Raw genomic sequence first — 143319 nt, forward strand, 5'->3', positions numbered from 1 at the left:
TATGATTGGGGTCAATGTCTTGTTGGTATATGAACTAGAGCTGGGCGATATGAGATTTTTTCATATCACGATTAGAGATGGACCGATCCGATATTACGTATCGGTATCGGTCCGATACTGACCAAAATTACTGGATCGGATATCGGAGAAAAATAAAAAATGTAATCCGATCCATTAAATATCACGAAAGCACCTCACAAAACTTGCAACACGCCGTAACTCACCTCAGAACGTTAGCACGTCGGAGCAGTATGCATCACGTGATAGAGCGGCTGTGGCATGCGGGACCTGTCGGTGGTCTGGATAGCATTTGGAGCTTCGCTAGCAACCCGGCATTTCATCTCCGACAAAGTTATCCCGAGAGAAGTAAAGCAAGTGTGTAAGTCCATCTCTGAATGTTTGTAAAGCATTCCTGCGTTAAGCTTAACAAACGACTGCCTCTTCTTGCTGCTACTTCAATCATGAAACTGCTTAACGATCAGCTGATCGGCTTTTCTGTCGCGAGTCCGTGTCTCTAGTTTGCTTTTGGCCCACTTTGCACCAGAAAGAGGAAACCAGCGGCTGAACAACAGCAGCACGTTTAAGCTTGATCAGCTGTTGTTAGAATGTATTTAATATTACTTTCTACTCCAGGATCTTTTTCTACGTAGCTGACGGCTGGTAACTGTGCAGGGGCGGATCTAGCAAAGTTTAGCCAGGGGGGCCGATAGGGCATTAACAGGGAAAAGGGGGCACAAAGACATACTTTTCTTTCTTATTCTCATTTAAAATGTCTAGCTTTTAATAAATAATTATCTGACACCCAAAGTTTTAATTTGATGCAAAATGAATAAAGTCCATTATTGTATATAGTAACTATTAAGTCTAATATATATACCCTAGTAAGCTATAGTACTTTTTCCTTTGGGAAGGTACCATCTGTGCAGTCTGCAATTCTGTTGAAGAAAGATGTTGAATCTATTTAATATTTCTTGAAAAATAATTGATTTCTGTGCATTTTTTTTCACACTGCATCAAATTAAGGTTGATTACGTCGATTAAGCATCATGAGGTGGAGCGTGGGGGGTGGTTCCCTATTTTTTATTTATTTATTTTTGTTGTTGCTGGGAGTTGGAACCCTATTAGTTAGGTTGCTTAATATTTATGCTAAGTACTCTTTAAAATACCAGAATAGCGAGGATGGTGTAGGTTTAAGTTTATTAGATTGATCAGTATTGCTGAACTATGAAATATTTTTTTTTGCATACAGGTATAACAGAATAGCTTTAGTGTAGTTGTTGTTTTAAACTTGAGTATGAACTTATACAAAATGCAGCAAGATATTTAAAAACAGTTTTGTTGATTAAAAAACACTATATCGGATTCATATCGGTATCGGCAGATATCCAAATTTATGATATCGGTATCGGACATAAAAAAGTGGTATCGTGCCATCTCTAATCACGATATGTTTTTTTCATTTCAGGCGATAACGATATCTATCACGATATAAGCCAAATAACTATTTGTAAGATTTAAATGTGCCGTTGCTCACAAGTAAAATGTGAAATAATCAGCAGCTTGTTTTTATTTAAATATTTATTTCCCATAATAAGTTCAACAGGGTAGATGTACTTAAGGAACATGAGACTTTTTCAGATAAATAAAGGCAAATATTGCAAACTACACAAAAGGCAGCCGCTAAAGCGTTTAAGTTTCAAAATAGAACAAACAAAACAGACTAAATTGTCAATTCCACTTAGAAACAAAATGTTAATTCTAAAAATAAATCTTAGTTTGTTTTACAGAAGAACAGACAAAACTGACTAACTTTTGTCAATATCAAATAAACTGAGAACTAAAAGGAAATTCTCAATCTCTCCTTGTTGTATAGCTGAGCTTTTCAAACAGTTTTAACAGTTACTTTAGTCTGACAAAAGCCGAATGACGAATTAGCGCTTCCAGTCAGAGACTGAGGCTACATCCACACGTACACGGGTATTTTTGAAAACGGAGATTTTCCGTTTTCGTTTTAAAAAATAATCCCGTCCACACATAAAGGGAGAAATGAAGGAAAACGCTGCTATGAACATGCCAAAGCAGCAGGTGGTGCTAGATTCCTAACCGTGCAGAAATGTTGGCCAATCAGAAGTCTAGAAGCCTCGGTGGGAAAAAGTAAACAAAGCTGGGGCATAGAAGCAGACCCGAGTCGTATGTGTGGACGGACAGTAACTGTGTATATGTAAGCATTTAAACACTGCAGAGTAGAATTAACAGTAACAGTATTGTAGAAATTCATTTCACTGAAACAATAACGTGGCGCACAGTGTGACGCATGCACCAGTTTATTGTATTTCCAGACTTGCTTTCGGCACAATTTACAGTGCACGCTACTCTGTTTTTTGTCAGACTTGAAATAGCCGAAATACCTTCACCCTACGGAACTTCTTTGGCTCTTCCGTTCGACAATCTCTCCGGCATTGGAACCATCATCTGTTTTCTCTTCGGTCACGCTCGGTTGATTTTTCTAGTCGGCACACTCATTTCCTCCATTACGCGCTGGCTCCATTACCCGCTGGCTGCTTCCCAAACAAACACACGTGCGGCTTGGCACTTGTGCTGTACGTAACAAGTCACGCGACGTGACGCTGCGGCTGTGATTGGTTCGGCTCTGCGCTACTTAATTTGGATTGGCTGACCTTTATTTTTTTTTTTTTGTATTTATTTTTTTTTAAGAGGACAAGAGCGGCGAGGTCTATCGCGATAGCTTAATTTCTCTATCGAGTAAAAGTTATATCGCGATACATATCGTTATCGTTCTATCGCCCAGCTCTAATATGAACCCACGACTAATCAGCTCCGGTCCAGAAGAGACTCCATAATGCACTAAAATGTTGTGGTAGACTTTCTTGTCCATGACACCATAGATTTTTTTCCTAATTTGCCCGAGCTGTTAGATATGGGTGCAGTGCATCAAGCATTAACCCTTTAAAGGCGGTCGGAGCAGCAACGCTCCGTTTTGCGTAACTATTCTTAAATCCCTGTAGAACCGGAACCATGTAAGCTAGCACAATAATTTTGTTTCGCATATGAAACCGGAGGGGTTGTACTTACATCTTATGCCATCAGCTTGTGCTAGGTCACGGTTTCCTTCCACATATAGCTTTGCAAAAATTGCATAAAAAGTGCTTGCAGGAACAAAAATGTAATATTCCAGAAACACACTTTGCCAATCCGATCAGCTGTTCGTAACACTTCCTACATTGAAATAGACGTCAGCGCGAACAATCGCATGTCCGCCATTACCTGCCCGAAACCGGAAGTGACGTCATTTTCGCGGAAAATGTAGTTTTTTACTTGTAGGCCTTAAAAGCCTATACTGGTGTTTTTAAAAGTCATGTTTGACTTTATGCTTTTCTGAATAGTTTCTGTGATGCTTAGAACTCAAATTGCGCTGCTTTAAATAGTTTATTTTGATGCACATGCTGTTTTCTTTGCAAATTTGCATTATAGGATTGTTTTTCAATTTTTCTGCAGTATATAAAAATTGGTGTATCTCAAAAATAAAACTATGAAGACACTCAAATTAAATTTCCTGTGGTTGTAAACTATTTTTGCAACTTTTTTGTATTTAAAGTTTTGAGGGATAAACCTCTTAAATTTCTCCAAGTAGAAATATATGTAAAAAAACAAAACAAAAACGATGTTCAATTTTTCTGTAGTTTATTGCACTTTTTTGCAATTTATGTGGTTAATATGGATTTAATGCATAAATATTATTAAAATTTGGGCTATAACAGTTGTATTGATGTATAGCAACTTGAAATGCTCCCAAAAATGGCACTACAGCATGTAAAAATATAAAGTAAGCTTTGGCGGCCTTGGTTCTATGATAGGTCTTAAAGGGTTAAAAGGTTCTTCAGCTTTTGAAAATGCTGTTTCTGATGCTGTTCATTGTTATCACCGGAATTCATCATTTTTAAAAGATGAATCGACCCATATATAATAGATGCTGATCGACTTTCAGAGACTACTATCATCAGATTCAATAAAAATGTTATAATTGGAGGGTTTTGACACAAAAGATGAAATGTTTGCTGTCAGTGGCTTCAGTCCTAAATGAATGGATCACTCTTGGTTTTGTAAAGCCTGGACTTTGTCTTTAACTTCCAGACGTGTAACACACCTGCTCGGGTACGCAGATCTGCCAGTTTGACATATGAACCTGAAGCTCCAGCCTTCATCAGCGTGTCCTGGACTTATTAGGTAAGGTACAATCGGCTTTTGTGATTTACCATCATATATGTTATGTGGTGATTGCTGAAGAGAACAGTGAAGTTTAAGTAAGAAATTCAGAAAGAGGAAAAATGCCTGAGGAAACCTCACTGGTGGAGGTGGAAAGAGACATTACAGATATGTTAGCAATTTTTACTGGAGTTAAGTTTTCTGCCCACCTAAACTGATGGGTTTGTATTTCCAACTTTGCCTGATAAGCTGTTGAGTGAATAAAATGTCCTAGTTTATACAGTGGTTCAAAAAGGTGTTTCCCCCCTTCCTGATTTGCTATTTCCTTTGTAGATTTGTCACACTTAAATGTTTCAGATCATCAAAAGAATTTAAATTTAAAATTTTAAGAGGAAAAAACCTACATGGCCCTGTGTGAAAAAGTGATCGCTCCCTTAAACCTTATAACTGGTCGGGCCAAACTTAGCAACAACAGCTGAAACGAAGCGTTTACCATAAATGGCAGTCTGTCTTGTACAGTGCTGTGAATGAATTTCGGCCCGCTCATTTTTGCAGAATTGTTGTAATTTAGCCACATTGGAGGATTTTCAAGCCTAAACCACCTTTTTGAGGTCATGCTACAGCATCTCAATCAGATTCAGGTCAGGAATTTGACTTTGGCCACTCCAAAGTTTTCATTTTGTTTTTCTTAAGCCATTGAGGTGGACTTGCTGTTGTGCTTTGGATGATTGTCCTCCTGCAGAACCCAAGTGAGAATATACGGCCATCTGTTCGTGATCTCAGCTTGAGGTCAAGAATCGTTCTTTTGTGACCTCCTGGATGAGTTGCTGATGCACTCTTGCAGTAATTTTGGTAGGCTGGCCTGTGAAAGTTCATCACTGTTCGAGGTTTTGTCCATATGTGGATAATGGCTCTCACCGTGGTTCACTGAAGTCCCAAAACCTTACAAATGGCCTTCTAACCCTTTCCAGACTGAGAGATGTCACCTACTTTGTTTATCAGCCGTTTCTTTGGATTGTGGTATGTTGTTTTGCTTTTTGAGATCTCTTAGCTTGCTTCAGTTTGTTAGAAAATTTCTATTTAATTACAAATACTTTTTCATACAGGGCCATGTTATCTTTGTCTAATATTTAAATTTTTTGATGATCTGAAACACTTAAGAGTGACAAATACACAAAAAATAGGAAATTAGGAAGGGGGCAAACACTTTTTCACACCACTGTACGTCACCTGACAGTCCAGCATCAGGGCAGAGGTCATCCTCAAACACAGATGATTCCAACAGAAGAACTGGGATATGATTTGTGAAAAGGAGCCAAGGTCTGTGACAGAAAGAACAGCAGTCACAGTTTACTCTGGTTGTCTTCTCAGGTGGTTTCCACGGTGACTTTGATGGACTGACTGACCAACCGAGTGCTGACCTAATGTGACAGTGTTCGCAGAGACAAGAGACATGCTGCTTTTATCCATCTCCTTTATACTTGTACTATTTCTGCTAAAGGATGGAAAAATAAAGCGTGTGGTAACCAGTCTGTGTTTTTCCAGAATTTCATTACTTCTACTTTTTGGCTCTGAAACTGTTCAGCTTGAACTCCAGTCTTTTCAGCTTTAATGAATATTTCCTGCAATACATTCAGAGGCTTTGAAAAGCTGACGGGCTTAGAAAAATGAAAAGATGTGCACTAATATTAGTGTTACAGACACCACCCATTCATTCCACATTTAAACATACAGTTGTGGTCAGATGTTTATACACACTCATCATGAATGTCATGGTAATTTGGTTTTTTTAAATAAGTTATTGGAACTGGCCTTTTTCGATGGTGGAATGATGGTATAGCATACATCTTTAATTACTTTAAAAAATAAGAGCTGGGTGCTCAAGTTTGAATTTATTTGGAATTTTCTCTAATTCACACAGGGTCGAAAACTATGCATAAAGACTTAAATATATACTTACATCCTCACTAGTATTTGGTTAAATGTCTCAGAAGGTTTGACCTCAACCAAACACTTTTGGTATCCATCAACAAGCTTCTGGCATAATTCAGGCTGGATAACTGACCATTCATCATGGCAGAATTGGTAGAGTTTATTTCAATTGGTTAGTTTCCTCGCAAAGACCTGGCTTAGCTAATGTGAGCTAATGTGCTTTGAATGTGCTTCCATTTGAATCGAGTTTTCGTTTGTGTTTGGGATCGTTGTCAAGTTAAAAAAAAAAAGGAGAGTCCTGTATTATTGCATCCACATTGTGTAATGTACCAGTAGCAATAGTGTAAAAACAGCCCCAGAGCATGACGCTACCACCATGCTTGACGGCCGCTGCAGTGCTACTCCTCCAAACACACCACCTGTCATTTTGGCCAAATAGTTCAACCTTTGTCTAATAATAATAATAATGGATTGTATTTATATAGCGCTTTTCGACACCCTCATAGCGCTTTACAATTCCACTATTCATTCATTCACACACTGGTGGAGGCAAGCTACAGTTGTAGCCACAGCTGCCCTGGGGCAGACTGACAGAAGTGAGACTGCCATATCACGCCATCAGCCCCTCTGGCCAACACCAGTAGGCAGTAGGTAAAGTGTCTTGTCCATCGAACCGGCAACCTTCCGGTTACATAGATGAGCTTCCCAACCCGCCGCCCCGGTCGTCTAGTCTCATCATAAAGATGTTCTGCAGAATGCATTTGGCTTGTCCATATGGGCAGCTACAAATTTCAGTGGAGTTTGAAGGTGTTATTTTTGGAGTAGGAGTTTGTTTCTTGGTCAGCACCCTCTCATTCCGTGGCAATTTAAAACTGACTTTGCTATCGACGTTGATGCTGGTGTTCCAGAAGTTTCCTGTTCATGGCAGGCTTGAGCCTGGGGGATCCCTGAACATCCTGACCAATTTCCTCTCATCTGATAGTGACAGTTTGGCTCTTCTTTCAGTCCTTAGCAATGAGACATCCAAATAACTTGTACTTAGATGAAACTGCTTGAACTGATGATCTTGGAATCTGCAGTTGCTTAGAAATGGCTCCAACAGACCTTCCCAACTCATGTTAATCTACAGTTCTCCTTCTTATATCTTCACTCAGGCTTTCCCATTACAAGCATTGGTCAATCCAGTAAGGGCTGTTTAACAAATTCTTTTTATCCGGGCAAAGAGAAACCCACAAGTTTTTTCTCTTTTATTTTCAGGTGCTTACTTTACCATGTAAGAACCATGTAGAACCTTCAGCGTCAAGATGTGTGAATAGATATTATATAGAACACACAGGGAGTGGGCAGAAGTTTTAACACTGATGTCCCTCTTCTAGCCAACATGCAGGACAGTTTATATGGCCAAAATATCTTTTTGTAGCAGGCTGTAAATATCTTTATTTCTGTTGTAAAGTTTGACATTTTGCGTCTGTGGGAACTGACTCACTTTTGGTCACTTTTAGAACCAGTCTGAAGTGGATATTAGAGAAACTGCAGTGTTCAGTGCTTTAACATTAGCTTTATTTGTTAGCCCCAGAGGTTGATTTTGCATAATGCAGCTTGGCATGCTGCAATATTAACATACACCAGGTTACTGACAACCCTTTTTCAAGCCAAAACGGATAAGACTACATCTAAAACACAATATCCTCTTTAGCATGAGACAAAACAAAACTCAACTCTGACCTTCCCCTTGGTCTCAATGGGTTGGCCAATTATCCAGAACATAAATCTATTGGAATTTTAAGATCAGAGCCATACCACCAGAAAACAAACATCTACTCAAACTGGCATATGGATACTATGAAACATGCATTTCTACAACAGTCTGATTCTAAACTACCTGAATCTGATGTAAACCCGTTCCTATTGATAGAAAATCTCTTAAGACATTTACTGTGGGAGGTCCCAAAGAAATCCAAGATGACAATAATCATTCAGAGAATTCTACAAAATAAGACAAAACACTATTTCCATATAAAAATATAAAAACAAAGATAAGAAAAGTCAACGTAAACTTAAATTATTAACTTAATATCATGTTTACATTACATAACTGACAAATTACAAACTGCAAACTTAAAAAAAAAATTACTAAAACTTTAATAAGATGATTAAATCAGTCCCAAGGAATCCTGGGAATTATTGTAGTTCATTGCTCTGATTGGTGACTTTGAAAAGTAATCAGTATCAGCTAATGTGTCACCAATCAGAACTGAGGATGAGTGGATGCCCCACCGTTTTAGTGCTGCTCTTCAAACGAGCCATAGAGATTGAAAATGTGACGTCATTTAAGGGTAAAACCGCAAAGGATTCTGGGAATTCGTGGCAAGAGGTACTAGCGCACGCAGGCTTTCAATTGAAATCAGTTACACAGCGATAAAAAGAAACACAAAAAATGGAAAGAAGCTGTTGTATTATTAACTGCAATAGCCGGTCACATGACAGCCACGGGAAGCCGACGGGTAAAGCAGATAAAACAGGTTTTTTGGTTTTTTGTATCACTAATTGCCCAGTACGATTACAGCATACAATATTATTGTCACTGCTACATTTCTGTAATCCGTACCAGAAATTATTTCCACTACTAATTAATTACCATTGAGCTTAAAGGTCCTATTAATAAATGGTTAACGAATGTGTATTTATGAAGACAATTTGTGAGACTGGTAAACTTACCTTTGTTTGTACGATGGTCTTTCGTTCTACACGGTGCATTTCAAGGTCCTGTACCCATCCGTCGGTAAACTGTACCTGGGCTTGTTGCAGTGACCTGAAGTTACTAAACTTCATGAATGTATGCACTGGTGGTGGTGAAAGTTGGGCAGCACGCTAACGTCTTTTGTCCACTCTGTGTGCTCGTAAGGGTCTAACCCTTTCACTCCTTTGATTTTTTTCCACGTATCTTTTCTTTGCCTTTTCGTCGAGTCTGTCTTTGTACAGACCAGCATTGTTATCCTTCGTTTTGTACATACCTTTTTTGGGGGGCAAAGAAAAAGCAAGAAGGTATTGGAACCGGAGAATGAACGTTTTGCAGTGCTGCAAATACTTGCATTTGATGCGGTACTTGGATTGTTTTGCCACGAGTTCCCGGCATGCAATGGGCAAAAGTCACGTGGTCTGTCAATCTGGATTGTGGGCTTGTTGTTCCTACTGAGGTTCAGACAAACTGTTTGGGTTTCTGGTTGGGGGTCGGCGTGGCTTGTGGTGGGAGGGGCTTTTGCTTCTCTGATGACTCTCCCTGGTCACTAGCTGTGGATAAATAAAAGTAGAAAATGAGGAACTGTCACACTGATCTGAGCCCTGAAGTGAAAAATAAACTGAATATGAGCATAATGGAGCTGAAAATAGGTTTAAGGTTTAAAACAAGAAAAGAAAATGCACAGTTCTCATACCCGGAGTGTACCGTCGTCTTTTATATGCAATCTAAGGTTTAAGTTCTAATGACCGAAAATCAGGCTGATCTAAACTACATCTACATAAAAAAGTCAAAAGAGAAGACTCATATGACATTTGTTATTCATATTTTAATAAATAAAAAAAAAATGTGAATCCTGTGACCAAATCTAAAAATCAATGAAAAATTTGACATCACTCTAAGCCACCACCAAAGGTGTGCAATACAGTAAATGTTGGTCTCAATCTGATACTAGATTGAGACCAACGTTTAATGAAATGCTCTAAAAGTTAAATTAGACAAAGATGATCAGAGAAAATAAAAACCATAGTTTTTAAATGATGATTTCCCTTTTTAAGAAAGAAAAAAACAGCGGTTTTGTGATAGGCTGACGTTTGTTTTCTTGGTTTTAACTGGATTTCTTTTTACAGTTTCAGGACTTTTGTACAAAAACACATAGCTTGTGGTAATTAAGCTTCAGGTTTTGGTGAAGCCCTCAGAGGTGAAATACAAATGTGTGTGTGCATGTATTTGTGACTTACTCTGTAGCTTGGAGAGAGAGTACTCCAGCCCTCTCATGGCTTTAGCTTGGTTACTTTTAAACCTGGCGAGACCGAATTCCTGGCGGAGAAAGACAAAGAATTAGTCAAAGATAAATACCCGCACCATACGTTAGCTGTATATAGATACTGACGAAGTGTCACATAGTTGGTATTGGTATCTTGGCTTGGCTTGAGAGCCAGGAGGTATTACTTCACAATGTTCTGAGTGTTTGCAGACAAGTCAGCATCTTCCATGCAAACTATGGGCGACAATGGACAATCTGATAAGAGACCAAACCAATCGCAGACAGAATTTTGGTGCAGCACCCTCTTTGCAACGAATTTCCCCAGCAACAACTCGCTAACTAGTCAGGGGTTTTATTTATGACCTGCATTGCCAAGGAGTAACCGAGATATTAGCTAAGCCAACATGAAGCTATGTAACAAGCATAACAACCCAACTGCAAAAATAATGGAATAAAATTATAATCGCAAACATGCAGAACATTAAGGCAAACTAAGCAGCCGTTATCAAGTTCGTGTTGACCACACCTCCAGCCATTACTGGGGATCTTTTATAGAGATTGAAAATGTGATGTCATTCTGGGGTAAAACCACAAAGGATTCTGGGAATTCGTGGCAAGAGGTACTAGCGCACGCATGCTTTCACATGAAAACAGTCACACAGGGATAAAAAGAAACACAAAAAATGGCGAGAAGCTGTTGTATTATTAACTGCAATAGCTGGTCGCATGACAGCCACGGGAAGCCGACGGGTAAAGAGATTGTTTATGGGATTACGTCATGGAAGAGAAATTGTTCAAGCCATGTTTCCGAAGTAACAAGAGCTGACGTATGGCCTGGATTGGAGCAATTTGAAGACCAAATATAACGTTTCAGAACACTCCAGCTCACATGTTAGTCTGCTCCAAGCATTTCCACAACAGTAAGTCTTCTGTTGTAGTTATTACGTAATTTATCATAACATAATTGGTGATGTAGGTTACAAGTAAGTCTTATATTGATTTGAATAGAATTCATTGCGCTATGCTGCTTTGTTCACTGTGGCTTTGCGGGCTAATGTTTGTTATGTTTTGTAGGAAAACCAATGCAAAATGCTGGAATGTGATCCAGACTGAGCACCCTCTATCAACCTGGATCATACTGAGTTTAAAGCTGCTACCACAGCCAGATTTGATCGGTTAAGAGAGAGCGAGATCAAAACAGCCACGAAAATCCCGCATATATGTGCCCAAGTGTTGTTTTCAAGCAATCAAGTGATGAATAACTGTTTTCTACTATGCTGGTTTCCAATGTTGTTGTTGTTGTTTTTTTGTTGTTGTTTTTTGCATTGTTGATTTGTTTTTTATTGAAGCAGCTAATAAAGCATAATGGAATACAATTTTGCCTCTTTCTTGTAAGATTCTATAATAGAATGAAACAATAATGCCAGTTATAAAGAAAGACAATAAATTGAATGAATTATGAAACACTTATTTTTTTTCTATTAGATCTGAAAATGTTGTGTAATACTACAACCTGAAACTACAAACAGATTTCGTTGGCCTGTACAGAAGAAAAAGGGAAAAAAAATGTAACAACAGCTGTGAAATGGAATAGTCCAAATCACCAAAAGTAAACTGGACCTGGGCTTGTTGCAGGGATCTGAAGTTAATAAACGTGAAGTGCATACACTCACACTTAGGACCATACAATAATAAATATGTCCGTGATGAAAGTTGGGCAGCACGCTAACGTCCTTACTCCACTCTGTATGCTCGTATGGGTCTGACCCTTTCAATCCTTTGATTTTTTCCTTGTCCTTTTTTTTTGCCTTTTCGTCAAGTCTGTCTTTGTACGGACCTGCCGTGTTGTCCGTCGTTTTGTACATAACTGTTTTTGGGGTAAATAAAATGCAATTAGGGATTAAAACCACAGAATTAATGATTACCGGTGCTGGAAATACTAGCGCTTGATGCAGTGTTTTGATTTTGTTGCCACGGGTACCCACAAAGCAATGCACGAAGGTCACGTGGTCTGTCAATCTCTATCAGAAATACACTAAGAGAAGCTGGTGTGTTCTTTATACTTTAAGTGATAGTAGGTTGAGTTTGGGTTTTGGTGGCCAATTTTCCCTAGGACTGAAACATTTGTATGTTTGTGTATACCTGTATGGGTCGACCCAGTCCATATACAGCTGTGGAGATCCAGGCCTCCCTCCTCAATTTGGTCCAAGATGGCTGACCATGGTTCTCTTCAAACAGACACCGCTCCACAACAGTCTTAGAGGCAGAGACGGTAGAAAATGTACAAAAAAGCCCGTTTTTACTCCAAACACAAACTGTTCAAGCACAGGAAAAAGTATTATATTCAACCCGGAGGGCGGTGCACTGTTGGACGGACCAATCGGAGTCTACGCTGCGGGACTGTTTTGATCACGCGGACTGGGAAATGTTTCACGTGGCTGCTAGGGACATTGATGAGTACACAGACTCAGTCTGTGGATTTATCAGGAAATGCGTGGAAGATGTCGTCCCATCCAGAACAGTTAAATCCATCCCAAATCAAAAACCCTGGATTAACGGAGATGTTCGCGCGGCACGGAGCACCGCCTTTGCCTCCGCGAACACATCGGACTACAAACACGCACATTACCAACTCCGGAAGACGATCAAAGCAGCCAAACGTGAGTACAGGGACAGGGTGGAGCAACAGTTTGACAACCCTCGGAGTATGTGGCAGGGACTAAACACGATCGCAGACTTTAGAGGGAAACCCAGCACACCGCAGACCACGGCCTCTCTGTGTGAGGATCTAAACGTATTCTACGCTAGATTCGACACAGCGAACACCATGAGACCGGACAGGGTGCGCACCGCGGATGACGTCAGTGCGCACACTGTGTCTGAGGAGGATGTGCGGAAGTGCTTCAGGAAGGTGAACGCACGCAAAGCTACAGGTCCGGACGAGATTCCCGGCCGCGTCCTCAAGTCATGCGCGGCTCAGCTGGCTGGAGTGTTCACGCACATCTTCAACCTTTCCCTCTCTCTGTCTGTAGTCCCAGCCTGCTTCAAAATGGCCACCATCGTCCCTGTACCCAAATCCTCCACCATCTCCTCATTGAACGACTGGCGACCTGTAGCCCTGACCCCCATCGTAAGCAAATGCTTCGAGAAGCTGGTCAGGGACTTCATCTGCTCTGCACTACCCGACTCACTGGACCCTCTACAGTTCGCATACTGCCACAACAGGTCCACTGATGATGCCATAGCCCTGACACTACATACTGCCCTGTCACACCTGGAGAAGAGAGACACGTATGTGAGAATGCTGTTTGTAGATTACAGCTCAGCATTCAATACCATCGTTCCCTCGAAGCTGGACAGGAAACTGCAGGATCTAGGACTGAGCAGCTCCCTCTGCAGCTGGATCCTTAGCTTCCTGTCTGACAGACGCCAAGTGGTCAGACTGGGCAGCATCACCTCATCCCCCATCACACTGAACACTGGTGCTCCACAGGGGTGTGTACTGAGCCCTCTCCTGTACTCACTCTACACCTACGACTGCACAGCCACTAACAACTCCAACATCATTGTGAAGTTTGCGGACGACACTACAGTGGTGGTTCTTATCACCAATGGTGATGAGATGGCTTACAGGGAGGAGGTCAGCGCCCTGACCACTGGTGTCAAGACAACCATCTCACCCTCAACGTCGCAAAGACAAAGGAGTTGATAGTGGACTTCCGGAGGTGCAGAGAAGTACACACCCCCATCACCATCAACGGCGCTGCTGTGGAGAGAGTGAGCAGCTTCCGGTTCCTTGGTGTACATCTGGCTGAGGATCTTACGTGGTCAGTACACACAAACAAAACAGTGAAGAAGGCGCAGCAGCGCCTCTTCTTTCTCAGGAGACTGAAAAGATTCGGCATGAGCCCCCGCATCCTCAGGACCTTCTATCACTGTGCCATTGAGAGCATCCTCACTGGATGCATCACCACCTGGTATGGCAACAGCACCGCCTACAACTGCAAAGCTCTCCAGCGAGTAGTGCGGTGCTCTGAACGGATAATTGGAGGTGAGCTTCCCTCCCTCCAAGACATCTACAGGAAGCGCTGCCTGAGGAAAGCGGGGAGGATCATCAAGGACTCCAGTCACCCCAGCCATAAACTGTTCAGACTACTTCCATCAGGAAGGAGGTTCTGCAGCATCCGGTCCCGTACCAGCAGACTGAGAGACAGCTTCTTCCATCAGGCCATCAGACTGCTGAACACTTCATAGACACCTCACCTCCACTACTGGAACTTCAACATTATGCACTACATACTGTACAGCAATGCCACTGTTTTGCACATGTCTCAACTCTGTATATTTTTATATATTTTATTTATTGTTTACTCTATTTAATTTGTAAAATATGTGTACACACACACACACGTAGAAAAATATTTAGTATACACATCCAGAAATGCATATACTATTATATATTGTACATATATTTATTAGTTTCAGATCAGCCATTCTTGTATTTTGCCTGTTTACATTATTGTATTTTGCACAACTCTGTTGCTTATGAAGCTCGCACACAAGAATTTCACTCACATGTGCTGTACCAATGTACCTGCACATGTGATGTGACAATAAAAGTGATTTGATTTGAACTTAGTTAAATACTGAAAATGTTAAAACCAACCAGACTGTAAGAGGCCTTGTAGTTTTCCAGTCAAAAAGCATTTATACCTGTGTCCAGTGCAGTTCTTTAAATCCGCAAATTCATCCATTTTCTTGTCCTTTCTGAGATGAGCAAAAGTGGAGAGAATGGCCTCATTTAGGCAACTATCTCCAGCCTTTCCAGCAAGGCATTCCCAGTCCAGTCCTGTTTCTGTCACAGGTCTCCTCACAGCTGGACATGCCCAAAACCCCTGACCTAGTCCATCAAAGTCTAGATGTGCAGGAGATCTCCTATTCAGGTGCTCAAACCATGTCAGCTGGTTCCTCTATTACAGTGGTTCCCAAACTTTTTTTGCTGCCTTTGTTTTACAACACGCACACACACGCACAAACACATCCTCCAACCACACACGCCCATATTTTGCTCCATTGTGGTTTCTTTCACACCTCAAACATTTAGTAAACAATTAACCTTCCTGCCTTCTTGGGACCTTTTTGTGCCACTGCTATGTGTTAAATGGCTGCCATTTCCACTGTGTTCAGTGGAATATAACCAAACTTGCCACAGGATAGTTTTTACCTGTCAATGTTAATATTCCAGTGTGAATTCCTTAAATCAGCCTAAAATGGCTGAGCAGCAGAAATCCCCACACCCATCACCCTGGGGACCATTTTCTGCCCATTGACTTCCATTATAAACGCTATTTTTCAACCCCAAATTATCATCATATGATTTTATTTTTTCTTCTTTTCTTGGATGTCAATGAAGACTCAGGGCCTTGAAGTTTTAATTTTTAAATTGCAAAAAAAATGCAAAAAAAATAATGGCAGGTCAAAATGTATGTTGGTGCCAATCTTTGGTCCATCTAAAGGCCTACTTATAATGACAATCACATATTACTTCAACTGGTTTTTTGTGGAAATATTTAGTTTCGTTTTTTGGTTTTTGGGGCTTATAACACAGGGCGCTCATGTAATAACACTGGGATTTGAAGGGTTAAAACAACGAAAATATAATTAAAACTTTACATGAATATTTCAGGGAGAAGTAGTTTTACAAGGTTGGCTAATTTAAAGTGGAATAAAATATGGATATATGGTCTTTTTATGGCGTGGCTGAGAATGGTCCCTAGGGTGATGGGTGTGAGTTTTTTAAAGGATGGCAGGAGGGTTAAGCAAATACAAGTAACTTGCAATAAATTACAGGCAGTAAGAAAGTAAACTATTACACTACGTTCACACCTACACGGGTATTTTTGAAAACGCAGCTGTTTCGTTGACACATAAACAGCATTTCGAATCACCGAAAACGGAGATTTTTTTAAAAACTCATTTTTTTCCGTTTACGTGTGGACGAGGAATACAGAGTTCGTCACGCAACGTCAAAGGTATGTGCCTTTTTTCACGTCACGCTGTGCGCACGTTATTGTTTACATGAGATGAATTGCAGAATGGCAGATAGAGACAAAATACTGTTAATCTTACTGTCTACAGGTTTTACACACTAACATATACAAACGCAGTTACTGTCCCTCCATTTAGAAAGGCAGAGGCGTCACGGTGTGATTATTTTACTGTATGTGTAATAATATTCAACATTGCTATCAATGCATTTTTCAAAAAATGCCTCTCTGTGCAAAATGGGTTTAAAAACATAAACAACTGTGGGATACTGTTTGTCCGTGATAGGGAGAGCACAGTGCTGCTCCCAACGCAGGGAAAACCAATCCTGCAGGGGAGACTTGTGCACTTGGCACTTGTGCAGGTGAAACCAAAGGGCAGATATGCTTCGCCAGATTTTCTAGTCTTTGGCTTAGAATGAAGTTGGTTTGGAAACATATTCAGCGATGCTTCATCTCCTGCTTTGCATTTCTGTGGGCGCCCTGTGCTAGCAGTGTCCAAGAGTTTTGTTTTCTCTCTCCCTCCCTTTTCATACCGCGCCCCCCCTGCAATGGCTCCACACTTTGGGAAGGTCTGCTCTATTACATCTATGACCATGATCTCATGCTTTCATGCTATTCACAGCTCGTGGCCATTTTCTGATTGGTTATCTCAAACTGCAAACTGCCCCATTCAAAGTGGGAGAAATCGCTTGATGACAATAAGACCATCAATCTGAACTCTATCCTATCTGTCATGGGGTGGGGGTGGGGGGGTTAATTAACCACAGTGATCTAATCAGAGCGCATCTCACCATCAGCGTGTTGTGGTTCAGGTTCCAGGTCTTGGTGATGAGCGTGTGGGCCTGAGGGTCCACGATAGAATCTTCCAGGACGTAGACCGCCCGAGCCATGTGCATGGGGAAGACCCGCTCCGCCCAGCCCGGCAGGCGGTTGGTCTTCGTCAGCAGTCGCCTGGACAGCAGGTGGTTGCTGGAGGTGACCTCGCGGTATAGGACATCTTCCGTGAGTACATGGGTGCTGGTACACCAAAACAGATCTATTTTTTTTGAGAACACTCACACATTCTGTTTTTTTAAAATGTCTTTTATTGTTTAAAAAACTGAAGTTCTCCAAACAACACCCAGGGTTGATGCAGTCAAGATAAAAGCACGACAGTTTGGTCCACTTTGTCCATTGTCTGGAGAAAATGGACTAATGTGTTTTTTTTTCTTTTATTGTACTAGATAATAAGGTGACATTTTTCACTGTTTTATAAGGGAAAAATATCAGATTCATTGATGAGAAATGACTTTGCATATTCACTGAAACAATCATTCATGGACTCATTCCGCTTCCTGGGTACCACCATTACCCAGGACCTGAAGTGGGAGCCCACCATCACCTCCGTCATCAAGAAAGCCCAGCAGAGGATGTACTTCCTGAGGCAGCTGAAGAAATTCAACCTGCCAACACGGACGATGATGCAATTCTACACCGCAATCATCGAGTCCATCCTCACCTCCTCCATCACCGTGTGGTACGCTGGAGCCACTATCAGGGACAAACAGAGACTGCAGCGTGTTGTGCGCTCTGCTGAGAAGGTGATTGGCTGCAGACTCCCATCTTTGCAGGACCTGTACACCTCCAGGACACTGCGGCGTGCAGCTCGGATCTCAGCTGACCCTTCTCACCCTGGACACAGTCTGTTTGACCTGCTCCCCTCAGGCAGGAGGCTCCGGTCCATTCGCACCAGAACCTCTCGCCATAAGAACAGTTTCTTCCCCTCTGCTGTTGGACACATGAACAATAAACGTACGACTGTTCCCACCACTAACACATGACCCTACGCTGTGTTCACTGCATCATTCCATGTTTGGCACTGATCACCACCTGCACTCTTTCTACGTAGCACTTTTAATTCTTATTCTCATGTATATAGCTCATGTATATCTCATGCATATATCTTTCTACGTAGCACTTTTAATTCTTATTCTTACTTTTACTTTTTCATGTCTATTTAAGCGCAATTTATGACAGTATGTTTGCACTGAAGCACCGCAGCAATTTCCTAATGTTGTAAACCTGCTCAACATTTGGCAATAAAACCCTTTCTGATTCTGATTCTGATTAATTACCTGTATGGGTTTGGGTAGCGCTGCCAGAAGGCAGCCAGCACCTGATGCCACGGGCTCTTAATGTCCACCTCGCTGTGGAAATACCTCCCCATGTCGGCATGTACTAACAGAGCTCATTCAGCAGCTGCAGGAACAACATAAGAGACAAGTTATATATTTTTTAAATATATTTTGTATTTAGTGTCATGAGTTCCTCTTCATGTTTAAGTTTGTAGAATAAAATTCCTGTCCCGTTGGTATGAACACTCACTGAATTTGATCACGGCAAGCAAGAGAGGATAGGACAGTCGTGCCAAAGTCCCCATTAACAGGACATAGACAGCTGATTGTGCCTGCATTAGTGCCTGAAAATCCGGGTAGCTTTAAATTCTAACAGTGTGTTTAAATGACTTTAGTTTTCATACCACAAAAAGTTTTCAGACGCTAGTTTTCAGACACCAAATGAAAACCGTTGGGGTGAGCACGTTTCTAAATATGCAATTGTTAACAGTAGAATCTAAAGTTGCCACTTTAGTGAAGAAATGACTTTGCGTTGGCCGGGAATTGAACCCGGCTCAATTGCTTGGAAAGCAGCTATGCTAACCACTATACCACCAACGCTCACATCAGCAGAGGGGAAAGTAGAGCAACTTATCCTGTGATTAACACAATACTAGTACTTCTATGCAATGCTTTTCGTCATAGCATTTGTTTACTGTAAAAACTGTTAGCTGCGACCGTTATTAGGTGTTGCTACAGCTCCGAGGCCAGCATTGCTAATCCCTTTGTTTTATAACCGCACTTCACCAGCGGGCTCAAGCTAGTTAGCTGTTTAACGCGGTCGCCGCTTCGTCATCGTCTTCTTTTTTTTTATCTAAATGCTGAAGTCAGCGTCCGAGGTTGCTAGTACAAACACCCTCTACCGTAAACGTCGCAGTCTGTTGTAGCTGCTGAGGAAGCTAACAGCTTCGGCTAGCCAAGTAACGGACGTACATAAAGCGCGTGTTTCTCAAAGCCCGGCGGACTGTAAGGGAGCCGGCATGGATAAAACACAGAAGCGAGGCAGTTCGGGGGTTTCTTTGTAGCAGCTGCTTATTTGAGACAGAAACAAAGAAGAAAAAAAGTGGACCCAGGCGGTCATACGTGCACTTACCGCCTTTTTCCACCAGATGGCAGACTAGACAAGCAGAAATCAGGTCGCGCTGCTTGGTAAACGGTTCACGACTAAATCCACATGATCTGCAGACCGCATGAAGTTTGGAGGTCTGTGGCAACTCTGCAAAAATTTGGTGCCCTCTGTGCACTCACTCTGTCAATTTACATGATTTACATATTTTAGTCTAGGCAACCCAAAATGTGACGTTCACATATGTGGACGCCAGGTTCTAGGAGGTTAAAGAAGTCCAGATGCTTTTCCTTCCAAGCTCCTTAGATCACAATACAGTTTCTCTCAATCTTTTAAAGTGTAAATCTGTCTGTACTTGCTGGTACCACTTCTGTCTGTTGCACTTATTTACTCTAGGATGGGTGTCAGCTAACAGAAAAGGAGTAAATACTTTTTTCCATTGTTACAAAATAAAATAATAAATAAATAACTATACTGTACAGGCAAAAATATACTACAGACACTTTTCAGTTGTGAATTGAAGCAGGCCTGGTCAGATTTAGAGCAAATCTAAGTTTCAGGTGATATATCCACTTAGACTATGGTTTAAAGATCTAATGTTTAAGAGAATAAAGTTGTTATGATGAGATTGAGCAGTGATTGATCCCCTGGACTTGCTTGATACCCTGCACTTTCCACGGAATTCCTATCACATAAGCTGGCCCTGAAGACCTGCACTTCATGTTGTTGATGAAAAAAAGACAGTTGAAAAATGCAAGAAATGTTTAAGAAATTCTAAGATTTTTTTTTTCTTGGGCAGCACGGTGGCACGGTGGTTAGCACTGTTGCCGCACAGCAAGAAGGTCCTGTGTTCAATTCCAACATCAGGCCGGGGTCTTTCTGTGTGGAGTTTGCATGTTCTCCCCGTGTTTGCGTGGGTTCTCTCTGGGTTCCGGCTTCCTCCCACCGTCCAAAGACATGCAGCTTGTGGGGATAGGTTAATTGGATAATCCAAATTACCACTAGGTGTGAATGTGTGAGTGAATGGTTGTCTGTCCCTGTGTGTTGGCCCTGCGACAGACTGGCGACCTGTCCAGGGTGTACCCCGCCTTGCGCCCTATGACAGCTGGGATAGGCTCCAGCGCCCCCCGTGACCCTGAAAAGGATAAGCGGATGGATGGATATTTTTTTTCTTTCGCAATCACTGTTTAAACATAACTACCAAAAGAGCTGTACAGGAAAGGAGTGTCTCCTGTCTGGTAAAATACCATGAATTCAGTCCAGGTTAAATGACTCAATAATATGGGCTGCACCCCATAAAGTAAAGCAAACTTATCTTGTAAAATTAGGGTGACCATATTTTGATTTCCATTTGATTTCCAAAAAAGAGAAGATTTGGCTTAGTCAAGAAAAACTTTAATAATACAATTGCTTAAAGAAAACTTTAACATATTTAAACGATAGGCTTTTACAAGTCAACAACTGCAAAAAAGAGGACGGTTGGTCACCCTAGTAAAATGGTGAAATATTATCCGTTCATCCATTCTCTTCTGCTTATCCAATGGGGAAATATTGTTTTTCTGAAAAATTCTCAATAAATTACTTAGTACAGTGGTCCCTCGTTTATCGGGATAGTTATGTTCTAAAATTAACCCGCAATAGGTGAAATCTGCGAAGTAGCCAACTTTATTTTTATACAATTATTATAGATGTTTTAAGGCTATAGAACCCCTCACAACACACTTTATACACTTTTCTCAGACAGGCATGAACATTTTCACACTTTTCTCTCTTGTTTAAACACTCTCAAAGTTCAAACCTTTGTAGAAAAATAAGTCCAGTATTATAGAATGAAACCAAAGAAACCCGCAGGTGACTTTGACGGTGCAAAATGTTTCATCGCCATTGTTGTGTTTGTTGGCGAGAAAACTTACAAACACACACTACAGCACTTCAAAGCCACACTGGTAGCGATCAAAGATTTATTTAAACTTGACAAGCTGGACACATTCTGTAATGTACTGGAGACACGGCACGAGATTGATTGACAATGGTCACCCTGTACACCTCTGACTTCTGCTACAACTCTGAATTATGCCACATTCAGAAGTTTGCAGATGACACAGCCATCATGGGGTGTATCTGGGATGATCAGGAAGAGGAGTAGAGAAGTCTGGTGAGGAACCTTGTCGCGTGGAGTCACACAAACCACCTGCAACTCAACACCTCAAAGACTAACGGTGTGTTCACACCGAACGCGATGGACGCGAATAGAGCGTCAGGTTTACATGTAAAGTCAATGGAAAGGCGCGATGACGCGCGATTGCGGGTCCCGCGAAAATTCGGAAGCAGATTTGCGTCGCGAAAACGCCAAAACGCGTGAAACGCGCGTCAGTGTAGCGCGTCTGGCGCGTTTGACGCGCGAATAAAACCACGCGCGTCAGTTTTTGTGTTGCATTTTGTGCATACGCGCGTTTCGCGTCTACCGCTCGAGTTGGAAAAAGCTGAACTCGAGCGTCAAATTGCGCCGCGACAACCAATCAGGAGCCTGGTGACGTGGCTCTGACCTAGGTCAAAGGGGCAGATCCAGCCAAAGCCCTTCATTCTTCATTCAGTATGGAGGAAAAGCTAATCAGCGCTGTGGCTAACCACCCTGAGCTGTATGATGCCAGCTACTATTTTTACCGAGACAGGAATAAAAAGGACCTAGCTTGGAGACACATAAGTGAGGAGATCGGGCAACCTGGTAAGTTCATTCCTTCTTCTTTTTAATTTTCAGACTGACCCGATGAAGCCGCGCAAAAGCTAGCAAGCTAGCAAGCCTGCCTACTGTCCCGCGATTTTCCCACTGTTGTACAAATACCTTTCCGCTAACCAGATAATGCGTTTATTCAGAGGACATCTGCAGGAGAAAGTGGAAGAGCCTCAGGGACACCTATAATAAGGAGAAGAGGGCAGAGAAGGAGAAGAGGAGTGGGTCGGCAGCAGGATCGGGGAGGAGATGGAAGTTCTTCGCGGTCATGGGGTTTCTGGACCCCTTCCTCACCCCGCGGGAGACTAGCGGTAATATGGTGCGGACCGTGGAGAGCTTCTCCCCCGAGGACCAGGGACAGCCCGAAGAGGCAGCAGGGGAGTGTCAGTCAGAAGGTATGTTTACAATGAATTAATGTAGGCAGTTAATTAATGCGTGTTGTCATACAGGAATATATTTTGTTTATTAATAAACAGTATACAGTAGTCCCGCTGTTCATCCGTCACTGCCTCGCCTTTTCGCTGATTTTGTTTTTATTGCACCGTACAGCATTGCATTCTGCAGCCCAAATGACAAATCTCCTCCGTGTCGTGTCTCCTGCGCTTGCCAAACTTATCATGTTTGGTTTTGATATCCATCATGTCCAATAGAAAAAAACAGCACAAAAACACTCTTAACTATGACCCTCATTCGGAAATATAAAACCTGCACCGGGGAGGGAAAAAGGCGCACAAAAGTGGCGCCGCAGACGGAGAAAAAGCGCGGCATAATACGTTTTAAAATCGACAAAGGTTTGCACTTTGAGAATCAACTTGTGAGAACTGTGACTACTGTTCATGTGCTGCAATAAATGAGAGACCACTGTATATAATAATAAGTATATAATAATATAATATTCTCTATGACTATTGTCTTCAACCTGTTAACATTTAATATTGTCTTGATAGAGTCAAGTAATCATGCAGCAGAGTCCTCCCATGTTGCTTCTCCTGACTCCCCAGTCCCTGGTCCCTCCACTCCTGCTGCTGCACCCACAGGTATGAACATCAAGCACTGATAGCTTTTTACTTGCTTGAATCCCCTTGTGATCACCTTTACTAAATATCTACAACCAATCTGTTCATATCCTGGTTTTCTTCAATTTTGAAAATGAAAATCTAGTAGCAGCCTTCTCATTTCTTTGTGGTGTTTTGTTCTGTGTTTTACAGGCCCACAGAGGAGGACAGCTCGAAGGCGGGCGAGGGAAGGGTCCCAGGACGGTCCATCGGCGGTGGAGCTGGCTATCCTGGAGACCCTAAAGAGGCCACGTCCGTCTGCAACTGAACATTTCCTCCTCAGCCTTGTTCCTGCTCTGGAGAGCATGCCGCCTCAGACACGAGAATTCGTGAAATTCCAAATTTATAAATCAGTTTATGAAAACAGCACAGCTGTGCTAAATTTGGAAACATTGGACCCTAATTGTGTGGATGCTTTAAGCATCCACACTATTGAGTTCCTCTTGGGACTTCCGCACACTTTTTGGCACTTAACTACTTCCACAATTTTCAGCCAATTTTCACCGTTCAAATTTTAAAATATTCTGCTATTTCTGCTAATTCCTGCTATGTCTTTTGGTATTTTTCACTATTATACTTTTTAAAATATTAAGCTTAATTAGTCCCATTGAAATGAATGGGAAACTTCTGCAATTCTGCTAAAATTTGCTTGTTTCTGAAACTTAACTACTTCCTCATATTTTCACGTAGAACAACCATTCAAACTTTAAAATGTTCTCAAATTATGGGGCTATTCAGGTATGATTCAGCTTTTTCAAATCTTTTACCGTTTTACCTTTATGCCTCTTAAAGTTTTCAGTTGCAAAATTGTGATTTTTCACAAAATACATGCGTTGTTATGGTTGCTATGCACTTGGCTTCCAGTGTGCCACTGAAGGTTTTGCAGTCTTCTCTTCATGTCCGAACTACTTCTTGCTACTTGCTCAATCTTCACTCAACTTCCACAAATTATACATCAAAACGTAGGTATTTTTGCTGGGTTTCCGAAAATGTCACTATCATTGTTGTGGTATTCATAGAACTTTCGCAAATCTCCTCAGACCAACACAATGTCGGAAAACTCTCCATATAAAGTGAATGGAGAGTTTGTTCAAAATCACCGCTGCATTTCTGTAATGAGAGGCATATTCGAATCGTCATATCTCCTTAACGAAGCAAAGTTAAGACATGAGGCTTGTCCCGGTATATCTTCAGACACTCGTGACGCTCACAATTCAAGAATTTCTTTCTCACGTATTACCGTTCTGAAATGAGTTGGACTTGTTTGAGGGTAGGAAATTCGTCCGTCGCTCAGATTTCTTCAGATTTCAAACTCTGGAAATGAACCACTTTTTTCTCTCGGCATAACTTTTTGTTGGATTTCCATAGAGACCTGAAAATTTCCATGACTGTTCACCAAAGCCTGCTGTCTCTTACGGTGAAAGAATGATATCGATACTCCAAATAGATTTCGAGTTACAAAGCGTTGTTTGAGGGCAAGTCAAGCCAGTTTTTGCTTCGCTCTACTCAGTTATGGTGCATTAGAAGTCAAATATCTTTAATAATTCACATTTTAATGATAAATTGTCAACACTGGAAGATTCCCCCATCTCTTCTGAACAAAACGGTGTAAGAATGACCGCTCTAGCCCCTACGGTTAGGAAATTATGGTCATTTGTTTGAGGGGAGTCGTCACTATGAGAAATAGGCTGCAATAATCCTGTGCCTCTCTGTGCTGCGTGTGTAAATAGATGCACCTGTTTTGGCGGGAAAAAGTACACAGGCTCTCTGATTGGTGGATTCAAATTCAGCAGCTCCCAGGCTGACCTAGAAACTTACTTCTCTCTCCCTGTGCATTTTTTTGCTGATTTTTTCATTTAACAAGTATATTTGAGGGACCCTCAGCATGTTCAGCATTTTTTCAGCTGTCCATTTTGCTTTTCCAATTTTTCTGTTTAACTTATTACTATTGTGCTAAATCATACTATTTCTGCTATTTTATAAGATTTGTGCAAAATATAGTATTTCTGCCAAATATAGTATTTCTGATTATTTATAGTTTTTCTACTAAATCATAGTACAGTATTTCTGCTTTTTATAGGATTTGTGCTAAAACATAGTATTTCTACTAAATGTAGTATTTATGCTTAATCATACTATTTCTGCTTTTCATAGAATTTGTGCCTAATATAGTATTTCTGCTAAATTACAGTATTTATGCTTTTTATACTATTTGTGCTAAAACATAGTATTTCTACTAAATGTAGTATTTATGCTTAATCATACTATTTCTGCTTTTTATAGGATTTGTGCCTAATATAGTATTTCTGCTTTTTATAGGATTTTTGCTCAAACATAGTATTTCTACTAAATGTAGTGTTTATGCTTAATCATACTATTTCTGCTTTTTATAGGATTTGTGCTTAATATAGTATTTCTGCTAAATTATAGTATTTCTGCTTTTTATAGTATTTGTGCTAAAACATAGTATTTCTACTAAATGTAGTGTTTATGCTTAATCATACTATTTCTGCTTTTTATAGGATTTGTGCTTAATATAGTATTTCTGCTAAATTATAGTATTTCTGCTTTTTATAGTATTTGTGCTAAAACATAGTATTTCTACTAAATGTAGTATTTATGCTTAATCATAGTATTTCTATATATTTCTGCCAGGTCCCCAGGCAGCCAATCCTCTGTGAGGACTGAGACATTCAAATTTTCAAATCAGGGCCTGCACGGCTTCCCAGCCAATCATATATGTGTCCTGAGGCATTCAAATTTGCATATTGGGGCCTTCATGGCTTCTAAGCCAGCCAATCATATCTGAGGGCTGAGGAATTCAAATCCACAAATCAGGGCCTGCACGGCTTCCCAGCCAGCCAATCATATATGTGGTCTGAGGCATTCAAATTTGCATATTGGGGAATTCGTGGCTTCTAAGTCAACAAGTCATCCATGTCATATATCTCTAAAAATTCATATTTTAATGATAAATTGTCAACACTTGAAGATTCCCCCATCTCTTCTGAACAAAACGGTGTAAGAATGACCGCTCTAGCCCCTACGGTTAGGAAATTATGGTCATTTGTTTGAGGGGAGTCGTCATTATGAGAAATAGACTGCAATCCGGTTGTTCAGTGATGACGCGACGAATCCTACTTCCGGGTCTAAAGTAGTCTGCGTTTAATATGGCATTTGTGTTGTTAACATGTTTAATGTTATGTATTTTCTTCTATTTGATCTCAAAAAGCTCCTAAAACAGTCAGCGATCACTGTTGACCTCCCTCGGCTTTTATTACCGCTAATCATTTATTTAAGCTCAGTTTTTAAAACCTTAGGATGTAACTACAGCCCAGCCCATGCAGCAGTATATGAATGACTAACCTCGTATTGTGGATGGATTATCTCAGTTGTTCTCCTGGCTGAAGTTTGGTCCGTTTACAGCATCCTGCCATGCAATTACATTTGTTCCTGACCACCGAGAACACTCACGGTAACTTTTATCAAGTGGAAAAAAAGTTAGCTTGTTTATATTATGCTAACATAGCTGTGTCGCTAGCGGTCACGTAGCACATCATTATATACCAGCTAGCCAAACTTCAGTAACCCTACAAACGTCACTGCTGTTTAGCTTTCTGTCTTCATTTATGTTGGAAGTGATAACAGAGCTGTACGTTTTAATTTGTTTCCAAAACCCCGCAGTCAGGACATGCTATATTGTATTTAGATAGAAGCTAGCGAGCTAACTCCCTGCTAACTTCTAACTCCGTTAAATGTCATAAATTCCGTTTTCATGGATGCCTGGATGTTAAACTCAATTGTTACACCTGGTAGAGCAGAGCGCTGATCATTTTATTAAAGATGAAAGACTTTAGACAGTTTTTCAACTCACAGTAATGCCATAGTGATCGTTTGATATATGGACCTGCAGCGGAGTTTAGACCCAGACACGGCTAGTGACGTCAGACTGAACAACCGGATAATCCTGTGTCTCTCTGTGCTGCGTGTGTAAATAGATGCACCTGTTTTGGCGGGAAAAAGTGCACAGGCTCTCTGATTGGTGGATTCAAATTCAGCAGCTCCATGGCTGACTGAGCTAGAAACTTACTTCTCTCTCCCTGTGTGAGTGAGTGTGTGTGTGTGTGTGTGTGTGTGTGTGTGTGTGTGTGTGTGTGTGTGTGTGTGACAGAGAGAGAGAGAGAGAGAGAGAAGGCCTTTTAATGGGATGATCTCATTCTAAGATTCAAATTCAATATATTTAGACTGGTTGACTGAATTGGATCTTGTGTGTGTGTCTCTCTGTGCATGTGTGTTTCCTTATGTGTACATATTTCTGATTGTGTGGCTGTTATATATTTTTTTTGCTGATTTTTTTCATTTAACAAGTATATTTGAGGGACCCTCAGCATGTTCAGCATTTTTTCAGCTGTCCATTTTGCTTTTCCAATTTTTCTGTTTAACTTATTACTATTGTGCTAAATCATACTATTTCTGCTATTTTATAAGATTTGTGCTTAATATACTATTTCTGCTTTTAATAGGATTTGTGCTTAATATAGTATTTCTGCTTTTTATAGGATTTGTGCTTAATATACTATTTCTGCTTTTTATAGGATTTGTGCTTAATATAGTATTTCTGCTAAATGTAGTATTTATGCTTAATCATACTATTTCTATATATTTCTGCCAGGCAGCCAATCCTCTGTGCGGACTCAGACACATATCACATATCAGGGCCTGCACGGCTTCCCAGCCAGCCAATCATGTCTGAGGTCTTCCGTTTCCTCTCTCGTCATATCTCAGCGACGGTTGTACAAAGAGCAATGAAAATCGCAGTCAAAGTACACCAAAGTCCGCTGATTCACCCAGTACAAGAATTATGCCTCTAGTCCACCTAGTTTTTGAGTTACACAACGTTTTGTAACTCCAAAAAACGGCATATTTCGCCTCTCACCGGGATCTAATTCTGACTGCTCATCACCCTGTTTTTCAAAACGGCTCCTCTCTTTCCCAGTGGCGCAGTTGGTAATGACACGGGTCTGCAAGCCAAAGATCGTGGGTTCGATTCCACCTTGGTCAACATGTTTTTTTCCCTACAAATTAATACACTGTCACAGACCAGTAATTCATATTCATCATTTATTACAATTCTGCAAACTTTTATGATTTTACCAGCTTTTCTAATATGGACCTCACATTCTTAACACTCCATGGCACAAATACTCTTCCCTTTAGGCTCTGTGTATGTGTGTGTGTGTATCAATATTTCTCCCATTTTAAAGTATTACTCCTCCATAATTGTATTTCTGTTAAATCAAAGTACTTTTACTACATCTTAGTACTTCTGCTCAATCATAGTATTTCTGCTAAATCATTGTTATTATGCTATATTGTAGTATTTCTGCTCAATCATACTATTTCTACTATATTATATTTTTCTTTCTAAATATACCATTTCTGCTATATAATTGTATTTCTGCTATGTTATAATATTTGTGCTAAACCAGAGTATTTGTGCTTTATCATAGTATTTCTGCCAAATTATAATATTTGTGCTAAAACATAGTCTTAATTTAAAATTACAATATTCATAGTTCATCACAGTGTCTCTGGTAAATCACAGTATTTCTGCTATGTTGTACTATTTTTCTAAATCATAGTGTTTCTGTAATGCTTAAGTATTTTTGTCTAAATATATTCTTTCTGTTATCTTATACTATTTATCCTAAATTCTTGTATTTTTGAGAAGTTATGTTTCTGGTAAGTTACAATATTTCTGCTAAGTTCTGCTATGCTATTGTATTTCTGCCAAGTATTATGTTTCCTCTAAGATATTGCAGTTCTGCTAAGTTATTCCATTTTAGCAAAGTTCCTTTGCTTCTGCAAAGTTTTTACAATTTCTGCAACTTTTCAGCTTTTTCAGCTACTTTTTGCATACAGCTTCAGCTTTAAAGCATCCACACTGCATTTTCGCAGGAAATGCAAATTTTTCTAGTGATCAGTAGTTTTCTGATGAGGCAGCAGCTCTCCAGAGCAGAAACAATGTTCTTATGTTTATCCTCCTTCTCCCTGAGGCTCTTCCACTCCAAGCTGGGTCCTTTTTATTCCTGTCTGTCTGTAAATAGTTAGATTTCATATATTTATGTTATTTATGTCCTTTTGTTACTGAATTTATATATTTTATCAAATAAACATTTATAATGACAAATGTCTTTGTTCTACTACACAGCAAATATTGGCACCCGACTTGACAAAAGTAGAATTTATTTCATATTACACTAATAACAAAACATACTAATACAGTGGGATGCATAAGTTTGGGCAACATTGTGAAAAGTAATTATTTTCCTGTACAAATCGTTGGTTGTCACAATAAAAATTGTCAGTTAAATACATCATATAGGAGACACACAGTGATATTTGAGAAGTGAAATGCAGTTCACTGGATTTACAGAAAGTGTGCAATAACTGTTTAAACCAAATCAAGCAGGTGCATAAATTGGCAACACAAAAAAAGAGAAATAATATAAATATGTAGTGTATATCAATGTGTGTGTCTCCTATATGATATATGTAAGTGACATTTTTTACTGTAACAGCAATTCATACAGGAAAATAATGACTATTAATAAGGTTGCCCAAACTTTTGCACCACACTGTATACAGGAACATAGTGAAAACAAGTTGCAGAGTAAAAAGAGGTTAGTTTATTTTGGCGTAGAGCTCCATTTATTAAGAAAAATTTAAAAAGACAGGAACACTCTTTAGAGGTTTGTGGGTGGCTCTTAAAAGAGCCGTTGTGGGGAAGTCACTCAGACTTCAAACAGGCTACTCCTTTGGTTGCCAAGACACGGCTCCCTCTGCCGAGAAGTGAGCCATGAACTTCTCCCTCACCAGGACAGCCTCTGAACGCGATGGTCCTGAAGGAGTCCCCAGTGGCAAGGAACCTGGACAAAATTGTTTAAAATGAGTATTATGTGTACTGCAGTTACAAAATACATTATTGAAATTCCAAAATTCCAAATTACAAAACATAAATCTTACATAAAACATTTTGTAATTATAAGGATAATTACATGATATATTTTAGATATAATCCAAAACAGTCTGCGGTGATTATATACAAATATTCAACTATCCCAGAATTAAACCAGGTCTAAATAAAAAAAAGGAGTGAGTATCACTACAAAGATTAACCCACATTGGTCCTAATACCAGTTTGATATCAGCAAACACCGAGAGCATACCTATGACACCACAGCCATGCTATCATTCAAACACTGATAACAGCATAAATCGAATTAAATCGGGACTTGATGAGACCGTCTGAGTATCACTAGGAATATTATCGGTAAACACCGACAGCATTCACTGTTAGCATAGCACATCCATGATAGCAGTGTATAAATGGATGGTTTAGCATATTAGCACAGGTATCAATAAAGGACTACCGTATTAAATACTTTTACTAACCTCAGGCAGACGGACAGGCGCTCTGCAGGTGGGATTGAGCGCCTGTAGTTGGTGTCTAGGCGGGCGATGCTGGGACCGACGAGGGAAAGCAGGTTCTCAAACTGGCCGACGGTGATAGCGCTGGAATCGGCCGTCATCCAGGCGCAGCTCCTGGAGCAAATGGTGAAACTCACCAAACTGCTCACGCCTCTGGAGGACCTGATGGACCCAGGTACGGCGAGGACGTCTTTTACGCTGCTGCTCTGCTCTCCACAGTAAATAGAGAAGGGAGACTCTCTCTTCAAGCGCTAGCTCGAAAGCTGCCATCTTGCAAAGATACCGGTCTGGCACAACTTCCTCCCACATTCCTCCCACATTTCCGGTTCACGCGCGTCAAAATGGATTTTTCTTGGACACGCGTTGAGACGCGAATGTACACGTGTCAATTTAGGGGCGTTTTATTCGCGTCCATCGCGTTCGGTGTGAACACACCGTAAGGAACTGGTTGTGGACTTCGGGAGGTCCAGAGAAGGTCCCCTGCCGGTTCAGATAGAGGGGGAGGAGGTGGAGGTGGTCAACAAGTACAAGTACCTCGGGCTGTGGGTGGATAACAAACTGGACTGGTCATGCAACACAGAGCACCTGTATAAAAACACCCAAAGCCGACTGTACTTCCTCAGGAGGCTGAGGTCTTTTAACATCTGCAGGAAGCTCCTGAGGATGTTTTACCAGTCAGTGGTTGCTGGAGTACTTTTCTATGCTGTGGTGTGCTGGGGGAGCAGCACAGCAAAGAAGGACTCATCCAGGCTGGAGAAACTGATCAGGAAGGCTAGCTCTGTGGTCGGCATGAAGCTGGACACTCTGGTGACAGTGGCAGAGAAAAGGACACTAAAAAAACTGCTGGACAATGCTGGGCATCCTCTGCACACGGCCATAAACAACCAGAGGAGTCTGTTCAGTGACAGGTTGCTTCTCCCAAAGACAAGAACCAACAGACTTAAAAACTCCTTTGTCCCACACGCCATCAGACTGTTTAACGCCTCTCTGGAGGGGAGAGGGAGGGGAAACAGGAGGACAAAGGAGGGGGGAACAACTAAGCTGTAGCGCCTCTTCACTTCACTGTGCAATACCTTTGTGCAATACTCTTGTTAATAGTCAACGGTGCAATAGACCTCAATACTTTAAATGTGCAATTCACTTGTATTTTTATTTTTATTCCTATTTATTCTATTTATCCCCTTCGTATATTTTATTTATATATCTCTGTATTTATATATGTGTGTGTGTGTGTGTGTATATATATATAATATTCTGCTCACGCTCTGTAACTTCTTTTTTTTTTTTTTTTTTTTCTTATCTTATCTTATCTCTCTCTTATCTGGTCTACAGCCAATCAGGATGCAGAACACAATGTGCTGAAAAAAAAAAAAGAAGAAGAAAAAGAAAAAACTACGGAGCCCTGCAAGGGACATGGGAGAACAAAAATGAAGATGAACTTTTGCGAGATTTCGCAAAAGTAACTCGGGATCTCGCAAACGTTTTGCGAGATCTCGCAAAATAGGCTGCATCCTTCAGAGGCTGCCAGCTTGAAGCTGACGACCCAGGCGACGAAGGCTGGCCCAATTCAAAGGCTGCTCCAAATGTGTCCTTTGTGGGCCAGCCTTTTCAGGCGAGAATCTAGCTGTGTACACTTCAAATATCTGCTTGTTTTATCAAGACATCATATATTTGCAAAGGTGCTCCAACGTTTTTGGAGATGTCTGTTACCCACCAGTTTGAAGTTTTGCGAGATCTCGCAAAAGTTCATCTTCATTTCTTTTCTCCCATGTCCCCTGCGGGGCTCAGTAAAAAACAAAGCATGCAAAATTTCATGCGAAACAGCAAGGCAGCGAAAGGTGAAACGTGTTATAGTGAGGGACCACTGTATTGAAAAATTAATTACAGTATAATTTGTTTCTCCTTTCCTGTAAAATACCTACAATTTAGGCCCTATTTAAAATTATTTATGCAGTACTTGAATGTAGTTAAATAAGAGTTATCCTCTTATTCGAGTGTACCTATTTTGCCTGGTGATTTTGTGTCATTATACACATTAGACAAAGAAATTTAGAACCAAATTTTACATTTCATACTGGTGTTTACTATATTATACTATGTGTCTGTATCAAGTATCAGTGTCTCCTTTGTCTCCTTCTTCTTGGCTTGGTAACATGTAACAACTGAACATGTTGGCATTTTACAATTATCCCCTCTTTCTGTCAGCATTATAGATTCAGCTGTGTTGTAAAGTTAATAGGCTAAATAGGATAAGTGATGTGTCCTAAAGTATCCTTCAGATCAATGACTAGATGCTGAAAAAAAAAAAGAGCTCACCTCTTGGGTCGCAGTTGCCTTTGTCTTCATCCACAAGTACACGGTTAATTTTTAAAACAGCTCCCCCAAGTTTCTTTAAATAAAATACCCCCATCCACATAAAACTAAAAAGAAAAACCCATCTCAAGCGTTGTCAAGACCCAAACAAACATATAACCCTAATCTGACTGAAAATCAGAATCAGAATCAGAATACTTTATTGATCCCTAGGGGAAATTATTTTTTGTTACAGTGCTCCATTATAAACTAACATTAACAAGACATACACTACACTAACTAAGAATAGCACAATATATACACACACACACACACACACACACACACACACACACACATATATATATATATATATATATATATATATATATATATATATATGTACATAAAAGTCACTTATCAATAAATAGCTGAAAAAGAAACATGTGTACACAGCAAATCCAGCATGTCCAAATTAACACTGTCGGATTTGATTTCAACACTATTAAAGTGTCTATATGGGTCCACACCAGAGAGTGTTAATTTAACTCTTTTTGGAGAGTTGGTACATTAACTCTGATTTAGTGTTAAACACCAAATCTGTCTGGAGTTGATAATTTAACACTTAGTGTTAAGAGTTTATATATTAACTCTCAAAGAGTATTTTAGTTTAACTACTTAAGAGTTATCTTCTAATTCATTCTAAAAAGCGGGAATTTTACTGTTCTGAACTTCTAGAAATTTCTTTTGGAAATAAACATTTACTAAAAAGATGCAATGGTTTTTGAAAAACATTTATTCTGAACTGTGCACCACAATTTCAAAACATTTTCTGAAAGATGTAACAGTATACATGTTCTCACTTTCATTAGAATTTTGTTTATCAAAAGGTCTGACATGGTAAATGCAAATAACAGCATTCTCATCTCTTATTTCTTCAATACAATATGCATGTCCTTCATTCATCCCTTTGTGGAACTTCAACGCACTTCTGCTCTCCCCCATATTCCATCTTCACAAGCATATCCTGTGTGGAGATTGAATAAAAATTAGTTGACACTAATTAATGGCACAAATAATCCAGTAAACAATTGCAGCACAGTAAAAAAAAAAAAAAAAAAGGAATCCTCTTTGAGCCATTACTTGTGTAAAGTATTTTCCCAAAAGACAAAGACACAGGCAACAGGTAATACTGAACTAAATGTAAAACCTCAACCTTTTTAATTTTTACCTAAACCGTGTGCACAAAACTCTGGAGGGATCTAAATGCTAACGTAGAATCCAGTCAGGACGTCTGCTACTGCTGTTTGCTCGTTTTTTGTTTTTTTTTATGGGCGATCGTTTTCAGGCTTCAAGTAGCACCATTATACCAACATTTCACATTCTAGACATTGTTTTAGGTGTATTTGACCAAAAGTTTGACTGAAAATTCACATGCAAGCTTTTTTCAAGGCTGTGGTATTTGCCGCAAACAATACCTTTCAGCTAGCTAAAACAGAATATTATGCTATCACCGAGCAACATGGCTAATGCCTTTCACACAGCTTCGTCTCAACTCCAAAGCAGAGGCGGAGCCAGACATTTGAAACACCCGGGGCTTAGCCCTAAAGGGTAGTATGCATGTGGGATTTTTTTTTTTTTTTTTTTTGAGGGGGGGGTGTAGAAATGACTGAAAGATTAATAGGCTCTGTTTTGAGTTTTGTTCAAAAAAGAATGACTTCATATAGGGAAAAATATATATCACATGTGCAGGACACCTTAAACTAGTTTTTTAATTAAGCAGCAAGGCAGAACAAAATCGGGGCTGTATCAAGACACAGGGACTAAACCCCAATTCAACCAGACCCAGAACTGATCCGGAATTAAAACAGGACTACAAGAGTTCAAAATCAGGACTACTGAGGACTTAACCAAGACAGAACCAGAATCAGAACTAGATGATAGTAGCACTAAAAATCATCATAGACCTGCACTACACTTATTTTTTTAATTCTACCAAAGTCCACTATTTAGATTGAGAAAAGTTTATATAATTATTTAGCCTTGTTGTGCAAACAAGCCTGCATAACTTAATAAATATAGAATTTGAAAAATAGCAAACCTAAAAAGAAACACTAGGTACGAGATACATGAGTACCTATGATACAGTGATACTTTTGGTAAACAACCATTTGAGTAACATGTGTGTCTCACCTGCTCTTGTTCATCTCTGTTCTGTCCTCATTCTCCATCTCCCTCTCTGTTCCTCTCTCTCCCTCTTTGTGCTGACAATCATCAAATATACAGTTGAAACCACATATTTATGTACTCTTCAGATCAAAACACAAACACTTTTTTAATTGTAAGATCAAATCAGACTAAATGTTTATTTTTTTAGATTGATAAATATAAAAAACATATTTGTTAACTTTAAGAGTAAAGAGAGAAACTATCTGTATTTCTTAATTGCAAATGGCACCAAATTGTATTCAAAACTGAGCCACACTTATGGAGCTCCACAGTTCTTTTCCTGGTGTTTTGGTTGACATCTCTTGATTTTCCCATGTCAAAGAAACAGGCTCTGTGTTTTGCCTTATATGCATCCACAGCTGTGCCACCAATTTACTCACATGGACTCTACTAACCTATCAGAAGCTTCTTCAGCTCAGAATGGAATCCTCTGGAGTTTTCTTATTAATTAACAATAAACGTAGTGTATATGTACTCCTAAATTTAATGAAAGTGATAAAAAATAGAAGCTCTGTCTCTCTTTATTCTGACATTTAACAAATTCAAAATATATTTCAATATTTATCTAAAACAAAAGTTTACTCTAAATTGATCTTGTACAGTAAAAATGTTTTATGTTTTCTCCCTAAAGTGTATGTAAATATCTGGTTACAAATGTGAATATCCTGCTGTGTACTGAAATCCCTCTTGTTTTGCATAGAAATATACTGAACAACATACAAAGCATAATATATAAAATAACATTTACCTGAGTTTTTTCTTTGAAAGAAGCCTCTAATGTCCATTCTTATATTTCAGTGCATTACTGAAACCGATTTAGTCGGGGAGGGTAAGAACTGAAAATATGAAATAAACACACGTAAGCTAAGACTCTCTAAAAAAAATAGCATTTGTTCGGCTTTTCATTTCGCCATTTGTTGATTCACTTGAAGAGCAAGTAACGTAATATTGGTCAAGTGATCAGTTTGATATCAATCTTTCGTGATGCACCATCATATTTACATTATTTGTACGGTATGAATGATTTTCTTTGGTACCTGGTCAAACTTAAGCTCTCCTTAGTATGGTTGGCTGGCTCCGTCTCTCCAACAGCGCACTCACTGCTGGCAGCAGCTGCCCCGCCCCCTCGCTCAGTCGCTTAGTGCCTGAGCTCGGATCATACCAATATCAGGGGGGATTCACGCACAGTCGTAAATTCCCACAGTGTGCACTATGTGCTTCGAATATTGTGTGTACTTTTTGTTTTATACAGTTGTCAGCCAGACATCTAACTATGAAAAAATTACACTCCAAAAGACCCCGGGCTTCTGACAAAACAACCCGGGCTTAAGCCCAGTAAGCCACCCCCACGCTCCGCCCCTGCTCCAAAGAGCCACAGAAGTAAAAGCTCATGATAATAATTGAAACAATCTTTGAAAAAATGACTGTGAATTTACTCTATTGCTGTCATAGCCCCTGTAGGAGTTCAGAGTTAAGAGGTCAAGAGTTAATGTTTCCATTGTAACACCTCCAGATTTGACAGAGAAACACTCATTTTTAACACTCGATTTTAACTACTATCATTTTACACCTCAGAGTTACATTAAAATAATGTGACTCTACTTAGAGTAAAATCAACTCTACTTTTGCAAGAAGACTATTAACACCAAAACATTTAACACTTTTGAATTTGCTGTGTAGCTGTAGCAGTAAACAGTGTGTTAAGTGGATGCGTTGTACTGGGAGATGGCCACAGGCAGGAATGATTTCCTGTGTCGTTCAGTGGTTCTTTTCAGTAATCTCAGTCTCTCACTGAACGAGCTCCTGTGACTGACCAACATGTCATGGAGTGGGTGGGAGGTGTTATCCAACATTGTCTTTATCTTGGACAACATCCTCCTCTCCGACACCACCTTGAGGGAGTCCAGCTCCATCCCCACAACATTACTGGCCTTACAGATCAGTTTATTAAGTCTGTTGGCATCTGCGACCCTCAGCCTGCTCCCCCAGCATGCAACAGCATAGAGGATCGCACTGGCCACAACAGACTTGTAGAAAATCCTGAGCATTTTCTGGCAGATGTTGAAGGACCTCAAAAAATAGAGACGACTCTGGCCCTTCCTGTAAAGTGCTGTGGTGTTTTTAGCCCAGTCCAGTTTATTGTCAATGTGTACTCCAAGGTATTTATAGTCCTCCACAATGTCAACACTGACCCCCTGGATTGAAACAGGGGTCAAGTGTTTCCTGGTCTTCCTGAAGTCCACGATCAGTTCCTTGGTCTTTGCCATGTTGAGCTGCAGATGATTCTGCTCACACCACGTGACAAAGGAGTCGACCACAGCCCGGTACTCTGTCTCATCATCCCTGCTGATGCATCCAACCACCGCAGAGTCATCAGAAAACTTCTGAAGACGGCAGGTCTCTGTGCAGGGACTGAAGTCTGTGGTGTAGAGGGTGAAGAGGAAGGGGGAGAGGACAGTCCACTGTGGTGCCACTATGCTGTTGATTACCTTGTCAGACACACACTGTGGGAGACGTACATATTGTGGTCTTCCTGTCAGGTAATCAACAATCCAGGACACCAGAGAAGCATCCACCTGCATCGCTGTTAACTTATCACTTATCACACACACACACACACACACACACACACACACACACACACACACACACTCTTTGTTTGTATGTAGACGTCCGTCGTATGTTATGACCCTATGCATATTCATGTAACCACAATAAAAGGAGTGCTATGGGGAACCTGGCTGGGAGTCTGACGGAGGTCAAGTGGTGGAACGACACTTGGCTCCAGGCAGGTCTCCCTCATGCATGAGTAACAAGAAGAACTTTGCCTACTTCGTGTCTTGCTTGCTGTGTAATTATATTGTCTTCAACGTTCCAGCGAATAGGTTCAAGCTACAAACCTATCATTAATTGGTCCTTTGAGAGCCGGAGCCCTGGAGTCGACATTCACCAAGGGGAGAAGAGACACGCTGAAAGACTGACGTCAGCCAGGAAGTTCCTGTAGTAAAGTCCCGAGACGTGAGAGTTTGTCATCAGGCCAGTGGATGAGCTGTCTGTTTTCTCTCCTTGATGAATGGCGATCGGCGGGATCCGAGGCTATACTACACGCTAAGCAACACCGAGTAAGTTTAGAGTCCAACTCTATAACTGTACGTCTTCGCCGCTCAGTGGGGCGTTGTCCGTGGCCGCTTAGTGGGGATAAATTCGCAGTCTTAGTGGGGCGATGTACAAAGCCGCTCAGTGGGGTTTTTTTGTACAGAAGCATTAAGTCGCAGAGTTGCGCAGTTCGAACTTTTTTGGTTCGCCGTCTTAGTGGGGAGAAATGTAGACCGCTTTGTGGGGTCCGCCGCTTTGTGGGGTATTGAGAAGTTCCGCGGGGTCCAGATTGTGCTGGACAATAGCCCTTTTTTGTGTTGTTGTTGTTGTTGTGTGAGTGTGTAAGGAGCAGAACACGTGGTCTGTGACGTCAGCAGCTGTTGTTGTTATCATGAAATCCTAAGCAACCAAGAGTGTGTCAGAGGGTGACAGACGTTTATGCTGGACTTTGCTCCTGGCAGCACAAAGTATTTAAATAAAAATAAAAGAGAGCGACGGCTCCATGGCTGCGCGGGTTTCACGCGGACCTGAGCCGTGCGGTTAATCGCAGGCTTATAAATGGAAGAGATTCAAATGTTAGAAGTTTTCAGAAAACACATCAGCCTTGAAGAGCGTGTGGAGAAGGCCAGCCCACATCAGCAGCACTTAAGATATGCTCTGGTGAATGGCTTTCCCCCACCCCTTGCTGACACAAAATGTTTATTCTTTAGCTTGTTCGACAACAGCCTGTGCTCCAGACCATAGATTTAATTGAGGTGGATAGTTGTTAAAAGTAATCTGCATTAAGCTTAGGGTTGCTCAAATTCAGTACAATGACATATGAGATGAAGTAAAATAGGCAAATATTTAAACTAATGAAGTGCATAGAGGCACTTGACCTGTGTGAAAGACTGTCGTCTTAATATGAGTCATTGTTGAGATATAGAGCACACCTGTGAAAACAACTGTTACGGATTCAAATATTGGGGATGGATACAAGAGGAAAAGCCAAAAGAAAAACACTGGTCCGGCCGGGTTAAGTCAAACAATGATTTTAATGGTCACACGCGTAGGAGATGGACACTGTACGCAGACAGCCTCAGATCTCAAAATGGTGGAGCATTGATCAAACTCTTATAGCCTCTAGTGGCCCCCACCTAATTATAAAAGCCTAAACATTCACATTCTTTCTCTCACACAGCGCCTAAGCTACGGCCTTGGCTCCCTGTTTATCTGCTCCTGCTGAGATGGGGCAGAAAACTGCAGTATGTTCTGTTCTCTTCTAATCAGACAAATAAGGCGATGACTTTCTGCGAACAGTATTTCTTATAACTCAGCAGTATAATGCATCATAAAACAATATCATTCATTCACAATAAATCAGCAGTCTAATGCAATGCAAATCAGTTTAACAAATGCAATAGTTTTCACCTTCTTCTAATTCAGGAGAATAATGCAAACCAAAACTACATAATAATTCACAATCTTTAATTAGGGGTCTAACATGGCATACAATAATATTATAATCCCACACTCCCCCTGTTGAGCTCTTTAGAATAAAGAGCTCACCTACACCCTGCAATCCAGTGTGGCCGGGTTCATTTCTTCTTACCGCTCAGGTCCTTTGTCCCCCTGTTGGGTGAACCATATGTGAGATGGCCTCTGTGTTTGCGCAGTTCAGATGCAAGAAAAACTATTATTACAACAGTAGTAGGTACAGATGACACTCCCCAGTTCTGCCACAGCTTTATTTTGGTGCTACCTTATACCCTCCAGACGTATTCAGACTAGAACCCCTGTCCGAGGAGCTTTTAGCCTCTATTTTATTGCTGCAGCTACCAGTGTCGTCCAGTTGGGTGATCATCTGCTCGTCTTTCTTCAACCTCAGGGGTTAGACAACCCTTCAGTCGTTGCACAGATCAGGGGATTATTCTGCCCCGATTTCAAACAACGATCTGTGTATCCTCCGGTCCTGTGTATCCTCCAGAAAAAGGAACAGGAACGTGTCCCCCTTTTGACCAAGAGCCTCTCGAACCTCGCTGGTCAGGTGTTCCTGGATTTCCGCCAACCCCTTCATGGTTATTGCTGTGTTTATGGGATCCATCCTTTTGAGGTGACTAATCGGAGCCCAAGCGCCATGACACTTGAACCCAGTTGGTGTCTCGGCAGTCACTGTGTCTGTCTCTGCTGCGAAGGATCCTCGTATATCTGTGACCTCGTCTGGTGTCTGTTCTTTTCTCTGTAAGAGACAGAAAACCAAAACACCTCTCTGCCTAGCCCTAATAATCTAATGTTGTTATCTACTGATCTTCTGGCGATTCAGAATTGGTTTAGAATATTCAGAATGTCCCAGGGACTTATTCTAATCATATCCTATGTGTGTGTAAGCGTGTTTGCATTTAGCCCTCTGCACTCAAAGTCAATACCTGCAATATATCAGTCCGGACCATCACGCCGAACGAAGCTTATGACCTTCAAAAGACCAAATGCCAACTCATTATAAGCACATTTGCAAGGCGTGTCTGAAAATTATTAAAACCACTCATTTTAACAAAAGACATCAAAAACAAATTAGCCATTTTTAATTCTAACATTTGCCCCCCGTTTTCATGTGTTTGCTTCCGCCTACTGTCCCACGGTTTCCTCTCCAGTGTGGTACTCAGCTTCTCATGAACACAGGCATTTTATCATCTAAACGCTATTCAGTTCATTTCAATGATTAACGCTTAAACATGGAAATAATGATTTATGCTTCTCACTGATTCTATAAAAAAGTCCGGAAACCTCTATTAGCTTAAGCTTTACCATACCTACGTCATTAAAACACAAATGAAGTCATAAAAATGTTCATATAATCCTTGTTTGATGTTAAAACTCAACTTCCCCCCTTTTTTGACACATTCCCATGTGTCAAATCAACAGAGCTAGAAAATTAAAAGAAAAGGTTAGTGACCTCGTATCTTAGAAAGTATGAGACTTTCTCCTATCCAGTGTCGTTGCTCCAGTCCTGTCATCCTGTGTTAGGGAATGAAATCATTTTAATTGTCATGTTAGATCTGTTCAACTCCTGGCTCTGCCCAGAGCCTGCGTCCGCAGAATTGCCAAGAAACAAAACCTGTAATAATATGAACTTCACTTCAATATGAACCTGTTGACTATTTCTGAGACAGCAAAGGAAGATTCTCTCCTCCTCGAGGACAGGCACTGACTCCCACTTATCTCCTGGAGCCAACTGTCCCTTATGGAGACACAACAATGCAGCCACAAGGTTTTGCAGATTGTTAAGTTGATCTGTGTGTAATGCTCGGAATCAGGTATGTAATATTAAATGAATGTTGTTTAATCAACTGCCACTACTTAAAACTTAGCAAAAGATATAACTGAATAAAAGAGCACAAAGAAAAGCATGATATCAGTGTTATGTAAGCGCGTGCGGCCTTCTATGCTCGAAGTCACTCCAGTCCATAGATCAGCCAAACATCGCGTTGACTGTAGCTTTTAACCCTTATTAACTTCAGCACAACTCTATAATGAGCAACAAACTGCAATATGTATAAAAATGATCATGGTTACACCTGCAATGAAAGATTATATGATTATTCTAACACCTGTAAATAGAAGATTAACCTGAGGTTATAACAATCACTGTAAAACAAATGTTAATGTAATGTCAATAGCTTAAAAAAATGTTTAATGCAATGCTTGTTATATGATTCTTATGTAATAATAATGCTGATGCTAAAATAACAGTAAAACACCCCCTTTTATCCCGTTTATAACCTTCACACATAAACGTTTATCCATGCCTCTTTTAATTTCACTTCCCCCTGTTTTCCCCTCAATGACCACAGCAGGGGAATCTATGTTTTGATTCAGCCATGAATGCAGCTCACCTGATTAATCACTGAGCCCCACCGTCACTGGCGTCTGACAGGGTGGCGCTGCATACTCTTCCTTTAATGTCACTATTTTCAATCTGTTAATTAGAGTGCTTAAACATGAAGTAGACTACGTCCACAACAAGTCAATACAGCTGTAAATGTGGCCAATTATCAATCTATTACCAATCAATAATGAAAAATAGCTTTTATTTTATGCATGCTTTTAGTCAACCACTCACCCAGAGGGTTACCAATCCCAGAAAATTTCTTCTCCTCATTTAATGAGTCCGTCCTCCTTCCATGCCCTGGTAACTGGTTCATCCAGAGCTGTATCATCTTGAAACATATATGCAACAAGCCAAACCACACCTTGTTCACACCAACACTTTTCCGCCCTGAAGATGTCCAACGCCATCTTAGTCTGGACCAGGGTTTTAATAGTTTTGCAATTTTCATTAGTTTTATTTTTATTTAGTTTCGACTTCAGATTTTCAATTTCCTGTCAGTTGTAATTAGTTTTTACCAATTGTTTGCTAGTTTAGTTTAGTTTCTATTTTTTCTCCTGAAAATCCTTAGTTTCAGTTTAGTTTTGATTAGTTTCAGTTATAGCTTTAGTTGTGTTTGCAATAACTAAGTGTAATGAAATCCCCGTTCCATCATATCAGTCATGCTCTTCTGCTTATCCTTGGGTATTGAGACTATTAACTCTTGCAGCACCAGGATGGTCGTAATTTTGGTTCAAGTGAATTGATAAACTTTTTGAAGGCAATTGACTCACACAGTTATGTAGATGTCCCCATCCTGTTGTCTCGGGATGCATCACGCTGTCTTGCCTGGGGTTAGCTTCTGTTTTCTGGGGAAGAGGGTTGAGTGTGCTCCCTTACCTTCTCAAGGTAAGCTAGGTTAGCCTTCTGGTGTGAGCTTTTCAAGTGCACTTTAAGATTTGTGGGAGTTTTTTCCCTTTAGAAATGTCCCTTTATCCAAAACACAGTCATATTCAAAGTAATCCCAAATTGGACTCTGGCGCTTTCTCCCGACTTTTCCTGACCTGAGTCTGCGCGTGGACGGAGCAGCAACCAGTGTCGCCAACTCCTCAATAAGGAAAATCGCTATTGGTTGTCCTAAAAGTCGCTAGAAGTCGCTAAATGACGTCATCGCCTAATTTGCATAATTGGTCATGCTAATCTCATTGTAACCTAAGTTGTTGGAGAGAGAAATAACATCGTGGAAGAGACATAAAGTGAGTAAAAAACGTCCTAAATGCATTTAGAGTCTATTTAGAACTATAAATTAAATTTCTTTTAGCAATTATTGTTTTTTTGTTTTTTTGACACAATTCCAACCCTGCTCCTTTACCTGGGCTTGGACCGGCAAAAGTGACCCGAAATAGGCACTCTTGTGGAGTTACTTTGTGTGTGTGTTTATAACTAGTTTTAAACCTTGTGATCCACAAAACAGCATAAGAGTAAAACAGTAAAACAAGAACTGACTGCGTTACAGCATCCGCTGCTTGTTGAGAGTAAAAGTGATACACGCTTTCACGTCTTTTTTTTAGCTAAGGGGTCTGAAAACTCGCTAAATATAGCGACAAAGTTGCTAAGTTGGCAACACTGGCAGCAACACAGATGACACGACTAACGTACTGCCACCTGCTGGCATAATGAGACAGCAAGAAAAAATCTGGAAACTAAACTTCATCTTCACCCTTGACTATCGTATGACACACACACATCAATGAAAACGAAACACATTTTGCTATAAATTCAGTTAATTTTAGTTAGTTTTGTGAACACTCATTACAGTTTTAGTTAGTTTTCCTTTTTTGTTTTTATTTTTATTTCTGTTAACGAAAATGTTTTTTCACTTCTAGTTTTCGTTATTTCGTTAGTTTTTGTTAACGATAATAACCTTGGTCTGGACTGTCAATGGTGACTTTAATGCTGACTGTTCCGACAATCCATTTTATAACATTTCCTGGTCAGATTAGCCAATCTCTGTACACTGGAATAAACATAATCAACATGGTCAATATTTTTCCTGCGTGTTATTTCACCATCTTATCAATTCCAATGCTCCATCCTTATGTGGTTTGCGACATTATGTTTATCCACTCTGTCTCTAAATGTTTGAAGAATTTTTCAAGTTTGGGGTCAAATTTTGAGAATTTGACCATAAGTGAAAGTTATGGTGTTATCATCCCCTTCGGGGCTTACCTTTCCCAGTTTTGATGATATTCCTCCCTATTCTTTGCAAGTACCCCCTTTTGGTGGCGAGAAACTGTTGGTGTGGTCAAGTGGGTGCTGTAAAAACAAAAGCTCAGGACAGATCAGTCACCAGTCATGTACTCACACACAAAATTAGCATATATCGAATTTCATATTGATCCTCTGAGTGTAATGGTACGTTTTAATTTGAATTTCTCAAAGCTAAACACAATATTTTTCTTTATTTTGCTCTTGTTCTTGTGCAGCACCACCCCTCAGCACATGCCCCTGTCGGTTATATCTGTACTTTTCTGAATTATTGACTATTTCAATGAAGGGACCTAAAAGACGGGGACCAGTGTTTATTATTACATATCTCCATTTTGAGTGTGACAAGTCTATCATTCCCCTGTTATTCACAGACCTCAATAGAGGGTTTTTTGGCTTTTTTTTTTTCCTCTATAAAAGTTAATTGACTCTTTACAGTGGCCTGCTATGGTTAATAATAACACGTTCAGTCATGAGTGAAATCAAACCTTTTCTTCACTTTAGCATTTAACATTCCCAACAATATAATGTGATACATTAATTAAAACAGAGCTACTAAAACACAATTTTCTTAATGCAAACATCAGTAACTCAAAATTAGCAACCAAAGGGTTAAGTCTGCATTTCACACTCATGTGAAGCTACAGCCTCCCCCTTTAGTCTCTGTCATCCTTCTGTTCCTGCAAAAACAAAACGAAGCAAGACAAAACATCCACCCTTCTTTTACAGGCTGGGTGAATTGTTTGTGGACATTTACTAATCCTAAAGTCGGTACCGTTTTTGTCTCAGTATCAAGTCAGTTAAAACTTTTAGTCGTCAGTCCATCACAGTCCAGTCACATGCATACATCCACACACATTCATACCAGATATTGCTGATAATGGAGTCTCACGCGCAACCTATTCGAGCCTCCATCACCAGCAAGATGACGTCATCATTTTAAAGGAAAACAGTTCCTTGTGGTTTTTTTGGACTGGATTGACTCGCTGCAATCCTTTTAGGCTCAGGACTTCTCATGTGATCAATGTCCCATCTTTCTCCCAAGCCCATTATAATCATGGAGAAAAATACTTTGCGACTGTTTTCAGTAAGAATATTTTATAGCGCTTTAAAGTTCAATCTCTCAGGCCTGAGAGATTCACATTCTTTCTCTCACACAGCGCCTAAGCTACGGCCTCCTGCTGAGATGGGGCAGAAAACTCCAGTATATTCTGTTCTCTTCTAATCAGACAAATAAGGCGATGACTTTCTGCGAACAGTATTTCTTATAACTCAGCAGTATAATGCATCATAAAACAATATCATTCATTCACAATAAATCAGCAGTCTAATGTAATGCAAATCAGTTTAACAAATGCAATAGTTATCACCTTCTTCTAATTCAGGAGAATAATGCAAAATATTTCTAACATTTTGAGTTATTTTCCAGTGTTAGAAAATCAGCACTGCTCAGTGTTAGCCATTGTTAATCTTCAAAACTGACTAGGTTACTTTTAAACATATAACACTGTCAAAGTGTTAATTTAACACTCAACAGTGTTGTATTTAACACTCAGAGGTGTGCACCCATATAGACACTCTCCAGTGTTAATTTAACACTGGAGATTTTGCTGTGTAACATGAGTTTTGTGCGGTTCTGCTTAGGACTTGGAAGTTTACATCAGTGGTATCAAGGTGACTACAGTGTACAAGAATACAATACAAGATATCAGTGGATGCAGACACTTAGGTTGGTGAATCTCAGGCTCATTACTTTGACTCTGGGATGTTACAGGGAGTGCTGTGCCTTTCTGCTTGCTCTTGTTGGTTTTTAAACTAAAGTAAACCGTCCATCACTTCTCAGGTATTGCATATGAACCTGACACTGTGGTGAGCGCTGATCCAGAAACCTGCTCCAAACTCACCTGCTCTGAAACTGCAGTCCTTGAAACCATTGGCTGTGGTCCACTGGAGCGTTGTCAAGGAAACAACACGTGAATATAACCCCATTTATATTTAAAAGAAAGATCTGATGCATTAAGGGATTTTTTTTTAATGTAATTTAATTAATTTTTTTTATTTTGTGTATTTGGTCTCTTCCTCATCAGCGGCTTATGAGGTTAGTGGTTGATTGTTTTCTTCTTTGCTTCCATCAGCTGTGTAGTGGACACCACCTGTACTGTGACTGGCCCAACTGTCATCAACGTCCACGGCCAACTCAACTTCATCAAGGATCGGTGTGCTTACTCTCTGGTTTCTATTCCGTCAATCCCAAACCTGTACCTCGTGGCAAATTTCAGAGACCGCCGTCGTGAAGATGTGAGCTTTTTGGACAGCGTGATACTGCGTCTAGATGGGCCAGGTGTTCATATTCACCTGGAACAAGGCGGGAGAGTTTGGGTAAGCTGCGTCAGGCAAGCTAAGGGTACATCTTTAACCATATTGCCATGTACATTGTTGCAGCCATTCCCCGATTCTCAATGGTGCTCATGGCAATTAATTAATGGTCATAACAATTCGGTCGATTGTTGGTCAGTGGTGCAAGTTTAGGTTATGCAAAGAAACTGCTGTGTTTCCTCGCATCGTTCTTCTCAGGGCTGTTAGAAGCAGTTCTTTCAGAGCTGTTGCTGTGAAATCAGCCTGTTTGTGTGTTTGACATGTTTCACTCAGTGTTTCCTCCACTTTATCTCTGCTGTGATGCAGCTGGACAACTTCATGTTGACCCTTGAAAGTTTGCCTCAGCTGGTTCATGGTGTGCAGCTCTCTCAGGACCAAACTGGAGTCACTGCCAAGCTGTTGCTCTCCAACCTCAACATTTCTGTCTTCTTTGACGGCTACACCGCACAGATCCTCTTAGAAGGTACAGAAGATAAAGTTTAATTCATGTAACGTAAACTGTAAACTGTGCTGTTATTTATTCTTCTGTGTTTGTCCAGTTTGAATATTGATGCTGATCTGACTCATTCTGTCCTGATCCTGTGCAGGACCTGCTGGTTCATCTGTGGAGGGTCTGTGTGGAAACTCCAGCAGGTCTCTGAGTGACCTGAGGCTCTCTGAGTACAGCTCCACCAGGTAAGACCTCATCACAAGCTCAGAGTCCCTCTGACTGCTGCTGCTGCTGATGTTGCAGATATTCTGTTTGTATGAATGAGCCTGAACTTTGTTGTTTGTCGCCCCCTAGCTGTGAGATGCAGTACAGTGAGCCTGCTGACACCACGATCGACTGCACCAGTGTGACTGAACAGTGAGCAGACTGATCCACAAGGCAGGAAACATCTGTGTTGTACCTTGATCTCTGTGGTACATCACATGTAACTGCAGCACAGATAGAAGATAAACACATCTGATTACAGATTATCATTTTATTATCTTCAACTTCTTCTTCTGTCTGTGGTACAGCTGTAATCTCCTGAAGGAGGCGCCCTTCTCCTCCTGTAACAGTGACATTGACCCAGAGCCCTACATAACCGCCTGCACCAACACTTTGTGTAAATATCCTGCAGTGGACGGACTCAACTGTCAGTTCCTGAAGGCCTACGCCAGAGCCTGCAGTCTACACAACCACGCTCAGGATGGCTGGACATCAAAGACCGGCTGCTGTAAGACCTTAATAAGACATTAATAAGCTCTCCTTTGTTAAAGACCTGAACTGTGGATTTTTAGAGCTCCCACGTTTTCAGGATAATACATCAGTGTGTTCCTCTGTAGCCTCTGAGGCTTTCTGTCAGGACAGGACCTGCAGCGATCACGAGTTCTGTGGTGAGAAGACGGTCGGTGGTGACACCCGCTGCTTCTGTCGGGCCATTTTTGCCTCCAAGTACCAAGAAATCAACTCTTTGGGTACGACAGTTGTGACATCACCATGACAACAGGGCTGAATAATGGAGGAAAGCTTCTAATTGTGATTTTTCTGACTGATATTGTGACGTTCAGGTGATGCAACGGTCTGCATGCAGGACTCTGCTTCAGTCACTCTGGTCGGTTGTCTCCTGGAGGACAAACACATCAATTACTCTGCTTTACAGCTCAACTACCCGACCTGCAGGGGTCAGGTGGACGAGCTCACCCACATGGTGACCTTCAGCTTCAACAGCAGCAACAGATGTGGGACGGTGGTCACGGTGGGTTTCATCTCCTGCTGTTTAAGCTTTGATCTCTGTGAATTCTAAAATTTTTGGTCATCTGAAGTTTATACCAGTCAGTCAACATCTTAAAGAGTATCAGATGTTAAAGATGAAACAATGAAGAACTTGCTTAGTATCTGATTATGTGACCCTGCAGACCAACAACAGCTACGTCATCTATAAGAACACCATCAGGAGCCAGAATTACTCTTCTGACGTCATCACTCGCAACCAGTGTTGGTCAAGTTACTTGAAAAAAGTAATCAGTAACTAATTACTGATTACTCCCCCAAAAAACTAATCCCGTTACTTTACTGATTACTTATTTTCAAAAGTAATTAATTACTTAGTTACTTAGTTACTTCTTAAAAACACGATTTACAACCTGAAGAGGTGATAAAGCTTTCAGCCCAATTCTACTTTTTCTGCATAATCCATCATACAAAATGTAATCAAATGGAAAAGTCTCTTTTTTTTTAACTTGTTTTATCAGTTTTAATCTTTTAACTTTATGCATCAAGCAAAAATTTAATTATATGCAACATTCTCTGACTTGAATAAATTAGTTTAACATTTAAACCTATTTTCTACACATTCTAGCACATAAAATAAAATATTTTTTGTGTTTACACTCACTCTTTCAAATAGATGCAAGTAAAACACAGCAGAAAATAAATAAAGTCAAAGACTCAGCGGTCCTGTTGCTCTATTTTCACCTGTAAAGCAGGACTGGGGGTAGGCGGAGGTTTACCCTGGTGCAGGTGAGCCGCAGCGGTCAGTTGAAGAATCCGCGAGTTTCTCTGTGAGTTTCCCATTACGTCGTTGCGCACTCGGTGCTTGCTTGGAAGTTTAGGGGTTTTTTTCGCTGTAAAAAGTTTTCTTCCCACGCACAACGGACACTAATGTTTTTGTCACTTTTTATGGAATCAAACACAAAGTAAGGTCAGTACTTCCAAGCTTTAAACGCTGCACGCTCATACTCTCTCCCACAATCGATATATGATCCATTGTTGATCTGCACACAGCTGTTGTCACTAGCGGCGCACTCGCTTACGTCACTGTCGTGAGACATTCTCGCAAAAAAATCACGGTTTTAGTAACGCAGTAACGCAGCGTTCCTACGGGAAAGTAACGGTAATCTAATTACCGATTTTGCAATAGTAATCCCTTACTTTACTCGTTACTTGAAAAAAGTAATCAGATTACAGTAACGCGTTATAAGTAGCGCGTTACTGCCCATCTCTGGTGACCATAGCAAACAGGAAACTAATGTTGTAGGAGATGAGGCAAGCACTGAATTATTTTAAATCTTGTTAGGCAGAATTTAGAAGTTGACCACACATGTACACAATACTATGCACCCCAGATTATTTCAGAGCATTAAAAACAAAACAAAAACTAAGTTTTATGCAAAAGACTACAAGAATTTCAGAATTTTTTGGGATGAGTTTTTGGGTTCACTTTCTCACAAGAAGAACGCCGGTGAGATTTGATCCAGGAGTTTAAATCTGTACCATGACCGCTTTCGTGCATTTTTCAGGATGTCAGTGGGGCAGTTTGAGGTTTGGTTAGCAGAGTTGGGAAGACATCTGTGGAGGCAGAGAAGTAATTTTAGGGAACTGACTGACAGGGAACAGGAGCAGCTTCTAGCTGTGTATCTGAGGTAAAATAAAGGCCTTAATACTTGCAGATGATTTTGAGCTTCTAGAAATAAATTGAACACATCATTTTTGAAGTGAGAAATGTATTTGGTGACTCAAAGTCCTCCTAGAAGCAAGTCCTTCCACTCAGTTTCTTAAAAGCCTCCTGACACTTTAAACATTAGAAAAATTTATTTCAGTTGGCTGTTTAATGTTTTTGCCAAGTACTCTTTAAAATACCAGAATAGAGAGGATGGAGGATTTAAGTTTATTAGATTGATCAGTATTGCTGAACTATGAAATATTTTGAGTGCAGTGTGTTTTTTGCATACAGGCATAACAGAATAGCTTTAGTGTTTTGTTTTTTAAACTTGAGAATGAACTTATACAAAATGCAGCAAGATATTCAAAAAACATTTTTAATGATTAAAAAATACACTATATCGGATTCATATCAGTATCGGACATATAAAGTGGTATCGTGCCATCTCTAGTATATACAGAATGTGGCAACTGAAGTATACACAGAGGGAAATTCAGGGAAGTGCAGACAGCCATGTAGAACGAGACCCAGCTGAACTAAATTATCAACAATGGCACAAGGAAAGCACAAGCACACCAACTCAAAATAAACCAAAAATGTCATAATTATCTGTCAAGTTTATTTCTAAAGTACATTTAAAAACTACAGCTGATGATTAAAGTTATGTACATCTAAAAGAAAATTCAAATAACATAAAACAGAGGACACAATCAAAGTTTAGATTCAACAGTTTTTCCAAACAGTTAGAGTTGAAGCATTCGCAGAGACAACCCTGTGTTTCATCCCTGACCACCAAATACAGCACCGAGCTCCTGTCAGAGCTTCACACTGCAGCGATAAAGCTGTGCTGCACGGTGGGGACCTAAACATAATCATCAAATTAATGACAATGATAACACGATCACATGCTTAACTTGTTACAGACAAATATACACAATACACCTTTTACCTGACATCCTGTCAGAAAACACTGGAATTCAGCCTACACCTAAAAATTTCCATGTATGGTGGATCCTAGATGCACTCCAGCTGTCGATGGTGTACTGCCCACAACTCAACAATGGCCTCTGGGAACAGACATAAATAAAAAGTTGTGTAATGTTCAATCTCACATCCTGTCCAACCTTTTGGAATGAGGTCTGTCACACTAGGTGTTTTGGCAAGATGCACTCCAGAAAACATGCCTGTCACCTTTTCATTGACATTGACATTAATTTTAATGTAAATCAAATTAATTTGATTTGCATTAATTAACATTAATTATGTGTAACCACATAATTTCCTCAGGGATTAATAAAGTATTCTGAATGTGTCATTTAGTTCACTAATTAGTAGCATTTACCTTCACGACAGTGGTGATGTCTTTCAATTTGTAGCACAGCAAGTTTTTTGTGTTTATGATTCTGTGAGAATCGCTCCACATGGTTTACCCAAAGTATGTTGATTTCCTCAAAATCAAATGTGAAATGCGCCCTTATATCTGCTCCTCCCAAGCCTTGACATTCTAGATGTCTCATCTCAAAATACCTAAAAATAGTCTTTGTGTCCTTGCATGATGATACTGTAACTAGTTTTGTGTTTTTGCAAATATTTTGTTGACTCTTCATAAATAAAGGAGGTTTTCACATAGTTCACTCAAGTAAAATTGTTAAAAGTTAAATTGTCTACATTCCCCACTGGTTCCTGGTCCCTAAAAAGGTACCGTCTGAGCAGAAGCAGATGTAGATTAAAGTTGTTGTAATATGATGGCATTAACTGGACTCTAACAGTGTGAATACACAGTCATCCCAAAGATGAGGTGCAGTGAGGGTGACACGAAAACTTTCAGTGCATGCAAAATGACATCATTGCACTGAAAGATCCTCATTTTACACTCGGCTCCACTAAAATCCCATCTTGATGCAGTCTGGCCAGTTTAAAATACGTGTTCTTGCACAAAAGCACAACCAGAATACCATAGTAAAATGTCATGTGATTGAAAAAGTGAGACTGTGATGAAGATGATGTACATATGACAAAAATTAAATTTTTGCAAGAAATGCATTTTGAAAGTACACATAGTGTACTTTCTGTGGTGCAGTTTGTTAGCCCGAGTACATAAGCATACGCCGACAGATGTTCACCATCAGAGAAGCATGTACAAACTTAACGGTTCTTGATTCAGAGCCCAAATGTCAGAGTAAAGGAAGGCTTTCAGAATGTAAAGTGCGTATTGTTGTTAGCTGTAATAAAATCCCAGTGGGAACAAAATGTACACTAAAGTCCTTATTATCCAAACTGTTCCACATCCTGTATCTGTGTCTACACCGAGTCAAAGCAACATGACGTATAATGGGGTTTTTCAGATGAGTGTGTCAAGGACTGATAACAACTACGTAACACTGACACGATTACCTGTAAACATGCTGTGTACTCAAATGCATCTTTTGATATTTCAGAGGGCTGATAAAGGGACTGTGGGAGCTTTTCTATCTGTTACACCCAATAATTCTGACATGAAGCTGATGCTAATGACACTTACTAGAGATTTTTGTCAAACATCAGAAAACCTGCTCACAAAGGATTGGATCAATGGGTCAGTGAGTCCAAAGACTAAGCACAACGATCCTTCTAACATCTTTAAATGTAATGACCAATATTTTACATCCTGTTATGTTCCCTCCATTCATCCGCTAAAATTTAAAATTTGGGTTAAAACTTTTCAAACTTCAACATGGCATGTGTAAACATACTAGTTTTCTTAAGTAAGCCTAAATTATTTCTGTTTCAGAATCTTATTGTCAAGAACAACAAAATTGTAATCAAACCCATCCTGAAAAAAATACTTTTTTATTAAGCCACAGCTGTGCAAATGATCTAGTTTAACTTTAAATCCACAAAACTTGTGAAATAAGTTAAAACTGAGGATTATCTTTCAACTTACACAGATAAATTATGTCAAAACCAAAAGAAATCAGTTTAGACTTGAGAAAAAGACTTGCTGAGGCTCAGAAAGCTGGAGCTAAAAATACAACATTAACAAAAATTTTCCAGGTGTCAAGAAGTGGAGTGAGAAGGATCATCGATACATTCAAAGACAGCCAGACAGTACAGAACAAGCCTGGCAGAGACTGGAAGGAATAGATCTCAAAGACTGGACAGAAAACTAGTGAGAGACGTGTCTAAAGACCCCAGAACAACCAACTCCTAGCGAACCTCGTCCCCACAGTGAAACACGGTGAGGATGCTTCATAGTGGAAGGAAACATGAAGAAAGAAAATGTGACAACCCTGAAGGAAAACATCAAGCAGTCAGCAGCAAAACTGTGCTTGGGTCTTCACTTTGTCTTCCAACATAACCGCAAAACAAAACAGACGTGGCTCCTTCAGGAGGCGATGAAAAACCAGCTCACAATGAGCATTACTGACTGGCCTGCACAAAGTCCTGACCTGAAGCCTGCTGAACATCTGTGGAGGGAACTGAAGACCGAGCTCCATAAAAGATGATCATCAAATCTGGAGGTGCTTGAGAATTTTGCAAAAGAAGAATAGGCTGGGGTTACTCGGTTCAGGCTGTTATCCAACAGAGACCACACACAGCTGACTGTTAGCATCAGTGATGCTAATAATTCTGACCCTGCTAGTTTTGTGTTTTTGCAAAGTAAGAAGTAATGTGAGCATTCAAAATAAAACTAGGATGTTTGAACACGCTGTTTTAAACATTCCTGCTCTGTTTAATGAAATGTTCATTGAGCGACTAATGACCAACAGTGAAGTGATCATATTAGCCAGTGAAAGAGTGACATTATTCCATTTTTACCTATAACAGTTGTGGCCGATCTGTGTTTAATTCTGGGTAACTCACTCTTACTGCTTAATCAGTCTCTCTGTAGCTACTTAGAGTTGTGTTGCTGGCATATGCGACGTGCTTCTGACAAAAATTGATTAGTGTATTAATCTTTTGTTTATCTGTCAGCACAAGGAGTGAACTAAAGGAATTTTTGTTTGATACGATATCTCTGGCCTCAAACGTTCCAGCCTTGGGACTCTCCTCCATCTCTGCCGTCTCTGTATCTTGGTGGCCTTGACGACTTTCTTGCCCGTGTGCACTTGTGTTTGCAGCCACGTGGTGATTAGAAAGCTGAGATTACGAACGGGACCGGGACAAGATGTTGGTCACTAGAAAAATCTCAGCAATCAAAATTCATAAGGAATTATTTCTAATTTTATTCCATTTAAGAAGACATAAATGTTATATGCTGAAAGGTTTCAAAAAACACCTGAAGCTCTCGGGGGCTTATTTCAGGTGTCTCTCTGTAAGAGGCTGATTCATCAGTGGGAGGTTCCCATCAGGTAGCTCCTCCAGCCCTCCTCTCTACCCCACTGGTTCCTGGTCCCTAAAAAGGTACCGTCTGAGCAGAAGCAGATGTAGATTAAAGTTGTTGTAATATGATGGCATTAACAGGACTCTAACAGTGTGAATACACAGTCATCCCAAAGATGAGGTGCAGTGAGGGTGACACGAAAACTTTCAGCACAAGGAGTGAACTAAAGGAATTTTTGTTTGATACGATATCTCTGGCCTCAAACGTTCCAGCCTTGGGACTCTCCTCCATCTCTGCCGTCTCTGTATCTTGGTGGCCTTGACGACTTTCTTGCCCGTGTGCACTTGTGTTTGCAGCCACGTGGTGATTAGAAAGCTGAGATTACGAACGGGACCGGGACAAGATGTTGGTCACTAGAAAAATCTCAGCAATCAAAATTCATAAGGAATTATTTCTAATTTTATTCCATTTAAGAAGACATAAATGTTATATGCTGAAAGGTTTCAAAAAACACCTGAAGCTCTCGGGGGCTTATTTCAGGTGTCTCTCTGTAAGAGGCTGATTCATCAGTGGGAGGTTCCCATCAGGTAGCTCCTCCAGCCCTCCTCTCTACCTGGGTGTGGACAGCAGGAAGGATCCAAATAAAGAGAGACGGACGGCTCACAGAGACACCATCACCAGACAGCCTCCTTAGCAGCAGCCTCCACCCTCCTCATCCTCCAACAGAGCTCCAGAAGGTAAGACGAGCTGCACGAGTAGAACAATAAAGAGTCACTGACGGGCATCTCTGTGGCTTTAACAGGATAAATAACAGACAGACGAAGGAGTGGGCAAAACTCGCACACTGACTTTTAGAACTTTTAAATGCCGAGTCCTCCTTTTAAAGGATAAATTCAGGGTTTTCTTTGTTTTTTTTGCTCATGATACGCATTCCTCCAGTCTTTTATTCATATTGTTATGTTTCTCTTCTTTGAAGTTTGGTGTTTAATGAGAAAATAAACTTAGATTCAGAGAGGAAATGTGCCAAGTGTTGATGCAAGGAGACAAATTTCACTGACAGCTGAAGGAGCATGGAGATGTTTAACTCGCACAGTGATGATTGTTCAGTTAGTCTGTTTCTGTGACATCTTCAGAGTCATAATTTCAAACATTCTGCATGCTGGGATTTTCCTAACCTTACAGATGATGTACAGTAATAACTCCAAGTGTTACCATTTGATGTTTGTGCTACTTTCTGTCCAATCACAGACGTCCAACTGTGTTTTTTTTTCTTTCAGGTCTTTGTCAGGCGATTGGTTCCCTCCAACATGCTGTGCCCACTGCTCTTCCTGTCTGCATTCATTGTACTGGCAGGTAAGCATGCACCGCAGCTACTTTAAAAGTATCCTTACTAGACTTGAGTATTTGGTGATTAGTATTCAGGAACTGATAATCAGAGACTGAGGAACAAAGACCAAATGACCTGAAGTGAGGAGGGACAGTGAAGGCCATTTGAAGTGCTGATAATCTGACAAACATGGACAGATTTTCCTGGGATCCTTGCTTTCATATCTTTATTTTAGAATAAACAATCATACAAACAAACAAGCATTTTTAAAGAGTTCAAGGGATGTAGATCTCTGTCATCTGCCCATCCATCAATCTGATGGTTCATTAATTACATTCAACACGACTCCCTGAACTCTTTCAAACCCCCTGTCTTGTCTTTTAGTTTCTATGTTTTTCTCGTGGAAGGTTTGGCGCGTTTGACAATGCTATGGTCTTTTTTGCATTGAAAACACTGAGCTTTACTAACATTTTGCTCACATTTAACATGTTTGTGTCCTTAAAGGTCCAAACACAGTAAATATAGTTTTGGGTCTATGTGGAAGAAATTATTTCCTGTTTTCTGTTCACATTCAATTTAACTCACTCATCTTAAACTTTTCACGTAATAACTGAACATTTCAAGTCCTGTTTTTTGTTAATATTGAGTTATTTTCGTGGCATTTTGAACTAATAAGACTCAGACAAATTATAACCCCTAGTCCTGATCCTAAACTTGAGTTACTAAATTGAAATTTAAAGACAATAAACCAAAAGTGTAACTTGCAGATAACTGACAGCATTTTTTTCAGTGGCAGAAACAAGCTTCCATATTTACTGGATGCAGGAAGATAAAACTGTACCATGGGGAAAATATGGATCGCTACACACAAAAATAGCAGTGTGTGTGTGAAGAGAAAGGCACTGTAGAGAAATATATAGTACTAAAAGTTTATACTTCAAGCACTTCAGTTAGTAAAACTGAAAAATGTTTAACAAGGTCACCAATACAAATATCTGCTCTCTTTTAGAATAATATATTAATGCTTATAAAACAGAAAAGATGTGTTAAGATATCTGCAGCCAGCCAGGAGAAAATCAGCAAATAAAGTTGAGAATCTTTTTTTTTTTCTTAACTGATACTCAGAGAAATACAAAAACATTAGATGTCATTGAAAAAGTTTAGACCCTCCTTACCCGCCATCAGACGCGTTACTGTAATCTGATTACTTTTTTCAAGTAACGAGTAAAGTAAGGGATTACTATTGCAAAAACGGTAATTAGATTACCGTTACTTTCCCGTATAGGAACGCTGCGTTACTGCCTTACTAAAACCGTGATTTTTTTGCGAGAATGTGTCATGACAGTGACGTAAGCGAGCGCGACGTTGGTGACAACAGCTGTGTGCAGATCAACAATGGATCATATATCGATTGTGGGAGAGAGTATGAGCGTGCAGCGTTTAAAGCGTGGAAGTACTGACCTTACTTTGAGTTTGATTCCATAAAAAGTGACAAAAACATTAGCGTCCGTTGTGCGTGGGAAGAAAACTTCTTTTTACAGCAAAAAAACCCCCCTAAACTTCCAAGCAAGCACCGAGTGCGCTACCACGTAATGGGAAACTCACAGAGAAACTCGCAGATTCTTCAACTGACCGCTGCGGCTCACCTGCACCAGGGTAAACCTCCGCCTACCCTCAGTCCTGCTTCACAGGTGAAAATAGAGCAACAGGACCGCTAGTCTTTGACTTTATTTATTTTCTGCTGTGTTTTACTTGCATCTATTTGAAAGACTGAGTGTAAACACAAAAAAATATTTTATTTTATGTGCTGGAATGTGCAGAAAATAGGTTTAAATGTTAAACTAATTTCTTCAAGTCAGAGAATGGTGCATATAATTTAAGTTTTGCTTGATGCATAAAGTTAAAAGATTAAAACTGATAAAACAAGTTTAAAAAAAGAGACTTTTCCATTTGATTACATTTTGTATGATGGATTATGCAGAAAAAGTAGAATTGGGCTGAAAGATCTATCGCTTTATCACCAATTCAGGTTGTAAATCGTGTTTTAAAAAGTAACTAAGTAACTAAGTAATTAATTACTTTTGAAAATAAGTAATCAGTAAAGTAACGGCATTATTTTTTGGGGAGGTAATCAGTAATTAGTTACTGATTACTTTTTTCAAGTAACTTGACCAACACTGCTCGCCATACAGAGGTCCGAGGGATCTCCCAGAAATGGCCAAGCTCATTTCTGGAGAATAGGTGACTGATTTCATACCTGCTGATCTCTTACCCAGTGCAGGTTAGGTTTGCAGTATTAGTTACCATCATGATATGCCCCAGTCACACTTTCACAGGACAGGAAACCCAGCGTAAATAAGATTGAATCCACACTTTTAAGCTTAAATTTCAAAACTTACATTTAACTACTGATTTTATCTACTGTTCTGTTTTTATCTGTTTTGATTTTATATACTGTTTTGTTTGTTTGTTTGTTTGTTTGTTTGTTTGTTTGTTTGTTTTATTAGTTTCAGGTTGGCCATTCTTGTATTTTGCTCGTTTGTGTTGTTGTGTTTGCACATCTCTGTTGCTTGTGGGGCTCGCACACAAGAATTTCACTCGCATGTGCTGTGCCAGTGTGCCTGCACATGTGATGTGACAATAAAAAGTGATTTGATTTGATTTGTTAATTAGTTAGTTAGTTTATTTGCTTGTTTTAATCAATTTTAAATCATGCTTTTTATTTTTTTTTTGTTTCTAATGTCTCTGTAAAGCACTTTGAATCACCTTGTTGTTGAATTGTGCTATACAAATAAACTTGCCTTGCCTTGCCTTGCCTTGAATCCTGCTTCGTAGTGGACCTCCAGTCTTTGCATTTGGAGTTTTTTCCCTGTCCATATCTGTCTGTTACTGGTTTTTCAGCTTCACCCTGATTATCTGTGAGTCCCTGTCATGTATTTCATACATTTTGTTTTACTTTGTTTTAGCCTCACTGGCACTCTGAATGTTATCAACTCATCATATTCAGATCAAAACAGCTCTCATTCTCTTTTCCAAACACTGCATAGCTGATCTATACAATGCAATATCTGAAGTTACAACATAGTAACATTTCTGTACTTTAGTGTTTAGGCCTGTCGTGAGAGTACATGTTAATGTACTACCGTAACATAGATAAGACTTCATAAGTCCCCATATATCCATCAACCCTATTTCTTTAGCAAAATAATTTGAATAGTTGTTTTACACCAGCTATGAGACTGATCATGACCTATCCGGCTGTCCATCGCTGCATCGAGTATGCTCTGCTATTACAAATGAGAGTGTAAAGTGAGTAAGTAATAAAAACGTTAAGTCTACTATACCCATCCATATAAGTTCCCCAAGTTTAACTTGTAATCTACCCTCCTTTTCCAAGATTTTGGCAACTTGTACGAATACTTTGTTTCTACAAACGCGTGAATGTGAACCTTTGTTTGTCCTAACAGCTAACAGGCTGCAGCTCACACCTCTCACGTGTGTCTGTGTCTTCAGGTGCTCAGCAACAGTCAGTCAGTGAGTCTTCAGTGTTGGACATCAGCTCATGTCCCATCACATATTATGGACAGAAGTACGGGAAGCTCTATGTGAGTAGGATGAAGCCTGATGTTTTAGCAGAGCTTTATGTGTTGTTGCTGTTTAATCTCCACCTGTAGCAGAGATGATGTTTGCAGACTGAGTGAAGAGTTCAGAGATCAGCGTCTTATTAATGTCCTCTGCAGTGATGCTGAGTATGTAACCATCACCTGATGCAGCTTCCTGAAGAAGAGCGAGAGCTCTGACTGAAACCTGAGCACCAACAGTTCAGCTGTACATGACAGAAAAACCCACAAAATATTTTGCTATTTGATTTGTTGTGTCTCTGATTTTTACAGGCGAACTTCACAAGAGAAGAGATTGCGTTCTGTTTTGACAAGTTTTACAACCCTGGGAATAAAGGCGACTGCATCATAGGGAGCTCACCTGACAAAAGGAGAGCAGTTCTTTCTATAGTTCAAGCAGATTCTTTTCTTGAACGTTGGATTAGAAATAAAACACAAACAATTCAGAACAGTTTGAGATGCAGTGTGCAAATAATCATGCCGATCCGCCATTTAACGGTGAGTCCTGCTCTGTATCACAAAGCCTGAAGGGTGTGCCTAAAATTAATAGTTTCAATCAACACTGAAAACAAACATAAAATGAAAAATGTTTCTTTTTATTTTTTATTTTTTAAAGGGACATTGTAGACTAATTAACATGAGTATGTAAGATGCAGCCGTACAGGCTAGTTTTCACCTGAAGGGTGAAGGAAAACCAAAGATGCAAAGGCATCTAAGCGTAGACAGGAGACAGGACCAACGCATGTGAATGGTAAAAGTAATGCATAATCATAACCAAACAAACTAAACATCAAAAGCAACTATTAAAGATTGAAAACAGAGGCACTTTAAGACAATACAGACCATGAAAACAGAGACTTGCATGGATACCACTTCAGTATATGACAACATGTTGGATTATGATCGTGTTTGTTTAAAAATCACTTTTTCTGCTATTTTTGTTGCTAGCAGAAGGATTGGTCTGATGATTGGTTATATAATCACCTGATTTAAAAACATGTGTGATGACTGTAGTTTTTATAGCATATGGAAACACTCCATTATGAAATTCAAAATGTTTTAGCAATGCAGCTCAACAGGCCCAATGTTAATGTTGTGAACCTGAGCTTTTCTAAACACTTTCAGATGAAACTTCTTCACAGTGACTGAATCTTTCCTGTTAACCTGTTTACAGATGATCTTAAACCTATTCAACTTTGGGACAGAAGCAGCTCTGAGTTTGGAAGCACATGGCACTGGTTTAGTGGCGGTGAGTCTGTGTGTATATGAACAATAACACTTTGACGTAATATGTTAAATACTTTATATTTAATGCCAACATTTGTGTCTGTTTTCAGCTTGATGTCAGTTCTTTCTGCTCTGTGATTATAACATTAGCTGTGTTTGTTTCTGTTTAGCTCCAAACTCGGGTCAGTGATGTCGTAATCGACACATTAGCGGTTAATAACGTTCTTAACAAGTATCATAATTATACCATAGATATCAGTGGATGCAGACACTCAGGTTAGTGAATCTTAAACTCCTACCGTGACTTTGGGATTATGTAATTCTGAAAGATTTGATTGTTACTGTTTTATTTGCACTTACAGTTGGAAAACTGTTGAACTAAAGTGAAGCCTCTATCTCTTCCCAGGTACTGTGTATAAACCTGGTACTGTGGTCAACTCTGACCCACAAATCTGCTCCAATGTCACCTGTTCTGAGACTGCAACCCTCCAGACCTCTGGTTGTGGTCCATTGGAGTATTGTCAAGGCAACGGCATGTAAATATTTTCTCTTCATATTTTGTTACTAAAAGGTTCTACAGTGAAATAACTTAAGAAATAGAGGGTCCCCTGCGGTAACCTTCTTTGGCAGCAACTCATGGTGATGTTTGTGGTTGGTTGCCTTTGTTAGCTGCAGGTTGGCCTCCACCTGCACTGTGACCGGCCCCACTGTCATCGACGTCCACGGCCATATGAACTCCATCCAGGATCGCTGTGCATACTCTCTGTTCTCGACTCCGTCACTCCCAGACTTCCTTGTTCTGGGGAACTTCAGGGACAGACGTCGTAAAGATGTGAGCTTTTTGGACAGTGTGACGCTGCGTGTGGACGGGCATGACATTCACCTGGAACAAGGTGGGAGAGTTCAGGTAAGCGACCTACAGCCACAGTTCATGTGTCAGAGTGGAGTCTGATCCAAAGTCCTCCCTCATCCTCTGCTGAACTCAGTGGTTGTTGCTGTGAAATCAGCCTGTTTGTGTGTTTGACATGTTTCACTCAGTGTTTCCACCACTTTGTCTCTGCTGTGATGCAGCTGGACGACTCCACACTGACCCTCAGCAGCTCATCTCAGCTGGTTCACGGTGTGCAGCTCTCTAAGGACCAAACTGGAGTCACTGCCGAACTCACCAAACTCAGCATCTCTGTCTTCTTTGATGGTGACACCGCACAGATCGTCTTAAAAGGTACAGAAAATAAAGTTTAACTCATGTAATGTAAACTGTAAACTGTGCTGTTATTTATTCTTCTGTGTTTGTCCAGTTTGAATATTGATGCTGATCTGACTCATTCTGTCCTGATCCTGTGCAGGACCTGCTGGTTCATCTGTGGAGGGTCTGTGTGGAAACTCCAGCAGGTCTCTGAGTGACCTGAGGCTCTCTGAGTACAGCTCCACCAGGTAAGACCGCATCACAAGCTCAGAGTCCCTCTGACTGCTGCTGCTGATGTTGCAGATATTCTGTTTTTATAAAGGAGCCTGAACTTTGTTGTTTGTTGCCCCCTAGCTGTGAGATGCAGTACAGTGAGACTGCTGACACCACGATCGACTGCACCAGTGTGACTGAACGGTGAGCAGACTGATCCACAAGGCAGGATCTGTTTACCCTTTGACGTAATAAAAAACGTGTGTTGATCTGTCTTGTAAATTACATGGTACATCACATGTGACTGTAGCATAGATGGAAGATAAACACAACTGATTACAGATTATTATTTTATTGTCTTCAATTTTGTTTCTCTATCTGTGGTACAGCTGTAATCTCCTGAAGGAGGCGCCCTTCTCGTCCTGTAACACTGACATTGACCCAGAGCCCTACATAACCGCCTGCACCGACACTTTGTGTAAATATCCTGCGGTGAGCGGACTCAACTGTCAGTTCCTGAAGGCCTACGCCAGAGCCTGCAGTCAACACAACCACGCTCTGGATGGCTGGACATCAAAGACCGGCTGCTGTAAGAACTTAATAAGACCTTAATAAGACGTCAGATTGTCACTGATTTCTAGAATCGATTCAATTCTGATTCGATTTGATTTGAATCGGGGAAATTTGGCCTCAGACAGTCAGAAATATTATAATTCAGATCATGCATCGGTACATTTCTATATTTTTATATCTATAAAAAGAAAGCTGACACTTGCGAGACTTTATCAAATATTGAAGATACTTATTATCTAGACGGAGGAATAATCACACGTGGGGCATCGGCTTTTATCGGAACATTCACACAAAAAGGTGACTTTGTTTATTGAACTCTCGCGTATACTCCGCAGCATAACAGGAAGCATCCTTTCAAAATAAAATCACAACAGATGACAATGAGGGCATACCTATTAACTAGCTCAACAAAACTGTTCTTGAAGTAGACTGAGAGAGAGAGAGAGAGAGAGAGAGAGAGAGCTGTGCATGAAGTGTGATTGTATCGTGGTGGAAGCAAAACAGCAAAAGTAAGAGGAAATTCACGTCGATGTTTATCAAACGTGAAGCGTAGTTTGCTGCTTCTTTTGCTGCTGGTTCAGTGAATTTTGGTTGGAGAGAGAAACCTGCAGCTTCGGAATCTAGCGCAAAAAAGCGTGGACCCGCCGAAACATCAGAATCAGCGAGCTGTCGGCTTTCAGCCCCAGTCCGTGCCGTCGGGTGAGAAAGGCAACATCTCACTGATTCTGATCCTGATCCGCGGGTCCGCGCTTTGTGTTTACGTCTTTGTGCAGAATCCGTGTACCTGCTCTCATTTACTGTTTTAGCTGTTTGGTGGTTGTTGAAATTTTGTGAGGTTTAACCTGAGATTCTGGCTTTTTGGGCAAAATAAATTTAGATTAAAAAATCGATTCAGGATTTTAATGAATCGATATCACGTTATCCAAGCTAGAATCGATTTTAATCGATAAATCACTAATCAAAACCCACCCCTATTAATAAGCTCTCCTTTGTTAAAGAACTGAACTGTGGATTTTTAGAGCTCCCACGTTTTCAGGATAATAGATGAGTGTGTTCCTCTGTAGCCTCTGAGGCCTTCTGTCAGGACAGGACCTGCAGCGATCACGAGTTCTGTGGTGAGAAGACGGTCAGTGGTGACACTCGCTGCTTTTGTCGGGCCATTTTTGCCTCCAAGTACCAAGAAAACAACTCTTTGGGTACGACAGCTGTGACATCACCATGACAACAGGGCTGAATAATGTAGGAAAGCTTCTAACTGTGATTTTTCTGACTGATATTGTGACGTTCAGGTGATGCAACGGTCTGCAAGGAGAACTCTGCTTCACTAACTCTGGTCGGTTGTCTCCTGGAGGACAAAGACATCAATTACTCTGCTTTACAGCTCAACGACCCGACCTGCAGGGGTCGGGTGGACAAGCTCACCCACATGGTGACCTTCAGCTTCAACAGCAGCAAGAGATGTGGGACGGTGGTCACGGTGGGTTTCATCTCCTGCTGTTTAAGCTTTGATCTCTGTGAATTCTAAAATTTTTGGTCATCTGAAGTTTATACCAGTCAGTCAACATCTTAAACAGTATCAGATGTTAAAGATGAAACAATGAAGAACTTGCTTAGTATCTGATTATGTGACCCTGCAGACCAACAACAGCTACATCATCTATAAGAACACCATCAGGAGCCAGAATTACTCTTCTGATGTCATCACTCACAAAGACCAAGTCCAGATCGACTTCTCCTGTGTTTACAGTCAGCCAAGCATCCACACTGCAACCTTCAGAATCAGAGACTGGTTTGTAGTGGCTGCTAGGTATTGTTTGAATATTTGTTAAAATGTGGGCATTGCTAACAGTGCAAGTATTTTAAGATGTTGGGATTAGGGCTGCTCGATTATGGCAAAAATGATAATCACGATTATTTTCACTGAAATTGAGATCTCGATTATTTGACGATATTTATTTAACCCTTACGACCTACTATAGAACCAAGTCCGCCAGAGCTTATATTATTTTTTTACATGTTGTAGTGCCATTTGTGGGAGCATTTCAAGTTGCTATACAACTATTATAGCCCATATTTTAATAATATGTATGCATTAAGTCCATAGTAACTACATTAATTGCAAAAAAGTGCAATAAACTACAAAAAAATTGAAAATCATTTTTGTTTTTTTTACATATATTTCTACTTGGAGAAATTTAAGAGGTTTATCCCTCAAAACTTTAAATACAAAAAGTTGCAAAAAATAGTTTACAACAACAGGAAATTTATTTTGAGTGTCTTCATAGTTTTATTTTGGAGATACACCAATTTTTATATACTGCAGGAAAAACGAAAAAACAATCCTATGATGCAAATTTGCAAAGAAAACAGCATGTGCATCAAAATAAACTATTTCCAGCAGTGCAATTCGAGTTCTAAGCATCCCAGAAACTATTCAGAAAAGTCAAACATGACTTATAAAAACACCAGTGTAGGCTTTTAAGGCCTACAAGTAAAAAAAACTACATTTCCGCGAAAATGACGTCATTTCCGGTTTCGGGCAGGAAATGGCGGACATGCGATAGTTCACGCTGACGTCTGTTTCACTGTGGGAAGTGTTACGAACAGCTGATCGGATCGGCAAAGCGTGTTTCTGGAATATTATGTTTTTGTTCCTGCAAGAGCTTTTTATGCAATTTTTGCAAAGCTTTATGTGGAAGGAAACCGTGACCGATGACAAGCTGATGGCATAAGATGTAAGTACAACTCCTCTGGTTTCATATGCAAAAAAAACTTATTGCGCTAGCTTACACGGCTCAGGGTTCTTCAGGGATTTAAAAATAGTTACACAAAACGGAGCGTGCTGCTCTGACCGGATTTAAAGGGTTAACAATGACTTTAAAAAATAATATAAAATAGTGTGCAACACCACTGAAGTTTGTTCTTTTTTTTTTTTTTACCTCTCTTTTCAACCAACGGCAGTCACTCTCCTCTCCAAATAACTTCTGCTTAGCTTTCCGAGCTTCCCTCGTGTCCTCTTAATCAGCGGTCTCCACCCTTTTTTGCGCCACGGACCGGTTTATGCCCGACAATATTTTCACGGACCAGCCTTTAAGGGTAAATGAGGGAGGGGCTAATAATCGGCTCAGTCATTTTTAATGATCGTTGAAAGCCCAGATCGTAATTGTGATTAAAATTTGATTAATTGAGCAGCCCTAGTTGGGATTGTTGTTAACAACAGTGTAAATGTGTGCATTCTGCAGGTCCGTTGCACAGCGCATCACATCTGGAGCTTGGAATTACACTCTGACTATCAAGGCCTACACTGATGCCGGCCGCACACAACTTGTGGAGTGGAACAGTGAATTGCAGTTGAACGAGAAAATCTGGATGGTGTTGAAGACCGATGGCTTGGATGGAAGCATGGTCAGTGTGGTGACCGACTCCTGCTGGGCAACTGACAAGGCATCACCCACCAGCAGTCCAAGACATGATCTGATCATTAACGGGTGAGAGAAACTCAGAGGTGGTGGTTGCTCGCTGCTGCTCAGAGATTAATTCAACTCCTTTTGATCACTATTATGGACTCCTGAACAAAGTTTATTTTCCTGCTTATGATCAGCTGTGCAAACCCTGCTGACCCGACGGTGCAGGTGGAGGAAAACGGACTGGCAACCTCCACTTACTTCTCCTTCAACATGTTCCGGTTCACTGGGGGCTCTAGTGACATCTTCCTTCACTGCCAACTCCACCTGTGTCCCAAACAGGGGAACAACTGCATCCCGGTACGCAAATGTTCATAGAAAGATATACCAAATCTGGCCATCTTTTCTGATTTCATGAGACATTGCTCTGCACATAGACATTTCTCTTCAGTGTGCAAATGTTCAAGCACTGAAGCGCATTATTTACTGTTCCTTATCCATAGTGTCTTTTGCTATTGATGTCCAAATAGCTTCTAGATGTCCACAGAGAATTGGTTTGCATAAAACGAGCTGTCTTTGAATACATTAAATCTCAAATCTGCTCAACAGAACTGAAGTCTGACCTTTCGCTTCGCCATTTCATCAGGTCCAGAACGTCACATTCTTTTTTCTTGGTCAAATAGTGTCTGCACAGCTTTGACTTATGATTGGGGTCAATGTCTTGTTGGTATATGAACCCACGACTAATCAGCTCCGGTCCAGAAGAGACTCCATAATGCACTAAAATGTTGTGGTAGACTTTCTTGTCCATGACACCATAGATTTTTTTTTCCTAATTTGCCCGAGCTGTTAGATATGGGTGCAGTGCATCAAGCATTAACCCTTTAAAGGCGGTCGGAGCAGCAACGCTCCGTTTTGCGTAACTATTTTTAAATCCCTGTAGAACCGGAACCATGTAAGCTAGCACAATAATTTTGTTTTGCATATGAAACCGGAGGGGTTGTACTTACATCTTATGCCATCAGCTTGTGCTAGGTCACGGTTTCCTTCCACATATAGCTTTGCAAAAATTGCATAAAAAGTGCTTGCAGGAACAAAAATGTAATACACTTTGCCAATCCGATCAGCTTTTCGTAACACTTCCTACACTGAAATAGACGTCAGCGCGAACGATCGCATGTCCGCCATTACCTGCCCGAAACCGGAAGTGACGTCATTTTCGCGGAAAATGTAGTTTTTTACTTGTAGGCCTTAAAAGCCTATACTGGTGTTTTTAAAAGTCATGTTTGACTTTATGCTTTTCTGAATAGTTTCTGTGATGCTTAGAACTCAAATTGCGCTGCTTTAAATAGTTTATTTTGATGCACATGCTGTTTTCTTTGCAAATTTGCATTATAGGATTGTTTTTCAATTTTTCTGCAGTATATAAAAATTGGTGTATCTCAGAAATAAAACTATGAAGACACTCAAATTAAATTTCCTGTGGTTGTAAACTATTTTTTGCAACTTTTTTGTATTTAAAGTTTTGAGGGATAAACCTCTTAAATTTCTCCAAGTAGAAATATATGTAAAAAAACAAAACAAAAACGATGTTCAATTTTTCTGTAGTTTATTGCACTTTTTTGCAATTTATGTGGTTAATATGGATTTAATGCATAAATATTATTAAAATTTGGGCTATAACAGTTGTATTGATGTATAGCAACTTGAAATGCTCCCAAAAATGGCACTACAGCATGTAAAAATATAAAGTAAGCTTTGGCGGCCTTGGTTCTATGGTAGGTCTTAAAGGGTTAAAAGGTTCTTCAGCTTTTGAAAATGCTGTTTCTGATGCTGTTCATTGTTATCACCGGAATTCATCATTTTTAAAAGATGAATCGACCCATATATAATAGATGCTGATCGACTTTCAGAGACTACTATCATCAGATTCAATAAAAATGTTATAATTGGAGGGTTTTGACACAAAAGATGAAATGTTTGCTGTCAGTGGCTTCAGTCCTAAATGAATGGATCACTCTTGGTTTTGTAAAGCCTGGACTTTGTCTTTAACTTCCAGACGTGTAACACACCTGCTCGGGTACGCAGATCTGCCAGTTTGACATATGAACCTGAAGCTCCAGCCTTCATCAGCGTGTCCTGGACTTATTAGGTAAGGTACAATCGGCTTTTGTGATTTACCATCATATATGTTATGTGGTGATTGCTGAAGAGAACAGTGAAGTTTAAGTAAGAAATTCAGAAAGAGGAAAAATGCCTGAGGAAACCTCACTGGTGGAGGTGGAAAGAGACATTACAGATATGTTAGCAATTTTTACTGGAGTTAAGTTTTCTGCCCACCTAAACTGATGGGTTTGTATTTCCAACTTTGCCTGATAAGCTGTTGAGTGAATAAAATGTCCTAGTTTATACAGTGGTTCAAAAAGGTGTTTCCCCCCTTCCTGATTTGCTATTTCCTTTGTAGATTTGTCACACTTAAATGTTTCAGATCATCAAAAGAATTTAAATTTAAAATTTTAAGAGGAAAAAACCTACATGGCCCTGTGTGAAAAAGTGATCGCTCCCTTAAACCTTATAACTGGTCGGGCCAAACTTAGCAACAACAGCTGAAACGAAGCGTTTACCATAAATGGCAGTCTGTCTTGTACAGTGCTGTGAATGAATTTCGGCCCGCTCATTTTTGCAGAATTGTTGTAATTTAGCCACATTGGAGGATTTTCAAGCCTAAACCACCTTTTTGAGGTCATGCTACAGCATCTCAATCAGATTCAGGTCAGGAATTTGACTTTGGCCACTCCAAAGTTTTCATTTTGTTTTTCTTAAGCCATTGAGGTGGACTTGCTGTTGTGCTTTGGATGATTGTCCTCCTGCAGAACCCAAGTGAGAATATACGGCCATCTGTTCGTGATCTCAGCTTGAGGTCAAGAATCGTTCTTTTGTGACCTCCTGGATGAGTTGCTGATGCACTCTTGCAGTAATTTTGGTAGGCTGGCCTGTGAAAGTTCATCACTGTTCGAGGTTTTGTCCATATGTGGATAATGGCTCTCACCGTGGTTCACTGAAGTCCCAAAACCTTACAAATGGCCTTCTAACCCTTTCCAGACTGAGAGATGTCACCTACTTTGTTTATCAGCCGTTTCTTTGGATCGTGGTATGTTGTTTTGCTTTTTGAGATCTCTTAGCTTGCTTCAGTTTGTTAGAAAATTTCTATTTAATTACAAATACTTTTTCATACAGGGCCATGTTATCTTTGTCTAATATTTAAATTTGTTTGATGATCTGAAACACTTAAGAGTGACAAATACACAAAAAATAGGAAATTAGGAAGGGGGCAAACACTTTTTCACACCACTGTACGTCACCTGACAGTCCAGCATCAGGGCAGAGGTCATCCTCAAACACAGATGATTCCAACAGAAGAACTGGGATATGATTTGTGAAAAGGAGCCAAGGTCTGTGACAGAAAGAACAGCAGTCACAGTTTACTCTGGTTGTCTTCTCAGGTGGTTTCCACGGTGACTTTGATGGACTGACTGACCAACCGAGTGCTGACCTAATGTGACAGTGTTCGCAGAGACAAGAGACATGCTGCTTTTATCCATCTCCTTTATACTTGTACTATTTCTGCTAAAGGATGGAAAAATAAAGCGTGTGGTAACCAGTCTGTGTTTTTCCAGAATTTCATTACTTCTACTTTTTGGCTCTGAAACTGTTCAGCTTGAACTCCAGTCTTTTCAGCTTTAATGAATATTTCCTGCAATACATTCAGAGGCTTTGAAAAGCTGACGGGCTTAGAAAAATGAAAAGATGTGCACTAATATTAGTGTTACAGACACCACCCATTCATTCCACATTTAAACATACAGTTGTGGTCAGATGTTTATACACACTCATCATGAATGTCATGGTAATTTGTTTTTTTTAAATAAGTTATTGGAACTGGCCTTTTTCGATGGTGGAATGATGGTATAGCATACATCTTTAATTACTTTAAAAAATAAGAGCTGGGTGCTCAAGTTTGAATTTATTTGGAATTTTCTCTAATTCACACAGGGTCGAAAACTATGCATAAAGACTTAAATATATACTTACATCCTCACTAGTATTTGGTTAAATGTCTCAGAAGGTTTGACCTCAACCAAACACTTTTGGTATCCATCAACAAGCTTCTGGCATAATTCAGGCTGGATAACTGACCATTCATCATGGCAGAATTGGTAGAGTTTATTTCAATTGGTTAGTTTCCTCGCAAAGACCTGGCTTAGCTAATGTGAGCTAATGTGCTTTGAATGTGCTTCCATTTGAATCGAGTTTTCGTTTGTGTTTGGGATCGTTGTCAAGTTAAAAAAAAAAAGGAGAGTCCTGTATTATTGCATCCACATTGTGTAATGTACCAGTAGCAATAGTGTAAAAACAGCCCCAGAGCATGACGCTACCACCATGCTTGACGGCCGCTGCAGTGCTACTCCTCCAAACACACCACCTGTCATTTTGGCCAAATAGTTCAACCTTTGTCTAATAATAATAATAATGGATTGTATTTATATAGCGCTTTTCGACACCCTCATAGCGCTTTACAATTCCACTATTCATTCATTCACACACTGGTGGAGGCAAGCTACAGTTGTAGCCACAGCTGCCCTGGGGCAGACTGACAGAAGTGAGACTGCCATATCACGCCATCAGCCCCTCTGGCCAACACCAGTAGGCAGTAGGTAAAGTGTCTTGTCCATCGAACCGGCAACCTTCCGGTTACATAGATGAGCTTCCCAACCCGCCGCCCCGGTCGTCTAGTCTCATCATAAAGATGTTCTGCAGAATGCATTTGGCTTGTCCATATGGGCAGCTACAAATTTCAGTGGAGTTTGAAGGTGTTATTTTTGGAGTAGGAGTTTGTTTCTTGGTCAGCACCCTCTCATTCCGTGGCAATTTAAAACTGACTTTGCTATCGACGTTGATGCTGGTGTTCCAGAAGTTTCCTGTTCATGGCAGGCTTGAGCCTGGGGGATCCCTGAACATCCTGACCAATTTCCTCTCATCTGATAGTGACAGTTTGGCTCTTCTTTCAGTCCTTAGCAATGAGACATCCAAATAACTTGTACTTAGATGAAACTGCTTGAACTGATGATCTTGGAATCTGCAGTTGCTTAGAAATGGCTCCAACAGACCTTCCCAACTCATGTTAATCTACAGTTCTCCTTCTTATATCTTCACTCAGGCTTTCCCATTACAAGCATTGGTCAATCCAGTAAGGGCTGTTTAACAAATTCTTTTTATCCGGGCAAAGAGAAACCCACAAGTTTTTTCTCTTTTATTTTCAGGTGCTTACTTTACCATGTAAGAACCATGTAGAACCTTCAGCGTCAAGATGTGTGAATAGATATTATATAGAACACACAGGGAGTGGGCAGAAGTTTTAACACTGATGTCCCTCTTCTAGCCAACATGCAGGACAGTTTATATGGCCAAAATATCTTTTTGTAGCAGGCTGTAAATATCTTTATTTCTGTTGTAAAGTTTGACATTTTGCGTCTGTGGGAACTGACTCACTTTTGGTCACTTTTAGAACCAGTCTGAAGTGGATATTAGAGAAACTGCAGTGTTCAGTGCTTTAACATTAGCTTTATTTGTTAGCCCCAGAGGTTGATTTTGCATAATGCAGCTTGGCATGCTGCAATATTAACATACACCAGGTTACTGACAACCCTTTTTCAAGCCAAAACGGATAAGACTACATCTAAAACACAATATCCTCTTTAGCATGAGACAAAACAAAACTCAACTCTGACCTTCCCCTTGGTCTCAATGGGTTGGCCAATTATCCAGAACATAAATCTATTGGAATTTTAAGATCAGAGCCATACCACCAGAAAACAAACATCTACTCAAACTGGCATATGGATACTATGAAACATGCATTTCTACAACAGTCTGATTCTAAACTACCTGAATCTGATGTAAACCCGTTCCTATTGATAGAAAATCTCTTAAGACATTTACTGTGGGAGGTCCCAAAGAAATCCAAGATGACAATAATCATTCAGAGAATTCTACAAAATAAGACAAAACACTATTTCCATATAAAAATATAAAAACAAAGATAAGAAAAGTCAACGTAAACTTAAATTATTAACTTAATATCATGTTTACATTACATAACTGACAAATTACAAACTGCAAACTTCAAAAAAAAATTACTAAAACTTTAATAAGATGATTAAATCAGTCCCAAGGAATCCTGGGAATTATTGTAGTTCATTGCTCTGATTGGTGACTTTGAAAAGTAATCAGTATCAGCTAATGTGTCACCAATCAGAACTGAGGATGAGTGGATGCCCCACCGTTTTAGTGCTGCTCTTCAAACGAGCCATAGAGATTGAAAATGTGACGTCATTTAAGGGTAAAACCGCAAAGGATTCTGGGAATTCATGGCAAGAGGTACTAGCGCATACAGGCTTTCAATTGAAATCAGTTACACAGCGATAAAAAGAAACACAAAAAATGGAAAGAAGCTGTTGTATTATTAACTGCAATAGCCGGTCACATGACAGCCACGGGAAGCCGACGGGTAAAGCAGATAAAACAGGTTTTTTGGTTTTTTGTATCACTAATTGCCCAGTACGATTACAGCATACAATATTGTCACTGCTACATTTCTGTAATCCGTACCAGAAATTATTTCCACTACTAATTAATTACCATTGAGCTTAAAGGTCCTATTAATAAACGGTTAACGAATGTGTATTTATGAAGACAATTTGTGAGACTGGTAAACTTACCTTTGTTTGTACGATGGTCTTTCGTTCTACACGGTGCATTTCAAGGTCCTGTACCCATCCGTCGGTAAACTGTACCTGGGCTTGTTGCAGTGACCTGAAGTTACTAAACTTCATGAATGTATGCACTGGTGGTGGTGAAAGTTGGGCAGCACGCTAACGTCTTTTGTCCACTCTGTGTGCTCGTAAGGGTCTAACCCTTTCACTCCTTTGATTTTTTTCCACGTATCTTTTCTTTGCCTTTTCGTCGAGTCTGTCTTTGTACAGACCAGCATTGTTATCCTTCGTTTTGTACATACCTTTTTTGGGGGGCAAAGAAAAAGCAAGAAGGTATTGGAACCGGAGAATGAACGTTTTGCAGTGCTGCAAATACTTGCATTTGATGCGGTACTTGGATTGTTTTGCCACGAGTTCCCGGCATGCAATGCGCAAAAGTCACGTGGTCTGTCAATCTGTATTGTGGGCTTGTTGTTCCTACTGAGGTTCAGACAAACTGTTTGGGTTTCTGGTTGGGGGTCGGCGTGGCTTGTGGTGGGAGGGGCTTTTGCTTCTCTGATGACTCTCCCTGGTCACTAGCTGTGGATAAATAAAAGTAGAAAATGAGGAACTGTCACACTGATCTGAGCCCTGAAGTGAAAAATAAACTGAATATGAGCATAATGGAGCTGAAAATAGGTTTAAGGTTTAAAACAAGAAAAGAAAATGCACAGTTCTCACACCCGGAGTGTACCGTCGTCTTTTATATGCAATCTAAGGTTTAAGTTCTAATGACCGAAAATCAGGCTGATCTAAACTACATCTACATAAAAAAGTCAAAAGAGAAGACTCATATGACATTTGTTATTCATATTTTAATAAATAAAAAAAAATGTGAATCCTGTGACCAAATCTAAAAATCAATGAAAAATTTGACATCACTCTAAGCCACCACCAAAGGTGTGCAATACAGTAAATGTTGGTCTCAATCTGATACTAGATTGAGACCAACGTTTAATGAAATGCTCTAAAAGTTAAATTAGACAAAGATGATCAGAGAAAATAAAAACCATAGTTTTTAAATGATGATTTCCCTTTTTAAGAAAGAAAAAAACAGCGGTTTTGTGATAGGCTGACGTTTGTTTTCTTGGTTTTAACTGGATTTCTTTTTACAGTTTCAGGACTTTTGTACAAAAACACATAGCTTGTGGTAATTAAGCTTCAGGTTTTGGTGAAGCCCTCAGAGGTGAAATACAGATTTGTGTGTGCATGTATTTGTGACTTACTCTGTAGCTTGGAGAGAGAGTACTTCAGCCCTCTCATGGCTTTAGCTTGGTTACTTTTAAACCTGGCGAGACCGAATTCCTGGCGGAGAAAGACAAAGAATTAGTCAAAGATAAATACCCGCACCATACGTTAGCTGTATATAGATACTGACGAAGTGTCACATAGTTGGTATTGGTATCTTGGCTTGGCTTGAGAGCCAGGAGGTATTACTTCACAATGTTCTGAGTGTTTGCAGACAAGTCAGCATCTTCCATGCAAACTATGGGCGACAATGGACAATCTGATAAGAGACCAAACCAATCGCAGACAGAATTTTGGTGCAGCACCCTCTTTGCAACGAATTTCCCCAGCAACAACTCGCTAACTAGTCAGGGGTTTTATTTATGACCTGCATTGCCAAGGAGTAACCGAGATATTAGCTAAGCCAACATGAAGCTATGTAACAAGCATAACAACCCAACTGCAAAAATAATGGAATAAAATTATAATCACAAACATGCAGAACATTAAGGCAAACTAAGCAGCCGTTATCAAGTTCGTGTTGACCACACCTCCAGCCATTACTGGGGATCTTTTATAGAGATTGAAAATGTGATGTCATTCTGGGGTAAAACCACAAAGGATTCTGGGAATTCGTGGCAAGAGGTACTAGCGCACGCATGCTTTCACATGAAAACAGTCACACAGGGATAAAAAGAAACACAAAAAATGGCGAGAAGCTGTTGTATTATTAACTGCAATAGCTGGTCGCATGACAGCCACGGGAAGCCGACGGGTAAAGAGATTGTTTATGGGATTACGTCATGGAAGAGAAATTGTTCAAGCCATGTTTCCGAAGTAACAAGAGCTGACGTATGGCCTGGATTGGAGCAATTTGAAGACCAAATATAACGTTTCAGAACACTCCAGCTCACATGTTAGTCTGCTCCAAGCATTTCCACAACAGTAAGTCTTCTGTTGTAGTTATTACGTAATTTATCATAACATAATTGGTGATGTAGGTTACAAGTAAGTCTTATATTGATTTGAATAGAATTCATTGCGCTATGCTGCTTTGTTCACTGTGGCTTTGCGGGCTAATGTTTGTTATGTTTTGTAGGAAAACCAATGCAAAATGCTGGAATGTGATCCAGACTGAGCACCCTCTATCAACCTGGATCATACTGAGTTTAAAGCTGCTACCACAGCCAGATTTGATCGGTTAAGAGAGAGCGAGATCAAAACAGCCACGAAAATCCCGCATATATGTGCCCAAGTGTTGTTTTCAAGCAATCAAGTGATGAATAACTGTTTTCTACTATGCTGGTTTCCAATGTTGTTGTTGTTGTTTTTTTGTTGTTGTTTTTTGCATTGTTGATTTGTTTTTTATTGAAGCAGCTAATAAAGCATAATGGAATACAATTTTGCCTCTTTCTTGTAAGATTCTATAATAGAATGAAACAATAATGCCAGTTATAAAGAAAGACAATAAATTGAATGAATTATGAAACACTTATTTTTTTTCTATTAGATCTGAAAATGTTGTGTAATACTACAACCTGAAACTACAAACAGATTTCGTTGGCCTGTACAGAAGAAAAAGGGAAAAAAAATGTAACAACAGCTGTGAAATGGAATAGTCCAAATCACCAAAAGTAAACTGGACCTGGGCTTGTTGCAGGGATCTGAAGTTAATAAACATGAAGTGCATACACTCACACTTAGGACCATACAATAATAAATATGTCCGTGATGAAAGTTGGGCAGCACGCTAACGTCCTTACTCCACTCTGTATGCTCGTATGGGTCTGACCCTTTCAATCCTTTGATTTTTTCCTTGTCCTTTTTTTTTGCCTTTTCGTCAAGTCTGTCTTTGTACGGACCTGCCGTGTTGTCCGTCGTTTTGTACATAACTGTTTTTGGGGTAAATAAAATGCAATTAGGGATTAAAACCACAGAATTAATGATTACCGGTGCTGGAAATACTAGCGCTTGATGCAGTGTTTTGATTTTGTTGCCACGGGTACCCACAAAGCAATGCACGAAGGTCACGTGGTCTGTCAATCTCTATCAGAAATACACTAAGAGAAGCTGGTGTGTTCTTTATACTTTAAGTGATAGTACCGTATTTTCACGACCATAAGACGCACTGTGCTAAAAGGCGCAGTCTCAGTTATGTGTGCCATTACTGTATTTAACACACACATAAGGCGCACTGGATCATAGGGCGCATACAAGTACCGTATGCGTATTTAAAAATAAAGCGGGAGCAAACCTGAGTTCGGTACCTTACTCACATTTTTATTACCAGTAATCGTCATCATCAACAACACACAAGCATACAAGTGTGCGTATTTAAAAATAAAGCAGGAGCAAAACAAAGTTTGGTACTCACATTTTTATCATCAATCAAACCCATCGAAGTCCTCATCCTCTGTGTCTGAATTGAACAGCTGCGCTAAATCTTCATCAAACATGCCAGGTTCACTTTCTTCACTGTCAGAGTCACTTTCCGTGCCGTGCGGCTCCTCGGAAATGATGCCGGCTTTCGCGAAAGCTCGAACAACAGTGCCAGCAGACATGTTAGCCCAAGCATCTACAATCCATTGGCAAATTGTGGCGTAACTCGCCCGGCGCTGGTTTCCACTCTTGGTTAAACTGTGGTCTCCATCGGTCATCCATCGCTGGATGTGTTTGTCGCCGATGTGTTTGCTGCAGTAGAAGCGGAAGATGGCCAGCTTTTCCTTATAATCCGCTGGAAGTTGCTGCGCTACCGTAGTCCTGGTCCGGATGGAAAAATGGCACCGTTTCATAAAAAGTGAAAGTGAAACTGCTTTTAGCCGAATGGTGACCGTCGAAACGCTTCTCCCGCTCGTTCTTTGCTCGATGATCGCCTTATGTCCGCGGAAACTCAGCTGCGTCTTCTTGACCTGCCGGAGCTTGTTTTCCAGCTTCCTCCACTTGCGAACCATCGATTCATTAATCTTAAATTCTCTCGCCGCTGCTCGATTTCCATGTTCCTCCGCATAGCTGATGGCCTTCAGTTTAAACTGTGCTTCGTAAGCGTGTCTCTTTGCCATTTTCAGGGTTGTTAAAACAACGATGTCCTGCATAACGCACATACCTGTTCTTTTATACAGGTATGTGCAATAAAGTCAACGCACACACTTCACCCTTTAGCGTTCTCATGGTGTTCTCTACTACGTCCTCCTTACAACACAGGGCGCACTGCGCTATAGGGCGCGCCGCACTTTTTGAAGAAAATCTAAGACTTTTAAGTGCGCCTTATGGTTGTGAAAATACGGTAGGTTGAGTTTGGGTTTTGGTGGCCAATTTTCCCTAGGACTGAAACATTTGTATGTTTGTGTATACCTGTATGGGTCGACCCAGTCCATATACAGCTGTGGAGATCCAGGCCTCCCTCCTCAATTTGGTCCAAGATGGCTGACCATGGTTCTCTTCAAACAGACACCGCTCCACAACAGTCTTAGAGGCAGAGACGGTAGAAAATGTACAAAAAAGCCCGTTTTTACTCCAAACACAAACTGTTCAAGCACAGGAAAAAGTATTATATTCAACCCGGAGGGCGGTGCACTTTTGGACGGACCAATCGGAGTCTACGCTGCGGGACTGTTTTGATCACGCGGACTGGGAAATGTTTCACGTGGCTGCTAGGGACATTGATGAGTACATAGACTCAGTCTGTGGATTTATCAGGAAATGCGTGGAAGATGTCGTCCCATCCAGAACAGTTAAATCCATCCCAAATCAAAAACCCTGGATTAACGGAGATGTTCGCGCGGCACTGGCGGCACGGAGCACCGCCTTTGCCTCCGCGAACACATTGGACTACAAACACGCACATTACCAACTCCAGAAGATGATCAAAGCAGCCAAACGTGAGTACAGGGACAGGGTGGAGCAACAGTTTGACAACCCTCGGAGTATGTGGCAGGGACTAAACACGATCGCAGACTTTAGAGGGAAACCCAGCACACCGCAGACCACGGCCTCTCTGTGTGAGGATCTAAACGTATTCTACGCTAGATTCGACACAGCGAACACCATGAGACCGGACAGGGTGCGCACCGCGGATGACGTCAGTGCGCACACTGTGTCTGAGGAGGATGTGCGGAAGTGCTTCAGGAAGGTGAACGCACGCAAAGCTACAGGTCCGGACGAGATTCCCGGCCGCGTCCTCAAGTCATGCGCGGCTCAGCTGGCTGGAGTGTTCACGCACATCTTCAACCTTTCCCTCTCTCTGTCTGTAGTCCCAGCCTGCTTCAAAATGGCCACCATCGTCCCTGTACCCAAATCCTCCACCATCTCCTCATTGAATGACTGGCGACCTGTAGCCCTGACCCCCATCGTAAGCAAATGCTTCGAGAAGCTGGTCAGGGACTTCATCTGCTCTGCACTACCCGACTCACTGGACCCTCTACAGTTCGCATACCGCCACAACAGGTCCACTGATGATGCCATAGCCCTGACACTACATACTGCCCTGTCACACCTGGAAAAGAGAGACACGTATGTGAGAATGCTGTTTGTAGATTACAGCTCAGCATTCAATACCATCGTTCCCTCGAAGCTGGACAGGAAACTGCAGGATCTAGGACTGAGCAGCTCCCTCTGCAGCTGGATCCTTAGCTTCCTGTCTGACAGACGCCAAGTGGTCAGACTGGGCAGCATCACCTCATCCCCCATCACACTGAACACTGGTGCTCCACAGGGGTGTGTACTGAGCCCTCTCCTGTACTCACTCTACACCTACGACTGCACAGCCACTAACAGCTCCAACATCATTGTGAAGTTTGCGGACGACACTACAGTGGTGGTTCTTATCACCAATGGTGATGAGACGGCTTACAGGGAGGAGGTCAGCGCCCTGACCCACTGGTGTCAAGACAACCATCTCACCCTCAACATCGCAAAGACAAAGGAGTTGATAGTGGACTTCCGGAGGTGCAGAGAAGTACACACCCCCATCACCATCAACGGCGCTGCTGTGGAGAGAGTGAGCAGCTTCCGGTTCCTTGGTGTACATCTGGCTGAGGATCTTACGTGGTCAGTACACACAAACAAAACAGTGAAGAAGGCGCAGCAGCGCCTCTTCTTTCTCAGGAGACTGAAAAGATTCGGCATGAGCCCCCGCATCCTCAGGACCTTCTATCACTGTGCCATTGAGAGCATCCTCACTGGATGCATCACCACCTGGTATGGCAACAGCACCGCCTACAACTGCAAAGCTCTCCAGCGAGTAGTGCGGTGCTCTGAACGGATAATTGGAGGTGAGCTTCCCTCCCTCCAAGACATCTACAGGAAGCGCTGCCTGAGGAAAGCGGGGAGGATCATCAAGGACTCCAGTCACCCCAGCCATAAACTGTTCAGACTGCTTCCATCAGGAAGGAGGTTCTGCAGCATCCGGTCCCGTACCAGCAGACTGAGAGACAGCTTCTTCCATCAGGCCATCAGACTGCTGAACACTTCATAGACACCTCACCTCCACTACTGGAACTTCAACATTATGCACTACATACTGTACAGCAATGCCACTGTTTTGCACATGTCTCAACTCTGTATATTTTTATATATTTTATTTATTGTTTACTCTATTTAATTTGTAAAATATGTGTACACACACACACACGTAGAAAAATATTTAGTATACACATCCAGAAATGCATATACTATTATATATTGTACATATATTTATTAGTTTCAGATGTAGCCATTCTTGTATTTTGCCTGTTTACATTATTGTATTTTGCACAACTCTGTTGCTTATGAAGCTCGCACACAAGAATTTCACTCACATGTGCTGTACCAATGTACCTGCACATGTGATGTGACAATAAAAGTGATTTGATTTGAACTTAGTTAAATACTGAAAATGTTAAAACCAACCAGACTGTAAGAGGCCTTGTAGTTTTCCAGTCAAAAAGCATTTATACCTGTGTCCAGTGCAGTTCTTTAAATCCGCAAATTCATCCATTTTCTTGTCCTTTCTGAGATGAGCAAAAGTGGAGAGAATGGCCTCATTTAGGCAACTATCTCCAGCCTTTCCAGCAAGGCATTCCCAGTCCAGTCCTGTTTCTGTCACAGGTCTCCTCACAGCTGGACATGCCCAAAACCCCTGACCTAGTCCATCAAAGTCTAGATGTGCAGGAGATCTCCTATTCAGGTGCTCAAACCATGTCAGCTGGTTCCTCTATTACAGTGGTTCCCAAACTTTTTTGCTGCCTTTGTTTTACAACACGCACGCACACGCACAAACACATCCTCCAACCACACACGCCCATATTTTGCTCCATTGTGGTTTCTTTCACACCTCAAACATTTAGTAAACAATTAAGCAAATACAAGTAACTTGCAATAAATTACAGGCAGTAAGAAAGTAAACTATTACACTACGTCCACACCTACACGGGTATTTTTGAAAACGCAGCTGTTTCGTTGACACATAAACAGCATTTCGAATCACCAAAAACGGAGATTTTTTTAAAAACTCCTTTTTTTCCGTTTACGTGTGGACGAGGAATACAGAGTTCGTCACGCAACGTCAAAGGTATGTGCCTTTTTTCACGTCACGCTGTGCGCACGTTATTGTTTACATGAGATGAATTGCAGAATGGCAGATAGAGACAAAATACTGTTAATCTTACTGTCTACAGGTTTTACACACTAACATATACAAACGCAGTTACTGTCCCTCCATTTAGAAAGGCAGAGGCGTCACGGTGTGATTATTTTACTGTATGTGTAATAATATTCAACATTGCTATCAATGCATTTTTCAAAAAATGCCTCTCTGTGCAAAATGGGTTTAAAAACATAAACAACTGTGGGATACTGTTTGTCCGTGATAGGGAGAGCACAGTGCTGCTCCCAACGCAGGGAAAACCAATCCTGCAGGGGAGACTTGTGCACTTGGCACTTGTGCAGGTGAAACCAAAGGGCAGATATGCTTCGCCAGATTTTCTAGTCTTTGGCTTAGAATGAAGTTGGTTTGGAAACATATTCAGCGATGCTTCATCTCCTGCTTTGCATTTCTGTGGGCGCCCTGTGCTAGCAGTGTCCAAGAGTTTTGTTTTCTCTCTCCCTCCCTTTTCATACCGCGCCCCCCCTGCAATGGCTCCACACTTTGGGAAGGTCTGCTCTATTACATCTATGACCATGATCTCATGCTTTCATGCTATTCACAGCTCGTGGCCATTTTCTGATTGGTTATCTCAAACTGCAAACTGCCCCATTTAAAGTGGGAGAAATCGCTTGATGACAATAAGACCATCAATCTGAACTCTATCCTATCTGTCATGGGGTGGGGGTGGGGGGGTTAATTAACCACAGTGATCTAATCAGAGCGCATCTCACCATCAGCGTGTTGTGGTTCAGGTTCCAGGTCTTGGTGATGAGCGTGTGGGCCTGAGGGTCCACGATAGAATCTTCCAGGACGTAGACCGCCCGAGCCATGTGCATGGAGAAGACCCGCTCCGCCCAGCCCGGCAGGCGGTTGGTCTTCGTCAGCAGTCGCCTGGACAGCAGGTGGTTGCTGGAGGTGACCTCGCGGTATAGGACATCTTCCGTGAGTACATGGGTGCTGGTACACCAAAACAGATCTATTTTTTTGAGAACACTCACACATTCTGTTTTTTTAAAATGTCTTTTATTGTTTAAAAAACTGAAGTTCTCCAAACAACACCCAGGGTTGATGCAGTCAAGATAAAAGCACGACAGTTTGGTCCACTTTGTCCATTGTCTGGAGAAAATGGACTAATGTGTTTTTTTTTTCTTTTATTGTACTAGATAATAAGGTGACATTTTTCACTGTTTTATAAGGGAAAAATATCAGATTCATTGATGAGAAATGACTTTGCATATTCACTGAAACAATCATTCATGGACTCATTCCGCTTCCTGGGTACCACCATTACCCAGGACCTGAAGTGGGAGCCCACCATCACCTCCGTCATCAAGAAAGCCCAGCAGAGGATGTACTTCCTGAGGCAGCTGAAGAAATTCAACCTGCCAACACGGACGATGATGCAATTCTACACCGCAATCATCGAGTCCATCCTCACCTCCTCCATCACCGTGTGGTACGCTGGAGCCACTATCAGGGACAAACAGAGACTGCAGCGTGTTGTGCGCTCTGCTGAGAAGGTGATTGGCTGCAGACTCCCATCTTTGCAGGACCTGTACACCTCCAGGACACTGCGGCGTGCAGCCCGGATCTCAGCTGACCCTTCTCACCCTGGACACAGTCTGTTTGACCTGCTCCCCTCAGGCAGGAGGCTCCGGTCCATTCGCACCAGAACCTCTCGCCATAAGAACAGTTTCTTCCCCTCTGCTGTTGGACACATGAACAATAAACGTACGACTGTTCCCACCACTAACACATGACCCTACGCTGTGTTCACTGCATCATTCCATGTTTGGCACTGATCACCACCTGCACTCTTTCTACGTAGCACTTTTAATTCTTATTCTCATGTATATATCTCATGTATATCTCATGCATATATCTTTCTACGTAGCACTTTTAATTCTTATTCTTACTTTTATTTTTTCATGTCTATTTAAGCGCAATTTATGACAGTATGTTTGCACTGAAGCACCGCAGCAATTTCCTAATGTTGTAAACCTGCTCAACATTTGGCAATAAAACCCTTTCTGATTCTGATTCTGATTAATTACCTGTATGGGTTTGGGTAGCACTGCCAGAAGGCAGCCAGCACCTGATGCCACGGGCTCTTAATGTCCACCTCGCTGTGGAAATACCTCCCCATGTCGGCATGTACTAACAGAGCTCATTCAGCAGCTGCAGGAACAACATAAGAGACAAGTTATATTTTTTTTAAATATATTTTGTATTTAGTGTCATGAGTTCCTCTTCATGTTTAAGTTTGTAGAATAAAATTCCTGTCCCGTTGGTATGAACACTCACTGAATTTGATCACGGCAAGCAAGAGAGGATAGGACAGTCGTGCCAAAGTCCCCATTAACAGGACATAGACAGCTGATTGTGCCTGCATTAGTGCCTGAAAATCCGGGTAGCTTTAAATTCTAACAGTGTGTTTAAATGACTTTAGTTTTCATACCACAAAAAGCTTTCAGACGCTAGTTTTCAGACACCAAATGAAAACCGTTGGGGTGAGCACGTTTTTAAATATGCAATTGTTAACAGTAGAATCTAAAGTTGCCACTTTAGTGAAGAAATGACTTTGCGTTGGCCGGGAATTGAACCCGGCTCAATTGCTTGGAAGGCAGCTATGCTAACCACTATACCACCAACGCTCACATCAGCAGAGGGGAAAGTAGAGCGACTTATCCTGTGATTAACACAATACTAGTACTTCTATGCAATGCTTTTCGTCATAGCATTTGTTTACTGTAAAAACTGTTAGCTGCGACCGTTATTAGGTGTTGCTACAGCTCCGAGGCCAGCATTGCTAATCCCTTTGTTTTATAACCGCACTTCACCAGCGGGCTCAAGCTAGTTAGCTGTTTAACGCGGTCGCCGCTTCGTCATCGTCTTCTTTTTTTTTTATCTAAATGCTGAAGTCAGCGTCCGAGGTTGCTAGTACAAACACCCTCTACCGTAAACGTCGCAGTCTGTTGTAGCTGCTGAGGAAGCTAACAGCTTCGGCTAGCCAAGTAACGGACGTACCTAAAGCGCGTGTTTCTCAAAGCCCGGCGGACTGTAAGTGAGCCGGCATGGATAAAACACAGAAGCGAGGCAGTTCGGGGGTTTCTTTGTAGCAGCTGCTTATTTGAGACAGAAACAAAGAAGAAAAAAAGTGGACCCAGGCGGTCATACGTGCACTTACCGCCTTTTTCCACCAGATGGCAGACTAGACAAGCAGAAATCAGGTCGCGCTGCTTGGTAAACGGTTCACGACTAAGGCTACGTTCACACTGCAGGTCTTAATGCTCAATTCCGATTTTTTGATCAAATCCGATTTTTTTGTCTCCTCGTTCACACTACAAATAAAATGCGACAGCAAACGCGCTCTAGTGTGAACGCTCAAAGCGGCCCGCATGCGCAAAAGAAGATGTCACACACAACGCGCTCTGTTTAGACCAAGAACAAACAGTATTGTTTGACTGATGGCCGTTAATATAAAGACTTCGGACTTTACGTTTCCCAATTTTTGCTTTAAGTTATTTTGTTATTTACATAATAATGTAAATAACCTAATAATGATCCTTATTGCTGTTTAAGAGAGGAGCGGTGCTTCAAAGGATAGCTGCAGATTTCTGTCAGAATCTGCAGATTATACAGTACAAATAAAATGTTTACGTTGTCTTCCCAACAGTTTCACTGACATCTACACTGGATGGCTAGGAAGCGTTCGCGATGTCTTCTCGGGCGCTGATAATTGGCTTCAGTCTTGTGTCGGTGACGTAAAAGGCGGATTTAATGCGACTTGACCGTTCAAACAGCAGTCGCTTTCTAAAACATCGGATATGTATCGGATTCAGTACCACATACGAAAGTGACCCAGATCGGATTTGAAAATATCGGATTTGCGCCGTTCACACTGTCATAGCATGATCGGATATGGGTCGCATAGGGTCAAAAAAATCGGATTTGATGCGCTTTCGCCTGCAGTGTGAACGTAGCCTAAATCCACATGATCTGCAGACCGCATGAAGTTTGGAGGTCTGTGGCAACTCTGCAAAAATTTGGTGCCCTCTGTGCACTCACTCTGTCAATTTACATGATTTACATATTTTAGTCTAGGCAACCCAAAATGTGACGTTCACATATGTGGACGCCAGGTTCTAGGAGGTTAAAGAAGTCCAGATGCTTTTCCTTCCAAGCTCCTTAGATCACAATACAGTTTCTCTCAATCTTTTAAAGTGTAAATCTGTCTGTACTTGCTGGTACCACTTCTGTCTGTTGCACTTATTTACTCTAGGATGGGTGTCAGCTAACAGAAAAGGAGTAAATACTTTTTTCCATTGTTACAAAATAAAATAATAAATAAATAACTATACTGTACAGGCAAAAATATACTACAGACACTTTTCAGTTGTGAATTGAAGCAGGCCTGGTCAGATTTAGAGCAAATCTAAGTTTCAGGTGATATATCCACTTAGACTATGGTTTAAAGATCTAATGTTTAAGAGAATAAAGTTGTTATGATGAGATTGAGCAGTGATTGATCCCCTGGACTTGCTTGATACCCTGCACTTTCCATGGAATTCCTATCACATAAGCTGGCCCTGAAGACCTGCACTTCATGTTGTTGATGAAAAAAAGACAGTTGAAAAATGCAAGAAATGTTTAAGAAATTCTAAGATTTTTTTTTTCTTGGGCAGCACGGTGGCACGGTGGTTATCACTGTTGCCGCACAGCAAGAAGGTCCTGAGTTCAATTCCAACATCAGGCCGGGGTCTTTCTGTGTGGAGTTTGCATGTTCTCCCCGTGTTTGCGTGGGTTCTCTCTGGGTTCCGGCTTCCTCCCACCGTCCAAAGACATGCAGCTTGTGGGGATAGGTTAATTGGATAATCCAAATTACCACTAGGTGTAAATGTGCGAGTGAATGGTTGTCTGTCCCTGTGTGTTGGCCCTGCGACAGACTGGCGACCTGTCCAGGGTGTACCCCGCCTTGCGCCCTATGACAGCTGGGATAGGCTCCAGCGCCCCCCGTGACCCTGAAAAGGATAAGCAGATGGATGGATTTTTTTTTTCTTTCGCAATCACTGTTTAAACATAACTACCAAAAGAGCTGTACAGGAAAGGAGTGTCTCCTGTCTGGTAAAATACCATGAATTCAGTCCAGGTTAAATGACTCAATAATATGGGCTGCACCCCATAAAGTAAAGCAAACTTATCTTGTAAAATTAGGGTGACCATATTTTGATTTCCATTTGATTTCCAAAAAAGAGAAGATTTGGCTTAGTCAAGAAAAACTTTAATAATACAATTGCTTAAAGAAAACTTTAACATATTTAAACGATAGGCTTTTACAAGTCAACAACTGCAAAAAAGAGGACGGTTGGTCACCCTAGTAAAATGGTGAAATATTATCCGTTCATCCATTCTCTTCTGCTTATCCAATGGGGAAATATTGTTTTTCTGAAAAATTCTCAATAAATTACTTAGTACAGTGGTCCCTCGTTTATCGGGATAGTTATGTTCTAAAATTAACCCGCAATAGGTGAAATCTGCGAAGTAGCCAACTTTATTTTTATACAATTATTATAGATGTTTTAAGGCTATAGAACCCCTCACAACACACTTTATACACTTTTCTCAGACAGGCATGAACATTTTCACACTTTTCTCTCTTGTTTAAACACTCTCAAAGTTCAAACCTTTGTAGAAAAATAAGTCCAGTATTATAGAATGAAACCAAAGAAACCCACAGGTGACTTTGACGGTGCAAAACGTTTCATCGCCATTGTTGTGTTTGTTGGCGAGAAAACTTACAAACACACAGTACAGCACTTCAAAGCCACACTGGTAGCGATCAAAGATTTATTTAAACTTGACAAGCTGGACACATTCTGTAATGTACAGGAGACACGGCACGAGATTGATTGACAATGGTCACCCTGTACACCTCTGACTTCTGCTACAACTCTGAATTATGCCACATTCAGAAGTTTGCAGATGACACAGCCATCATGGGGTGTATCTGGGATGATCAGGAAGAGGAGTAGAGAAGTCTGGTGAGGAACCTTGTCGCGTGGAGTCACACAAACCACCTGCAACTCAACACCTCAAAGACTAACGGTGTGTTCACACCGAACGCGATGGACGCGAATAGAGCGTCAGGTTTACATGTAAAGTCAATGGAAAGGCGCGATGACGCGCGATTGCGGGTCCCGCGAAAATTCGGAAGCAGATTTGCGTCGCGAAAACGCCAAAACGCGTGAAACGCGCGTCAGTGTAGCGCGTCTGGCGCGTTTGACGCGCGAATAAAACCACGCGCGTCAGTTTTTGTGTTGCATTTTGTGCATACGCGCGTTTCGCGTCTACCGCTCGAGTTGGAAAAAGCTGAACTCGAGCGTCAAATCGCGCCGCGACAACCAATCAGGAGCCTGGTGACGTGGCTCTGACCTAGGTCAAAGGGGCAGATCCAGCCAAAGCCCTTCATTCTTCATTCAGTATGGAGGAAAAGCTAATCAGCGCTGTGGCTAACCACCCTGAGCTGTATGATGCCAGCTACTATTTTTACCGAGACAGGAATAAAAAGGACCTAGCTTGGAGACACATAAGTGAGGAGATCGGGCAACCTGGTAAGTTCATTCCTTCTTCTTTTTAATTTTCAGACTGACCCGATGAAGCCGCGCAAAAGCTAGCAAGCTAGCAAGCCTGCCTACTGTCCCGCGATTTTCCCACTGTTGTACAAATACCTTTCCGCTAACCAGATAATGCGTTTATTCAGAGGACATCTGCAGGAGAAAGTGGAAGAGCCTCAGGGACACCTATAATAAGGAGAAGAGGGCAGAGAAGGAGAAGAGGAGTGGGTCGGCAGCAGGATCGGGGAGGAGATGGAAGTTCTTCGCGGTCATGGGGTTTCTGGACCCCTTCCTCACCCCGCGGGAGACTAGCGGTAATATGGTGCGGACCGTGGAGAACTTCTCCCCCGAGGACCAGGGACAGCCCGAAGAGGCAGCAGGGGAGTGTCAGTCAGAAGGTATGTTTACAATGAATTAATGTAGGCAGTTAATTAATGCGTGTTGTCATACAGGAATATATTTTGTTTATTAATAAACAGTATACAGTAGTCCCGCTGTTCATCCGTCACTGCCTCGCCTTTTCGCTGATTTTGTTTTTATTGCACCGTACAGCATTGCATTCTGCAGCCCAAATGACAAATCTCCTCCGTGTCGTGTCTCCTGCGCTTGCCAAACTTATCATGTTTGGTTTTGATATCCATCATGTCCAATAGAAAAAAACAGCACAAAAACACTCTTAACTATGACCCTCATTCGGAAATATAAAACCTGCACCGGGGAGGGAAAAAGGCGCACAAAAGTGGCGCCGCAGACGGAGAAAAAGCGCGGCATAATACGTTTTAAAATCGACAAAGGTTTGCACTTTGAGAATCAACTTGTGAGAACTGTGACTACTGTTCATGTGCTGCAATAAATGAGAGACCACTGTATATAATAATAAGTATATAATAATATAATATTCTCTATGACTATTGTCTTCAACCTGTTAACATTTAATATTGTCTTGATAGAGTCAAGTAATCATGCAGCAGAGTCCTCCCATGTTGCTTCTCCTGACTCCCCAGTCCCTGGTCCCTCCACTCCTGCTGCTGCACCCACAGGTATGAACATCAAGCACTGATAGCTTTTTACTTGCTTGAATCCCCTTGTGATCACCTTTACTAAATATCTACAACCAATCTGTTCATATCCTGGTTTTCTTCAATTTTGAAAATGAAAATCTAGTAGCAACCTTCTCATTTCTTTGTGGTGTTTTGTTCTGTGTTTTACAGGCCCACAGAGGAGGACAGCTCGAAGGCGGGCGAGGGAAGGGTCCCAGGACGGTCCATCGGCGGTGGAGCTGGCTATCCTGGAGACCCTAAAGAGGCCACGCCCGTCTGCAACTGAACATTTCCTCCTCAGCCTTGTTCCTGCTCTGGAGAGCATGCCGCCTCAGACACGAGAATTCGTGAAATTCCAAATTTATAAATCAGTTTATGAAAACAGCACAGCTGTGCTAAATTTGGAAACATTGGACCCTAATGATCAGTAGTTTTCTGATGAGGCAGCAGCTCTCCAGAGCAGAAACAATGTTCTTATGTTTATCCTCCTTCTCCCTGAGGCTCTTCCACTCCAAGCTGGGTCCTTTTTATTCCTGTCTGTCTGTAAATAGTTAAATTTCATATATTTATGTTGAATCTTTTTGTTACTGAATTTATATCTTTTATCAAATAAACATTTATAATGACAAATGTCTTTGTTCTACTACACAGCAAATATTGGCACCCGACTTGACAAAAGTAGAATTTATTTCATATTACACTAATAACAAAACATACTAATACAGTGGGATGCATAAGTTTGGGCAACATTGTGAAAAGTAATTATTTTCCTGTACAAATCGTTGGTTGTCACAATAAAAATTGTCAGTTAAATACATCATATAGGAGACACACAGTGATATTTGAGAAGTGAAATGCAGTTCACTGGATTTACAGAAAGTGTGCAATAACTGTTTAAACCAAATCAAGCAGGTGCATAAATTGGCAACACAAAAAAAGAGAAATAATATAAATATGTAGTGTATATCAATGTGTGTGTCTCCTATATGATATATGTAAGTGACATTTTTTACTGTAACAGCAATTCATACAGGAAAATAATGACTATTAATAAGGTTGCCCAAACTTTTGCACCACACTGTATACAGGAACATAGTGAAAACAAGTTGCAGAGTAAAAAGAGGTTAGTTTATTTTGGCGTAGAGCTCCATTTATTAAGAAAAATTTAAAAAGACAGGAACACTCTTTAGAGGTTTGTGGGTGGCTCTTAAAAGAGCCGTTGTGGGGAAGTCACTCAGACTTCAAACAGGCTACTCCTTTGGTTGCCAAGACACGGCTCCCTCTGCCGAGAAGTGAGCCATGAACTTCTCCCTCACCAGGACAGCCTCTGAACGCGATGGTCCTGAAGGAGTCCCCAGTGGCAAGGAACCTGGACAAAATTGTTTAAAATGAGTATTATGTGTACTGCAGTTACAAAATACATTATTGAAATTCCAAAATTCCAAATTACAAAACATAAATCTTACATAAAACATTTTGTAATTATAAGGATAATTACATGATATATTTTAGATATAATCCAAAACAGTCTGCGGTGATTATATACAAATATTCAACTATCCCAGAATTAAACCAGGTCTAAATAAAAAAAAGGAGTGAGTATCACTACAAAGATTAACCCACATTGGTCCTAATACCAGTTTGATATCAGCAAACACCGAGAGCATACCTATGACACCACAGCCATGCTATCATTCAAACACTGATAACAGCATAAATCGAATTAAATCGGGACTTGATGAGACCGTCTGAGTATCACTAGGAATATTATCGGTAAACACCGACAGCATTCACTGTTAGCATAGCACATCCATGATAGCAGTGTATAAATGGATGGTTTAGCATATTAGCACAGGTATCAATAAAGGACTACCGTATTAAATACTTTTACTAACCTCAGGCAGACGGACAGGCGCTCTGCAGGTGGGATTGAGCGCCTGTAGTTGGTGTCTAGGCGGGCGATGCTGGGACCGACGAGGGAAAGCAGGTTCTCAAACTGGCCGACGGTGATAGCGCTGGAATCGGCCATCATCCAGGCGCAGCTCCTGGAGCAAATGGTGAAACTCACCAAACTGCTCACGCCTCTGGAGGACCTGATGGACCCAGGTACGGCGAGGACGTCTTTTACGCTGCTGCTCTGCTCTCCACAGTAAATAGAGAAGGGAGACTCTCTCTTCAAGCGCTAGCTCGAAAGCTGCCATCTTGCAAAGATACCGGTCTGGCACAACTTCCTCCCACATTCCTCCCACATTTCCGGTTCACGCGCGTCAAAATGGATTTTTCTTGGACACGCGTTGAGACGCGAATGTACACGCGTCAATTTAGGGGCGTTTGGGGCGTTTTATTCGCGTCCATCGCGTTCGGTGTGAACACACCGTAAGGAACTGGTTGTGGACTTCGGGAGGTCCAGAGAAGGTCCCCTGCCGGTTCAGATAGAGGGGGAGGAGGTGGTCAACAAGTACAAGTACCTCGGGCTGTGGGTGGACAACAAACTGGACTGGTCATGCAACACAGAGTACCTGTATAAAAACACCCAAAGCCGACTGTACTTCCTCAGGAGGCTGAGGTCTTTTAACATCTGCAGGAAGCTCCTGAGGATGTTTTACCAGTCAGTGGTTGCTGGAGTACTTTTCTATGCTGTGGTGTGCTGGGGGAGCAGCACAGCAAAGAAGGACTCATCCAGGCTGGAGAAACTGATCAGGAAGGCTAGCTCTGTGGTCGGCATGAAGCTGGACACTCTGGTGACAGTGGCAGAGAAAAGGACACTAAAGAAATTGCTGGACATTATGAACAATGCTGGGCATCCTCTGCACACGGCCATAAACAACCAGAGGAGTCTGTTCAGTGACAGGTTGCTTCTCCCAAAGACAAGAACCAACAGACTTAAAAACTCCTTTGTCCCACACGCCATCAGACTGTTTAACGCCTCTCTGGAGGGGAGAGGGAGGGGAAACAGGAGGACAAAGGAGGGGGGAACAACTAAGCTGTAGCGCCTCTTCACTTCACTGTGAAATACCTTTGTGCAATACTCTTGTTAATAGTCAACGGTGCAATAGACCTCAATACTTTAAATGTGCAATTCACTTGTATTTTTATTTTTATTCCTATTTATTCTATTTATCCCCTTCGTATATTTTATTTATATATCTCTGTATTTATATGTGTGTGTGTGTGTGTGTGTATATATATATATAATATTCTGCTCACGCTCTGTAACTTCTTTTTTTTTTTTTTCTTATCTTATCTTATCTCTCTCTTATCTGGTCTACAGCCAATCAGGATGCAGAACACAATGTGCTGAAAAAAAAAAAAGAAGAAGAAAAAGAAAAAACTACGGAGCCCTGCAAGGGACATGGGAGAACAAAAATGAAGATGAACTTTTGCGAGATTTCGCAAAAGTAACTCGGGATCTCGCAAACGTTTTGCGAGATCTCGCAAAATAGGCTGCATCCTTCAGAGGCTGCCAGCTTGAAGCTGACGACCCAGGCGACGAAGGCTGGCCCAATTCAAAGGCTGCTCCAAATGTGTCCTTTGTGGGCCAGCCTTTTCAGGCGAGAATCTAGCTGTGTACACTTCAAATATCTGCTTGTTTTATCAAGACATCATATATTTGCAAAGGTGCTCCAACGTTTTTGGAGATGTCTGTTACCCACCAGTTTGAAGTTTTGCGAGATCTCGCAAAAGTTCATCTTCATTTCTTTTCTCCCATGTCCCCTGCGGGGCTCAGTAAAAAACAAAGCATGCAAAATTTCATGCGAAACAGCAAGGCAGCGAAAGGTGAAACGTGTTATAGTGAGGGACCACTGTATTGAAAAATTAATTACAGTATAATTTGTTTCTCCTTTCCTGTAAAATACCTACAATTTAGGCCCTATTTAAAATTATTTATGCAGTACTTGAATGTAGTTAAATAAGAGTTATCCTCTTATTCGAGTGTACCTATTTTGCCTGGTGATTTTGTCATTATACACATTAGACAAAGAAATTTAGAACCAAATTTTACATTTCATACTGGTGTTTACTATATTATACTATGTGTCTGTATCAAGTATCAGTGTCTCCTTTGTCTCCTTCTTCTTGGCTTGGTAACATGTAACAACTGAACATGTTGGCATTTTACAATTATCCCCTCTTTCTGTCAGCATTATAGATTCAGCTGTGTTGTAAAGTTAATAGGCTAAATAGGATAAGTGATGTGTCCTAAAGTATCCTTCAGATCAATGACTAGATGCTGAAAAAAAAAAGAGCTCACCTCTTGGGTCGCAGTTGCCTTTGTCTTCATCCACAAGTACACGGTTAATTTTTAAAACAGCTCCCCCAAGTTTCTTTAAATAAAATACCCCCATCCACATAAAACTAAAAAGAAAAACCCATCTCAAGCGTTGTCAAGACCCAAACAAACATATAACCCTAATCTGACTGAAAATCAGAATCAGAATCAGAATACTTTATTGATCCCTAGGGGAAATTATTTTTTGTTACAGTGCTCCATTATAAACTAACATTAACAAGACATACACTACACTAACTAAGAATAGCACAATATATACACACACACACACACACACACACATATATATATATATATATATGTACATAAAAGTCACTTATCAATAAATAGCTGAAAAAGAAACATGTGTACACAGCAAATCCAGCATGTCCAAATTAACACTGTCGGATTTGATTTCAACACTATTAAAGTGTCTATATGGGTCCACACCAGAGAGTGTTAATTTAACTCTTTTTGGAGAGTTGGTACATTAACTCTGATTTAGTGTTAAACACCAAATCTGTCTGGAGTTGATAATTTAACACTTAGTGTTAAGAGTTTATATATTAACTCTCAAAGAGTATTTTAGTTTAACTACTTAAGAGTTATCTTCTAATTCATTCTAAAAAGCGGGAATTTTACTGTTCTGAACTTCTAGAAATTTCTTTTGGAAATAAACATTTACTAAAAAGATGCAATGGTTTTTGAAAAACATTTATTCTGAACTGTGCACCACAATTTCAAAACATTTTCTGAAAGATGTAACAGTATACATGTTCTCACTTTCATTAGAATTGTGTTTATCAAAAGGTCTGACATGGTAAATGCAAATAACAGCATCTCATCACTTATTTCTTCAATACAATATGCATGTCCTTCATTCATCCCTTTGTGGAACTTCAACGCACTTCTGCTCTCCCCCATATTCCATCTTCACAAGCATATCCTGTGTGGAGATTGAATAAAAATTAGTTGACACTAATTAATGGCACAAATAATCCAGTAAACAATTGCAGCACAGTAAAAAAAAAAAAAAAGGAATCCTCTTTGAGCCATTACTTGTGTAAAGTATTTTCCCAAAAGACAAAGACACAGGCAACAGGTAATACTGAACTAAATGTAAAACCTCAACCTTTTTAATTTTTACCTAAACCGTGTGCACAAAACTCTGGAGGGATCTAAATGCTAACGTAGAATCCAGTCAGGACGTCAGCTACTGCTGTTTGCTCGTTTTTTGTTTTTTTTTTATGGGCGATCGTTTTCAGGCTTCAAGTAGCACCATTATACCAACATTTCACATTCTAGACATTGTTTTAGGTGTATTTGACCAAAAGTTTGACTGAAAATTCACATGCAAGCTTTTTTCAAGGCTGTGGTATTTGCCGCAAACAATACCTTTCAGCTAGCTAAAACAGAATATTATGCTATCACCGAGCAACATGGCTAATGCCTTTCACACAGCTTTGTCTCAACTCCAAAGCAGAGGCGGAGCCAGACATTTGAAACACCCGGGGCTTAGCCCTAAAGGGTAGTATGCATGTGGGATTTTTTTTTTTTTTTTTTTTTTGAGGGGGGGGTGTAGAAATGACTGAAAGATTAATAGGCTCTGTTTTGAGTTTTGTTCAAAAAAGAATGACTTCATATAGGGAAAAATATATATCACATGTGCAGGACACCTTAAACTAGTTTTTTAATTAAGCAGCAAGGCAGAACAAAATCGGGGCTGTATCAAGACACAGGGACTAAACCCCAATTCAACCAGACCCAGAACTGATCCGGAATTAAAACAGGACTACAAGAGTTCAAAATCAGGACTACTGAGGACTTAACCAAGACAGAACCAGAATCAGAACTAGATGATAGTAGCACTAAAAATCATCATAGACCTGCACTACACTTATTTTTTTAATTCTACCAAAGTCCACTATTTAGATTGAGAAAAGTTTATATAATTATTTAGCCTTGTTGTGCAAACAAGCCTGCATAACTTAATAAATATAGAATTTGAAAAATAGCAAACCTAAAAAGAAACACTAGGTACGAGATACATGAGGACCTATGATACAGTGATACTTTTGGTAAACAACCATTTGAGTAACATGTGTGTCTCACCTGCTCTTGTTCCACCTCTGTTCTGTCCTCATTCTCCATCTCCCTCTCTGTTCCTCTCTCTCCCTCTTTGTGCTGACAATCATCAAATATACAGTTGAAACCACATATTTATGTACTCTTCAGATCAAAACACAAACACTTTTTTAATTGTAAGATCAAATCAGACTAAATGTTTATTTTTTTAGATTGATAAATATAAAAAACATATTTGTTAACTTTAAGAGTAAAGAGAGAAACTATCTGTATTTCTTAATTGCAAATGGCACCAAATTGTATTCAAAACTGAGCCACACTTATGGAGCTCCACAGTTCTTTTCCTGGTGTTTTGGTTGACATCTCTTGATTTTCCCATGTCACAGAAACAGGCTTTGTGTTTTGCCTTATATGCATCCACAGCTGTGCCACCAATTTACTCACATGGACTCTACTAACCTATCAGAAGCTTCTTCAGCTCAGAATGGAATCCTCTGGAGTTTTCTTATTAATTAACAATAAACGTAGTGTATATGTACTCCTAAATTTAATGAAAGTGATAAAAAATAGAAGCTCTGTCTCTCTTTATTCTGACATTTAACAAATTCAAAATATATTTCAATATTTATCTAAAACAAAAGTTTACTCTAAATTGATCTTGTACAGTAAAAATGTTTTATGTTTTCTCCCTAAAGTGTATGTAAATATCTGGTTACAAATGTGAATATCCTGCTGTGTACTGAAATCCCTCTTGTTTTGCATAGAAATATACTGAACAACATACAAAGCATAATATATAAAATAACATTTACCTGAGTTTTTTCTTTGAAAGAACCCTCTAATGTCCATTCTTATATTTCAGTGCATTACTGAAACCGATTTAGTCGGGGAGGGTAAGAACTGAAAATATGAAATAAACACATGTAAGCTAAGACTCTCTAAAAAATAGCATTTGTTCGGCTTTTCATTTCGCCATTTGTTGATTCACTTGAAGAGCAAGTAACGTAATATTGGTCAAGTGATCAGTTTGATATCAATCTTTCGTGATGCACCATCATATTTACATTATTTGTACGGTATGAATGATTTTCTTTGGTATCTGGTCAAACTTAAGCTCTCCTTAGTATGGTTGGCTGGCTCCGTCTCTCCAACAGCGCACTCACTGCTGGCAGCAGCTGCCCCGCCCCCTCGCTCAGTCGCTTAGTGCCTGAGCTCGGATCATACCAATATCAGGGGGGATTCACGCACAGTCGTAAATTCCCACAGTGTGCACTATGTGCTTCGAATATTGTGTGTACTTTTTGTTTTATACAGTTGTCAGCCAGACATCTAACTATGAAAAAATTACACTCCAAAAGACCCCGGGCTTCTGACAAAACAACCCGGGCTTAAGCCCAGTAAGCCACCCCCACGCTCCGCCCCTGCTCCAAAGAGCCACAGAAGTAAAAGCTCATGATAATAATTGAAACAATCTTTGAAAAAATGACTGTGAATTTACTCTATTGCTGTCATAGCCCCTGTAGGAGTTCAGAGTTAAGAGGTCAAGAGTTAATGTTTCCATTGTAACACCTCCAGATTTGACAGAGAAACACTCATTTTTAACACTCGATTTTAACTACTATCATTTTACACCTCAGAGTTACATTAAAATAATGTGACTCTACTTAGAGTAAAATCAACTCTACTTTTGCAAGAAGACTATTAACACCAAAACATTTAACACTTTTGAATTTGCTGTGTAGCTGTAGCAGTAAACAGTGTGTTAAGTGGATGCGTTGTACAGGGAGATGGCCACAGGCAGGAAAGATTTCCTGTGTCGTTCAGTGGTGCTTTTCAGTAATCTCAGTCTCTCACTGAACGAGCTCCTGTGACTGACCAGCATGTCATGGAGTGGGTGGGAGGTGTTATCCAACATTGTCTTTATCTTGGACAACATCCTCCTCTCCGACACCACCTTGAGGGAGTCCAGCTCCATCCCCACAACATTGCTGGCCTTACAGATCAGTTTATTAAGTCTGTTGGCATCTGCGACTCTCAGCCTGCTCCCCCAGCATGCAACAGCATAGAGGATCGCACTGGCCACAACAGACTTGTAGAAAATCCTGAGCATTTTCTGGCAGATGTTGAAGGACCTCAAAAAAAAGAGACGACTCTGGCCCTTCCTGTAAAGTGCTGTGGTGTTTTTAGCCCAGTCCAGTTTATTGTCAATGTGTACTCCAAGGTATTTATAGTCCTCCACAATGTCAACACTGACCCCCTGGATTGAAACAGGGGTCAAGTGTTTCCTGGTCTTCCTGAAGTCCACGATCAGTTCCTTGGTCTTTGCCACGTTGAGCTGCAGATGATTCTGCTCACACCACGTGACAAAGGAGTCGACCACAGCCCGGTACTCTGTTTCATCATCCCTGCTGATGCATCCAACCACCGCAGAGTCATCAGAAAACTTCTGAAGACGGCAGGTCTCTGTGCAGGGACTGAAGTCTGTGGTGTAGAGGGTGAAGAGGAAGGGGGAGAGGACAGTCCACTGTGGTGCCACTATGCTGTTGATTACCTTGTCAGACACACACTGTGGGAGACGTACATATTGTGGTCTTCCTGTCAGGTAATCAACAATCCAGGACACCAGAGAAGCATCCACCTGCATCGCTGCTAACTTATCACTTATCACACACACACACACACACACACACACACACACACACACACACACTCTTTGTTTGTATGTAGACGTCCGTCGTATGTTATGACCCTATGCATATTCATGTAACCACAATAAAAGGAGTGCTATGGGGAACCTGGCTGGGAGTCTGACGGAGGTCAAGTGGTGGAACGACACTTGGCTCCAGGCAGGTCTCCCTCATGCATGAGTAACAAGAAGAACTTTGCCTACTTCGTGTCTTGCTTGCTGTGTAATTATATTGTCTTCAACGTTCCAGCGAATAGGTTCAAGCTACAAACCTATCATTAATTGGTCCTTTGAGAGCCGGAGCCCTGGAGTCGACATTCACCAAGGGGAGAAGAGACACGCTGAAAGACTGACGTCAGCCAGGAAGTTCCTGTAGTAAAGTCCTGAGACGTGACAGTTTGTCATCAGGCCAGTGGATGAGCTGTCTGTTTTCTCTCCTTGATGAATGGCGATCGGCGGGATCCGAGGCTATACTACACGCTAAGCAACACCGAGTAAGTTTAGAGTCCAACTCTATAACTGTACGTCTTCGCCGCTCAGTGGGGCGTTGTCCGTGGCCGCTTAGTGGGGATAAATTCGCAGTCTTAGTGGGGCGATGTACAAAGCCGCTCAGTGGGGTTTTTTTGTACAGAAGCATTAAGTCGCAGAGTTGCGCAGTTCGAACTTTTTTGGTTCGCCGTCTTAGTGGGGAGAAATGTAGACCGCTTTGTGGGGTCCGCCGCTTTGTGGGGTATTGAGAAGTTCCGCGGGGTCCAGATTGTGCTGGACAATAGCCCTTTTTTGTGTTGTTGTTGTTGTTGTGTGAGTGTGTAAGGAGCAGAACACGTGGTCTGTGACGTCAGCAGCTGTTGTTGTTATCATGAATTCCTAAGCAACCAAGAGTGTGTCAGAGGGTGACAGACGTTTATGCTGGACTTTGCTCCTGGCAGCACAAAGTATTTAAATAAAAATAAAAGAGAGCGACGGCTCCATGGCTGCGCGGGTTTCACGCAGACCTGAGCCGTGCGGTTAATCGCAGGCTTATAAATGGAAGAGATTCAAATGTTAGAAGTTTTCAGAAAACACATCAGCCTTGAAGAGCGTGTGGAGAAGGCCAGCCCACATCAGCAGCACTTAAGATATGCTCTGGTGAATGGCTTTCCCCCACCCCTTGCTGACACAAAATGTTTATTCTTTAGCTTGTTCGACAACAGCATGTGCTCCAGACCATAGATTTAATTGAGGTGGATAGTTGTTAAAAGTAATCTGCATTAAGCTTAGGGTTGCTCAAATTCAGTACAATGACATATGAGATGAAGTAAAATAGGCAAATATTTAAACTAATGAAGTGCATAGAGGCACTTGACCTGTGTGAAAGACTGTCGTCTTAATATGAGCCATTGTTGAGATATAGAGCACACCTGTGAAAACAACTGTTACGGATTCAAATATTGGGGATGGATACAAGAGGAAAAGCCAAAAGAAAAACACTGGTCCGGCCGGGTTAAGTCAAACAATGATTTTAATGGTCACACGCGTGGGAGATGGACACTGTACGCAGACAGCCTCAGATCTCAAAATGGTGGAGCATTGATCAAACTCTTATAGCCTCTAGTGGCCCCCACCTAATTATAAAAGCCTAAACATTCACATTCTTTCTCTCACACAGCGCCTAAGCTACGGCCTTGGCTCCCTGTTTATCTGCTCCTGCTGAGATGGGGCAGAAAACTGCAGTATGTTCTGTTCTCTTCTAATCAGACAAATAAGGCGATGACTTTCTGCGAACAGTATTTCTTATAACTCAGCAGTATAATGCATCATAAAACAATATCATTCATTCACAATAAATCAGCAGTCTAATGCAATGCAAATCAGTTTAACAAATGCAATAGTTTTCACCTTCTTCTAATTCAGGAGAATAATGCAAACTAAAACTACATAATAATTCACAATCTTTAATTAGGGGTCTAACATGGCATACAATAATATTATAATCCCACACTCCCCCTGTTGAGCTCTTTAGAATAAAGAGCTCACCTACACCCTGCAATCCAGTGTGGCCGGGTTCATTTCTTCTTACCGCTCAGGTCCTTTGTCCCCCTGTTGGGTGAACCATATGTGAGATGGCCTCTGTGTTTGCGCAGTTCAGATGCAAGAAAAACTATTATTACAACAGTAGCAGGTACAGATGACACTCCCCAGTTCTGCCACAGCTTTATTTTGGTGCTACCTTATACCCTCCAGACGTATTCAGACTAGAACCCCTGTCCGAGGAGCTTTTAGCCTCTATTTTATTGCTGCAGCTACCAGTGTCGTCCAGTTGGGTGATCATCTGCTCGTCTTTCTTCAACCTCAGGGGTTAGACAACCCTTCAGTCGTTGCACAGATCAGGGGATTATTCTGCCCCGATTTCAAACAACGATCTGTGTATCCTCCGGTCCTGTGTATCCTCCAGAAAAAGGAACAGGAAGGTGTCCCCCTTTTGACCAAGAGCCTCTCGAACCTCGCTGGTCAGGTGTTCCTGGATTTCCGCCAACCCCTTCATGGTTATTGCTGTGTTTATGGGATCCATCCTTTTGAGGTGACTAATCGGAGCCCAAGCGCCATGACACTTGAACTTCAACTTCATGTTGACCCTTGAAAGTTTGCCTCAGCTGGTTCATGGTGTGCAGCTCTCTCAGGACCAAACTGGAGTCACTGCCAAGCTGTCGCTCTCCAACCTCAACATTTCTGTCTTCTTTGACGGCTACACCGCACAGATCCTCTTAGAAGGTACAGAAGATAAAGTTTAATTCATGTAACGTAAACTGTAAACTGTGCTGTTATTTATTCTTCTGTGTTTGTCCAGTTTGAATATTGATGCTGATCTGACTCATTCTGTCCTGATCCTGTGCAGGACCTGCTGGTTCATCTGTGGAGGGTCTGTGTGGAAACTCCAGCAGGTCTCTGAGTGACCTGAGGCTCTCTGAGTACAGCTCCACCAGGTAAGACCTCATCACAAGCTCAGAGTCCCTCTGACTGCTGCTGCTGCTGATGTTGCAGATATTCTGTTTGTATGAATGAGCCTGAACTTTGTTGTTTGTCGCCCCCTAGCTGTGAGATGCAGTACAGTGAGCCTGCTGACACCACGATCGACTGCACCAGTGTGACTGAACGGTGAGCAGACTGATCCACAAGGCAGGAAACATCTGTGTTGTACCTTGATCTCTGTGGTACATCACATGTGACTGCAGCACAGATAGAAGATAAACACATCTGATTACAGATTATCATTTTATTATCTTCAACTTCTTCTTCTGTCTGTGGTACAGCTGTAATCTCCTGAAGGAGGCGCCCTTCTCCTCCTGTAACAGTGACATTGACCCAGAGCCCTACATAACCGCCTGCACCAACACTTTGTGTAAATATCCTGCAGTGGATGGACTCAACTGTCAGTTTCTGAAGGCCTACGCCAGAGCCTGCAGTCTACACAACCACGCTCAGGATGGCTGGACATCAAAGACCGGCTGCTGTAAGACCTTAATAAGACATTAATAAGCTCTCCTTCGTTAAAGACCTGAACTGTGGATTTTTAGAGCTCCCACGTTTTCAGGATAATACATCAGTGTGTTCCTCTGTAGCCTCTGAGGCCTTCTGTCAGGACAGGACCTGCAGCGATCACGAGTTCTGTGGTGAGAAGACGGTCGGTGGTGACACTCGCTGCTTTTGTCGGGCCATTTTTGCCTCCAAGTACCAAGAAATCAACTCTTTGGGTACGACAGTTGTGACGTCACCATGACAACAGGGCTGAATAATGGAGGAAAGCTTCTAATTGTGATTTTTCTGACTGATATTGTGACGTTCAGGTGATGCAACGGTCTGCATGCAGGACTCTGCTTCAGTCACTCTGGTCGGTTGTCTCCTGGAGGACAAACACATCAATTACTCTGCTTTACAGCTCAACTACCCGACCTGCAGGGGTCAGGTGGACGAGCTCACCCACATGGTGACCTTCAGCTTCAACAGCAGCAACAGATGTGGGACGGTGGTCACGGTGGGTTTCATCTCCTGCTGTTTAAGCTTTGATCTCTGTGAATTCTAAAATTTTTGGTCATCTGAAGTTTATACCAGTCAGTCAACATCTTAAAGAGTATCAGATGTTAAAGATGAAACAATGAAGAACTTGCTTAGTATCTGATTATGTGTTTCTGCAGACCAACAACAGCTACGTCATCTATAAGAACACCATCAGGAGCCAGAATTACTCTTTTGACGTCATCACTCGCAACCAGTGTTGGTCAAGTTACTTGAAAAAAGTAATCAGTAACTAATTACTGATTACTCCCCCCAAAAAGTAATCCCGTTACTTTACTGATTACTTATTTTCAAAAGTAATTAATTACTTAGTTACTTAGTTACTTAGTTACTTTTTAAAAACACGATTTACAACCTGAATAGGTGATAAAGCGATAGATCTTTCAGCCCAATTCTACTTTTTCTACATAATCCATCATACAAAATGTAATCAAATGGAAAAGGCTCTTTTTTTTAACTTGTTTTATCAGTTTTAATCTTTTAACTTTATGCATCAAGAAAAAATATAATTATATGCAACATTCTCTGACTTGAATAAATTAGTTTAACATTTAAACCTATTTTCTGCACATTCCAGCACATAAAATAAAATATTTTTTGTGTTTACACTCAGTCTTTCAAATAGATGCAAGTAAAACACAGCAGAAAATAAATAAAGTCAAAGACTCAGCGGTCCTTTTGCTCTATTTTCACCTGTAAAGCAGGACTGGGGGTAGGCGGAGGTTTACCCTGGTGCAGGTGTGCTGCGGTCAGTTGAAGAATCCGCGAGTTTCTCTGTGAGTTTCCCATTACGTCGTTGCGCACTCGGTGCTTGCTTGGAAGTTTAGGGGTTTTTTTCGCTGTAAAAAGTTTTCTTCCCACGCCCAACGGACGCTAATGTTTTTGTCACTTTTTATGGAATCAAACTCAAAGTAAGGTCAGTACTTCCACACTTTAAACGCTGCACGCTCATACTCTCTCCCACAATCGATATATTATCCATTGTCGATCTGCACACAGCTGTTGTCACCAACGGCGCACTTGCTTACGTCACTGTCATGAGACATTCTCGCAAAAAAATCACGGTTTTAGTAACGCAGTAACGCAGCGTTCCTACGGGAAAGTAACGGTAATCTAATTACCGATTTTGCAATAGTAATCCCTTACTTTACTCGTTACTTGAAAAAGTAATCAGATTACAGTAACGCGTTACAAGTAACGCGTTACTGCCCATCTCTGCTCGCAACAACCAAGTCCAGATCGACTTCTCCTGTGTTCACAGTCAGCCGAACATCAACACTGCAACCTTCAGAATCAGAGACTGGTTTGTAGTGGCTGCTAGGTATTGTTTGAATATTTGTTAAAATGTGGGCATTGTTAACAGTGCAAATGTGTGCATTCTGCAGCTCCGTTGCACAGAAGATCTCATGTGGAGCTTGGAATTACACTCTGATTATCAAGGCCTACACCGACGCTGGGCGGACACAAGTTGTGCAGCTGAACAGTCAAGTGAGACTGAACCAGAGGATCTGGGTAGAGCTGGAGACTAATGGGCTGGATGGAAGCATGGTCACTGTGGTGAGCGACTCCTGCTGGGCAACCAACCAGGCATCACCTACCAGCAGTCCAAGACATGATCTGATCATTAACGGTGAGAGATACTCAGAGTCACTCATAAGTTCACTTTGATCACCTTTATCAGCTCCTCAATAACGTGTATGTATTTTCGTGGTTATGAAAAGCTGTGCGAACCCTGCTGACCTGACAGTGGCAGTGGAGGAAAACGGACTGGGAACCTCCACCTTGTTTTCGTTCAACATGTTCCGGTTCACTGGGGGTTCTGGTGAAGTCTACCTGCACTGCAAACTCCACCTGTGTCCCAAAGAGGAGACCAGCTGCATACCGGTAGGCCTCGCTGTCAAACACTCATAGCAAGCTTTACCTATTCATCCCACCTGTTACAGGAGGGCTTGATTTTTTATGCACAAACCTAACCATCTATTCATTGTTCCAAAGCACACCATTAACATATATGGTCATATATAATCATTTTGGTGCTTTAAGTAAAGCAGGTGCATGTGTTACGTTCTAACTAAACACCTGTTTATTACTAGATTATATTGTTCTGTACATTTTTATCCTCATTTAACTACACTCACAGCATAACACTGAAAACATGAAGTGAATTCAGTTGTATTTTGTTTGAACATCCAGAATTGTAATGCAGCAGCTCGCAGACGCAGATCTGTTGGATCCAAATACGAAGGTGAAGCCTCCATCGGCATGTCCTGGACTCATTAGGTAACTTCAGGTGAAGACTTATCAAAGTGTCTGAAATGTAACATTCCAACTTCCCCCTTAGTGTGTTTGTTGGGCAGCTTAGATAATGTCACCTCAGAAAACAATTTAGCCCATATGGTTTTCACTGCCCTATGCATAGCCAAGAAAACTGTCCTCATGAACTGGAAAAATAAAAACAATCTTAATTCTAACCAATATAGAAATTATCTATTAGATTACATTAGTTTTGATACAGCCTCGGCCACCACATCAGATCAATTGCTCTGGGCTCCTTTGATCGGCTCCATCACCTAGTGGGGGTGGGGGGTCATAGTTTGGTCCCGCCTTCAATGTTGTGATTGGTGTGGGGGCAGGGACAGGCTTAGGGCGTCGGGGGGTTCCCCGGAGGCATCTTCCTTGGGGGGCTCAACCCGGGGTAGCGGTCATGTCCGGTTGGGGGCCTTTTTCTGACCATTTCCTCGTGGCTGCGTGCAGCGGGGCTAGGGGAGGGTCTGTGGTGATGGACGTGGGTTACTGACCTGGTAGCCTGTCTGCCCCTGGGTGGGTCCGGGATGGGCGTGAGGGTCTGGGGGCGCTCCATCTCTGGGCCGGGGCCCTGGCTGGGCCTCGGGGCCTTGGGTCCTGGTTTGTGTGTTGCCGGGGTTGTGGGCGGGTGGGTGCATGGGAGCCCATCCCTGGCGCAGGGTGCCGCCGGCGTGTCGAGTCGCCTGTGGGGCTCTTCAACCGGTGGGGGAGATTGTTACACCTTGCAGGAGCTTTCTTCCCCTCAGGAACTCTCTGCAGGAGGGGGAGATACAGGAGAGGTGGAGGAAGATCTCAGCCTGGGCATCTATTGTCTCATGTAGTCTGGAAGACGAGTGGATGGTGGGGTGGGTGCAGTTTTCTCTGTGGTGGGGTTGGGTGGACTGTCCCGGGCTCTGTGGGGCCGGGGGGCGCTGCTGCGCTGGGCCCCGGTCTGGATGGGCCTGGGCCCCCCTTTCCCTGGCGGGTCGCGGAGTGTGGGAGTGCCTACTGGGGTCAGCGGGGGAGCTGGCCCCAGGGAGGGGTCACCTGCCCCTCCCTTCCTTCCCTCCCCATCTCCAGCTGCCTCCCTCCTCCTGCTCCACCACAACCACCCACACATGCAGGGCCTTGGAGTAGGGGTATGTCACCAGGATGCAGAGGAGGCTACCCCCCCCCTCTGTCCCCTTCTGGCTGCCTCTGCCTCAATTTTATCCCACAACTTAGACATTCACATTACTCACACCCTCATTACACATACATATAGGATCTTGGGGGTGGGCACGATACACGGAGTCCAAGTTACCATCAGGGTGTACGCCTCACCCCTGGCGTCGTTGCCCACCTCTCAATTTTAAATACATGTAGACATTGAGGGCTAGCAGGAGGGACTATGCGCTTACCTGCTGCTCTCTGGCAGGTAGCTCTATGCCCTCCTGGGTTTTAATTGCACCTTAGAACACACATGCATCAACACTACAATGAGCGGGTGGAGGGAGGTTTGGAGTCTTCTCTCACCCCCATTCTCTGCGGCCTACTGGAGCGGGGGGGCTAGGAGGAGTGGGCCGTCCGACTGCGGTCTGGGGCCTCCCTGCTGCTGCGGAGTCGGGGCGGTCTGCCTCTCCCCACCGCAGGGAAAAGGGTAACACCACCTGGGTCTGGGTGCAGTTCCCCCCTCCAGGGGCAAGGGTACCTAGACCCGGTTAGTAGAGTACGCTTGGGGAGTGTGATTGTGTGTACAGCGTCTCTTTATGTCTGTCTCCACGTCGGTTGAGTGTGAAGTACATATGAGAGCATGAGGGTGGGAATGGATGTTTGTGTCTGTGTGTGCCTGTATGTCTGTGTCTATATGTCAGGTTGGGTATCAGACGCCACCTCTCTGGGGACATCTCGGGCCCTCCAAGGTTTGGAGGCCTATCTCCACCCACCACCACTTCCCCTGCCGGTGGCGGACTCCCTCAGGTATCGGTGCGTTGGTGGTTCTTTGTATCTGGGGGTGGGCGTCCGGGTACACACCGGCTCACTCCTTGGCGGCCGCTTATTGGGGCTCGCTCGGGCCACTTTGGAGGTGGGGTGCCCCCGGCCTCTCGGCCTGGGGCTCGGTCACTCAGGCACAGCTGGCTGCCGGCGGAGCTCACGGGCGCGTCACTGCAACTCCCCCTGGCTTCTGCTCCGCGGCTGCTGAATGAGCTCTCATCTGGGACTCTCCTTAGCTCTTACTGGGACAGTGGCGCGGCTGCCCCTCTGTGGGTCTTCCTTGGTCTCTTGTGTTCTGGGGGCCTCTGGATGTCTGGAGTTTTGATCTCCTCCATACCTGCTTGATACCATAGAGGACAGGGCTGTGGCTCCCCACACTCTCTAGCAGATCATTACATGGAGAAACCTTTGGAATGCAAGCATGCTGATCCACACAGGTATGCACACAGGTGTACACACGGGTATTCACAGACGCGGACTACAGCTTTCTTGGTTGCTGCCTCAAAGCACACTGTGCGCTGTCTATCTTGCGTGCTGCACAATATCGTTTATTATTTAGTAACTATTGATATCTATGACTAGCTAGTTTATTGTGATGGTGCTTTTTTTTATTTTTTTTATTATTATTATTATGTTGCTCTTTGTTGTTTGCTGTCTCCCCTGTTTTTTTTGTTTTTCTTTCTCTCCATACAGGTGACCCAGGAGTTTTTTTTTTTTGTTTTTTTTTCTCTCTTCCCCCCCTTCTCACCGTCTCTTCTCCCCTTTGGTTTTCTTTCTTCCTCTCCCCCTCTTTCTTTCATTCTTTCCCCCTGTCCTATTAAAAAAAAAAAAAAAGGATGACAAAGGATGAACTGAAGCTCCGCCATCACGTGATGTCACATGCTGCTGTTTCTGATGTCACTTCCAAAAAAAAAAAAAAAAAAAAAAAAAAAAGGTAACTTCAGGTGACAAATCTAATGAGTGGTGTAAGAAGTAAGATTGGCTGCGAACAGAATCACGAGAGGGCAAGAGTGGTTTCCATGCTGACTACGACTGAATGACCAGTTGCCGACCAAATGCTGAACATTGTTTTTGAGGACAGTGTTCAGCAGACACACAGAGAAACACTACTTCACTCCATCTTCTTTATTCAATTTTATTTATATAGTGCCAATTCACACCAAAAGTTGCTTTGAGGCACTATATATTGTAGAGGCCCTACAATTATCTTTATTGTTGTACTTTCTGCCAAAAAAAAATAAAGAATGTGGCAACAACCAGCCTGAGTTTGATTCTTGTTTTCTGGCTCAAACACCATTCAGGTAGAAATCCAGTAATTATCCAGCTGACGATTTCTCCTTTTACGCAACCTAATGGAGTCAAAAGCATACAGTGTATCACGGTCCTGGGTGATTTGACCAAATGTTTTTAAGTTTTTGGACTTTCGTTTTATTTATGTAAATATTCTATTTGACTCTTGGTTTACTTGTTTATGTGGTTTCCTGCATTTTCCTTGTGCCTTGATTTTAGCTACCCTTTCATTGGCTCACCCTTCAATTTAGTTTACCTGTGTCTCGTTATCCCCGGCTTTCTCCACTTCCCCTTCTCCGTGTACATATAGTGCTGTATTGGACTTTGAAGTCTGTTCATCTCATCTCTGTGTTTCTGCAAGCTTTACGTTTCAGTTGTTTATAGCTTCCCCCCCTTGAGCACACAGTTTTTGATGAAAACAGAGAGGTGTGACCATCAGTGTTGGTCAAGTTACTTGAAAAAAGTAATCAGTAACTAATTACTGATTACTCCCCCCAAAAAGTAATCCCGTTACTTTACTGATTACTTATTTTCAAAAGTAATTAATTACTTAGTTACTTAGTTACTTTTTAAAAACACGATTTACAACCTGAAGAGGTGATAAAGCTTTCAGCCCAATTCTACTTTTTCTGCATAATCCATCATACAAAATGTAATCAAATGGAAAAGTCTCTTTTTTTTTTAACTTGTTTTATCAGTTTTAATCTTTTAACTTTATGCATCAAGCAAAAATTTAATTATATGCAATGTTCTCTGACTGGAAGAAATTTGTTTAACATTTAAACCTATTTTCTGCACATTCCAGCACATAAAATAAAATATTTTTTGTGTTTACACTCACTCTTTCAAATAGATGCAAGTAAAACACAGCAGAAAATAAATAAAGTCAAAGACTCAGCGGTCCTGTTGCTCTATTTTCACCTGTAAAGCAGGACTGGGGGTAGGCGGAGGTTTACCCTGGTGCAGGTGAGCCGCAGCGGTCAGTTGAAGAATCCGCGAGTTTCTCTGTGAGTTTCCCATTACGTCGTTGCGCACTCGGTGCTTGCTTGGAAGTTTAGGGGTTTTTTTCGCTGTAAAAAGTTTTCTTCCCACGCACAATGGACACTAATGTTTTTGTCACTTTTTATGGAATCAAACACAAAATAAGGTCAGTACTTCCAAGCTTTAAACGCTGCACGCTCATACTCTCTCCCACAATCGATATATGATCCATTGTTGATCTGCACACAGCTGTTGTCACTAGCGGCGCACTCGCTTACGTCACTGTCGTGAGACATTCTCGCAAAAAAATCACGGTTTTAGTAACGCAGTAACGCAGCGTTCCTACGGGAAAGTAACGGTAATCTAATTACCGATTTTGCAATAGTAATCCCTTACTTTACTCGTTACTTGAAAAAAGTAATCAGATTACAGTAACGCGTTATAAGTAGCGCGTTACTGCCCATCTCTGGTGACCATAGCAAACAGGAAACTAATGTTGTAGGAGATGAGGCAAGCACTGAATTATTTTAAATCTTGGCAGAATTTAGAAGTTGACCGCACATGTACACAATACTATGCACCCCAGATTATTTCAGAGCATTAAAAACAAAACAAAAACTAAGCTTTATGCAAAAAGACTACAAGAATTTCAGAATTTTTTGGGATGAGTTTTTGGGTTCACTTTCTCACAAGAAGAACGCCGGTGAGATTTGATCCAGGAGTTTAAATCTGTACCATGACCGCTTTCGTGCATTTTTCAGGATGTCAGTGGGGCAGTTTGAGGTTTGGTTAGCAGAGTTGGGAAGACATCTGTGGAGGCAGAGAAGTAATTTTAGGGAACTGACTGACAGGGAACAGGAGCAGCTTCTAGCTGTGTATCTGAGGTAAAATAAAGGCCTGAATACTTGCAGATGATTTTGAGCTTCTAGAAATAAATTGAACACATCATTTTTGAAGTGAGAAATGTATTTGGTGACTCAAAGTCCTCCTAGAAGCAAGTCCTTCCACTCAGTTTCTTAAAAGCCTCCTGACACTTTAAACATTAGAAAAATTTATTTCAGTTGGCTGTTTAATGTTTTTGCCAAGTACTCTTTAAAATACCAGAATAGAGAGGATGGAGGATTTAAGTTTATTAGATTGATCAGTATTGCTGAACTATGAAATATTTTGAGTGCAGTGTGTTTTTTGCATACAGGCATAACAGAATAGCTTTAGTGTTTTGTTTTTTAAACTTGAGAATGAACTTATACAAAATGCAGCAAGATATTCAAAAAACATTTTTAATGATTAAAAAATACACTATATCGGATTCATATCGGTATCGGACATATAAAGTGGTATCGTGCCATCTCTAGTATATACAGAATGTGGCAACTGAAGTATACACAGAGGGAAATTCAGGGAAGTGCAGACAGCCATGTAGAACGAGACCCAGCTGAACTAAATTATCAACAATGGCACAAGGAAAGCACAAGCACACCAACTCAAAATAAACCAAAAATGTCATAATTATCTGTCAAGTTTATTTCTAAAGTACATTTAAAAACTACAGCTGATGATTAAAGTTATGTACATCTAAAAGAAAATTCAAATAACATAAAACAGAGGACACAATCAAAGTTTAGATTTAACAGTTTTTCCAAACAGTTAGAGTTGAAGCATTCGCAGAGACAACCCTGTGTTTCATCCCTGACAACCAAATACAGCACCGAGCTCCTGTCAGAGCTTCACACTGCAGCGATAAAGCTGTGCTGCACAGTGGGGACCTAAACATAATCATCAAATTAATGACAATGATAACACGATCACATGCTTAACTTGTTACAGACAAATATACACAATACACCTTTTACCTGACATCCTGTCAGAAAACACTGGAATTCAGCCTACACCTAAAAATTTCCATGTATGGTGGATCCTAGATGCACTCCAGCTGTCGATGGTGTACTGCCCACAACTCAACAATGGCCTCTGGGAACAGACATAAATAAAAAGTTGTGTAATGTTCAATCTCACATCCTGTCCAACCTTTTGGAATGAGGTCTGTCACACTAGGTGTTTTGGCAAGATGCACTCCAGAAAACATGCCTGTCACCTTTTCATTGACATTTACATTAATTTTAATGTAAATCAAATTAATTTGATTTGCATTAATTAACATTAATTATGTGTAACCACATAATTTCCTCAGGGATTAATAAAGTATTCTGAATGTGTCATTTAGTTCACTAATTAGTAGCATTTACCTTCACGACAGTGGTGATGTCTTTCAATTTGTAGCACAGCAAGTTTTTTGTGTTTATGATTCTGTGAGAATCGCTCCACATGGTTTACCCAAAGTATGTTGATTTCCTCAAAATCAAATGTGAAATGCGCCCTTATATCTGCTCCTCCCAAGCCTTGACATTCTAGATGTCTCATCCAAGTTTTTATAAATCTCAAAATACCTAAAAATTGTCTTTGTGTCCTTGCATGATGATACTGTAACTAGTTTTGTGTTTTTGCAAATATTTTGTTGACTCCTTTCAAATAAAGGAGGTTTTCACATAGTTCACTCAAGTAAAATTGTTAAAAGTTAAATTGTCTACATTCCCCACTGGTTCCTGGTCCCTAAAAAGGTACCGTCTGAGCAGAAGCAGATGTAGATTAAAGTTGTTGTAATATGATGGCATTAACAGGACTCTAACAGTGTGAATACACAGTCATCCCAAAGATGAGGTGCAGTGAGGGTGACACGAAAACTTTCAGTGCATGCAAAATGACATCATTGCACTGAAAGATCCTCATTTTACACTCGGCTCCACTAAAATCCCATCTTGATGCAGTCTGGCCAGTTTAAAATACGTGTTCTTGCACAAAAGCACAACCAGAATACCATAGTAAAATGTCATGTGATTGAAAAAGTGAGACTGTGATGAAGATGATGTACATACGACAAAAATTAAATTTTTGCAAGAAATGCATTTTGAAAGTACACATAGTGTACTTTCTGTGGTGCAGTTTGTTAGCCCGAGTACATAAGCATACGCCGACAGATGTTCACCATCAGAGAAGCATGTACAAACTTAACGGTTCTTGATTCAGAGCCCAAATGTCAGAGTAAAGGAAGGCTTTCAGAATGTAAAGTGCGTATTGTTGTTAGCTGTAATAAAATCCCAGTGGGAACAAAATGTACACTAAAGTCCTTATTATCCAAACTGTTCCACATCCTGTATCTGTGTCTACACCGAGTCAAAGCAACATGACGTATAATGGGGTTTTTCAGATGAGTGTGTTAAGGACTGATAACAACTACGTAACACTGACACGATAACCTGTAAACATGCTGTGTACTCAAATGCATCTTTTGATATTTCAGAGGGCTGATAAAGGGACTGTGGGAGCTTTTCTATCTGTTACACCCAATAATTCTGACATGAAGCTGATGCTAATGACACTTACTAGAGAATTTTGTCAAACATCAGAAAACCTGCTCACAAAGGATTGGATCAATGGGTCAGTGAGTCCAAAGACTAAGCACAACGATCCTTCTAACATCTTTAAATGTAATGACCAATATTTTACATCCTGTTATGTTCCCTCCATTCATCCGCTAAAATTTAAAATTTGGGTTAAAACTTTTCAAACTTCAACATGGCATGTGTAAACATACTAGTTTTCTTAAGTAAGCCTAAATTATTTCTGTTTCAGAATCTTATTGTCAAGAACAACAAAATTGTAATCAAACCCGTCCTGAAAAAAATACTTTTTTATTAAGCCACAGCTGTGCAAATGATCTAGTTTAACTTGAAATCCACAAAACTTGTGAAATAAGTTAAAACTGAGGATTATCTTTCAACTTACACAGATAAATTATGTCAAAACCAAAAGAAATCAGTTTAGACTTGAGAAAAAGACTTGCTGAGGCTCAGAAAGCTGGAGCTAAAAATACAACATTAACAAAAATTTTCCAGGTGTCAAGAAGTGGAGTGAGAAGGATCATCGATACATTCAAAGACAGCCAGACAGTACAGAACAAGCCTGGCAGAGACTGGAAGGAATAGATCTCAAAGACTGGACAGAAAACTAGTGAGAGACGTGTCTAAAGACCCCAGAACAACCAACTCCTAGCGAACCTCGTCCCCACAGTGAAACACGGTGAGGATGCTTCATAGTGGAAGGAAACATGAAGAAAGAAAATGTGACAACCCTGAAGGAAAACATCAAGCAGTCAGCAGCAAAACTGTGCTTGGGTCTTCACTTTGTCTTCCAACATAACCGCAAAACAAAACAGACGTGGCTCCTTCAGGAGGCGATGAAAAACCAGCTCACAATGAGCATTACTGACTGGCCTGCACAAAGTCCTGACCTGAAGCCTGCTGAACATCTGTGGAGGGAACTGAAGACCGAGCTCCATAAAAGATGATCGTCAAATCTGGAGGTGCTTGAGAATTTTGCAAAAGAAGAATAGGCTGGGGTTACTCGGTTCAGGCTGTTATCCAACAGAGACCACACACAGCTGACTGTTAGCATCAGTGACACTAATAATTCTGACCCTGCTAGTTTTGTGTTTTTGCAAAGTAAGAAGTAATGTGAGCATTCAAAATAAAACTAGGATGTTTGAACACGCTGTTTTAAACATTCCTGCTCTGTTTAATGAAATGTTCATTGAGCGACTAATGACCTACAGTGAAGTGATCATATTAGCCAGTGAAAGAGTGACATTATTCCATTTTTACCTATAACAGTTGTGGCCGATCTGTGTTTAATTCTGGGTAACTCACTCTTACTGCTTAATCAGTCTCTCTGTAGCTACTCAGAGTTGTGTTGCTGGCATATGCGACGTGCTTCTGACAAAAATTGATTAGTGTATTAATCTTTTGTTTATCTGTCAGCACAAGGAGTGAACTAAAGGAATTTTTGTTTGATACGATATCTCTGGCCTCAAACGTTCCAGCCTTGGGACTCTCCTCCATCTCTGCCATCTCTGTATCTTGGTGGCCTTGACGACTTTCTTGCCCGTGTGCACTTGTGTTTGCAGCCACGTGGTGATTAGAAAGCTGAGATTACGAACGGGACCGGGACAAGATGTTGGTCACTAGAAAAATCTCAGCAATCAAAATTCATAAGGAATTATGTCTAATTTTATTCCATTTAAGAAGACATAAATGTTATATGCTGAAAGGTTTCTAAAAACACCTGAAGCTCTCGGGGGCTTATTTCAGGTGTCTCTCTGTAAGAGGCTGATTCATCAGTGGGAGGTTCCCATCAGGTAGCTCCTCCAGCCCTCCTCTCTACCCCACTGGTTCCTGGTCCCTAAAAAGGTACAGTCTGAGCAGAAGCAGATGTAGATTAAAGTTGTTGTAATATGATGGCATTAACAGGACTCTAACAGTGTGAATACACAGTCATCCCAAAGATGAGGTGCAGTGAGGGTGACACGAAAACTTTCAGCACAAGGAGTGAACTAAAGGAATTTTTGTTTGATACGATATCTCTGGCCTCAAACGTTCCAGCCTTGGGACTCTCCTCCATCTCTGCCGTCTCTGTATCTTGGTGGCCTTGACGACTTTCTTGCCCGTGTGCACTTGTGTTTGCAGCCACGTGGTGATTAGAAAGCTGAGATTACGAACGGGACCGGGACAAGATGTTGGTCACTAGAAAAATCTCAGCAATCAAAATTCATAAGGAATTATGTCTAATTTTATTCCATTTAAGAAGACATAAATGTTATATGCTGAAAGGTTTCAAAAAACACCTGAAGCTCTCGGGGGCTTATTTCAGGTGTCTCTCTGTAAGAGGCTGATTCATCAGTGGGAGGTTCCCATCAGGTAGCTCCTCCAGCCCTCCTCTCTACCTGGGTGTGGACAGCAGGAAGGATCCAAATAAAGAGAGACGGACGGCTCACAGAGACACCATCACCAGACAGCCTCCTTAGCAGCAGCCTCCACCCTCCTCATCCTCCAACAGAGCTCCAGAAGGTAAGACGAGCTGCACGAGTAGAACAATAAAGAGTCACTGACGGGCATCTCTGTGGCTTTAACAGGATAAATAACAGACAGACGAAGGAGTGGGCAAAACTCGCACACTGACTTTTAGAACTTTTAAATGCCGAGTCCTCCTTTTAAAGGATAAATTCAGGGTTTTCTTTGTTTTTTTTGCTCATGATACGCATTCCTCCAGTCTTTTATTCATATTGTTATGTTTCTCTTCTTTGAAGTTTGGTGTTTAATGAGAAAATAAACTTAGATTCAGAGAGGAAATGTGCCAAGTGTTGGTGCAAGGAGACAAATTTCACTGACAGCTGAAGGAGCATGGAGATGTTTAACTCGCACAGTGATGATTGTTCAGTTAGTCTGTTTCTGTGACATCTTCAGAGTCATAATTTCAAACATTCTGCATGCTGGGATTTTCCTAACCTTACAGATGATGTACAGTAATAACTCCAAGTGTTACCATTTGATGTTTGTGCTACTTTCTGTCCAATCACAGACGTCCAACTGTGTTTTTTTTTCTTTCAGGTCTTTGTCAGGCGATTGGTTCCCTCCAACATGCTGTGCCCACTGCTCTTCCTGTCTGCATTCATTGTACTGGCAGGTAAGCATGCACCGCAGCTACTTTAAAAGTATCCTTACTAGACTTGAGTATTTGGTGATTAGTATTCAGGAACTGATAATCAGAGACTGAGGAACAAAGACCAAATGACCTGAAGTGAGGAGGGACAGTGAAGGCCATTTGAAGTGCTGATAATCTGACAAACATGGACAGATTTTCCTGGGATCCTTGCTTTCATATCTTTATTTTAGAATAAACAATCATACAAACAAACAAGCATTTTTAAAGAGTTCAAGGGATGTAGATCTCTGTCATCTGCCCATCCATCAATCTGATGGTTCATTAATTACATTCAACACGACTCCCTGAACTCTTTCAAACCCCCTGTCTTGTCTTTTAGTTTCTATGTTTTTCTCGTGGAAGGTTTGGCGCGTTTGACAATGCTATGGTCTTTTTTGCATTGAAAACACTGAGCTTTACTAACATTTTGCTCACATTTAACATGTTTGTGTCCTTAAAGGTCCAAACACAGTAAATATAGTTTTGGGTCTATGTGGAAGAAATTATTTCCTGTTTTCTGTTCACATTCAATTTAACTCACTCATCTTAAACTTTTCACGTAATAACTGAACATTTCAAGTCCTGTTTTATGTTAATATTGAGTTATTTTCGTGGCATTTTGAACTAATAAGACTCAGACAAATTATAACCCCTAGTCCTGATCCTAAACTTGAGTTACTAAATTGAAATTTAAAGACAATAAACCAAAAGTGTAACTTGCAGTTAACTGACAGCATTTTTTTCAGTGGCAGAAACAAGCTTCCATATTTACTGGATGCAGGAAGATAAAACTGTACCATGGGGAAAATATGGATCGCTACACACAAAAATAGCAGTGTGTGTGTGAAGAGAAAGGCACTGTAGAGAAATATATAGTACTAAAAGTTTATACTTCAAGCACTTCAGTTAGTAAAACTGAAAAATGTTTAACAAGGTCACCAATACAAATATCTGCTCTCTTTTAGAATAATATATTAATGCTTATAAAACAGAAAAGATGTGTTAAGATATCTGCAGCCAGCCAGGAGAAAATCAGCAAATAAAGTTGAGAATCTTTTTTTTTTTCTTAACTGATACTCAGAGAAATACAAAAACATTAGATGTCATTGAAAAAGTTTAGACCCTCCTTACCCGCCATCAGACGCGTTACTGTAATCTGATTACTTTTTTCAAGTAACGAGTAAAGTAAGGGATTACTATTGCAAAAACGGTAATTAGATTACCGTTACTTTCCCATATAGGAACGCTGCGTTACTGCCTTACTAAAACCGTGATTTTTTTGCGAGAATGTGTCATGACAGTGACGTAAGCGAGCGCGACGTTGGTGACAACAGCTGTGTGCAGATCAACAATGGATCATATATCGATTGTGGGAGAGAGTATGAGCGTGCAGCGTTTAAAGCGTGGAAGTACTGACCTTACTTTGAGTTTGATTCCATAAAAAGTGACAAAAACATTAGCGTCCATCGTGCGTGGGAAGAAAACTTCTTTTTACAGCAAAAAAAACCCCCTAAACTTCCAAGCAAGCACCGAGTGCGCTACCACGTAATGGGAAACTCACAGAGAAACTCGCAGATTCTTCAACTGACCGCTGCGGCTCACCTGCACCAGGGTAAACCTCCGCCTACCCTCAGTCCTGCTTCACAGGTGAAAATAGAGCAACAGGACCGCTAGTCTTTGACTTTATTTATTTTCTGCTGTGTTTTACTTGCATCTATTTGAAAGACTGAGTGTAAACACAAAAAAATATTTTATTTTATGTGCTGGAATGTGCAGAAAATAGGTTTAAATGTTAAACTAATTTCTTCAAGTCAGAGAATGGTGCATATAATTTAAGTTTTGCTTGATGCATAAAGTTAAAAGATTAAAACTGATAAAACAAGTTTAAAAAAAGAGACTTTTCCATTTGATTACATTTTGTATGATGGATTATGCAGAAAAAGTAGAATTGGGCTGAAAGATCTATCGCTTTATCACCAATTCAGGTTGTAAATCGTGTTTTAAAAAGTAACTAAGTAACTAAGTAATTAATTACTTTTGAAAATAAGTAATCAGTAAAGTAACGGCATTATTTTTTGGGGAGGTAATCAGTAATTAGTTACTGATTACTTTTTTCAAGTAACTTGACCAACACTGCTCGCCATACAGAGGTCCGAGGGATCTCCCAGAAATGGCCAAGCTCATTTACACACACACACACCACACCACACACACACAACACACACCACCACACACCACCACACACACACACACACAATCTCTTACCCAGTGCAGGTTAGGTTTGCAGTATTAGTTACCATCATGATATGCCCCAGTCACACTTTCACAGGACAGGAAACCCAGCGTAAATAAGATTGAATCCACACTTTTAAGCTTAAATTTCAAAACTTACATTTAACTACTGATTTTATCTACTGTTCTGTTTTTATCTGTTTTGATTTTATATACTGGTTTGTTTGTTTGTTTGTTTGTTTGTTTGTTTGTTTGTTTGTTTGTTTGTTTGTTTGTTTGTTTGTTTGTTTTATTAGTTTCAGGTTGGCCATTCTTGTATTTTGCTCGTTTGTGTTGTTGTGTTTGCACATCTCTGTTGCTTGTGGGGCTCGCACACAAGAATTTCACTCGCATGTGCTGTGCCAGTGTGCCTGCACATGTGATGTGACAATAAAAAGTGATTTGATTTGATTTGATTTGTTAATTAGTTAGTTAGTTTATTTGCTTGTTTTAATCAATTTTAAATCATGCTTTTTATTTTTTTTTTGTTTCTAATGTCTCTGTAAAGCACTTTGAATCACCTTGTTGTTGAATTGTGCTATACAAATAAACTTGCCTTGCCTTGCCTTGCCTTGAATCCTGCTTCGTAGTGGACCTCCAGTCTTTGCATTTGGAGTTTTTTCCCTGTCCATATCTGTCTGTTACTGGTTTTTCAGCTTCACCCTGATTATCTGTGAGTCCCTGTCATGTATTTCATACATTTTGTTTTACTTTGTTTTAGCCTCACTGGCACTCTGAATGTTATCAACTCAACATATTCAGATCAAAACAGCTCTCATTCTCTTTTCCAAACACTGCATAGCTGATCTATACGATGCAATATCTGAAGTTACAACATAGTAACCTTTCTGTACTTTAGTGTTTAGGCCTGTCGTGAGAGTACATGTTAATGTACTACCGTAACATAGATAAGACTTCATAAGTCCCCATATATCCATCAACCCTATTTCTTTAGCAAAATAATTTGAATAGTTGTTTTACACCAGCTATGAGACTGATCATGACCTATCCGGCTGTCCATCGCTGCATCGAGTATGCTCTGCTATTACAAATGAGAGTGTAAAGTGAGTAAGTAATAAAAAAGTTAAGTCTACTATACCCATCCATATAAGTTCCCCAAGTTTAACTTGTAATCTACCCTCCTTTTCCAAGATTTTGGCAACTTGTACGAATACTTTGTTTCTACAAATGCGTGAATGTGAACCTTTGTTTGTCCTAACAGCTAACAAGCTGCAGCTCACACCTCTCACGTGTGTCTGTGTCTTCAGGTGCTCAGCAACAGTCAGTCACTCAGCCTTCAGTGGTGGACATCAGCTCATGTCCCATCACATATTATGGACAGAAGTACGAGAAGCTCTATGTGAGTAGTATGAAGCCTGATGTTTTAGCAGAGCTTTATGTGTTGTTGCTGTTTAATCTCCACCTGTAGCAGAGATGATGTTTGCAGACTGAGTGAAGAGTTCAGAGATCAGCGTCTTATTAATGTCCTCTGCAGTGATGCTGAGTATGTAACCATCACCTGATGCAGCTTCCTGAAGAAGAGCGAGAGCTCTGACTGAAACCTGAGCACCAACAGTTCAGCTGTACATGACAAAAAAACCCACAAAATATTTTGCTATTTGATTTGTTGTGTCTCTGATTTTTACAGGTGACCTTCACAAGACGAGACATTGTGATGTGTTTTGACAAGTTTTACGACCCTAGGAATGAAGGCGACTGCATCGTGGGGAACTCACCTGACAAAAGGAGAGCAGCTTTTAATATAGTTCAAGCAGAGTCTGTTCTTGAACGTTGGGTTAAAAATAAAACACAAACAATTCAGAACAGTTTGAGATGCAGTGTGCAAATAACCATGCAGATCAGCAGTTCAAAGGTGAGTCCTGCTCTGCATCACAAAGCCTGAAGGGTGTGCCTAAAATGAATAGTTTCAATCAACACTGAAAACAAACATAAAATGAAAAATGTTTTTTTTATTTTTTAAAGGGACATTGTAGACTAATTAACATGAGTATGTCAGATGCAGCCGTACAGGCTAGTTTTCACCTGAAGGGTGAAGGAAAACCAAAGATGCAAAGGCATCTAAGCGTAGACAGGAGACAGGACCAACGCATGTGAATGGTAAAAGTAATGCATAATCATAACCAAACAAACTAAACATCAAAAGCAACTATTAAAGATTGAAAACAGAAGCACTTTAAGACAATACAGACCATGAAAACAGAGACTTGCATGGATACCACTTCAGTATATGACAACATGTTGGATTATGATCGTGTTTGTTTAAAAATCACTTTTTCTGCTATTTTTGTTGCTAGCAGAAGGATTGGTCTGATGATTGGTTATATAATCACCTGATTTAAAAACATGTGTGATGACTGTAGTTTTTATAGCATATGGAAACACTCCATTATGAAATTCAAAATGTTTTAGCAATGCAGCTCAACAGGCCCAATGTTAATGTTGTGAACCTGAGCTTTTCTAAACACTTTCAGATGAAACTTCTTCACAGTGACTGAATCTTTCCTGTTAACCTGTTTACAGATTAGCTTACACCTATTCAACTTTGGGACAGAAGCAGCTATGTTTTTGGAAGCAGCTGGCATTGGTTTAGTGGCGGTGAGTCTGTGTGTATATGAACAATAACACTTTGACGTAATATGTTAAATACTTTATATTTAATGCCAACATTTGTGTCTGTTTTCAGCTTGATGTCAGTTCTTTCTGTTCTGTGATTATAACATTAGCTGTGTTTGTTTCTGTTTAGTTCTATACTCAGGTCAGTGATGTCGTAATCAACAAAGTAGAGGTTAATAACATTGTTTACAAGTCTCAAAATCATACCATAGATATCAGTGGATGCAGACACTCAGGTTAGTGAATCTTAAACTCCTACCGTGACTTTGGGATTATGTAATTCTGAAAGATTTGATTGTTACTGTTTTATTTGCACTTACAGTTGGAAAACTGTTGAACTAAAGTGAAGCCTCTCTTCCCAGGTACTGTGTATAAACCTGGTACTGTGGTCAACTCTGACCCACAAATCTGCTCCAGTGTCACCTGTTCTGAGACTGCAACCCTCCAGACCTCTGGTTGTGGTCCATTGGAGCATTGTCAAGGCAACGGCATGTAAATATTTTCTCTTCATATTTTGTTACTAAAAGGTTCTACAGTGAAATAACTTAAGAAATAGAGGGTCCCCTGGGGTAACCTTCTTTGGCAGCAACTCATGGTGATGTTTGTGGTTGGTTGCCTTTGTTAGCTGTGTGTTGGACTCCACCTGCACTGTGACCGGCCCCACTGTCATCGACGTCCACGGCCATATGAACTCCATCCAGGATCGCTGTGCATACTCTCTGTTCTCGACTCCGTCACTCCCAGACTTCCTTGTTCTGGGGAACTTCAGGGACAGACGTCGTAAAGATGTGAGCTTTTTGGACAGTGTGACGCTGCGTGTGGACGGGCATGACATTCACCTGGAACAAGGTGGGAGAGTTCAGGTAAGCGACCTACAGCCACAGTTCATGTGTCAGAGTGGAGTCTGATCCAAAGTCCTCCCTCATCCTCTGCTGTGTCTCCTCGCATCGTTCTTCTCAGGGCTGTTAGAAGCAGTTCTTTCAGAGCTGCTGAACTCAGTGGTTGTTGCTGTGAAATCAGCCTGTTTGTGTGTTTGACATGTTTCACTCAGTGTTTCCTCCACTTTGTCTCTGCTGTGATGCAGCTGGACGACTCCACACTGACCCTCAGCAGCTCACCTCAGTTGGTTCATGGTGTGCAGCTCTCTAAGGACCAAACTGGAGTCACTGCCGAACTCACCAACCTCAACATCTCTGTCTTCTTTGATGGCAACACCGCACAGATCCTCTTAGAAGGTACAGAAAATAAAGTTTAACTCATGTAATGTAAACTGTAAACTGTGCTGTTATTTATTGAGCTGCTGTGTTCCTCCAGTTTGAATATTGATGCTGATCTGACTCATTCTGTCCTGATCCTGTGCAGGACCTGCTGGTTCATCTGTGGAGGGTCTGTGTGGAAACTCCAGCAGGTCTCTGAGTGACCTGAGGCTCTCTGAGTACAGCTCCACCAGGTAAGACCTCATCACAAGCTCAGAGTCCCTCTGACTGCTGCTGCTGATGTTGCAGATATTCTGTTTGTATGAATGAGCCTGAACTTTGTTGTTTGTCGCCCCCTAGCTGTAAGATGCAGTACAGTGAGACTGCTGACAGCACGATCGACTGCAACAGTGTGACTGAACGGTGAGCAGACTGATCCACAAGGCAGGATCTGTTTACCCTTTGACGTAATAAAAAACGTGTGTTGATCTGTCTTGTAAATTACATGGTACATCACATGTGACTGTAGCATAGATGGAAGATAAACACAACTGATTACAGATTATTATTTTATTGTCTTCAATTTTGTTTCTCTATCTGTGGTACAGCTGTAATCTCCTGAAGGAGGCGCCCTTCTCCTCCTGTAACACTGACATCGACCCAGAGCCCTACATAACCGCCTGCACCGACACTTTGTGTAAATATCCTGCAGTGGACGGACTCAACTGTCAGTTCCTGAAGGCCTACGCCAGAGCCTGCAGTCTACACAACCACGCTCTGGATGGCTGGACATCAAAGACCGGCTGCTGTAAGATGTTAATAAGACCTTAATAAGACGTCAGATTGTCACTGATTTCTAGAATCGATTCAATTCTGATTCGATTCGATTTGATTTGAATCGGGGAAATTTGGCCTCAGACAGTCAGAAATATTATAATTCAGATCATGCATCAGTACATTTCTATATTTTTATATCTATAAAAAGAAAGCTGACACTTGCGAGACTTTATCAAAGGTGTAAGCATCACAGCAGATACCTTTGTGTCAAAGTAACTGAGGATAAAACACAGAAAAACATGAAGGTGATTTTCCTGGCCTGAGATTTTATAAAAATATTCTGTAGTAGATCAAAAACGAAAGAAACCCATTAATCAGCATATGAACATTACCTGATGCTGCTGAAGTGAAGCAGAGCAAAGTTACAGAGGTTTTATTAGAGACACAGCTAAACGTTTTGCAATTTTGCACAATTTTAAAAAGTTTAAATTTGTTCAGTAGCCTATTGAACAGCAGAAATTAGCTTTTCTTTTCGGAAGTAAGTAAAAGGAAAAAAACAGCGGCCAACAGTGCTGTAAACAATGGTAGACTTGTGCGCAAGCGAATAATGAAGAAAACAGATTTTTAGACTGGAAACTTGTTAGCAGAGACGGGTCTTCCAGCAGAATCTGCATGAATATTGAAGATACTTATTATCTAGACGGAGGAATAATCACACGTGGGGCATCGGCTTTCATGGGAACATTCACACCAAAAGGTGACTTTGTTTATTGAACTCTCGCGTATACTCCGCAGCATAACAGGAAGCATCCTTTCAAAATAAAATCACAACAGATGACAATGAGGGCATACCTATTAACTAGCTCAACAAAACTGTTCTTGAAGTAGACTGAGAGAGAGAGAGAGAGAGAGAGAGCTGTGCATGAAGTGTGATTGTATCGTGGTGGAAGCAAAACAGCAAAAGTCAGAGGAAATTCACGTCGATGTTTATCAAATGTGAAGCGTAGTTTGCTGCTTCTTTTGCGGCTGGTTCAGTGAAAACCTGCAGCTTCGGAATCTAGCGCAAAAAATACGTACACACAAAGCGTGGACCCGCCGAAACATCAGAATCAGCGAGCTGTCGACTTTCAGCCCCAGTCCGTGCCGTCGGGTGAGAAAGGCAACATCTCACTGATTCTGATCCTGATCCGCGGGTCCGCGCTTTGTGTTTACGTCTTTGTGCAGAATCCATGTACCTGCTCTCATTTACTGTTTTAGCTGTTTGGTGGTTGTTGAAATTTTGTGAGGTTTAACCTGAGATTCTGGCTTTTCGGGCAAATTAAAATTTAGATTAAAAAATCGATTCAGGATTTTAATGAATCGATATCACGTTATCCAAGCTAGAATCGATTTTAATCGATAAATCACTAATCAAAACCCACCCCTATTAATAAGCTCTCCTTTGTTAAAGAACTGAACTGTGGATTTTTAGAGCTCCCATGTTTTCAGGATAATAGATCAGTGTGTTCCTCTGTAGCCTCTGAGGCCTTCTGTCAGGACAGGACCTGCAGCGATCACGAGTTCTGTGGTGAGAAGACGGTCAGTGGTGACACTCGCTGCTTCTGTCGGGCCATTTTTGCCTCCAAGTACCAAGCAAACAACTCTTTGGGTACGACAGCTGTGACATCACCATGACAACAGGGCTGAATAATGTAGGAAAGCTTCTAACTGTGATTTTTCTGACTGATATTGTGACGTTCAGGTGATGCAACGGTCTGCAAGGAGAACTCTGCTTCACTAACTCTGGTCGGTTGTCTCCTGGAGGACAAAGACATCAATTACTCTGCTTTACAGCTCAACGACCCGACCTGCAGGGGTCGGGTGGACAAGCTCACCCACATGGTGACCTTCAGCTTCAACAGCAGCAAGAGATGTGGGACGGTGGTCACGGTGGGTTTCATCTCCTGCTGTTTAAGCTTTGATCTCTGTGAATTCTAAAATTTTTGGTCATCTGAAGTTTATACCAGTCAGTCAACATCTTAAACAGTATCAGATGTTAAAGATGAAACAATGAAGAACTTGCTTAGTATCTGATTATGTGACCCTGCAGACCAACAACAGCTACATCATCTATAAGAACACCATCAGGAGCCAGAATTACTCTTCTGACGTCATCACTCGCAAAGACCAAGTCCAGATCGACTTCTCCTGTGTTTACAGTCAGCCAAGCATCCACACTGCAACCTTCAGAATCAGAGACTGGTTTGTAGTGGCTGCTAGGTATTGTTTGAATATTTGTTAAAATGTGGGCATTGCTAACAGTGCAAGTATTTTAAGATGTTGGGATTAGGGCTGCTCGATTATGGCAAAAATGATAATCATGATTATTTTCACTGAAATTGAGATCTCGATTATTTGACGATATTTATTTAACCCTTACGACCTACTATAGAACCAAGTCCGCCAGAGCTTATATTATTTTTTTACATGTTGTAGTGCCATTTGTGGGAGCATTTCAAGTTGCTATACAACTATTATAGCCCATATTTTAATAATATGTATGCATTAAGTCCATAGTAACTACATTAATTGCAAAAAAGTGCAATAAACTACAAAAAAATTGAAAATAATTTTTGTTTTTTTTACATATATTTCTACTTGGAGAAATTTAAGAGGTTTATCCCTCAAAACTTTAAATACAAAAAGTTGCAAAAAATAGTTTACAACAACAGGAAATTTATTTTGAGTGTCTTCATAGTTTTATTTTGGAGATACACCAATTTTTATATACTGCAGGAAAAACGAAAAAACAATCCTATGATGCAAATTTGCAAAGAAAACAGCATGTGCATGAAAATAAACTATTTCCAGCAGTGCAATTCGAGTTCTAAGCATCCCAGAAACTATTCAGAAAAGTCAAACATGACTTATAAAAACACCAGTGTAGGCTTTTAAGGCCTACAAGTAAAAAAAACTACATTTCCGCGAAAATGACGTCATTTCCGGTTTCGGGCAGGAAATGGCGGACATGCGATAGTTCACGCTGACGTCTGTTTCACTGTGGGAAGTGTTACGAACAGCTGATCGGATCGGCAAAGCGTGTTTCTGGAATATTATGTTTTTGTTCCTGCAAGAGCTTTTTATGCAATTTTTGCAAAGCTTTATGTGGAAGGAAACCGTGACCGAGGACAAGCTGATGGCATAAGATGTAAGTACAACTCCTCCGGTTTCATATGCAAAACAAATTATTGCGCTAGCTTACACGGCTCAGGGTTCTTCAGGGATTTAAAAATAGTTACACAAAACGGAGCATGCTGCTCTGACCGGATTTAAAGGGTTAACAATGACTTTAAAAAATAATATAAAATAGTGTGCAACACCAATGAAGTTTGTTCTTTTTTTTTTTTTACCTCTCTTTTCAACCAACGGCAGTCACTCTCCTCTCCAAATAACTTCTGCTTAGCTTTCCGAGCTTCCCTCGTGTCCTCTTAATCAGCGGTCTCCACCCTTTTTTGCGCCACGGACCGGTTTATGCCCGACAATATTTTCACGGACCGGCCTTTAAGGGTAAATGAGGGAGGGGCTAATAATCGGCTCAGTCACTTTTAATGATCGTTGAAAGCCCAGATCGTAATCGTGATTAAAATTCGATTAATTGAGCAGCCCTAGTTGGGATTGTTGTTAACAACAGTGTAAATGTGTGCATTCTGCAGGTCCGTTGCACAGCGCATCACATCTGGAGCTTGGAATTACACTCTGACTATCAAGGCCTACGCTGATGCCGGCCGCACACAACTTGTGGAGTGGAACAGTGAATTGCAGTTGAACGAGAAAATCTGGATGGTGTTGAAGACCGATGGCTTGGATGGAAGCATGGTCAGTGTGGTGACCGACTCCTGCTGGGCAACTGACAAGGCATCACCCACCAGCAGTCCAAGACATGATCTGATCATTAACGGGTGAGAGAAACTCAGAGGTGGTGGTTGCTCGCTGCTGCTCAGAGATTAATTCAACTCCTTTTGATCACTATTATGGACTCCTGAACAAAGTTTATTTTCCTGCTTATGATCAGCTGTGCAAACCCTGCTGACCCGACGGTGCAGGTGGAGGAAAACGGACTGGCAACCTCCACTTACTTCTCCTTCAACATGTTCCGGTTCACTGGGGGCTCTAGTGACATCTTCCTTCACTGCCAACTCCACCTGTGTCCCAAACAGGGGAACAACTGCATCCCGGTACGCAAATGTTCATAGAAAGATATACCAAATCTGGCCATCTTTTCTGATTTCATGAGACATTGCTCTGCACATAGACATTTCTCTTCAGTGTGCAAATGTTCAAGCACTGAAGCGCATTATTTACTGTTCCTTATCCATAGTGTCTTTTGCTATTGATGTCCAAATAGCTTCTAGATGTCCACAGAGAATTGGTTTGCATAAAACGAGCTGTCTTTGAATACATTAAATCTCAAATCTGCTCAACAGAACTGAAGTCTGACCTTTCGCTTCGCCATTTCATCAGGTCCAGAACTTCACATTCTTTTTTCTTGGTCAAATAGTGTCTGCACAGCTTTGACTTATGATTGGGGTCAATGTCTTGTTGGTATATGAACCCACGACTAATCAGCTCCGGTCCAGAAGAGACTCCATAATGCACTAAAATGTTGTGGTAGACTTTCTTGTCCATGACACCATAGATTTTTTTTTCCTAATTTGCCCGAGCTGTTAGATATGGGTGCAGTGCATCAAGCATTAACCCTTTAAAGGCGGTCGGAGCAGCAACGCTCCGTTTTGCGTAACTATTTTTAAATCCCTGTAGAACCGGAACCATGTAAGCTAGCACAATAATTTTGTTTTGCATATGAAACCGGAGGGGTTGTACTTACATCTTATGCCATCAGCTTGTGCTAGGTCACGGTTTCCTTCCACATATAGCTTTGCAAAAATTGCATAAAAAGTGCTTGCAGGAACAAAAATGTAATATTCCAGAAACACACTTTGCCAATCCGATCAGCTGTTCGTAACACTTCCTACATTGAAATAGACGTCAGCGCGAACGATCGCATGTCCGCCATTACCTGCCCGAAACCGGAAGTGACGTCATTTTCGCGGAAAATGTAGTTTTTTTACTTGTAGGCCTTAAAAGCCTATACTGGTGTTTTTAAAAGTCATGTTTGACTTTATGCTTTTCTGAATAGTTTCTGTGATGCTTAGAACTCAAATTGCGCTGCTTTAAATAGTTTATTTTGATGCACATGCTGTTTTCTTTGCAAATTTGCATTATAGGATTGTTTTTCAATTTTTCTGCAGTATATAAAAATTGGTGTATCTCAGAAATAAAACTATGAAGACACTCAAATTAAATTTCCTGTGGTTGTAAACTATTTTTTGCAACTTTTTTGTATTTAAAGTTTTGAGGGATAAACCTCTTAAATTTCTCCAAGTAGAAATATATGTAAAAAAACAAAACAAAAACGATGTTCAATTTTTCTGTAGTTTATTGCACTTTTTTGCAATTTATGTGGTTAATATGGATTTAATGCATAAATATTATTAAAATTTGGGCTATAACAGTTGTATTGATGTATAGCAACTTGAAATGCTCCCAAAAATGGCACTACAGCATGTAAAAATATAAAGTAAGCTTTGGCGGCCTTGGTTCTATGGTAGGTCTTAAAGGGTTAAAAGGTTCTTCAGCTTTTGAAAATGCTGTTTCTGATGCTGTTCATTGTTATCACCGGAATTCATCATTTTTAAAAGATGAATCGACCCATATATAATAGATGCTGATCGACTTTCAGAGACTACTATCATCAGATTCAATAAAAATGTTATAATTGGAGGGTTTTGACACAAAAGATGAAATGTTTGCTGTCAGTGGCTTCAGTCCTAAATGAATGGATCACTCTTGGTTTTGTAAAGCCTGGACTTTGTCTTTAACTTCCAGACGTGTAACACACCTGCTCGGGTACGCAGATCTGCCAGTTTGACATATGAACCTGAAGCTCCAGCCTTCATCAGCGTGTCCTGGACTTATTAGGTAAGGTACAATCGGCTTTTGTGATTTACCATCATATATGTTATGTGGTGATTGCTGAAGAGAACAGTGAAGTTTAAGTAAGAAATTCAGAAAGAGGAAAAATGCCTGAGGAAACCTCACTGGTGGAGGTGGAAAGAGACATTACAGATATGTTAGCAATTTTTACTGGAGTTAAGTTTTCTGCCCACCTAAACTGATGGGTTTGTATTTCCAACTTTGCCTGATAAGCTGTTGAGTGAATAAAATGTCCTAGTTTATACAGTGGTTCAAAAAGGTGTTTCCCCCCTTCCTGATTTGCTATTTCCTTTGTAGATTTGTCACACTTAAATGTTTCAGATCATCAAAAGAATTTAAATTTAAAATTTTAAGAGGAAAAAACCTACATGGCCCTGTGTGAAAAAGTGATCGCTCCCTTAAACCTTATAACTGGTCGGGCCAAACTTAGCAACAACAGCTGAAACGAAGCGTTTACCATAAATGGCAGTCTGTCTTGTACAGTGCTGTGAATGAATTTCGGCCCGCTCATTTTTGCAGAATTGTTGTAATTTAGCCACATTGGAGGATTTTCAAGCCTAAACCACCTTTTTGAGGTCATGCTACAGCATCTCAATCAGATTCAGGTCAGGAATTTGACTTTGGCCACTCCAAAGTTTTCATTTTGTTTTTCTTAAGCCATTGAGGTGGACTTGCTGTTGTGCTTTGGATGATTGTCCTCCTGCAGAACCCAAGTGGGAATATACGGCCATCTGTTCGTGATCTCAGCTTGAGGTCAAGAATCGTTCTTTTGTGACCTCCTGGATGAGTTGCTGATGCACTCTTGCAGTAATTTTGGTAGGCTGGCCTGTGAAAGTTCATCACTGTTCGAGGTTTTGTCCATATGTGGATAATGGCTCTCACCGTGGTTCACTGAAGTCCCAAAACCTTACAAATGGCCTTCTAACCCTTTCCAGACTGAGAGATGTCACCTACTTTGTTTATCAGCTGTTTCTTTGGATCGTGGTATGTTGTTTTGCTTTTTGAGATCTCTTAGCTTGCTTCAGTTTGTTAGAAAATTTCTATTTAATTACAAATACTTTTTCATACAGGGCCATGTTATCTTTGTCTAATATTTAAATTTGTTTGATGATCTGAAACACTTAAGAGTGACAAATACACAAAAAATAGGAAATTAGGAAGGGGGCAAACACTTTTTCACACCACTGTACGTCACCTGACAGTCCAGCATCAGGGCAGAGGTCATCCTCAAACACAGATGATTCCAACAGAAGAACTGGGATATGATTTGTGAAAAGGAGCCAAGGTCTGTGACAGAAAGAACAGCAGTCACAGTTTACTCTGGTTGTCTTCTCAGGTGGTTTCCACGGTGACTTTGATGGACTGACTGACCAACCGAGTGCTGACCTAATGTGACAGTGTTCGCAGAGACAAGAGACATGCTGCTTTTATCCATCTCCTTTATACTTGTACTATTTCTGCTAAAGGATGGAAAAATAAAGCGTGTGGTAACCAGTCTGTGTTTTTCCAGAATTTCATTACTTCTACTTTTTGGCTCTGAAACTGTTCAGCTTGAACTCCAGTCTTTTCAGCTTTAATGAATATTTCCTGCAATACATTCAGAGGCTTTGAAAAGCTGACGGGCTTAGAAAAATGAAAAGATGTGCACTAATATTAGTGTTACAGACACCACCCATTCATTCCACATTTAAACATACAGTTGTGGTCAGATGTTTATACACACTCATCATGAATGTCATGGTAATTTGGTTTTTTTAAATAAGTTATTGGAACTGGCCTTTTTCGATGGTGGAATGATGGTATAGCATACATCTTTAATTACTTTAAAAAATAAGAGCTGGGTGCTCAAGTTTGAATTTATTTGGAATTTTCTCTAATTCACACAGGGTCGAAAACTATGCATAAAGACTTAAATATATACTTACATCCTCACTAGTATTTGGTTAAATGTCTCAGAAGGTTTGACCTCAACCAAACACTTTTGGTATCCATCAACAAGCTTCTGGCATAATTCAGGCTGGATAACTGACCATTCATCATGGCAGAATTGGTAGAGTTTATTTCAATTGGTTAGTTTCCTCGCAAAGACCTGGCTTAGCTAATGTGAGCTAATGTGCTTTGAATGTGCTTCCATTTGAATCGAGTTTTCGTTTGTGTTTGGGATCGTTGTCAAGTAAAAAAAAAAAAGGAGAGTCCTGTATTATTGCATCCACATTGTGTAATGTACCAGTAGCAATAGTGTAAAAACAGCCCCAGAGCATGACGCTACCACCATGCTTGACGGCCGCTGCAGTGCTACTCCTCCAAACACACCACCTGTCATTTTGGCCAAATAGTTCAACCTTTGTCTAATAATAATAATAATGGATTGTATTTATATAGCGCTTTTCGACACCCTCATAGCGCTTTACAATTCCACTATTCATTCATTCACACACTGGTGGAGGCAAGCTACAGTTGTAGCCACAGCTGCCCTGGGGCAGACTGACAGAAGTGAGACTGCCATATCACGCCATCAGCCCCTCTGGCCAACACCAGTAGGCAGTAGGTAAAGTGTCTTGTCCATCGAACCGGCAACCTTCCGGTTACATAGATGAGCTTCCCAACCCGCCGCCCCGGTCGTCTAGTCTCATCATAAAGATGTTCTGCAGAATGCATTTGGCTTGTCCATATGGGCAGCTACAAATTTCAGTGGAGTTTGAAGGTGTTATTTTTGGAGTAGGAGTTTGTTTCTTGGTCAGCACCCTCTCATTCCGTGGCAATTTAAAACTGACTTTGCTATCGACGTTGATGCTGGTGTTCCAGAAGTTTCCTGTTCATGGCAGGCTTGAGCCTGGGGGATCCCTGAACATCCTGACCAATTTCCTCTCATCTGATAGTGACAGTTTGGCTCTTCTTTCAGTCCTTAGCAATGAGACATCCAAATAACTTGTACTTAGATGAAACTGCTTGAACTGATAATCTTGGAATCTGCAGTTGCTTAGAAATGGCTCCAACAGACCTTCCCAACTCATGTTAATCTACAGTTCTCCTTCTTATATCTTCACTCAGGCTTTCCCATTACAAGCATTGGTCAATCCAGTAAGGGCTGTTTAACAAATTCTTTTTATCCGGGCAAAGAGAAACCCACAAGTTTTTTCTCTTTTATTTTCAGGTGCTTACTTTACCATGTAAGAACCATGTAGAACCTTCAGCGTCAAGATGTGTGAATAGATATTATATAGAACACACAGGGAGTGGGCAGAAGTTTTAACACTGATGTCCCTCTTCTAGCCAACATGCAGGACAGTTTATATGGCTAAAATATATTTTTGTAGCAGGCTGTAAATATCTTTATTTCTGTTGTAAAGTTTGACATTTTGCGTCTGTGGGAACTGACTCACTTTTGGTCACTTTTAGAACCAGTCTGAAGTGGATATTAGAGAAACTGCAGTGTTCAGTGCTTTAACATTAGCTTTATTTGTTAGCCCCAGAGGTTGATTTTGCATAATGCAGCTTGGCATGCTGCAATATTAACATACACCAGGTTACTGACAACCCTTTTTCAAGCATTTCTACAACAGTCTGATTCTAAACTACCTGAATCTGATGTAAACCCGTTCCTATTGATAGAAAATCTCTTAAGACATTTACTGTGGGAGGTCCCAAAGAAATCCAAGATGACAATAATCATTCAGAGAATTCTACAAAATAAGACAAAACACTATTTCCATATAAAAATATAAAAACAAAGATAAGAAAAGTCAACGTAAACTTAAATTATTAACTTAATATCATGTTTAAATTACATAACTGACAAATTACAAACTGCAAACTTCAAAAAAAATTACTAAAACTTTAATAAGATGATTAAATCAGTCTCAAGGAATCCTGGGAATTATTGTAGTTCATTGCTCTGGTGACTTTGAAAAGTAATCAGTATCAGCTAATGTGTCACCAATCAGAACTGAGGATGAGTGGATGCCCCACCGTTTTAGTGCTGCTCTTCAAACGAGCCATAGAGATTGAAAATGTGACGTCATTCAAGGGTAAAACCGCAAAGGATTCTGGGAATTCGTGGCAAGAGGTACTAGCGCACGCAGGCTTTCAATTGAAATCAGTTACACAGCGATAAAAAGAAACACAAAAAATGGAAAGAAGCTGTTGTATTATTAACTGCAATAGCCGGTCACATGACAGCCACGGGAAGCCGACGGGTAAAGCAGATAAAACAGGTTTTTTGTTTTTTTGTATCACTAATTGCCCAGTACGATTACAGCATACAATATTATTGTCACTGCTACATTTCTGTAATCCGTACCAGAAATTATTTCCACTACTAATTAATTACCATTGAGCTTAAAGGTCCTATTAATAAACGGTTAACGAATGTGTATTTATGAAGACGATTTGTGAGACTGGTAAACTTACCTTTGTTTGTGCGATGGTCTTTCGTTCTACACGGTGCATTTCAAGGTCCTGTACCCATCCGTCAGTAAACTGTACCTGGGCTTGTTGCAGTGACCTGAAGTTACTAAACTTCATGAATGTATGCACTGGTGGTGGTGAAAGTTGGGCAGCACGCTAACGTCTTTTGTCTACTCTGTGTGCTCGTAAGGGTCTAACCCTTTCACTCCTTTGATTTTTTTCCACGTATCTTTTCTTTGCCTTTTCGTCGAGTCTGTCTTTGTACAGACCGGCATTGTTATCCTTCGTTTTGTACATACCTTTTTTGGGGGGCAAAGAAAAAGCAAGAAGGTATTGGAACCGGAGAATGAACGTTTTGCAGTGCTGCAAATGCTTGCATTTGATGCGGTACTTGGATTGTTTTGCCACGAGTTCCCGGCATGCAATGCGCAAAAGTCACGTGGTCTGTCAATCTGTATTGTGGGCTTGTTGTTCCTACTGAGGTTCAGACAAACTGTTTGGGTTTCTGGTTGGGGGTCGGCGTGGCTTGTGGTGGGAGGGGCTTTTGCTTCTCTGATGACTCTCCCTGGTCACTAGCTGTGGATAAATAAAAGTAGAAAATGAGGAACTGTCACACTGATCTGAGCCCTGAAGTGAAAAATAAACTGAATATGAGCATAATGGAGCTGAAAATAGGTTTAAGGTTTAAAACAAGAAAAGAAAATGCACAGTTCTCACACCCGGAGTGTACCGTCGTCTTTTATATGCAATCTAAGGTTTAAGTTCTAATGACCGAAAATCAGGCTGATCTAAACTACATCTACATAAAAAAGTCAAAAGAGAAGACTCATATGACATTTGTTATTCATATTTTAATAAATAAAAAAAAATGTGAATCCTGTGACCAAATCTAAAAATCAATGAAAAATTTGACATCACTCTAAGCCACCACCAAAGGTGTGCAATACAGTAAATGTTGGTCTCAGTCTGATACTAGATTGAGACCAACGTTTAATGAAATGCTCTAAAAGTTAAATTAGACAAAGATGATCAGAGAAAATAAAAACCATAGTTTTTAAATGATGATTTCCCTTTTTAAGAAAGAAAAAAACAGCGGTTTTGTGATAGGCTGACGTTTGTTTTCTTGGTTTTAACTGGATTTCTTTTTACAGTTTCAGGACTTTTGTACAAAAACACATAGCTTGTGGTAATTAAGCTTCAGGTTTTGGTGAAGCCCTCAGAGGTGAAATACAAATGTGTGTGTGCATGTATTTGTGACTTACTCTGTAGCTTGGAGAGAGAGTACTCCAGCCCTCTCATGGCTTTAGCTTGGTTACTTTTAAACCTGGCAAGACCGAATTCCTGGCGGAGAAAGACAAAGAATTAGTCAAAGATAAATACCCGCACCATACGTTAGCTGTATATAGATACTGACGAAGTGTCACATAGTTGGTTTTGGTATCTTGGCTTGGCTTGAGAGCCAGGAGGTATTACTTCACAATTTTCTGAGTGTTTGCAGACATCTTCCATGCAAACTATGGGCGACAATGGACAATCTGATAAGAGACCAAACCAATCGCAGACAGAATTTTGGTGCAGCACCCTCTTTGCAACGAATTTCCCCAGCAACAACTCGCTAACTAGTCAGGGGTTTTATTTATGACCTGCATTGCCAAGGAGTAACCGAGATATTAGCTAAGCCAACATGAAGCTATGTAACAAGCATAACAACCCAACTGCAAAAATAATGGAATAAAATTATAATCGCAAACATGCAGAACATTAAGGCAAACTAAGCAGCCGTTATCAAGTTCGTGTTGACCACACCTCCAGCCATTACTGGGGATCTTTTATAGAGATTGAAAATGTGATGTCATTCTGGGGTAAAACCGCAAAGGATTCTGGGAATTCGTGGCAAGAGGTACTAGCGCACGCAGGCTTTCACATGAAAACAGTCACACAGCGATAAAAAGAAACACAAAAAATGGCGAGAAGCTGTTGTATTATTAACTGCAATAGCCGGTCGCATGACAGCCACGGGAAGCCGACGGGTAAAGAGATTGTTTATGGGATTACGTCGTGGAAGAGAAATTGTTCAAGCCATGTTTCCGAAGTAACAAGAGCTGACGTATGGCCTGGATTGCAGCAATTTGAAGACCAAATATAACGTTTCAGAACATTCCAGCTCACATGTTAGTCTGCTCCAAGCATTTCCACAAAGGTACGTCTTCTGTTGTAGTTATTACGTAATTTATCATAACATAATTGTTGATGTAGGTTACAAGTAAGTCTTATATTGATTTGAATAGAATTCATTGCGCTATGCTGCTTTGTTCACTGTGGCTTTGCGGGCTAATGTTTGTTATGTTTTGTAGGAAAACCAGCCTACAAAATGCTGGAATGCGATCCAGACTGGGCGCCCTCTATCAACCTTTGTACGGACCTGCCGTGTTGTCCGTCGTTTTGTACATAACTGTTTTTGGGGTAAATAAAATGCAAGTAGGGTTTAAAACCACAGAATTAATGATTACCGGTGCTGGAAATACTAGCGCTTAATGCAGTGTTTTGATTTTGTTGCCACGGGTACCCACAAAGCAATGCACGAAGGTCACGTGGTCTGTCAATCTCTATTAGAAATACACTAAGAGAAGCTGGTGTGTTCTTTATACTTTAAGTGATAGTAGGTTGAGTTTGGGTTTTGGTGGCCAATTTTCCTTAGGACTGAAACATTTGTATGTTTGTGTATACCTGTATGGGTCGACCCAGTCCATATACAGCTGTGGAGATCCAGGCCTCCCTCCTCAATTTGGTCCAAGATGGCCGACCATGGTTCTCTTCAAACAGACACCGCTCCACAACAGTCTTAGAGGCAGAGACGGTAGAAAATGTATAAAAAAGCCCGTTTTTACTCCAAACACAAACTATGTTCAAGCACAGGAAAAAGTATTATATTCAACTTAGTTAAATACTGAAAATGTTAAAACCAACCAGACTGTAAGAGGCCTTGTAGTTTTCCAGTCAAAAAGCATTTATACCTGTGTCCAGTGCAGTTCTTTAAATCTGCAAATTCATCCATTTTCTTGTCCTTTCTGAGATGAGCAAAAGTGGAGAGAATGGCCTCATTTAGGCAACTATCTCCAGCCTTTCCAGCAAGGCATTCCCAGTCCAGTCCTGTTTCTGTCCCAGGTCTCCTCACAGCTGGACATGCCCAAAACCCCTGACCTAGTCCATCAAAGTCTAGATGTGCAGGAGATGTCCTATTCAGGTGCTCAAACCATGTCAGCTGGTTCCTCTATTACAGTGGTTCCCAAACTTTTTTGCTGCCTTTGTTTTACAACACGCACGCACACGCACAAACACATCCTCCAACCACACACGCCCATATTTTGCTCCATTGTGGTTTCTTTCACACCTCAAACATTTAGTAAACAATTAAGCAAATACAAGTAACTTGAAATAAATTACAGGCAGTAAGAAAGTAAACTATTACACTACGGCCACACCTACACGGGTATTTTTGAAAACGCAGCTGTTTCGTTGACACATAAACAGCATTTCGAATCACCAAAAACGCAAACGCAGTTACTGTCCCTCCATTTAGAAAGGCAGAGGCGTCACGGTGTGATTATTTTACTGTATGTGTAATAATATTCAACATTGCTATCAATGCATTTTTCAAAAAATGCCTCTCTGTGCAAAATGGGTTTAAAAACATAAACAACTGTGGGATACTGTTTGTCCGTGATAGGGAGAGCACAGTGCTGCTCCCAACGCAGGGAAAACCAATTAAGCACGGGAGACCTACCTCGGCACTTGTGCAGGTGAAACCAAAGGGCAGATATGCTTCACCAGATTTTCTAGTCTTTGGCTTAGAATGAAGTTGGTTTGGAAACATATTCAGCGATGCTTCATCTCCTGCTTTGCATTTCTGTGGGCGCCCCGTGCTAGCAGTGTCCAAGAGTTTTGTTTTTTCTCCCCCCCCTTTTCATACCGCGCCCCCCTGCAATGGCTCTGCGCCCCCCCCTGGGGGGCGGGCCCCACACTTTGGGAAGGTCTGCTCTATTACATCCACCTCTTATGACCATGATCTCATGCTTTCATGCTATTCACAGCTCGTGGCCATTTTCTGATTGGTTATCTCAAACTGCAAACTGCCCCATTCAAAGTGGGAGAAATCACTTGATGACAATAAGACCATCGATCTGAACTCTATCCTATCTGTCATGGGGTGGGGGTGGGGGGGTTAATTAACCACAGTGATCTAATCAGAGCGCATCTCACCATCAGCGTGTTGTGGTTCAGGTTCCAGGTCTTGGTGATGAGCGTGTGGGCCTGAGGGTCCACGATAGAATCTTCCAGGACATAGACCGCCCGAGCCATGTGCATGGGGAAGACCCGCTCCGCCCAGCCCGGCAGGCGGTTGGTCTTCGTCAGCAGTCGCCTGGACAGCAGGTGGTTGCTGGAGGTGACCTCGCGGTATAGGACATCTTCCGTGAGTACATGGGTGCTGGTACACCAAAACAGATCTATTTTTTAAGGACACTCACACATTCTTTTTTTTTAAATGTCTTTTATTGTTTAAAAAACTGAAGTTCTCCAAACAACACCCAGGGTTGATGCAGTCAAGATAAAAGCACGACAGTTTGGTCCACTTTGTCCATTGTCTGGAGAAAATGGACTAATGTGTTTTTTTTCTTTTATTGTACTAGATAATAAGGTGACATTTTTCACTGTTTTATAAGGGAAAAATATCAGATTCATTGATGGAAATTACTTTGCATATTCACTGAAACAATCATTAATTACCTGTATGGGTTTGGGTAGCGCTGCCAGAAGGCAGCCAGCACCTGATGCCACGGGCTCTTAATGTCCACCTCGCTGTGGAAATACCTCCCCATGTCGGCATGTACTAACAGAGCTCATTCAGCAGCTGCAGGAACAACATAAGAGACAAGTTATATTTTTTTTAAATATATTTTGTATTTAGTGTCATGAGTTCCTCTTCATGTTTAAGTTTGTAGAATAAAATTCCTGTCCCGTTGGTATGAACACTCACTGAATTTGATCACGGCAAGCAAGAGAGGATAGGACAGTCGTGCCAAAGTCCCCATTAACAGGACATAGACAGCTGATTGTGCCTGCATTAGTGCCTGAAAATCCGGGTAGCTTTAAATTCTAACAGTGTGTTTAAATGACTTTAGTTTTCATACCACAAAAAGCTTTTCCCCCACAAAAAGTTTTCAGACGCTAGTTTTCAGACACCAAATGAAAACCGTTGGGGTGAGCACGTTTTTAAATATGCAATTGTTAACAGTAGAATCTAAAGTTGCCACTTTAGTGAAAAAATGACTTTGCGTTGGCCGGGAATCGAACCCGGGTCAACTGCTTGGAAGGCAGCTATGCTAACCACTATACCACCAACGCTCACATCAGCAGAGGGGAAAGTAGAGCAACTTATCCTGTGATTAACACAATACTAGTACTTCTACGCAATGCTTTTCATCATAGCATTTGTTTACTGTAAAAACTGTTAGCTGCGACCGTTATTAGGTGTTGCTACAGCTCGAGGCCAGCATTGCTAATCCCTTTGTTTTATAACCGCACTTCATCAGCGGGCTCAAGCTAGTTAGCTGTTTAACGCGGTCGCACAAACACCCTCTACCGTAAACGTCGCAGTCTGTTGTAGCTGCTGAGGAAGCTAACAGCTTCGGCTAGCCAAGTAACGGACGTACCTAAAGCGCGTGTTTCTCAAAGCCCGGCGGACTGTAAGTGAGCCGGCATGGATAAAACACAGCAGCGGGGGAGCTCGGGGGTTTCTTTGTAGCAGCTGCTTATTTGAGACAGAAACAAAGAAGAAAAAAAGTGGACCCAGGCGGTCATACGTGCACTTACCGCCTTTTTCCACCAGATGGCAGACTAGACAAGCAGAAATCAGGTCGCGCTGCTTGGTAAACGGTTCACGACTAAATCCACATGATCTGCAGACCGCATGAAGTTTGGAGGTCTGTGGCAACTCTGCAAAAATTTGGTGCCCTCTGTGCACTCACTCTGTCAATTTACATGATTTACATATTTTAGTCTAGGCAACCCAAAATGTGACGTTCACATATGTGGACGCCAGGTTCTAGGAGGTTAAAGAAGTCCAGATGCTTTTCCTTCCAAGCTCCTTAGATCACAATACAGTTTCTCTCAATCTTTTAAAGTGTAAATCTGTCTGTACGTGCTGGTACCACTTCTGTCTGTTGCACTTATTTACTCTAGGATGGGTGTCAGCTAACAGAAAAGGAGTAAATACTTTTTTCCATTGTTACAAAATAAAATAATAAATAAATAACTATACTGTACAGGCAAAAATATTCTACAGACACTTTTCAGTTGTGAATTGAAGCAGGCCTGGTCAGATTTAGAGCAAATCTAAGTTTCAGGTGATATATCCACTTAGACTATGGTTTAAAGATCTAATGTTTAAGAGAATAAAGTTGTTATGATGAGATTGAGCAGTGATTGATCCCCTGGACTTGCTTGATACCCTGCACTTTCCATTCCTATCACATAAGCTGGCCCTGAAGACCTGCACTTCATGTTGTTGATGAAAAAAAGACAGTTGAAAAATGCAAGAAATGTTTAAGAAATTCTAAGATTTTTTTTTTCTTTCGCAATCACTGTTTAAACATAACTACCAAAAGAGCTGTACAGGAAAGGAGTGTCTCCCGTCTGGTAAAATACCATGAATTCAGTCCAGGTTAAATGACTCAATAATATGGGCTGCACCCAATAAAGTAAAGAAAACTTGTCTTGTAAAATTAGGGTGACCATATTTTGATTTCCATTTGATTTCCAAAAAAGAGGAGATTTGGCTTAGTCATGAAAAACTTTAATAATACAATTGCTTAAAGAAAACTTTAACATATTTAAACGATAGGCTTTTACAAGTCAACAACTGCAAAAAAGAGGACGGTTGGTCACCCTAGTAAAATGGTGAAATATTATCCGTTCATCCATTCTCTTCTGATTATCCAATGGGGAAATATTGTTTTTCTGAAAAATTCTCAATAAATTACTTAGTACAGTGGTCCCTCGTTTATCGGGGTAGTTATGTTCTAAAATTAACCTGCAATAGGTGAAATCTGCGAAGTAGCCAACTTTATTTTTATACAATTATTATAGATGTTTTAAGGCTGTAGAACCCCTCACAACACACTTTATACACTTTTCTCAGACAGGCATGAACATTTTCACACTTTTCTCTCTTGTTTAAAGACTCTCAAAGTTCAAACCTTTGTAGAAAAATAAGTCCAGTATTATAGAATGAAACCAAAGACACCCGCAGGTGACTTTGGCGGTGCAAAACGTTTCATCGACATTGTTGTGTTTGTTGGCGAGAAAACTTACAAACACACAGTACAGCACTTCAAAGCCACACTGGTAGCGATCGAAGATTTATTTAAACTTGACAAGCTGGACACATTCTGTAATGTACTGGAGACACGGCACGAGATTGATTGACAATGGTCACCCTGTACACCTCTGACTTCTGCTACAACTCTGAATTATGCCACATTCAGAAGTTTGCAGATGACACAGCCATCATGGGGTGTATCTGGGATGATCAGGAAGAGGAGTACAGAAGTCTGGTGAGGAACTTTGTCGCATGGAGTCACACAAACCACCTGCAACTCAACACCTCAAAGACTAAGGAACTGGTTGTGGACTTCGGGAGGTCCAGAGAAGGTCCCCTGCCGGTTCAGATAGAGGGGGAGGAGGTGGTCAACAAGTACAAGTACCTCGGACTGTGGGTGGACAACAAACTGGACTGGTGATGCAACACAGAGCACCTGTATAAAAAAGCCCAAAGCCGACTGTACTTCCTCAGGAGGCTAAGGTCTTTTAACATCTGCAGGAAGCTCCTGAGGATGTTTTACCAGTCAGTGGTTGCTGGAGTACTTTTCTATGCTGTGGTGTGCTGGGGGAGCAGCACAGCAAAGAAGGACTCATCCAGGCTGGAGAAACTGATCAGGAAGGCTAGCTCTGTGGTCGGCATGAAGCTGGACACTCTGGTGACAGTGGCAGAGAAAAGGACACTAAAAAAACTGCTGGACATTATGGACAATGCTGGGCATCCTCTGCACACGGCCATAAACAACCAGAGGAGTCTGTTCAGTGACAGGTTGCTTCTCCCAAAGACAAGAACTAACAGACTTAAAAACTCCTTTGTCCCACACGCCATCAGACTGTTTAACTCCTCTCTGGAGGGGAGAGGGAGGGGAAACAGGAGGACAAAGGAGGGGGGAACAACTAAGCTGTAGTGCCTCTTCACTTCACTGTGCAATACTTTTAGTGCAATACTCTTGTTAATAGTCAACGGTGCAATAGACCTCAATACTTGAAATGTGCAATTCACTTGTATTTTTATTTTTATTCCTATTTATTCTATTTATCCCCTTCGTATATTTTATTTATATATGTCTCTGTATTTATATGTGTGTGTGTGTGTGTGTGTGTGTATATATATAACATTCTGTAACTCTGTAACTTCTGTCGGTGCTGTGCTTTTGGAAACCGAATTTCCCAGAGGAACCCACCCGAGTGATTAATAAAGTCTTATCTTATCTTATCTCTCTCTTATCTGGTCTACAGCCAATCAGGATGCAGAACACAATGTGCTGTAAAAAAAAAAAAAAAGAAGAAGAAGAAAAAGAAAAAACTACGGAGCCCTGCAAGGGACATGGGAGAACAAAAATGAAGATGAACTTTTGTGAGATTTCGCAAAAGTAACTCGGGATCTCGCAAACGTTTTGCGAGATCTCGCAAAATAGGCTGCATCCTTCAGAGGCTGCCAGCTTGAAGCTGACGACCCAGGCGACGAAGGCTGGCCCAATTCAAAGGCTGCTCCAAATGTGTCCTTTGTGGGCCAGCCTTTTCAGGCGAGAATCTAGCTGTGTACACTTCAAATATCTGCTTGGTTTATCAAGACATCATATATTTGCAAAGGTGCTCCAACGTTTTTGGAGATGTCTGTTACCCACCAGTTTGAAGTTTTGCGAGATCTCGCAAAAGTTCATCTTCATTTCTTTTCTCCCATGTCCCCTGCGGGGCTCAGTAAAAAACAAAGCATGCAAAATTTCATGCGAAATAGCAAGGCAGCGAAAGGTGAAACGTGTTATAGTGAGGGACCACTGTATTGAAAAATTAATTACAGTATAATTTGTTTCTCCTTTCCTGTAAAATACCTACAATTTAGGCCCTATTTAAAATTATTTATGCAGTACTTGAATGTAGTTAAATAAGAGTTATCCTCTTATTCGAGTGTACCTATTTTGCCTGGTGATTTTGTCATTATACACATTAGACAAAGAAATTTAGAACCAAATTTTACATTTCATACTGGTGTTTACTATATTATACTATGTGTCTGTATCAAGTATCAGTGTCTCCTTTGTCTCCTTCTTCTTGGCTTGGTAACATGTAACAACTGAACATGTTGGCATTTTACAATTATCCCCTCTTTCTGTCAGCATTATAGATTCAGCTGTGTTGTAAAGTTAATAGGCTAAATAGGATAAGTGATGTGTCCTAAAGTATCCTTTAGATCAATGACTAGATGCTGGAAAAAAAAAAGAGCTCACCTCTTGGGTCGCAGTTGCCTTTGTCTTCATCCACAAGTACACGGTTAATTTTTAAAACAGCTCCCCCAAGTTTCTTTAAATAAAATACCCCCATCCACATAAAACTAAAAAGAAAAACCCATCTCAAGCGTTGTCAAGACCCAAACAAACATATAACCCTAATCTGACTGAAAATCAGAATCAGAATCAGAATACTTTATTGATCCCTAGGGGAAATTATTTTTTGTTACAGTGCTCCATTATAAACTAACATTAACAAGACATACACTACACTAAGAATAGCACAATATATACATATATATATATATATATACATAAAAGTCACTTATCAATAAATAGCTGAAAAAGAAACATGTGTAGCTGTAGCAGTAAACAGTGTGTTAAGTGGATGCGTTGTACAGGGAGATGGCCACAGGCAGGAAAGATTTCCTGTGTCGTTCAGTGGTGCTTTTCAGTAATCTCAGTCTCTCACTGAACGAGCTCCTGTGACTGACCAACATGTCATGGAGTGGGTGGGAGGTGTTATCCAACATTGTCTTTATCTTGGACAGCATCCTCCTCTCCGGCACCACCTTGAGGGAGTCCAGCTCCATCCCCACAACATTGCTGGCCTTACGGATCAGTTTATCGAGTCTGTTGGCATCTGCGACTCTCAGCCTGCTCCCCCAGCATGCAACAGCATAGAGGATCGCACTGGCCACAACAGACTTGTAGAAAATCCTGAGCATTTTCTGGCAGATGTTGAAGGACCTCAAAAAATAGAGACGACTCTGGCCCTTCCTGTAAAGTGCTGTGGTGTTTTTAGCCCAGTCCAGTTTATTGTCAATGTGTACTCCAAGGTATTTATAGTCCTCCACAATGTCAACACTGACCCCCTGGATTGAAACAGGGGTCAAGTGTTTCCTGGTCTTCCTGAAGTCCACGATCAGTTCCTTGGTCTTTGCCACGTTGAGCTGCAGATGATTCTGCTCACACCACGTGACAAAGGAGTCGACCACAGCCCGGTACTCTGTCTCATCATCCCTGCTGATGCATCCAACCACCGCAGAGTCATCAGAAAACTTCTGAAGATGGCAGGTCTCTGTGCAGTGGCTGAAGTCTGTGGTGTAGAGGGTGAAGAGGAAGGGGGAGAGGACAGTCCCCTGTGGTGCCCCTATGCTGCTGATTACCTTGTCAGATACACACTGTGGGAGACGTACATATTGTGGTCTTCCTGTCAGGTAATCAACAATCCAGGACACCAGAGAAGCATCCACCTGCATCACTGTTAACTTATCACCCAGGAGGGTTGGCCTGATGGTGTTGAAAGCACTGGAAAAGTCAAAAAACATGACCCTCACAGTGCTCGCCGGCTGGTCCAGATGGGTGTAGACACGATTGAGCAGGTAGATGATGGCGTCCTCAGTTCCAAGATGAGGCTGATAAACAAATTGAAGGGGATCCAGATGTGGTCTTACTATGGGTCGCAGCTGGTCCAGGATGAGCCTTTCCAGGGTCTTCATGATGTGGGAGGTCAGTGCCACGGGCCTGTAATCCTGGGGGCCACTGGGACGTGGCGTCTTTGGAATAGGGATGAGGCATGATGTCTTCCACATCACCGGGACCCTCTGCAGACTCAGACTCAGCATAAACAGTTTATGAAAGACTCCACACAGCTGGGGGGCACAGGTCTTGAGGACGAGGGGACTCACTCCGTCTGGTCCAGCAGACTTGCCTGAGTGAAGTCTCCTCATTTGCATCTCAACCTGGTATTAGATAGTAGAAAAAGTAGATAAAGGCAAAAACATCGCAAGA

General features: G+C 41.0%; 10 protein-coding genes and 2 long non-coding RNA genes across 13 annotated transcripts in view; 8 read left to right on the forward strand and 4 right to left on the reverse strand.

The window, feature by feature from the left end:
• LOC309703833 (alpha-tectorin-like) overlaps positions 1-5753 on the forward strand; it is an 18336-nt gene extending 12583 nt beyond the window's left edge. The window contains exons 18-19 of the mRNA XM_082528753.1: positions 4153-4245; positions 5596-5753. Of these exons, the coding sequence (XP_082384879.1) occupies positions 4153-4245 (93 nt within the window). The 3' untranslated portion in view covers positions 5596-5753. The remainder of the gene's footprint in view (positions 1-4152; positions 4246-5595) is intronic.
• Positions 5754-9336: 3583 nt separating this feature from the next.
• Positions 9337-18767, reverse strand: LOC309692362 (PRELI domain-containing protein 1, mitochondrial-like). Its single transcript, XM_082510760.1, has 6 exons — positions 18572-18767; positions 18322-18445; positions 16999-17224; positions 12303-12416; positions 10135-10213; positions 9337-9447 (listed from the first exon to the last, which is right to left on the reverse strand). The coding sequence occupies exons 2-6, from the start codon at positions 18411-18413 to the stop codon at positions 9356-9358; spliced, it is 603 nt and encodes a 200-aa protein (XP_082366886.1). The 5' UTR covers positions 18414-18445; positions 18572-18767; the 3' UTR covers positions 9337-9355.
• Positions 18768-22021: 3254 nt separating this feature from the next.
• On the forward strand, positions 22022-23593 carry LOC309703167 (uncharacterized protein; the record flags this gene model as incomplete). The annotated part of the gene is made up of 5 exons (XM_082527876.1): positions 22022-22151; positions 22301-22552; positions 23105-23194; positions 23366-23464; positions 23580-23593. 5 exons carry the CDS (start codon positions 22022-22024, stop codon positions 23591-23593), a joined length of 585 nt encoding a protein of 194 aa, XP_082384002.1.
• Positions 23594-34655: 11062 nt separating this feature from the next.
• Positions 34656-36297, reverse strand: LOC309692818. Its single transcript, XR_014272461.1, has 3 exons — positions 36262-36297; positions 35973-36060; positions 34656-35259 (listed from the first exon to the last, which is right to left on the reverse strand). It is a non-coding gene; the product is annotated as an uncharacterized lncRNA (long non-coding RNA).
• Positions 36298-39375: 3078 nt separating this feature from the next.
• On the forward strand, positions 39376-54189 carry LOC309703168 (alpha-tectorin-like; the record flags this gene model as incomplete). The annotated part of the gene is made up of 12 exons (XM_082527877.1): positions 39376-39384; positions 46077-46161; positions 46276-46405; positions 46568-46811; positions 47115-47271; positions 47396-47483; positions 47593-47655; positions 47811-48010; positions 48120-48251; positions 48345-48532; positions 48693-48771; positions 54173-54189. The coding sequence occupies 12 exons, from the start codon at positions 39376-39378 to the stop codon at positions 54187-54189; spliced, it is 1392 nt and encodes a 463-aa protein (XP_082384003.1).
• A 675-nt stretch (positions 54190-54864) lies between these two features.
• On the forward strand, positions 54865-59756 carry LOC309693019. Its single transcript, XR_014272556.1, has 4 exons — positions 54865-55258; positions 55799-55874; positions 59362-59453; positions 59742-59756. It is a non-coding gene; the product is annotated as an uncharacterized lncRNA (long non-coding RNA).
• An 871-nt stretch (positions 59757-60627) lies between these two features.
• LOC309693017 (alpha-tectorin-like) lies at positions 60628-69732 on the forward strand. Its single transcript, XM_082511972.1, has 15 exons — positions 60628-60717; positions 60866-60971; positions 61102-61231; positions 61365-61602; positions 61767-61917; positions 62042-62129; positions 62236-62298; positions 62484-62683; positions 63732-63863; positions 63957-64144; positions 64305-64456; positions 65910-66155; positions 66269-66431; positions 68131-68223; positions 69575-69732. Exons 1-14 carry the CDS (start codon positions 60643-60645, stop codon positions 68221-68223), a joined length of 2025 nt encoding a protein of 674 aa, XP_082368098.1. The 5' UTR covers positions 60628-60642; the 3' UTR covers positions 69575-69732.
• Positions 69733-72742: 3010 nt separating this feature from the next.
• LOC309704046 (PRELI domain-containing protein 1, mitochondrial-like) lies at positions 72743-83816 on the reverse strand. Its single transcript, XM_082529000.1, has 6 exons — positions 83760-83816; positions 82787-82910; positions 81464-81689; positions 77462-77575; positions 74110-74188; positions 72743-73423 (listed from the first exon to the last, which is right to left on the reverse strand). The coding sequence occupies exons 2-6, from the start codon at positions 82876-82878 to the stop codon at positions 73332-73334; spliced, it is 603 nt and encodes a 200-aa protein (XP_082385126.1). The 5' UTR covers positions 82879-82910; positions 83760-83816; the 3' UTR covers positions 72743-73331.
• Positions 83817-87213: 3397 nt separating this feature from the next.
• LOC309703169 (uncharacterized protein) lies at positions 87214-88452 on the forward strand (the record flags this gene model as incomplete). Its single annotated transcript, XM_082527878.1, has 3 exons — positions 87214-87343; positions 87493-87744; positions 88297-88452. 3 exons carry the CDS (start codon positions 87214-87216, stop codon positions 88404-88406), a joined length of 492 nt encoding a protein of 163 aa, XP_082384004.1. The 3' UTR covers positions 88407-88452.
• An 11581-nt stretch (positions 88453-100033) lies between these two features.
• LOC309698642 (alpha-tectorin-like) lies at positions 100034-103391 on the forward strand (the record flags this gene model as incomplete). The annotated part of the gene is made up of 9 exons (XM_082521224.1): positions 100034-100178; positions 100303-100390; positions 100500-100562; positions 100718-100917; positions 101027-101158; positions 101252-101439; positions 101600-101682; positions 102866-103110; positions 103228-103391. The coding sequence occupies 9 exons, from the start codon at positions 100034-100036 to the stop codon at positions 103389-103391; spliced, it is 1308 nt and encodes a 435-aa protein (XP_082377350.1).
• A 10401-nt stretch (positions 103392-113792) lies between these two features.
• Positions 113793-129007, forward strand: LOC309703302 (alpha-tectorin-like). Its single transcript, XM_082528088.1, has 19 exons — positions 113793-113968; positions 114509-114584; positions 118142-118233; positions 118522-118746; positions 119415-119489; positions 119638-119743; positions 119870-119999; positions 120133-120370; positions 120592-120742; positions 120870-120957; positions 121064-121126; positions 121312-121511; positions 122997-123128; positions 123222-123409; positions 123570-123721; positions 125173-125418; positions 125532-125694; positions 127406-127498; positions 128850-129007. Exons 2-18 carry the CDS (start codon positions 114539-114541, stop codon positions 127496-127498), a joined length of 2388 nt encoding a protein of 795 aa, XP_082384214.1. The 5' UTR covers positions 113793-113968; positions 114509-114538; the 3' UTR covers positions 128850-129007.
• Positions 129008-130644: 1637 nt separating this feature from the next.
• LOC309692795 (PRELI domain-containing protein 1, mitochondrial-like) lies at positions 130645-137909 on the reverse strand. 2 transcript variants are annotated; one of them, XM_082511603.1, is made up of 6 exons: positions 137632-137909; positions 136706-136829; positions 136181-136340; positions 134648-134761; positions 133183-133261; positions 130645-132496 (listed from the first exon to the last, which is right to left on the reverse strand). In XM_082511603.1, exons 2-6 carry the CDS (start codon positions 136795-136797, stop codon positions 132405-132407), a joined length of 537 nt encoding a protein of 178 aa, XP_082367729.1. In that variant the 5' UTR covers positions 136798-136829; positions 137632-137909; the 3' UTR covers positions 130645-132404. The 2 variants fall into 2 exon arrangements, with proteins under 2 accessions (XP_082367729.1, XP_082367728.1); XM_082511602.1 differs by having other exon boundaries at positions 136181-136406.
• Between the last annotated feature and the right edge of the window lie 5410 nt (positions 137910-143319).

The sequence above is a fragment of the Aulonocara stuartgranti genome, assembly GCF_965226115.1.
Source record: "Aulonocara stuartgranti genome assembly, chromosome: 3".
Classification (NCBI taxonomy): domain Eukaryota; kingdom Metazoa; phylum Chordata; class Actinopteri; order Cichliformes; family Cichlidae; genus Aulonocara; species Aulonocara stuartgranti.

Excerpts from the sequence above, each read along its gene's own strand:
- LOC309692362 (XM_082510760.1), bottom strand. The coding sequence starts at position 18,413 with ATGGGGAGGTATTTCCACAGCGAGGTGGACATTAAGAGCCCGTGGCAT. Across the intron at positions 12,417-16,998 it reads TGAACCACAACACGCTGATG|ACTGTTGTGGAGCGGTGTCT; the intron begins GTGAGATGCGCT and ends TCTGCCTCTAAG. Across the intron at positions 9,448-10,134 it reads CTCTCTCTCCAAGCTACAGA|CTAGTGACCAGGGAGAGTCA; the intron begins GTAAGTCACAAA and ends ATTTATCCACAG.
- LOC309693017 (XM_082511972.1), top strand. The coding sequence starts at position 60,643 with ATGATCTTAAACCTATTCAACTTTGGGACAGAAGCAGCTCTGAGTTTG. Across the intron at positions 60,972-61,101 it reads CAGTGGATGCAGACACTCAG|GTACTGTGTATAAACCTGGT; the intron begins GTTAGTGAATCT and ends ATCTCTTCCCAG. Across the intron at positions 64,457-65,909 it reads ACCTTCAGAATCAGAGACTG|GTCCGTTGCACAGCGCATCA; the intron begins GTTTGTAGTGGC and ends TGCATTCTGCAG.
- LOC309704046 (XM_082529000.1), bottom strand. The coding sequence starts at position 82,878 with ATGGGGAGGTATTTCCACAGCGAGGTGGACATTAAGAGCCCGTGGCAT. Across the intron at positions 81,690-82,786 it reads TGCTACCCAAACCCATACAG|CACCCATGTACTCACGGAAG; the intron begins GTAATTAATCAG and ends TTGGTGTACCAG. Across the intron at positions 77,576-81,463 it reads TGAACCACAACACGCTGATG|ACTGTTGTGGAGCGGTGTCT; the intron begins GTGAGATGCGCT and ends TCTGCCTCTAAG.
- LOC309703302 (XM_082528088.1), top strand. The coding sequence starts at position 114,539 with ATGCTGTGCCCACTGCTCTTCCTGTCTGCATTCATTGTACTGGCAG. Across the intron at positions 119,490-119,637 it reads CTGGCATTGGTTTAGTGGCG|TTCTATACTCAGGTCAGTGA; the intron begins GTGAGTCTGTGT and ends GTTTCTGTTTAG. Across the intron at positions 125,695-127,405 it reads AGGGGAACAACTGCATCCCG|ACGTGTAACACACCTGCTCG; the intron begins GTACGCAAATGT and ends TTTAACTTCCAG.
- LOC309692795 (XM_082511602.1), bottom strand. The coding sequence starts at position 136,797 with ATGGGGAGGTATTTCCACAGCGAGGTGGACATTAAGAGCCCGTGGCAT. Across the intron at positions 134,762-136,180 it reads TGAACCACAACACGCTGATG|ACTGTTGTGGAGCGGTGTCT; the intron begins GTGAGATGCGCT and ends TCTGCCTCTAAG. Across the intron at positions 133,262-134,647 it reads GACTGGGTCGACCCATACAG|GAATTCGGTCTTGCCAGGTT; the intron begins GTATACACAAAC and ends TTTCTCCGCCAG.